The 144,179-nt window shown below is 36.9% G+C and overlaps 2 protein-coding genes across 5 annotated transcripts in view; both read right to left on the minus strand.

The window, feature by feature from the left end:
- Nucleotides 1–26,808, minus strand: part of CMYA5 (cardiomyopathy associated 5) — a 94,336-nt gene extending 67,528 nt beyond the window's left edge. The window contains exon 1 of the mRNA XM_057740393.1: nucleotides 26,654–26,808. Coding sequence (XP_057596376.1) covers nucleotides 26,654–26,808 — 155 coding nt within the window. The remainder of the gene's footprint in view (nucleotides 1–26,653) is intronic.
- A 4,382-nt stretch (nucleotides 26,809–31,190) lies between these two features.
- Nucleotides 31,191–101,015, minus strand: TENT2 (terminal nucleotidyltransferase 2). 4 transcript variants are annotated; one of them, XM_057740398.1, is made up of 16 exons: nucleotides 100,684–101,015; nucleotides 100,400–100,468; nucleotides 94,634–94,807; nucleotides 94,342–94,431; nucleotides 91,659–91,896; nucleotides 74,340–74,454; nucleotides 74,157–74,248; nucleotides 72,522–72,588; nucleotides 70,705–70,774; nucleotides 67,463–67,539; nucleotides 66,942–67,070; nucleotides 62,086–62,129; nucleotides 42,843–42,979; nucleotides 34,638–34,729; nucleotides 32,562–32,641; nucleotides 31,191–31,307 (listed from the first exon to the last, which is right to left on the minus strand). In XM_057740398.1, the coding sequence occupies exons 3-16, from the start codon at nucleotides 94,768–94,770 to the stop codon at nucleotides 31,233–31,235; spliced, it is 1,443 nt and encodes a 480-aa protein (XP_057596381.1). In that variant the 5' UTR covers nucleotides 94,771–94,807; nucleotides 100,400–100,468; nucleotides 100,684–101,015; the 3' UTR covers nucleotides 31,191–31,232. The 4 variants fall into 4 exon arrangements, with proteins under 4 accessions (XP_057596381.1, XP_057596377.1, XP_057596380.1 ...); XM_057740394.1 differs by having other exon boundaries at nucleotides 72,522–72,600; XM_057740397.1 differs by lacking the exon at nucleotides 100,400–100,468 and having other exon boundaries at nucleotides 72,522–72,600.
- Nucleotides 101,016–144,179: the final 43,164 nt, after the last annotated feature.

Consider the following 144,179-nt stretch of genomic DNA (forward strand, 5'->3'; position numbering starts at 1 on the left):
TTCCACAATCAGGGATTGAACCCTGGGCCCATGGCAGTTCTAGCCACTGAATCATCAAGGAACTCCCACAAAGATTTTTAAAATCAACTCTGACAATTTAAATGGAGCACTTAGTCCATTTAAACTTAATATAATTGCCAACACAATTACCATATATTTGGGTTTAAATTTTCCATCTTATTATGTGCTTTCTATTTGTACTACCTATCCTTTGTTCCTTTTTCTCTCCTTTCTTGCCTTGTTTTAGATTGAATATTTATTAGATTCTGTTTACCCCCTTTATTAGCTTGGCAGTTCTATTTTACTATTTTTTTAGTGATTATCCTAAAGATTTCAATATGCATCCTTGAATCATTAATGTCTAACATAAATTGGTATTTTTATCTCTTCCAAGACAACACAAGGACCATAAATCACTTTAATTTCAACTTACATGCTATTGTAACTATACATTTTAATTCTATAAATGTTTTTAAATCTCATAGCCATAATTTTACTATTATTTTAAATTGTCAAAATTCATTTAGATTTACCTAGATGCTGATTTTTTTTGTTGTGCTTCATTCCTTCCTCCATGTCCAATATTCCATTTGGAATCACTTTCTTCCTCCCTGAAAATTTTGCTTTAGTATTTCCTATAGCGTGACTTTTCTGGTGACGAATTCACCCTACTTTTTTCTTAAAAAGTCTTTTTACACATCCATTCTAAGAGTCTTTTTTCAGGGTATATTATTCTAGATTGGAAGGTATTTTCTCTCAATACTTTAAAATTGTCATTCCACTGTTTTCTATCTTCCATTGTTTCAGCTATATCAGCTGTTAGTGTGATGCTGCTTTTCTGAAGGTAATCTGGGTTATTTTTGTTTTTAGGACCTTATTGTTGTCTTTAGTTTTCAAAAGTTTTACTAACATGTGCTTAGGAATCTTATCCTGCTTGGAGTTTGTATGGCTTCTTCAATCTACACATTGATGTCTTTCATCATTTTTGAGAAATTCTCAGCCATACTCTGTTCAAATATTACTTCTGTCCTATTTTTCTCTTCTCTTGTTCTCAGATTCTAATTTTTCATAAATTAGAATGTCTTACTGTGTCTTATCTGTGCTCCATTTTCTTCCAATCTATCATCCAGTACACTAATTCTCTTTTCAACTGTGTCTAAACTGCTACTAAAATCATCAAATAATTTTTTGTTGTTGTTGTCATCGTATATTTTAGTTCTGGGATTTCCATTCTACTAATTGTTTCCAGTTCTTTGACAGAGTTCTCAATCTTGCCTTTTATATCCATGTCCCTACAAATAACTTAAGCATTACATAAGTAAAATCCCCCTCCAGGAGCCCTTTCCATAACAGTCCAGCTATGCCTTAATAAGTATGACTCTTGGTGAGATAAGAATTTCAAGGAATTGTGTGCGATGATGCTTCTTCATTTCTAAATTTTCCCTTAATAAACCCTATATTTGCATTATGTGACATTATAGTGTGTATATGTCCATGCCCCTTTGTATAGCAAAGATGGAATATGATAATTCCTTAATGGGGTTTTGGTATGCTTGCCAGTAATATTCTTATAACCCACTGTTAAACTGACATTATATTTTCTAAGTTTATTTTGAGTTGTATTAACATAAATAATTTCTCAAAGATGAATTTCATTAAATGTGCTGGAAAAATCTAACTTCTGAAGTTCCAAAATAAAGGATAAGGTCCTGGAATATGACCATTTCAAAAAGCCCCTGTTTCCTGTCTAAGCAGTTTCACTTTATTTGAAACTGAAAGTAGTAACTTATTAAATAATTGATCATGAATGGAAAGAGCCTTGTGATTTTATAATAGTTCTCATTTTGTAAGTGAGGGAACCAAATAAAGATAATATATATGTATCCAAACTGAAATTTTTAAAGAGGAAAACGGCTATCAAAGAGGAACTTCTAAAATAATAATTTCCTTTATTTTATCATCATCTTTGTTTTGAATTGGCACTTTCATTTTTTACTTAAAGAAAAAAAAACTACACTTGTGAAGAAGTGAAACGGGTCCTCAAACTATTTTTATCTGAAGGCTAAGATTTATAACTATTATATTTTATTTTTCTTAGGCTAAAGATTTGTATTTCAGGAGCTAGTAGTTCCTTGCTCTAACCAGCAGTTAAAGTGACATTAAAGTTCCTTGTAGGAATATAACTATGAACAATACCTTAGATTTTTATGATGACTTATTGTACTCTCAAGGAATCACGGTGCACTAACAGGAAATGTATCAAACAAAAGAAGGTAACAGGTAGAATTTTTTCCCACTAAATCTGCTAAAATGCATTTAGTATCAATTATTATAACACAGCAATGAAGTCATATATGATCTTGCTTATGCTGTAAATTTTGAAAACATATTTTTAAAGCATAAAATGCTAAGCAAGCTTGTGGTCTTATAATACAATTTGTTAGTATTTTTTATGTGGGCCCTAAAAGAAGAACCAAGGGGGTCTTAGAAGCATAATCACTAATTCTACAATTAATATTTCACCAGGAATTAATTGAATAACCATGTCCTTAGCAGAAAATTAATCATATGCATTGCTGAACAAAAGTAATATAGAATAGATTAGGTTAAAAGGAGCTTACAAGCTGTTAGAGAGTTAAGAAAAAAACCATGAAACCATGAATGAAGAAATTTTACAGATTATCATGCCCTAATATAAAGTGCTCATTTTGTGGGTATAATAAAGACCATTCAAGTTCATTATGGATGAGAAGAATAAGTATCTTATTGTCACCATGACCAGACATTTCATAAGCCTGGAAGTTAGGGCCCCATACTATTTGAAACCCAGTTATCTTTCTAGCTTTACCTTCTACTCTTCCCTTTCATGAATCCTGTGCCAAACACTCACCTTACCCCTCGTGCTTTGCTTACATCCTTCTTTTCACCAGGAATGAATCATCTCTGCACATTCTAACTTTACAGCCTTCAGAGACCAGCTCATATATCAACTTCTCCATGTAGCTGTCAATGATTCTTCAAGCCAAAAGTAATTTTCTTCCTCTGAAATTCTAGAATCTTCATGTAATCTTCTCCTATGGCATTTACCACCATACATTACAGTTATTTTGTCATATATCTTAGCTTCTCTACAAGGCTGTAAATTAGCTGTGAGCAGGGATCATATCTTTTAGTGGTTCTTTTAGGGGCTCTTCTCTTGTAAAGTCTTTCCAAAACATTCACCTTCATTTTCAGAGGAACAACTCTTTTACTTTTGCACTCATTTCATCTATTTGGTAATATTTAATTACATCATGTAATAACAAGTGCAACCAGGATAAAAAGGTTTAGAATAATCACAACTGATCCTTAGTAAAAATGCAACTCAAAATGATGGGTATTATTAGATAGGAGCCTGCTATGAGGAGTAGTTAACTTGCCTTAGGCATCAGTCTGTTTTAGAGAGAAAATGGGGCACTTTGGTTACACCATCCAATTAGTGGAAAGTAATTTTTAAAAAGCTTATATTCCTTTCTCTTTCATTTCTAGTTTCCATTCATTAGCATTTATACCCATGAAATTTGTTTCAGATAATTTCAAAACTATGAAACTTCAACCATCATTGACTTTGAACTGATTTCACTCTGAAGCCCAAGGTCAAGATTCGTTCATCCAACAAGTATTTATTGAGTTCCAATTATGTACTAAGTACTATGTTAGACATGACTTTTTACAGCAAGACAGCCATTTGGTGCAAATTTTCTAAAAGATCTTTACATTTACTTTAGATTAACCAATTTGTTCTAAGCTATAGATTTATGGTAGAACTATAAATTAATTTTTCCTTATTTTGTTCTTTTGAAATCTAAGATGATTTCAATGTTGCCACTAGAGGCATCTCAATAGCAAAGCAAATTAGGTGCTTGCCTCAGTCCTCACCTGTATAAGCGCATCACTAGACACAATCAACATTCTCCCAGCCTAGCTTGAGAACACTCAGTGCGTGAACATTCTCCTGCTTCATCTATACAAGGGTGTATGAATGAATTCTATTCACATCTTTTTAGCTTTTTTAAAGGGTTTTTTTAATCTGTAAAATATCTTAAAATACATGATAGCAATTTATTTAAAATTATTAGCTGGGACACTAATTTCTCATTTCAGGTGTTTCTTTCCATGTGGAAGGACATCTATTAGTGTAACTCTCCTTCTGGCTAGCTTCCCTTTATCTCTTCCCCATTCTACTCTGTTCCTTCTACTGTTAAGTATACAATGTAGGTTCTCATGTGGAGAGGCCTGTAGGTCTTCAGAGATCATGACTGGGTATTTAAATCTGTCTATTTCTGAGATTTGGTATTAGAAAGCACATTGTTGTCATATACCTAAGCCACATTCTTTGATATTAGCTTTATCAGTAATAAAGTTGATGTTTTGATCTCTATCTGCTATTCCTTTGATTATCTATCAATTGTTTCAGAACTTAGGCAGAGAAAAGAGGTAATTATACTTGTCAAAGCCTAATATAAACAAATGGACACACATACAGCAGTTGGTCAAGCCCAAAGGACATCACTTGACAGCAAGAACAGATATGACAGCTAATCTACATGCTTGTCAGTATCCACCATAAACTGATATGTGGACCAATCAGACCAAGAGAAATTTGACAGTCAGAACTCAGCAATGCCCTGATGGCATAGAGGTCTCCTTCACAAGCACACAGGCATGTGTCTCTCGATATGAACAAGCATTAAGAACTCTATAACTACAATGGTTCACATGATGCTTTATAAGCAATAGACCAATTTTAAAAGTATACTACCCATGGTCAATGACAACTAATAGCATATCCATGGCAAAAATGTCTATGAGATGGAAAGAATAAGGGTTGACAATTTGAGTCAGGTTATGCAGAAAAGATAAAAGTTGGTATTCTTAAATGCCTCACGTTACTGTGGCTTAGAGCTATGCTAGCTCTAAGGCTGATTCTGCTGCCATCAGCTAACAGGAAAAAGGAAACCTGGTGCTTGCTCTGACGCTTCCCCACTGTCTGGTTTTCAGCATGTAAACAAAACAAAGTCTCTGCTCTCATGCTGCTGAAACTTTATTAGAGTGGAAGACAGAGAATGAACAAATGTTAGGTGGTGATAAGTGCTGTGAAGAAAATGAAACAGGATAAATGGGAGAGAGGGCAATGGTTATGATTCGGGGTGCTATATTACATAAGGTAGTTAAGGAAGACCTCACAATTAAAGAGATATTTGAGCAGAGATTTGACGAGAAGGAGCATGCAGATATTAGGAGAAAGAGTGGAGCAAACAATAGTATTAAAGTCACTGAGATGAGACTGCTTGGCAAACACAAACAGCAAAGATGGGAGTGTATTGGAATATAGCAAGAGAGAGAGCTGAAGTCAGAAGGGTAGCCAGGAGCCAGTTCACTTGGGCTTATGGGAAGAATTTGGATTCCACTCCAAATGAGATGGTAAGCCACTGGACTGTCAGCCCTGCCATCTTCTAGTAGCTCAGAGATGGGCAAATACTCAGGCTAAGCTGGTTGGAGTTCATTTACCCCCCTGCCCTACCTCAATCAGGACCCTGAATCTTGAGCAGAGTGACTAGAAGGCTGAAAATCCATGGCACCCAAGCCAGATAATCAGTCTTTCTTGTTCCCTGCACCCAGTTCTCCAGTCTACTTGTGAGCTCTTTAAGGTTCTTCTAATGGATTCCATTTTCTGATTGGTATATAAAGAGTTGTTTCTTTGCTTACTGTTAGAGAAGGCTAACTAACCACTGCTTATTTTTCATCTTCGGGGGCTTACAGATAGCCTCCATTTCCCAGGCTCCCTTGAGTTAGGTGTGGCCAGATGGCAGCCAAGTGATGGAATTTCAGCCAATGGAAGGTGAGCGCTACTAATGTACGCTGTTTCCAGGCATGGATCCCTAAGATCTCCCAGACATGATCCTCTGTGCTTTTTCCCATGCACAGCTTGAAGCAGGGCAGCCTGAAATGCCACACACTGAAGATGGCAGAGCCACAACAGCTAAAGCGCCTCAGTCCCTGAGTCACTACTTGGAGGAGAGCTGCCTAACAAGGAATACCTGCACAGGACTTTTAATCAAGCTCAAGGGAAACTTTTATTTTATGAAGTCACTGAGACTTGGTTTGTTACAGCAGCCAGGGCTATCTTATCTAACACCCCTTATCTAAACCCTAACTACACCTCTCAGTCATCATTAAACATCTTTCACTCCAACATTAAACATCTGTACTGCTTGGCATAGAAAACATTTTTTTGAGATATATATAAATACAATGTTAATTTTGATTACACAAGTAAATGAAAATATTCTTGTTGTAAAAAATTAATCTAACATTGATAGGCAAAGTCTCACATAACTACCACAACCCCCATTTCAGTCCCATAGCCAGAGATAATGCAATTAATCAATAACATTTTGCAAATTAAAAAACAAAACAAAAACTGAGCCTTGTAAAATAAATAATGGAAATTCCTCTTTTAAAATCTAACAAGTGCTCATAATGTGAAAAGTAACGGGAATCTAAGAAGAATAAACACAGTGCGCGCCTTCCAGGAGCTTAGAGGCCAGCGTGTAGGAATATCTGCAAACAGGTCATTATAATAGTGTGACACATGCGCGAACAGAGAGAATGTGTAAAGCATCGGACGTGGATGTACAGAGAAGGAAATTTTTAAAATTTGGAGTGGATTCAAGCAGGCTGTGTGATTACACGTGTAAGAGGAGGGGTCTGGAATATAACCAGAGAGTTTAAAAGGCTGATGTAAGGTTTTGCAAGATGAAAATGAGTTTTCCAGGAGGACCAGGTTGGGGGCGGTTGGGGGTAACACAGGTAAAAGGAACAACATACGCAGAAGGAGGGAGGTGTGAAGCTATATGGTATGTCTGGAGGTACTTTGGGGCACCTTCGAAAATGTCTGTAATCTTCTTGACAATCAAAAGACCCTGTGACATATATATGTTAGTATCAGGCAGATGCTTCCAGTGCTACTCCAACCCCAAGCCGATTGGGAAATACCCATCACCCTGTCTTTCCCAGGGCTTTAGAACAGTCCTGATAATTAGTTAACGATGGGCTACACATACATCTGCTACTAACAGCTGAGATAACTTGAGTCGTTGAGTGCCTAAGACATGTGCCTGACCTTACAAGTCGGACTAGATAAAGAAGGGATCCATTTGAAAGTACATGGTTTCAAAATAGTGACTATCTTCCTTCTTTCCTACTCCTACCCCTCCCCAACCAAAATATTACATGTGGACCACATGCCTAAACTTTTCCACTTACTTCAAGCAGGAAATCTACTAGTGAGTAAAGGTGTTATATGAACCATCAGAACAATGAAATTATAGGAGCCACTTATCTGCCCAGAGTTAAAAAGAGTAACTTGAATTTTGGAGTGAGTGATCAATTTATAAATACTCAGGGAGTATCTATCCACTCAAGGCCTGGCCACAAGATAGGGGCTATGTCTCAGTCGAATAAATTGCAGGCAGATGTCTGAATCCACCAAAGAGAAGTATAAAAACTCATCCACGAATTATAGAAAACTAAGGGCAAAAGATGCCAGGTCTAGAGAATCAAAATAAATGACCTAAGGTGTGACAGGGCTAGTGCACAGCTTAGTGTCCACTTCAGAGCAAAATATGGGCAAGTCAATTATTTGTGATCTTGGCAGCTCCTCAATGGTGGGAGTTCCTCAGTGGCACTATTGACAATTTGGGCTACATTACTTACTTGTGGGGGGCTAGCCTGCATGTTTAGTGGTATCCCTGACCTCTACCTACTAGATGCCAATAGTACCCCACCCCTAGATTTGACAACCAAAATTGTCCTCAGAATTATACTAGTTGAGAACCACTGGTATAGATAGACCCAAGAGTGAAAGAGAAAATGAACAGATAAATAAATAAATAAATAAATAAATAAATAAATAATCAATCAATCAACCAACCACAGGCAACATTAACCTAGGCTGAGGATATAAAGGAAAAACCATGGAGGATAAGAACATTCCATGTTCTGGGATTCCCAGCTGAGGAGTTAAATTCAGGCTTAGCTCTTTAGCACTAGAATTCTTCAACAGCTACCAAGTATTAGCACAGAACAGAAACTGTACCCCACCAGCTACTACTGTCAAATTCCTGTGAAAGTTGAGTGGTGGTTACTAAGAGACAGAGCACTTCATCTGAATAGAATGTGTCAGGCTAGGATCTTTTTAAAATAAATCAGTGAGTCAGGACAGACTTCTCCCCTGCTGTTCCACAGACTTTTTTTTTTTTTTTTTTTTTTTACTACAATTATAACTCCATAAAAGCACAGAGAATGAGGGCTAATTGGTCCAAAAAGTAAGAGAAATCTGATCGAGTTTCTTCATTTCAGTGACCCTCCTGCAATTTTTCTTAAGTTTGCAACAGAGAAAGAGCCATTAAATTGTGACCTTGAAAATAAAAATAATACATTTAAAAATAAAACTCAGCTCCTCTATTAGACGAAATGAGGGTTTGTCCACATGCCTAGTAAATAATGGCAATATTTTTCTTTTCTCTGCTGTTTTTTTAAAGGAAATAATAGTAATAAAAACACACCAAAGCCACTCCAGCAGATGCTCCAGAGATGAGCAGGACTGGGCAAAAATCCTCCCAGCCCTGAAGCTTCCAGAGGAAGGACACTTCTGCCTGTGCCAGCAGAGAGGCTCTGGGGCCAGCAGGTTGGATGTCCTGGGGCTATCTGGATCAACCTCACATCGCTATACCCCTAGAGGCAGAAGGAGGGCGCCCTCCAACTATGGAGAGAACACCCTTGAGAATCTTGTGTGCTGCGTATAGAGGAGTACAAGATGGACGGGGGAGAGGGGTTAGACCAGAACATTCTGACTCAGCGACAACCACACACCTTCTCTTTAATTCCCAAGTGCTCCTCTATGGACTTTTGATCTAGTCCCCAAACTCATGCTGCCAATAATCCCTCAAGGAAAATTAATCATAACGTCACTGTTACCGACAAATCCTCAGACATTTTCTGCTAGATCAGCTCTGGACACCATTAACTGTATGGTTTCTGCAAGTGTGGTATTAGGAAGTGTTTTCTTTTGTGCACACACATAAAACGTTTAGAAAATTTTCCAATCTCCATTCTTTAATTTGTTCTCAAATCAGTGATCTATAAAGGCTGTGGGGGACACTTTATCTTTTTCAAAAATGCATTTTTTATTTCCCTCTCCAATGTGGCCTTAACACTGGAGAATTGCAACCTGAAAAATTCATGTCTCAAGAACACAGTTTACAAGGTCTGGTCATAAAATCTACATTGATAACTGAATTCTGTATCTCTCCTTTTCAACTTTCCAAGCAATTGTCTGGTTATCTTACATTCTTACAGCACTCGTTCTACCTTTAGTGGTTACTACACTTTAATCAAACTCTGTCATGTTAGGTCGGTGGCAGGGGTGCCTGGTTTCAATGAAGTTGAAAGCACATCAGCAGTAGCCTGGCTAGAGCCAGTAGGTGAGAAACTCCAGATGTATCTGATAGTCTCCTCATCAGGTTCAAATCCCACCCATAGGAAGCAACAAGGACCCTTTAACCTACAACAAATGCCAACTGTAAAACGAACACCATAAAAGGAAGCCTCTCAAACTGCAGAGGGAAAAAGAAACAAAGATATTGAATACAATTCCTGTTGATACATATTCTACACTCTCACAAGAGAATGAAAGTGGAAAATGCAAATGTCTTAGTATTACAATGAAAACAGTTTTGACCTTGAGGACACCCTGAAATGGAACCACACTTTGAGAACCACTGTCCTACAACCTCCTATGTAATGCTTAACCTAGCATTCTACCACGGATATAACACTTCACCCCAATACCATGTTGTCAAACACTTACTGTTTCCAAGTTGTTGCCATTAAATGGCAAATATGCTACAACAGACATCCTTACAGAAAGCTCTTTCTGCACATTTGTTTCCTTAGAATTAACATCTTAAGATGTAGAATTTGTAGAAAAAGTTATTTTTTCAGGCTTTTCATTGCCAGTTTTCCCTTCAGAAAGGTTTATTAATTTGCATTCCTATCAGTGGCCTATGCAAGTGCCTTCCACCCTCACCCACATGCCTATCAGCCCTGGGTACCATGTGAGCCCTGTCCTGAGAGCTGTTTTTAGAAAATCAAAATGTGACTGAGCTGGCTGCTAGTGAGCTCCCTCTCTTAGAAGAAATGCAATACTTGAGATTTACTGGAATTCTCTGCTCACAGATACTTCTCTGATAATTCTACCACAGTGTTTATTTTGCTACCTTGAATTATTACATTAATATTACCATGAGTCGTCCACTTGACAGTAAGTTTCTTGAGACAGAAACCATGCCTCATTATCACAGAATATACTACAGTGCTGAGCCCACGGGACAGAGACTGCACCAAGCAATCATGGAAAGAGCGTTTTTCACCTCAGAGACATAGACCTCGGTTTAAATTGTGGCTTGCCCGTTTACTAGCTGCGTGAGCTTCGGTAAATCACTTCCCCTGCCTTCCCTGAGCTTGAAGGTCATCACAGTAACAAGGAGACTAATACGTACTTCATAAGGCAGCTGTGTTGAAATGCTATGTGTAAAATGCATCATACCACACTAGACAAATCACAAATGTTCCATATGTTTGTTCTCTCCCTTTTCCTTTCCAATGTGGAACTAACCCTTGTGAAATCCAAACTCTGAGGATCTACAAATTCACTCTGATTTACGAATAAGGCTATAATTAATGAAGACACAAGGCATCTCTTTAACAATGACTATCCCTGGAAAGTGTAACTGAGCAAACTTGGCGAGCTTTCTGATTATTCTTCCTGCATCACTCAATCGACACTCAGTCTCTCAGTCAGTCAACATTTATGAGTGTGTACTATGTGTTCCAAAGACAGATTACACCCAGTCCCTAAACAAAACAGAAATGTAAAGTGAAATCCTTTATAGTGCCAGAATGCTACTTCTCAGATCACACTGAAACCTGAATGCGGAGAAAAGCCATTCATAAATTATACGGAGACAGCTGTTCCAACTGTACATCTCTGTGGCTGCAGGAACATCACCCCAGGCTCTATTCTGGTTCAAAGCTAACACACTGCAGTGGGGCTTTAGGACTAGAATATTTTAATGTGACCCTGGAATGTATTCAAATACAAAAAAGAAAGCTTTCGCATTTTCTGAAAACCTGACCAAGGAAATTAGAGAAAAGACACTAGTGAGATAGGTGCAGTCCAGGTTGAAGTTCACTCCTGGTTTTACCTCAAAATTTAAACAAAGCACAAACCAAGGAGAGCTATTTGTGCATCTGGGAGTACACCCCAACAAAGGTGTGAGGAATGTTCTCTGGGGAATAGCATTGCTAGAGATGGCAGTATGAACCCACGAAAATATTCAAGCCGGGGGTCCTGACAAATTATACTCAAGGGAGGGAAGGCGAACTGACACTCATTCACACTCTACTCTGTTCCAGGCACACGTGATTTCCGTGTGCATTCATATTCTTGTTTAGCCCCGCCCCCAACCACACACACCTACATCTTTCAGAGTCTGAGGCTCAGAGGTCACGTGGTTCTCAGAGGTATATTCTGGAGAGCTGTGTGTGCTCTGGCTTTAACAGCTCCAGGAGAGATGTAAAGGAACTCTGGACTCTGATGCTTGAGGTCAAACGGAAATTGATCAAGAATTTTTTGCTACCAGCACCTGAATAGTACATGCTAACACTGGTGTTAGTTCATCACAAATCTCTCTTCAGGTCTATAACTCTACGCTCAGCAGACCTTAAAATATTGGCAACGGGAAGACATGTGGGTGGGATGCATTAGCTCCTTCAGATCTGAGGCAGGTTTTAAAACATGCGCTGGTGGCACGTTGTGGTCATGATATACCAATGGAAGCTTTAGGGTTTGATAGTATGGCTATCGATGCTCGAAAGATTCCTGATGGTGGGGGAGAAAAAGTGTTTCTGGGACGGTGGGGGCATGACTGCATCTTTAGGGGGTTCTTTTGACGAGCCCTGAGGAAGGGCACGTGTGCAGCCAAGGTCTGTAGGGGAAAAGGGCTGTTAGAATTGTTAAGGAGAGGTGAGGGCACTCTTGGGGTTAAGAAGCAAATGACCTCAAGCTAGCTTAGAGAAGGGATTTATCTTAAGGAAACAGAAATGTCTCATGAAATCCAAGGGCAGGCAGGAGGGGTGTCCAGGCCTCACAGAAAAGAGGAAATAGGAAAATCATATGGAACCAGTGGAGCTCCTTGTCTCTCTCTCTCTCCCTCTCCCTCCCCCCCCCGTATGTGTGTGTGTGTGTGTGTGTGTGTGTGTGTGTGTGTCTCCTCTAGCACAGCTTCTGTTTCTGCTGCACATGGCTCAACACGGCTGCCACCAAATGGCGCCTTCCGTCCCAGAGTCTACAAAATTACCTTGGAGTTCTGTTTCTTTTGTAACAGACAATTCTTTCCCAGGGAGATTAAGAGATATGCCCAGAACAAAAGCAGAGGCTCCTGGCTTTCTGAAAAGGTGTCTTATTACTTCTCCCTCTTCCAATCTCTAGATTCCAGAGAACAAAGAGAAAGGGATGGGAAAAGCAACACAACCTCACCTCTGGCTGTTGCCCTAACCTGTCTTGATGAAGGATGGAGCCCTCATGGGGGACAGGGCAGGTTCAAACAGCGTTCGCTCTCTTACAGATTGGTGGACAGGAAGGTGTACTCACAGAATTCTGAGCCAGTCATCCCTTGTAGGTGCTCTGTTTTGGGTGGATTGTTTTAAGGTTTTAGAAACTCATTTGGGTGATCTTGCATTTAGAGTCCTAGCCTTCCCCTCTATATAGGATCTCCTTGAAACCCATCTTATATACAAAAGTCCTCCCTGGTCCACAGTTTCACTTTCTACGGTTTCAGTTAACCACAGTCAACGATGGTCCAAAAATATTAAATTGAAAATTCCAGAAATAAACAATTCATAAGTTTTCAATTGTGTGCCATTCAGAGCAGCATGATCAAATCTTGCACCATCCCACTCCATCCCACCCCACATGGACACTGTCTGCACCTGACATCCAACCATCAACATCATCCTGGCTCCATGGTCCAGGATCACCCAAAGTTAATCACCCTCCTTCTGACACACTGTCAGGTCAATAGTAGCCTAACCCTACGTCACAATGCCTATATCATTCATATCCCTTTATCTCATCTCATAGGCATTTTACCAACTCACAGGACCACAAGAAGAGTGAATGCAATACAACAAGACATTTTGAGAGAGAGAGAGACCACATTCACATTACAGTATATGGTTGTAACTGTTCTGTTCTGTTATTAGTTATTGTTAATCTCTTACTGTGCCTAACTTATAAATTAAACTTTATCATACATATGTACAAAAAACATAGTATATAATAGGGTTCAGTACTATCTGTGGTTTCAGGCATCCACTGGGGGTCTTGGAAAATATCACCTGTGCATAAGAGGGGACTACTGTACTCTGGGCTCTCTGCCCTGACAGATAGCTTTTATTTAGCATTAAATACCATTTTTTTTCTGGATACCATCCCAGACACCAAATTATGCTCAGCAATTTTAGCTAATGTTCTTCTTGGACAGCTTACAGATGTAAATTTAAAATCTTTTATTTTTTTTTGACTAACAGAAAAATAAACTAATAATTTTCAAAAACATAACAACCAATATCCTATGACAAAATATTATTTAAAAGATCAAAATAACATTGAATAGTTCTCCAAAAAGTTGAGATCTGCCCTCAAGCCCTTCTCTTCTAAAACTAGCTAAATAGAATCCGTGTCTCCATTTCTAAGTTACCAGAAAAGAGAATCTGACACTACTTGAATCTCATTTCTCCCCTTTACCAGGGTCAGAGCAGCCCACCTTGTGAGCGGAAGCACAATTCTCCAAGGAAGGACTGACCTAGGTATACAGACTAAAAGGATTAGAAGCCAATTAATTTTCTGCTAATAGCAAACAGTTAACAGATTTTCATAGGGCTTTGAAACCCCGAAGCAGAGATACCAAGGTATGTAAGACAGGCCGTGCTGAGGCCTAAATGAAAGACTTGCTTGTTTTTATCATAAAATGGAAAGTCAAAGCTAGAATAAACAGGGATAGCCAGATTCAGCTGATATGTAATGGGAAAAGGTACTCCAACCTTATACGGTTATATTTGGTCATTGCTCTGTGTTATATTTTCACTTGAACTCCTTACGGAAATATTAACTAGTTCATTTGCTCCATTGTTTAAATAAAATGGTGTACATCCATAGAAAAAGCAAAATGTACCCCATCACAAGTTAAAAATCCTGAGGATCAGGCAACAAAACCTGAAGAAAGCCTAGTCCAGTGTATAATTCATTGGCTTTCAGTATTTCACAGAGTTGTGCCACCATCACCACAAATAATCAAGTTTAAAACTTTTTCATCACCCCGAAATTAACCCCACACCCCTTAAGCATCATCCCCTAATTCCTCCCCCTACCTCCCTCCCTGTTATAGGTAACCACTAATCTACTTTCTGTCTCTAAAGATTTGCCTATTCTGGACATTTCATATAAATGGAAATATACAATACATGATCCTTTGTGTCTGCCTTCTTTCACACAGCATACTGTTTTCAAGGTTCATCCAAGCTGTAGCAAGAATCAGTATTTCATTCCTTCTTATGGCTGAATAATATTCCATTGTTAGGAATATACCACATTTTTTTTATTCCATTCAGTAGTTGATGGACACTTCTGTTGTTTCCACTTTTTGGCTATTATGAATAATGCTGCCAGGAACACTTGTGTACAAGTTTTTATGTGGACATGTGTGTTAATTTCTCTTCAGTATATACCTAGGAGTGGAATTGCTGGGTCATATGGTAACTGTGTTTAACTTTGAGGAACTGCCAGATTGTTTTTCAAAGCAGTTGCATCATTTTACATTCCCACCAGCAGTGTACAGGGATTCTGATTTGTCCATATCCTCACCAACACTTGTTATTATTTCTCTTCTTGATTATAGTCACCCTAGCAGGCATGAAGTGGTATCTTATGGTGGTTCTGATTTGCATTTCCCTGATAGCTAATGATGGTGAGCATCTTTTCATGTGCTCATTGGACATTCGTATATCTTCTTTGGAGAACTGTTGATTCAGATCCTTTGTCCATTTTAAACTGGGTTATTCATCTTTTTACAATTGAATACTATAGTTCACCAGAACAGTTTTGAGTCTTGGTTTTAAGGTTGTTTCTGACTACCTAAACCTACTTTTCCACAATTCTCATGATTCTGTGAGCTACCAATATTCTTTGAATAAAGTCATTTTCTGCTGAAATTGGTCACAGTTAGTTTCTATTGCAACTCAAAACCCTGACTGACACAGACTCTGGAACCCAAGGCTGCAGCCCTCACCTAGAGAAAATCACTTACATAAGGCTTTACTGGCAACTGGAAACCTGTTCAGCGGCAGTATTGTTACTAGGGCTTGGGTTTCTGAATTCATGATTCTAAACTCTTAACCTATGCAAACTCAGTCCATGGGAATTTATAGGATTGACAAGTGGAAACTTTGGCAGGCTAAGCAGCAAGTAGGAACTGGAACACAGAGAAACAGAAAACTCTTAAGAAGTGGTTGCCATTTCTTGCCATTTTCCTCCAAGGTAAAGTAGGTCATTGATTCTTGTAAGTTATTCAGATGATAAGGCCCTGACTGATGCCGGCAGTCCTCTCTCCGCCTTGGCCCTGCCAACCTAAGTTGCTAGCCAGGGACTCCACTAGGATTTTCTTCCAAAGGGTCAAGTATGTAAATAAAGTAAGAATCCTAATTCTATCAGCCTGAAACAGGAGGGAAGGGGGTAGGGCACAACCTTTAAAAGGATGACACAGCCCTTGAGGATGCAACATAAACTGGTTAGACCCAACTAGGTTCAAGATGGTGGAAGAGTCGACTCCCAGTAGACCGTGAACCTCATTATATGCTCATTGTACTATATGAGCATGCTAAATGACACACCCATCAGTGCCATGACAGTTCCAAGGCTGACCATAAAAGACCAAAAAGTGGGCGGTGGCCAAAACCCTAGAAATCTCCTCCCCTTCTCCAAGATAGTTGGACTAATCCTCCCAGTCATTAGCCTATGAAATTACCCAGCCCATTAAAAACTAACCACCCCATATTTCGGGCCGCTCTCACCTTTTGAGATGGACCACATTCTGTCTATGCAGTGTCTCTCTCTCAATAAATCTACTTCTTACCTACCACTTTGCCTCTCACTGAATTCCTTCTGCACTGAGATATAAAGAACTGAACTTCAGCAAGTCCTAAGACCAGGTGTGCGATCTCAACTAAAAGACAGTGAGTTCAAGTCCCAATCTGAGTTTTGGCTGGGTTTGAGTCCTGACCTGTGGGTTCAAGTCCCAACGTGAGCTGTGCAGTTTCAGGCCAAAGGAACTACACATTTGGTTATCATGCAATTTTAGGTCAGATATCAACACCGCTACTTTGTGTATGCTTTCTCCCCATCCCCATGCCTCTTTTGTATCCTGGATTCTCTAAGGAGTCAAGGAAATGAGAATATCACTCCCTCCCAGGCCTATTACTGATCTGACAATGAGGGTTTGGAGAAAGTTGTTTTCTGCAGTTTCCTAGGTAATACCCTTAGCTCCCTTCTCCGAGCAAAATAGACAGGCTGCAGCTATAGTGCCAGTCTGCCTTTAGTGCCCTCTCACTCCTCTTTTAAGCACTCACTTTCCCCTTCTTGGTCCCCTCTTCTCCCAGGAGAGTCTCTTAGATCCTATATTTGAAGAGATTTGTTCCAAAGGGAATTCAAACTAAAACAGATGCTGACAGGTTTAAGCTATTAACCATCTCAAAGGCCTTCTGTCATTAATCTCTATTGACTTGCATTTTCCAAATTCAAAGGCTATGCTCAGTTCTCATTCGCCATGTCCTTGTTTTGGCATCTAAGAACAAGGTGTTAAAGAGTGGTGTTGATCTGAGAGAAGGAAACTAGAGATTCTAGAATGAAACATTTTATGGTACAATCCAACCACTTACTCACTTAACCATTTCTTAAGCACCTACTGTAAGCCCAACACTGTGTTCTAGCTGCTGGAGATGCAGCAGAGAAGAGAAGCAAGGGCCCTGCCCTCATGGAGCTTCTACTCTAGTGGTGGCAATAAACTATAAATACACAAAAATATACCATTTCAGATAGTGATAGGTGCCATGAAGAGGAATGTGAGATGGTGAACAATGTGATAGTGAAAGATGTGAAGAGAGCCCATTAGGCAGGATGGTTCCTGAAAGCCTCTTTAAGAAAGTGGCATTTGCCCTCAAACCTGAGGGGTGGATTTGGGAAGAAGTGTTCCAGGGAGAGAAAACAGCAAGGGCGAAGACCTGGATGCAGGGACAGGCTTAGCAGAGCACACAGGAGGTTCAGAAAGAAGCCAGTGTGGTTGGAATGCAGTGAGATGAGCTGAGACGTGCACAGGTCAGGTAGGGCCTTGGAAGCCACAGTAAAGAAGCAGAGAGGTTATCTTGCCCCAAGTCACACAGTTAGTAAATGGCAAAGCCGGGATGATAATCCAGGTCTTTTCAATCCTATCAAGGGTTTTGCATTGTAATCTGGTTTATGCCCAAAATGGTGCTGGATGAAGAGAGAATTTACTGAAATCCTTCTTGGAGATTCTAAAACTAAGAAGGAGTTTAGTTTGCAGGAAGGCCTGGCTGCTGATGAGACAGACTGTTGTCTTACTCTCTTCTCCTCATTCTCTCTAAAAAAAAAAAGATACTAGATATGAAAACTTCAGAGTGTACCATGCTAAATCATACAAATTCTGTCTTTTAAACAGAGGATCTGAATTTTATAGATATGATAAGTAAATACCTATTGAACATTTATCATATGATCCCATAGAGCATGCAGAGAAGTTATTTTGGTGTTGCTATGTTTGACCTTATGAAAATCCAAGCACACAGGATTGCCAAACATCTATTTTTAAACATAAGACCGACTCTCCCTATTACACATTAGGAAACTTAATACAGCTGAGGTGCTGGTCAGGATTAGCTACTATATAGATTCTCTGGGGATTTTATGCTTTGCTTTTAGAATCAGAAATAAATTGAAATTACTTTTTAAAAGTAAATCTATACGCAAATTTAAAAAAAATTGGCTACTAAACACCAGATGTGTATAAAATCTGGTGGTGGGCACAGAGCTCACGAGTGCTCCAGCACTGACTCTATCATTAGACTCGGGTGAGGATCCCGGCATACTTCCTAGCCATCTCACATTAGGTCAGTTACTCAAGATTGCGAAGTCCCCATTTTCTCTTCCATAAAATGGGGATGAAAGCAATGCCTATATCACAGAGCTACTGTGAAAATAAACCAAACTAACAAGTGACCATGCTTGGGATAGACTAGCTGTTCCTGGAGTTGATGTTGGTTTCCCTTCCTCCTCTGGGTCTCTGTTCAGTCATCGGAAGCATAAACAGGTCAGGGAGATGATGCTAAAGTCCTGTCTAGGGTAAGTGTCAGCAGCAGCCAGGCTTTCCTGTGATATCTGGACCACAGGGCAGTGAAACCTTCTGCTGCAGGCAGGTAGAGAAGTTGCTAGCAAGATGACGTGGAGACTGACAGAAAACTCCCAGGGGAATGAGCAAGGAGGCTCCAGAGACTGGGACCTGAAGGACGGGGATCCAAGCAGAACCCTGCCTCTGCTCCCCAGGCCCAATTCATTGCACCAGTGCATCTGCCCCAACTAACTACCTGTGAGATTACAGTATTTGTTTAATGTCTGCCCACTCCAGAGACTAAACTCTAAAGATTAGGAACTCTGTTTTCTTCACTCATTCTAGATTTAAGTTACTCTGTTTTGCTCACAGTAGGCCCTCAAAAAATATTCATTGGATGCATGAGCCTCTTATAGTAGATACATTTCTAAAATTACAGGTGTCTCGAATTTAGCTAAGCTACACTGTGACATTGCTGCTCTGGCATCAATTTTGTTGGACCAAGTGGCCTGCAGGGGCCTTAAACTGACACCAGCCTCCTCATGCAAGAACATGCCCTGCAGACAGTCCTCAGAGTAAGTTCCCGATAGGACTTCCCCAACAGTTCTTGTGATCAATCGTCTTCCCCACCTTCCAGTGTCTTCCCCTCGTATGCCCCTTAGATAAGACCCCTGTGAAGTTTACCAAAATCCCATTCATTTTGATTTGAATTGACTGATCCAGTCTTAGCCCAAGAACCCCCAAGTATTCCACACTAGATCCTAATAAAGGCATGTGTGCCAGGCTCTGCCTCTCCCTCTGCCTGCACTCTGCCCCGACCTCCCCGTGTGGCCCCTTGAGGTATGCAGGGCACTTCCTCTAGGACATGAGAGTAGTAAACTTCTCTAGTTCAATTTCTCTTGCAGTCTTTTGTTGAACTGCTGCTCACCATCCGACCCTACGTTCCACATAATAAATGTTAATTTAACGAAGTCATAATAGGAGGAAATTCATTTTATTTACAGATCAACAATTTTAAGTGCCGTAGTGAACTCAGCCAACAAGAGGAAATTTGTGATCAATGAAAATTTCTGTTTATCTGTGGATTTTTTTTTAAAGAGAAGCATACCCAAACTAAGAAAACATAGTAATGGCTCCATGAGAGGGCGCAGAGCATTTAGAGTTTGGTAGCATCAATTAATCTTCCCACATATCTTAGACTTCATCAGACTAGGATGTGGAATTTTGGAACTGAATACACTCCAGTTGCCTTAATAGAGGACTTTTCTCTGGGCAAAAAGCAAAGCCTATTCTTATCCGTCCATCTATGATCTGGCTCAAGGGTCAGTCTAGGGGAGGCTTCCCGAGGAGTCACAGAAGGTGGGAATGATAACCGCAGACATTCTAATTGAACGATCCCTCAGTACTTATCACTGTCCCCCTCCAAGCTATTGTGTTTCCAGAGTCCCTGGCCATTGCCAATCCTTAGAAAATGAATGGTCAGCAACTAAAGAAATTCTACCTCATCTAAGAGGTTCAACATCCCAACTAAATTTGCTTCTCGAGGGGGTCTGGATGACTTGACATTCACCTGCTCATTCATTTACTCATTTATTCATGCCATTCATTTATTAATTCAACAAATATTCCCAGTCCTGGAAATCCTGAGTGACTCTGGATGAGAAAAACAAAGCTTAAACAGAGCAGTAATTAGCACAAGAGCTGAAACCAGGAACTAAAGAATATCTAATCACATATTGTGCTGGAATATCTTTCTGCCCAGCTGCAGTATCACCTCTGCAAAATCTTCCTAAATTTCATTTTAAGAATATATGTCTTTTCTCTATTCCCTTGTTAATATTCTTAGTGTAGTGCTTATTACATTGGAGTTAACTGCTTCCCCTCACCAGGCTGTGAGCTCCTTAAGAAAGAACTGTGCCCTCCAATCACCCTTATGTCCCTGGTGCCTAGCATAGGGCCAAGCATATAAAAGTCATTATCAACGGAACAGTTCTCTGGATTCCAGTGAAGTTAATGGATTTCTAGGTATTATCAGGCCTGTACTGCTCAATACAGCAGCCACTAGCCACATGTAGCTATTGAGCACTTGAGATGTAACCTGGTGGGAAGGGGGAGGCGGGGAGGAAGAATTGAGATGTACTGTAAATGTAAAATACACATCAAATTTCCAAGACTTTGCACACAAAAAAGTAAAATATCCCATTAATAGTTTTTACATTGGTTATATGTTGAAATGATAATACTCTGGATATTGAGTTAAATAAATATATTATTAAAATTAATTTCACCTGTTTCTTTACTTTTTTAATGTACTTAGAAAATTTTAAATTATATATGCAGTTCACATCGTAATTATTTTATTATCCAATAGAAATATTGGATAATATTGGATTAAACCAAACATTACCATTTCAGGTACAAATCACATCCAGTCTCTTGTACCTAATTCTCTAAGTTTTTTTGGTAGGAAGGAAAGGGAATTTGGTTACATTGTCCAAATTGAGTCAGGCTTTCACTGACCCTAGGTTCAGAACATCCAGGGAATATAAGACACTCTGGGGGGGGGGGGGGGAGGGCAAAACTCTATCAGTTAATATGTCCTACATTGTAGGTTTGCTGCTTTAAAAAAAAAAATCCAACTCTTGCTGTAGTCCCCTATCTTGAGTCAAAGTCTCACCAAGGACATGTAATACCCATGCAGCCAGCACTTAAATAGCTCTTCAATCCCTGGCTCCAAGAGCCTCTGTTTTATCTTCTCTCCTCCCTCAGTCTCTGGCATCCTAAGCAGTCACCCCTCCCATCTCAGCTCTTTCCACTGACCTCAAAAAAGGGCTTTCTCAAATAACACCCTTGTCAAAACACCTAGGTAAGCACAGCAGTGGGAGACATCATATAAATAGATACACGGCAACACAGTGCTTTATACCGATAACAAAAACCACTGACAAACTCCCCTCGCCTTCCAATAGGTTTGTTTCTTACAATGATCAGTTAAACATAAATGTCACTAATAATTTTAATTCTATCAGCTTAGGCAGACATTTTTCATACAGGCACTGGCAAAGCTGCAAATGAAGGTGATTTTTAAGTTTTGGGTACTGTTGTAGCAAAACTCCTCTATGCTTAAATAGAGAAATTAAAATCGACCAACAGAAAAGATCCAAAGCAAAAATTCTGAAAAATTTCCAAGCGATCTGTGGGAAAGACCAAAAGTGTCAGGCTTCGCTAGACTACAGTCAGAAAAATATAAAAATCATGAGTGTCTATTTACATAGCTCTCTCCATACAGGAGACCATAAGTTTGAAATATTTAGTACAGTGTTTGGCACATAGTAGGTGTTCAATGAGCATGTGAATGTATAGGCACCTACTATTTAATGGGATAATGCAATCACCATGTTTTTCTTTTCTTTCCCTTTTGAAACTTGAGTGGTATGGTAGGCAGAACTCAGCTTCCTATTTTACTCAGAATAAAATCTCAAGTCCTTGCCACGTCCCATAAAGCCCTACAGGAGTTGCAACCCAACCACCTCTTAGACTCATTTCCCATCACTCTCGCCTTATTTACTCTGATCCAGCAACCTGACCTTGTGTTCTTCAAACAAGCCACACACACTCCTGCCTCTGTGCTCTTGCCAGCTCTCCTCTTTGCCTAGAATACTCATTCCTTCAGTCTCTGCTCAGATGTCACCTCATCACAGAGGCTTTCTTCTCCACCTGATCCAAAACAGCATAAGCCTTATCTGCTGTATTTGTCCTCATATCACTTATGGCCACTTGACATAGTACATATTTGTTTGTTTGTCTCCCCATCCTGGAAAGCCACTCCCAGGAGGGCAGGGACTTGGTTCATTTTGTCCACTCCTGTATCCTTTGTGCCTAGAAAGTGCCTGACACATAGTAGGAGTTCGATAAATCGTTGTTGAATGAATAAACAAGTGAACATTAGATTGGAGTCCAGACACCTGGATCTAGTCCTAATTCTACCGCTAAAAAGTTGTGTGACTTTGAGCAAATGTCCCCTGACACTCAGTTGCTGAATCTGTAAAAGGATTGGTTGGGAAAAGATGTTTCTATAGCCCCTCCCAGCTCTCAAATCCGCTGGGGTTTTATAGAGATTCTTTTTACATACAACTTTTGTATGAAGTTTTAACGACATGAAAATCTTTTGCTGATATCCACAAACAATAAGCCCTCTAGGCACTTCGTTACAATTGAAGACCCTGCTCCAAAAGCCCTGGCTAAGTCTTCCCCAATCCCTCCAGGCAGGATAGACCCCAGGACCTCCTGCCTACTTTGAGGTGTTTCATACCGACATTCTCGTTCTTAAATCTCTTATAACAGTTAATGTCATAATTACGTTTTTCTGTTTCTCCATCTAGAATGTGACTATCTTGAGGACAGTAATGGAGTCTCGGCAATGTTTGTATCTCCAGCATGGTCCACGGTCCATGGCAATTAGTAGGCATTCCGTAAATGTTTAGTGAATGAACGAATACAGGAACGCCAAGGCGGAAAAGGACCTTCTCATTCTGAAAACGGAGATATCACTCTCCCCTCATTGATGAATGATGGGCAGAAGGTAGCTTGGCTGCCAGTAATGATTCCTCTGAAGGGATGTAAGAAATTACAACTTACTGGTAACCTACTAAAGGCCAAGCACTCTTACACATGTTCACGTAGTTTATTTAATCCTATGATAACTTTATGAATTAGGAATTATCACTAATTATCCCTTTTTATAAATCTGTAAAACTATCCCATTTTACAGATGAGAAACTCGGAGCTCAGAGAGGATGGGAATTTGCCCATGATGGAACGGCAAACAGGGTTCCCACTCAAGCCTCTCCAGGCCAATGACATTCATATCACTGAATGATACATCAGAAGGGTAGTTCTCTGATCCAGTATAAATACTGGCATGTGTAATGGTGAGCTTTCCTGCACTTCACTATTAAAGGTGATTTTTTTCCCCTTGATTCAGAAAAGTGGCTATAGATAATTCTATATATTATTCCTGGAAGGACAAAGAAAAGATGCACAAGCAGATGACACTTTGTACCTTTTGAATTTTTAAAAGTAAAATTTTTTCTGATAATAAAGTGCACTATCCGTTCATTGTAGAAAAACCAAAAAATATAAGGAAAAAAGTTTAGTCGACCATTATCCCACCACTCAGAGACAACCACTATTAACCCTTTTTTAACCTTAGGTTAATAAAAGTCACCAAACTTTTATTATGTTATTTATTATGTTAACCTTTACTAACCTTTTATGCCTTTTTCCAATACACATTTTATTGTATAGTGAGGTCATTCTAAATTATACAATGAACATATTTTTTCAAATTCAATATATGCACTTGCCATTATGTTAGCAATCTTCATAAACAAGATGTTAATAATGGCTTAATAATACCACATCAAAGAGATGCCACAATCAATCATTCGGTTATTATTATTCACGCTATTTCCATTCAGTTTCTTTTATGTACTTCCCAATTTAAAAAAGATCAGTTTGTAATTTAACTTTTGCAAATAGTTCTGATTTTTGAGGAAATGCAGAGACAACTTTTCCATTCAAGAAGGGGAACACTCCCATTGTTATTCAGAATAGTGAATAAAAAGGTCTTTCCTTTTCCTCTAATAACCTTTCCACATAGAAGTTAGTTGCAGCCATTCAAGTTTCCCCCACAGTAAGAAAGGGTCTCTCCTCCAAAAGAAGAGAGGTGTGGAAGTCTAGCAGTGGCTGGGAGTAAACAGACCCAGGCTCACATCTTGCTTCTTACGTTTACTTGCCTTATATCTTCAGTAAATTATGTAAAGACTCGGTTTCCTCACATCTATCTACACAGGACAGTTACCTCACAGTGTTCCTGGGAGGGTTTAAAATGAGAACTGAGACTGGACAGAATGAGCTGTCTTTGAAGTGCACAACTTTGATGGAGGAGTTGAGAGGAAGAATGTCTCATCATTCTTACTTTCCATAAATTAGAGAATATGCCAAGCTCTCACCGCTAGTCTCAGAAGAAAGAAGAATTTCAGGCCGTATTTGTAAACTCACACCCATCAACATGCTTTGGTTTCTGATCACACTTTGAAGTAGAAGAAATTCGGGAACTCCCAGTTCCCAGAGGAGTTCCTCCCAATGGAACCCTCTCTCCTCAGAGGACCTACAGCTACCACCTCCTTTCCCTTTGCCCCCACGATGCAGCAATCCCTCCACATCTCCATTCCTTCTGTCCGCTACGGCCTTTCTGATCTGAGCCCTCCCCAAACCCAACTTTCCAAACTGCCAGTCAGTCTCATTTCTCAATAACACCAATCTGTTCTCCTACATCCTGTCAGAAGTTTACTGATTTCTTGTTATCCACGCCATCAAATCCAAAATTTTAAAATGGGATGGTTTTCAAGGCTTCCACCACCATCTTTCTTCCCTCATGTTTCCCTCCACTCTACATTCTGACACCTGGCCTGGTGTCCACCTTATCATCTGTAGTCAGAGCAGGCTGAAGTTTACTGCAGATAAATCACAAGTATCTTTACCTGAAGATCTTGACCTTTGTCAAAGGGCAATGCAACCCCAAAGTGGTACTTTGAATCGCTGTCAGCTACCCATATTTTAGAATAAACGAGTTTTCAGATTCTCTGGGGGGCAAATTTTGGTTGGGCAAGGATATGAGGACCCTGGACACCCTTAAGGAAAAAAGGTTATAAAGGCTGGAATTGACAGACTTCCCCTTCTCAGTACTGCCCAGGAGTCACACATCCCCACTCCTGTTCCGTCTCCCACAGGTGCCTTCTCTTCTGCTTCTCCATTCTGAAACTCTTGCTCATTCTCCAGGGCCCAAGTCATGCCCACTGCTTCTGAAGGCAGCCACAGATCTACAGTCTTCTGACCTTCCAAAGCAGAACGCTCTGTCCTCACCCACCCCTCCCGTGCCCCTGCATTTAGCACATTGTCTCATGGTCCCCATATTGCTTCCTGACTTCTTCTTTGAGGGCAGGAACTGGGTCGCCTTCCCACTTGGTAAATATGTGACCGATATCCCAGACTTCTTATCTGAGTGACAATTCATCCTAATCAGTGCTGCTCTGAGGGCTATTTCAGCTTCAGCTCTGCTGGCTTTGGTTGGGCAGCACCTCTGACTTTGGGTAAGATGGGCACTCTGTCTGCAGTGCTGCATATCTATCTGCCACCTACAAACCCTTTCTACTGATATTAATAGCTTTAGGAAGGGACACAACTGACTAACAAACCAAAAAACAAATCAAACAAAAACAACAACAAACCACCACAACAACAAACCACCAAATACTCAAAGAGAACAACTAAAAGTAGAAACAAAACCAAATCGAGGGGAGATGGTTCCTACTATTCTCATTTTTAGGGCCTGCAGGAAAGGAGGGAGACAGGGAGATGGAAATGGAAGGAGACCCATATTTGCATATAGCATGACCTAATTATATTCACATGTATTGAAACGTCGATGTTTGAGAGACACACACACACACACACACACGCAGAATGTTAAGAACAGGGGTGACTGAAATGCATGCTTCTTTTCTCCAAAGAATGTATGGGCCTTTGTACCAAAATTAGGTCCTCTTCTAGCAACCTAGGCCAGTACTGGGCACCTAGGAGACTTCCAGTCACTTGAAGTTTCCAGAGCAGCCTTCTCCGCCTCCATCCCCATCCCATACCCTCTTCTGCTCTACCTCAGGCTTTCAAGACTGTTCCTAGGCTTTGGGACAAACGTAAGCGTTTCTGCACAAATCTGCAGTTCGGCAGGACCCGAAGTAAATCCCCAGGAATCAGCGAGGGCAGCAAGTCCCAAGGCGCCGGCTGGGGGGAGGGGGTGGTCACGAAGGAGGAAGGGGGTGGGGGTGGGGAGGGATGCCCTCGGCGGCTGCAGGCGGGCCTGTCACTCCAGCCGACGGCACGCACCTTCCCCTCCGCGCTCTTCCCCAGGCAGCGCCCCCGGGGAGATAAGTGCTCAGCTCGAGGGACAGGAAACTCCCGCGCTCAAAAAAGAGGCAAAGGAAGGATGCGGCGTCTTCCCACCCCCGCGGCCGCGCTCGGGGCCCCGCTACCTGGCGTCCGGCTCCGGCTCCGACTCCGACTCCGCGGCCGTCTCGTCCTCCTCGTCCCCCGACTCCTCCTCGGTGTCCGGCCCCCGGGTCACCTCCTCGTCCGCGTCGGAGCCGAGGGCGCTCTCCGCGGCGTGGCTGCTGTCGCTGCTCGCCATCGCGCCTCTCCCGGGCCGGAGCTGGAGCCGGAACCGCCCGCGCCGCGCCTGCTCTTCTCCCTCTGCCGGCGCCTCCGGCCCGGCCCGGCCCTGCCCTGTCCCGGCGGGGCGGCTCGGGTTCCCTCCACGGGGGCGGGCGGGCGGGCGAGCGGGCGAGCCCCGCGACTTTAAATAGAAGGCGTCAGAAAGTTCCGACAGCGCACTTCTGGGGCCCCGGGCTCGGCGTCTCCTCTTGCCCGCGCGTCTGCCAGCCTCCCGCAGCCCTCCCCGCCCCCGTTCCGGCGCACCGCTGGCGGGGCCTTTGGGCGGCTGCAGCGCGGCAGCCGGGCGTCGGGGCAAGGAAGGGCACCCGGCCCCTGCCTCTCTCCCCTCTGGAGTGGCTTTGGTAGAATTTAGGTTTGAGCCCGAGCCGAGCTCCTCGATGGGCCCTTATCCCAACCAAGTAACTACTTCCTGACGGAGCAGAGCACTTACTGCTAGTTCAGGCACTTATTGTCCCCTCACAACGCTGCTGTGCTGGGTTTGACGGCGATGCTGGTTTTATAAATGAGAAAACAGGCTCAGAAGAGCTTGGGTAGTGAGCTTGCTAGCAAAGGGACCCAGTGGGAAACAAAGTCTGCCCGTTCCAAAAGCCCAGTTTTGTTTTTATGGAATGGCTGCCGTGGGTCTTCGTTGCTGCGCGCTGGCTTTCTCTAGTTGCAGCGAGCGGGGGCTCCTCTTCCTTGAGGTGCACGGGCTTCTCAGTGCGGTGGCTTCTCTTGCTGCGGAGCACTGGCTCTAGGCACATGGGCTTCAGTAGTTGTGGCTCACAGGGCTCTAGAATGCAGGCTTAGTAGTTGTGGTGCTCGGGCTTTGTTGCTTTGGGGCATGTGGGATCTTCCGGGACCTGGGAGGGAACCCGTGTCCCCTGCATTGGCAGGCGGATTCTTAACCACTGTGCCACCAGGGAAGTACCTCAAAAGCCCAGTTTTGACCCATTGTTCAGTATTGGCTCCCTTTATATTTGCAAATCAATAAGTTGTGTATTCTTTCTCAGTGACCCCTGGATTCTTCAGTCAGGAAACTTTTATCTCCACAAATCTTAAACTGTGAAGAGGAACAATTTTCCCTACATTGGCCAAAGTCTGTTTTGTCTGAAATTCAACCCAAAGGCCCAGACCATGCCATGCCCACGTTTAAGAGCCCTCAATGGCTTTCCACTCTTCTAGGGCTAAAGCTTTGGGAAGATAAACACTGACAACCCACATCTTAGCTGTCTGGTCTCCTCTTTAGAAGCCAGGAGTTCTAACATTTATCACGTCACATCACTGTGCGTTTATGTACACAACTCCTTCCACCTGAAACGTTCTTCCCGTCTTTATTTACCTGGTTACTCATCACTCAAGATCACACCTTACTCTGAAATCCCCAGCTTAAGCTCAATACCACTGTTCCAGGTTCCCACGTTATCCTAAATTCAAATTATGTTTGTGCTCTTTCCCCCAGTAGGCTATAAGTTTATGTGTCGCACTATCCCGATCTCTTACAAGCACAGAAGCTTAGCAAAGTACTTAACACATAGTAGGTGCTTAATGAATGTTCCCTGCACTGAAGAGAACAGGACCAGACCTGCTATGTACATCAGGTAGATATCTTTACAATACATAAAGATCTCTTTTTTCTTAAGAATGATTTTATGGCTAGAAGAGCTAACACTGATTTTTAATTGCAGCAAATTCTATTCACAGAGTTGTTAAGTATGATCAGTGTAAATTAGGTAGCATTCTGCAGTTACACTAGCTTATATGTGTGCATTAGGTCTGTGGGCAAAAAACTGCAGGTAGTTGAGGTACAGTACTGTCTTCCCTCTCAGCTAGGGGGCATGAGAGGGAAGACAGCAGAGTCCAGCCTTCCAGGGTTCACTAAACCAGGTTTAACATCAGCAACATGCATTCTCTTACACGAGCTAGGCTTTTGCATTAGTAATCCCAAACCTCTGCTCACTAGGACAAAAAGGAATCAATTGCAGCTGTGGGACTCTATTAAACACTAATCAAAACTACAGGTAGCCATTGTATGTTCCATTTAACTCAAAATTTCTTAGGAATACTAACTACAGTCAAGACTTGTGAAGATCCTAGCTCAAACCAATCCAGAATGTAGAACTGCAGTACAGATTGCACATTTTAAACTTCCTAACGCTAGTTTCTTGAGTAACAACATAAATAGAAATGGCCAGATCAATACAAACAGAAAATAAGAGAATGTATTATTCACAATAATACACAATGTATTATTCACTTATTTACTTAAGCAATTCATACTGAAAATAATTTAAAAGCCTACAAAATTCTCTTATATATTGACAGACCACTTATCTGATATATTTAGAGGTCGCAAAGTGCATAATCTTAGGTTTCAGTCTACTGATTTACAAGTGGGTATAAATTTATTAATTTCTTCATCTGTTCATTATAGCAATATGGCTGAAAAGCAGCGGCAGTGAGATGGGGGCCCCAGTGGTCACTGAAAGCTGAGAAAACAGTGGCATGAAGGAGTCCACAGTAAATTCTGGGGCTTCATTAGGAAATGCCATAATACTGTACAGGCAGACTGCCCCAGACACTTACCCATGCCTGAGGCCTATACGCAGTATTAGTATGGAGGACTATGGTTATTATTTATTGTTTATACTTACTACCTGGAGTCATTACTAGAATATTAATTATACTCAACAAAGTCTGATAATGAAGAGCTGCACAGTGTAAAATACATTTTAGGGAACTTTCCAAGAAAAAGAATTAGCATATAAAGCTTAATTGCTTTAAAAGCATTAATCATTAGTAAACTGAAAAATTCACCTGTGTGGAAAGCTAATAATGCCAGAGAAATAGGGTGTTGATATGTCTAGTTGGCTTAACCAAGAATGAACTTGATTCCAAGATTCACTGCATAATCTAAATAATTACACACAATAACCAGATTCAGTTCAGTTCCAGATGATAACTACAGCCTCAATTTCATCTTAGAAGCAAAGACTTTCACAGAAAACAAAACAAAACAAAACCACATCAACAATTTCCATATATAAATTTTATTCCATTTGATCATACAAAAATTTAAACTTAAAGAAAAAAATGAAAATATGCACCTTTTACAAGTCAAAAAAGCAAAAGTCTTAGCATTTTAATTGGTCTGCAAAAAAAACAAATACATTAGAGGTACAAACTGTGCTACAGCAGGTCTAAGAGAAGTTGTACACAGTCCTTTTGAAAAAGTTAAAACTGTTTTTAAGATTATTTATATTTAAATTTACAGGCACTGACCAATTTACAAATATTTACATAAACCAAAAGCAACCTTAATAAACACTGTAGCTTTTTTAGCAGCCACCACTATTTCTTCCTGTGGAAAAGAAATGCTAAAAAAGATATCTTTACAAACATTAAGCTTTTATTTATAATAATTTTATGTCTTATCTAGCACATTTTATAGTGGCTTACTGCCTAAAAATTCCAGTTTAGATTACAATCCTATAATTATACACAGAAAAAACTCTGATACTATCAATAGGATATAATCTCAACTTTGATCTTTCAGTTTATGTTGCCTCATATCACAGGAAAAATAAAAGCAGGAAAATGGGAAGTAAAGCAAAAGTGCATATTGCACTAAGCTATCATAAAGCACAGAGGACTTAATCTTTTCAAAATGTCTACACTGAACTGATTCTTCAAAACAATTCCCTAACTGCTGTACAATACAGAGTTAGTGCTCATATTACTACAGTGCAAAATGTAGTTGTTTCAACACAAAGTTTAAAGCAATCTTGAGTACACCAAAAATATGTGAGGTACTAATGAAATGCGAGTATTGACACCACCAAAGCCTCAGTCTATCCTGATGAGTCGAGTGAGGATTTGAGGCAATTGTCCAGTATTTCATGCCTCTGCAGTGACTTCACTGAAATAAAAGATTTCATTTCGCTTCAAGTAACTGAATAACTGACTCGAATCGTCACTTCACTAGAACAGACTTAGGCAACAAACCATCTACTGAAGATCATACTTTAAGTATGTATGAATTAGACCCTTTCCCAAAAAGTCCACACATTTCTTCAGTATTAGCATGTGGTACAGTTAATTAAAATTATAGGAAAACCTTTTATTTGTTCAGATAATTCTCCCAAAAATATTTTATCTAATCTCCTGAAAATTCATGCCATAATATTACTAATCATCAATGTAAACATTTTCAAAAATACATCTTTAAATCAAAGGGTTTTACTAGGAAATGTCATAATAAAATATGCACTCTTTATATAAGTATGTCTTCTTAAGAATAAAACATGAAAACAAGAAAAACAATTAAAAAGAAACCATGATGAAGGTAAACAAAATACATTATGATGTTATTACTGTTCTTTATTAAGAAATAGAGGCCAGTTATCTTTTCAGGATAGCAGCTCTTAAAGGCAGTATACTGTTCAAATCTCGTTTGTTTTTCAATCTGTGCCATGACTAGAAAAGAAAGAAAAATCATTCTTAAATCTACAACATATGTGGAACAACAGGCTGAGAGTTACTAGAATGTTAACAGTGATTTCTAAAGGCAGTAAAATTAGGGGTGACTTTTGTGTGTGTGTTTTTATCTCCAAAGTTTTTAACACAGTAAAAGTACTGTTTCTGTCATCAGAAAGAAAATGTTATTTAAAAACTTTACACCTGTGTAGTTCCAATTCATTACTATAGAAATGGGCACACAGGTGGTACAAAAAGATGCAATTGACAATATTAATATTTATTCACAGGTTTAGATAATGTCATTTAAAACAAGGTAATTAATACAAAAACCCTTGGGTTTGAGAGGGTAAGGAAAGATTACTTCAATTATTTGATTGACTATTTTGTATCTAGAAAGCTCTTGCAACTAAAATTGTATTTATGAAGAAGAGAGTAAATCTATAACAAAGTACCTTATACAATGCATCTAGAAAAGAAGAGTGAATAGAATTTTTAAAAAGAATAAAAAGAAACTGAAATTCTTATTCCTAAGTTAAAAATTTGGCCCACTACCAAAAAATCTGGCTGCAGATCTTTGTAGTTTGTTCTCACTTCAGTTGTTCAATGCACTAGAAGTATTGGTTTTATAGCTAAACAATCATAAATGAAAGCTCACTCATCAATAAACAGCAATGTAGAAATGCTATTTTTCAGTTCTCAATTTAATCTGACAGACAAAAACATTCCCTCTTGGTACGTGTTTTGCTCTGCAGAATTCCATTTCAGTTTAATATATATGACTGAAGTGTTTGCATATATACAATGTGTGTGCACACAAACACACATACACTTTGTTTAACTTCCCAGAATATAAACACAGATAAAATGGAGCTCTAGTTCTTTGGTTCAGTGGGGTATACAGAAGAAAAATACAGAACAGACATGGCTTTCTTCCAAGGCCACAAGTTCCCCAACATTTTAAGGAGGAAAAGGAGTCCTTTAGGTTTTATTCATTCATTTTGAGAGCTTAATAAGCTCACTGTGAAAATGTTTGTTTCCACAAAGTGAAAGCCATGTGAGTAAAAGCAGAGTCAGATCTCTCTGAAGGAAAAATATTTCTAAATGCAAGTAATAAATTCCCTGTTGTACCACATTAACTGCTTCACAACACAGGAACCAGAGCTATTCTTTCCTATTACATGTATGTTTTTCTAATTTTCAAAGCACACTAGTGCACTAATATTTCTAGAGTTAATCTGATGCATTGTTTACCTTTAAAAATTGATCCTTGATCATGTCAAACTTCTGCTTTTCGTGCACAGCTCTGGCTGTATTTGTTCCATCAAAAGGTTCTACAAGATTAAATGCACATACAAATAAGAGATTATTAAAATGAGAACTTCAGTTTTTTATTTAGTTAAATTATATGAAATTGCCAATATTTGACAGTTTCTGACCTACATAATAGCAAATTGCATATGGTTCACCCTAAAATCTTATTAGATTTATACATATAGAAAATAGTTTTATAATAGCTATGAACTGTCTAACATGGTAGATAAAATTCAAGTGAGATGTCTAAAAATGAAGTAATCGGCATAGTTATATTAAGTATAAATCATAAAAAGATAAGATTTCTGAAGAATCATTGAGTCAAGAACCTACTGTGAGAAGAATAAAAACAAGTTAAAGAATAAAGAGTTATCAAAAAGAATAAAGCACGATACCAACAGAGATGGTCAATGTCAAATATCACAGAAAGGTAATTTTAAATTTAATTTAAAAGACCACTGATTTGTGTAGTAGGAGAAAGGTCAATGCCTTTGAAAGCAGAGGTTTAATACTGGGGAGAATGGAAGACAGTGCAGAGAATTATAGTGTAAGTAAATGGCTTAAAAAAGATGCAGTGAGAACAGTAACTTGTATTAGAAATTTGGCAGTGAAAGAGAGAAAAACAGGATGGCAAGTGGACAAGACTGGAAGAGAACAAAAGATTTTATGTGTCTCCAACATACAGTTCATGTCTTCACCCTCACCCCACTCACACTTCACCCATAAAATAAGAGAGAAGAGTTCATATATAGAGAAAAAGAAACTGATTCTATACAAGAGAATGAGGCAACTGAAGATGATAGTGAGAAAAGGAGAATAAAGGCATTAGGAGTGAGATGGGAGCTGAAATAATGCCAACAGTAGGTTAAAATTATTAGAGTTTAAGAATATGCACTAAAAAAGAAAAAAAAGTACTTAGAAGAGTCAGTAGGATCAAGTAAATTAAGAGTATTTTTCAAGGATGAGAAGACCTCTGTATGCTGTAAAGGTGAAAGAGAGGGACTAGAGAGAAAGAGAATGAAGTTGTTAGAATGAGGGGAAAGACCTCAAAAAAGTGTGAAAGAACCGGAAATCTGATGGGGAGGTTAACTTTAGATTTGTCACATAATCTAATCAGGCCCATAATTTTAAAAACTCCTTTTGTTTACTTTTTTATTGCTCAGAAAGGCTATTTCAAAAAAGTTTATTGTCACGGTACTTTTTAAAATAGAGTAATGCCATATGCCAAACTATTAGATCACGGAGTACATAGCACTTCACAACTGTATTTAATATTCAAAAGAACCAAGTACCTAAAATAACATACACACACCATGCAATTCAGCAAACCAAACACCAAAGCAGGAGATTCAATTTCACATTTACAAACTCTTAAGATGCTGCATTATAATTCAAGATTAAAATATTCTAAATTTGATATTTTCCTACAAATGCCAAATCTCAACCCTTTATTCTTTTTTACTGCAAGACTTACAAAAGTCATCAACTTGGCATCTATGAGAACAGTATGGGATCCTGAAGTCAGTTTCCACCGACTTAAAGAAACATTCAACTACATGTAAATTAATTTTAGAGAACAGAGCATCTCCAGAGCATTTAATTTTTAAAGGAAAACCAATTTATATTCATAAAAATCTAGCTTGTATTAATTATCAATATTTAAGTATAAAAGAACTAATTTTATTTCAAAGAATCATCACATGAAGATAGTATTTTCTTCCACCTATAAGTCATGAAACTAAGTTTCAACCAACTACAAGCATGAGGGGTGCATGAAGACTGCTCAAATCTTACTGACTGGAAAGATTCAACACCTAAATTTGTGTTTATTATCTTACAACTAAAGAATTTTTAATTATTTTTTTAAATTAAAAGCTTATTAGAAAATTTATAAACCACTTCAGAACATAAATGTACAATTTTTAGATGAAATATAAACTGAAAGTATTCAAGTAATTCTCTCAGTACCATGATGACAGTTGCATGGTAAATAGAGAGTAGTTGCGGGAAAGCTACCTTCTACACAGATGTATTTATTTCTCCATTCAATACCATCAGGCCTGGGAATGGCTTTGGCTTCACGAACTGAAATCATTTGACTGTTCCAGCTATAAAGGGAAAAACATTAGTCACGTTAACTATTTTCTTAACTTTCCTTTTATTATTTTTACTATATCAGTTGTTAGGCCAACTCTGATCTTCTCATAGAACTGAAAATTGCTTCAACCCTCTGCACCTCAATCCCCATTTCCCCGTCTCTACTTCTGTCTCCACAGCACTTACATTGTAACAATTTGCTTATTTATTATATGTCTCCCCTAAATAGAATGAAAGCGCCAAGATACTGAGATATTTATGTACTTTTCTTTTTTTTACTGTTCACCTAATTGCTTAGCACGAACTAGAATAAATGAAGTAATATGAAAAACAAAATATAAGTAAGCAAAAAACTATGTTGCTTGTTAACACCCCAGTAAGAATTTTTTATTTGTTAAGAGAGAGGGAATCTTCTTGTGTTGTTTTCTGGCATCATTAAATAATTTCTGTTCAGGCACACCTCTACTGATATGATCTATGATAGAAAATACTGAAAATTTCCAGAAAAAGCAAGATGATGCTGTTTTAGGGAAAAAAATGAACACTCTGTGAAAACACTGTTATTGCTATATATCAGATGTAGCTGCTAACAGTGAAGTTTTACTCAAAACAATTTTATCGCAGTATGCTTGAAGGTAAACTGTCCAGTCTTCAGCATGTCCTAATCTTACACTGTTTTTTTTTTAATTTATAATAACTTTATACAAGTACAATTTTCCTTTTTCAAAAAACATTTTAGAAACATATGACCACTCAGCTTGTATTCAAGAGAAAAATGAGTTTGAGGTATAGCTGATATCTTTTTTATCAGCTATATTTAGCTTTCTCCATCATTTCAGTAGGAGAAAGACCATGATTTGGGACCTTCTGAATGCAACACTTGGCCTACTCTTCCTCTATTTATTAGATAGAGAATCCATAATGACATAATTGTGGGTCCACTATGGCATTTGTTTCTGGAAAATTGACTAATTTCTGTTAAACATGAAAGAGAATACTGTATCTTGTGCAGTTTGATAACTGAAGAGGATCCTCGAGGTATGATTTACTATTTTTTCTTACCAAGAGTACAGTTTAGAAATAGTTTGCAAAGGCAGCTTTAAGTTCTTTAAAAATAAGTGGGTTGTCAAAAAGAAATACTTAGTACTGGTTACAGCAAGGTGTTTTAGATCCCTCACGTACAGCAGCTCCAGTAGTTTGGACTCCAAACAAAAAAGAAGTACACTGCTCTACTGATCCAAAATTTTCTTAAAAATAACAATGTAAAGGGGAGAGTTATATAACCACATTGCTGAACTAAAGATTACAGTAGAATTATACTTTGCGCTACTTCACTTTATACCACATAAGACAAATTTCACTAAAAAAATGAACTTTTTCCTAAGACTACTTGTTTCTAATTTCAACTTATAGGACAGCTGAATCTGTAGTAGAATTAAAATAGGAAACATTATGTTAAAAAGGGGTGAATGGATTTTTTTCTCTCAGACAAGTTTAAAATATTGAAATACTGTATCCTGCTGTTCAACTAAAACCTTTACTTCCTTAAATCAAAGGAACTCTCCTCACCACTATATTTCTATTAAATCCAATCCTGAATTTATATTACATGCCAGTACTTAATTCTAAACTGGATCACAGAAACATATGTGACACAACCATATTCACTTTTTCATCCCTAACCAGATATTGTTTAATCTTCAACCTATAATCAACCCAAACAATTCAGTTACTTAAATGATTGTATCATTTGAAGTACTTCACAGAGGGGAAAAAAAAAAAAGAATATTTAAATCACTACTATTTAGAGTGATTCAAGCTACTGCATTTTTGAAGAACTTTTAAATGTCTAAATTATTAAATATTTCAAATCATGAAACATGATACATAACATATGCTACTCTTAATCTTAAAGGTGAATTTAAATGCAGAATTCAAATGGTAATTTTGAAATATTTTCCCTACACATTTCCTTAAAACAGGCTCTAAACTAAGCCTTCTATCATGCCATATTTCTTTACTATGATTTGCTTGCCATGTGAAAATCTTTCATTGTCACTCAATAATTAAAGTATAAAATAAGATACAATCTATAAAAGAGGGATGTTTCAGAAAAGAACAGAACAACAGATATGGGACTTAATTTAATCTAAAATAGATTTGATAATATATGATAAGATAATCTTTTGAATATAAAACTGAGATGACTGACTATGATAATGGGCTCTCTGATAATGACAATGGTCTGGTACTCATTTATTAATTCTCTTCCTAGCCATTCTTTTTTGTGACAAACAGAAACTATTTTGAGACAACTGATTAAACTGCAAATGCAGACTTCAACAACATTACAAAGAAAAATTTAAGTCTAACAAAGACAAAATTATGGGTCTGATACCACATGGCTGCATATATACTAAGACTAGTCAAATTAAGTGAAAAAATAATATATTTTTGTTCAATTACTAAGGACTGGGAAGCAAACAAACAAACACTTTGCTAGGGATTTCAAATCTTGTAAACAGAGGAAAAAAACTTCACTCTAATCCTAGAGTTTTGTTTTGTTTTGACTGGCTCTTCTTCTGCCTGACCCTTTAAATGCTGGTGTCTATCAGGTCTTTTTCTTTTTCAATCTTCTTCAAATGCTAGAGCACCCATCCCAGGCTTCAGTACTATGATGTTTCTTTCCCAAATCTTTTTCTCCAGCTACTAAGCCCCAGGCCAAAATTTACAACTAACTATTGGAAACTGCCACCTAGATGTCCTGCAGGCAACCCTGCACCCACATTTTTTCAAGAGTGGATTTAATATATCCTGTCAACGGTCAATTATTAAAATAACTCCCTTGCATTCTCTCAACTGTCTTACCTACTCTTACTGCACTGAACTTCCTAGGCTGAAACAACTATAATTAAATCTTTGTTCACTCCAATCCTTTCCCAAGCAGATAAACAGGGCCGGAGAAAAAAATGCAACCATGCTGACCTTTCAATTTATGATCACTTTAAATTCATGATGACTTAGCTCAAAAGGATCCTAAATGCTACTACCCATAAATGATACTATATTTCCTTGGTTAATTCACTCCTTTACTCTTCTACATGACAACTCATACCTTCTCCTCACTTCTCAAATCTCCTTCCTTACAATCCTTCCCAGCTCATGTCCATGGTTCATTTCACTAAATAAAATGTATCTATATATTCATTTTTTTCCTCATTATTATTAATGAATTGTCAGTGCTTCTACTCCACTTGTGCTCTAGATTCCAATCCTTCTCTACTCAAACAAGTAGACTGTTCAACAGTTTACTATATTTTTTTCTGGTATCACCAATTTTGCCATCAAGATGGGTTATTTCTCTTTTCTAAAAACAAAAACTCAACCCTGTTTAATCCTCCAATTTCTACCCCACTTTTTCTGTTCCCTTTACAAGTATGTAAATTCCCATAGAGAATTAGCTACACTTGTATCTAAATCCTCCCCTCCTTTTCTCTCTTTAGCTCACACCAAAGATGCTTTTTATCCACACTATTCCACAGAAACTGCTCCTGTTAAGGGTCCAATAGCCTCTATGTGGACCAAGGCTTCAATGGTCAGCTTTTAGTTCCCATCTTGTATTTGATCTATCAAAAAATGTGACACATAATCACTCCCCCCTCCTCAAAACATTTTCCCCCCTTGGATTCTGAAACACCACATTCTATTGGCTTTCCTCTTTTCTCAATGATTCTTCCTTTTTAGACCACTGTATATTAGTTCCTTCTCATACCTGATATTTTTATTTCATCTTTGTATTATGACATTTTTCAAAGGGAAAAATGAAAAGCATAAAACTTAAAAGCAATTCAACAGTTGTTAATATTTTGCCACATTTGCTTGTGTGCACATATACATGTATGTTTTGAACTTAACCTTTTCTTGAGCTGTAGACATAGTGAAACTTCATTTCTTTATCCTTTGGCATATATCCAAGAATAAGGCCATTCTCCTTTGTAACACCAACAGCATCAAGAAATTAATGTAATTCAAATGTCTTTTATAATTTTTCTACTCTAATCAGATTGTAATAATCAAGGTTCAGCCACTGTATTTGATTGTTCCATCTCTGTAATATGGACATGTTCCCTCCACTTTTTTAACATGACATTGACTTTTTGAGAGACTAGGCCAGTTGTTTCACAGAATATCTACATTCTGAATTTGTCTTTCTCTCTTCAGTGTGTCATTTAAAACATTCCTGTATCTTCTGTATTTCCTAGACACCTCTTAACACTGGAGTATCTAAGGGTTTAGTCTTTGGATCGTTTCTCATTTCTCTCTATATTCCCTTGGTTTTCCCCAAAAGTTTTCTAGCATTAAATATCATCTATCTGCTGACAACTCCCAAATATAAAGCTCTACCGGTGACTTCTCTCCTGAACTCTAGACTTGTATATCCAACTCTCTACTCAGTATCTCTGTTTGAATATTTTGTGGGTATCTCAATCTTAAAATATTCAAAATCAATAATGTTCCTCCCTTGACTTCCACATTCCACCTAATGGCAATTCCATCCTTTCAGTTGCTCAGGCCAAAAACTTAGAAAGTCTTTCTTGGCTCCTCTCTTTTCCTTATATCACATCTAATCTGTTGCAAATCAAAATATAAGCGGAATCTGACCACTTCTCATCCACTTTCACTGCAACCACCTTTATCCAAGCTACATGACTTCTCTTAGATTGCTATAATACCTGCCTAAATAGTCTCCTTGCTCCTGCCATTAGCTTCCCATTCAGTCTGTTCTTATGCACCAATCAGCGTGAGCATGTTATAAACTAAATCAGATCACATAACTCCTCTACTGAAACCCGTCCAGTGGTTTCCCGTTTTACCTAGAGGAAAAGCCAAAGTCATCAAAATTAGCTATACAAGACCCTACATGACATGGACTTCCTTAACTCTCTGACATCATTAACTTCTACAGTCTCTTCCAGCCACACTGGCTTCTTTGCTGTGTTCTTGAACATGTTAGGCAAACCTTCACCTCCAGGTCTTTGCAGTTGTTTTTCCCTCCGTTTGGAAAGCTCTTCTCCCATATAGACACATAACTCACACCTTCCTTTCCACTGGGTCTTTATTTCAAAGGTCACCTTTTCAGTGAGACTTTCTCTCACCATGCTAGGTTTTAAATGGTAATACAGGTATTAAAACTACAACAACTACACATACCAGAATCTCTTTTTTTGCTTTTGCTTTATTTTTCTTCACTTACCACCACCTAACTTACATTTTATTTGTTTATTGTCTATCTCTCCACACTACAATATAAGCTCCATGAAGACAGTTTTGTTAACTGCTATATCCCCAGTGCGTAGAGAATAGCTTGGTATAGAATAGGCACTCAATGATTTATTGGCTAAAGAAAATAAGAAAAAATAAGACAGGAGATAGAAAAATTGTCCTTTGTATTTCCTTTTTTATAAATGTATGTACTTAAGTATATAAGTATGCATTTTTTATAAGTATGTATTTTTAATTCAACAGATAAACTAGCAGTAATAACATGTGATTAGGCATCCAGAAAATAAAGAGGATGGGTTCCTAGAATCTCTAGTTATCTATGAGTCTGTAAGATAGTTACAATTTAAAATTTTCTTTTCTTTCTTTTTTCTATTGCTAAAATGCAAATGATTAAATTTCGATTCTATTTTTTCTCCAGACTCCCTGAGCCACCTGATCCTTTTTTTCCTATTTTGTCAGTTCCCTGTTCTTAGGTACTCATACATTTCTAGAAAACTGGCTTCATTTTAAACATTTTCAAGCAGTGAGGTTTAAGGAGAAAGCTGTGAGTGAAGTAGGTAAGAAAATGTTAGTAGTTTTTAAATGGCCATATAAAATTTCTGCAACATTCATACCATGTACTCAAGCATCCTTTCACAGGCACTTAATTCTCTGTCTTCAAGTAAAGGGAATTTTTTAATAGTATCTCAAAATTCACAAGAAATCCTTACAAACACTCCTATTGGCCATCAGAATTCTTTTGCACAGCACCTAGCTCATTACCATGACTATACTCTTGGCTATGTTCCCTATAGTCAAAGTTTTGAAAGTATCTGGTATGAAACAACAATGCATTATATGATGAAAGAGCTGGTGAAGATGTCACCTGAACCTTGTATCACAATAACAAGTGCATCCAAAAGTTCAAAGCCTCTTTCTGATCATCAGCATTCTAGCCAGTATCATTTGGCACAGCAAGCTAGTTTCTGTTAATACTAAACTAACATAAAAACCTGCACAGCTACCACTTTGTTATAGTCCATCAAACCAGGTGATTTTCAAGGTATTTCTCTAGATGCTCTAATCCTAAACTCTACATAGCAGAAAAATATCTTTCTTCTATGAATCCTTTCCCTCTCTACAAGCTTCCCCTCGTATCTAATTTACACGACACAAACAGTTGATGCCGATACGTTCTAACAATTAAGAATGTGGTTTTGAAGTCACCTGAATTTGAATCCCAGTTCTCTAGATATCTAACTGTATTGTTAGGCTCAAGTTTCAAGTTCACAAATTCCCAAAGTTTGAAAGGGGGTTACTGTGAGGATTAAATGAGATAATACATGGGAATCACTCAGCATACTGCAGGGCACTAGGTAAACATTCACGAAACATTAGCTATTATTGCAACATCTTAAAAAATCTTAACTCTAGAATAACCTTATATTATCTTATGTCCCATGTCTCATATAGTCTTAAATCTTTCCTCATCTTTATATAAATGAAACCTCCTTCCTTTTTATCTTTGTTACCTAGACTTACATTCAGGTCCTGGTCATTTTTAATATGGATTATTATAACTTCATTCTTACTGAACTACTTTCCTTCAGCACTTTTCTTACTCCTTTTGTTAACCTAATTCAGTCATTTCTAAGTCACCTTAAGGATCTATGACTTATAACCATAATCTTACTTTCTGCTTCAAAATTATCTATAGCAAGTATTTTTCAAATACCCACTACCTGTCACTGGGTTAGGTAACGGAGGCACAATCACAAATAAAAGAGGCATAATCTGACAGACGCTTTATTGGAAGAATTTAAAGAACACTTCTTCCTTCAGGTCCTATGTTTCAAATCATTTTATATGAGTCAGGTTTCTTTAGTACTCCTGTACGATAGCAGATAATATCAACATTTCAGTGAAGTATCATAGCTCAAGAGTGAATTTTGCAGTCAAAACTATCTGAAGTATTCCCCTTACTACCTTTCGGGCCAGTTTCTTCACTTCTCTACAAGCCTCACTGGTAAAATGGGCACAAAATAATACCAATTCATTTGGCTGTTATGCAAACTGAATGAGATAATATGTATAATCTGCTTAGAATAGTTTTTCCCACCAAGTAATAGCAATTTGTTATTCCTACTATTATTGTTCTCCTCTTCAAACCTCTTCAAATGGTACCCTGTAGTCACTGTACCCTCTTCCTCTAGCTGTACAACTCCTAAGTTCTCTCATTCCCTCCTTCAAGCTTTTCCAAATTGATCAGAAGAGCTGTAAACAACCTCTACCTCTCACTCTATCTGGACCAAGAACTCCCATAAGAACTTTCAGTTATGAACAGTCTGACTATACACTTCACTCTTTCATGTTTACATGTCACCCTCACCAAAAAAAAAAAAAAAAAAAAGGAAAAGGAATACTCCTTGACTTGTATATCATACAAACACAACTACTTATTCAGATATCAAGGATTAAGTAGATCTTTTTCCAAGTTTGTTTTAGCTGTGTTTTTTATTACAAATTTTAAGTTGCTAGAAAACAGATGTTCCATACTATACAACACCTACACAGGACCAACACAAACATTTATTCAGGCCCTACAATGGAAAGAGCCAGCTAAACATAAAAAGGGATCACTATCGAAATCAACTAAAACTGGGCTTACTGAACTATAATATTTTTTATTAGCTAAAAACAGGAAAGCAATTTAGTTTCTAATAATCATTACATATTACATTTTATAAACTACACATTTCTGGAGTAGTTCACAACACTGAAATTGATAAATACAGTTTAAGACACAACTTGTAGCATTCACTTGTTTACAAACAAATAAACACAATTTGAAGTTTCACTTACTCAAATTCTGTAGCATAATATTTAAGAAAGCCCAGTAAGAGGTCCCCAAGATTTGATTCATTCTTTGAGAGGTAAGGAGGAACATTACATGGAGCTTGATGTACAAGGTGCAGCTGTATAGCAGGACTAAAAGATTCCTGTCAAAAAGAAAAAAGGGAAAACTGTGAGGCCATTTAAAAACACACCAAAAAATTTTATAAATCCTAATACAAGGCTATCTGAAGAAGAGAGAGTTTTCTTTATGTGGGCAATCCAGAAATCTGAAGATTTTCATCCAGTAAAGACTTCACTAATGTTTGGAGTAGGCCAGAAAGTACCTGATAAACTAAGATGTTCGAAACCTTGACTGAGGTACATCACTCAGTTAACCAAATGAATTCCTATGGTAGCAAAAGACTTTGCAATTTATAAAGAAACCTTACTGCACATACCAAGATTCCATCCAATAATACATAGACTTCTTTATAAATATATCTCCTTCTTAATTATTTCTATAAAGAGCAGTTGTACTTTCTAAAGTATATCAAGGACATGGTAAGAGCTTTTCTTTTTTTCCCAGCAAGAGCTTTTCCTAAACGCCACTTAAAATTTCACTCCAAGGTCATAAAAGTAAGTTTAATTTGTAAATAGTACACTCATTTTAAGATTTTTTTAAATTTGTGTGTCATTTTTGTATTTTGTATCTTAGAGGGAACAGAAATAGTGTTCAACATGAACTGAATTTGAAAAGACAAAGAAGGCAAGGAAAAGAAGAAAGGTAGGAAACACACCAGCAAGCAATATTCAGCAATTCACTTTTAGTACAACATTCATAAAGGAGGGTACATTTGCTTGCAACCCAGGCCCAAACAAGACACTTATTAGAAAGAATACTAATGAGCACTTATTTTTTTGCCTATGGTATGCCATTCATTTTCATATCTGATCTTTCCTCTATTAGTAGCGGCTCTAAAATAAACTATAGAAATTCTCAAGTAAAACATATCCATTATGCTAGAAAATGCTCTTTCTCAGGTAATTTTCATAGTGCCCTCAAGAAAGGTTTTCTGTATTCCCCTCTGCCATTAGAGTAGAACCAGATTCAAAAAACAAACAAACAAACAAGAAAACAACTGGTTAAGACAGCAGAATGCCAACTACACTTAAGGTTCTCAACTACCCGACAGATCAACCTTGAGTTTACAGATATTAATTCAATTAGTAATATGTGAATAACTCCAATATTAAAATATAGAGGGTCACCAAAAAACTAAGTGGTCATGTGGAGAAACAGGATAGTGAATCTATTTAATGGTAGTCCTCAGAAAACATCAGTTAAAACCAAGGAGCAAGAAAAGAAAAATATCTTCTCCCCCTGCCCCATTACCTGCAATTCTATCAATAATTTTTAACTACTGAGAAGTGATTACCTTTCTATCAGAAGGAAAATTCTACTCCAACCACAATTCACAAAGTTGGCATTCCTAAATGTGGAACTTCCCTTACACTTTTAACAGATTTAGTACTACATTATATGACTCAAGTATAAACCTTATTTGTCTCTAAGACTAGGGGTAGTAGGAGAAAAGCACTAATTTGTAATAAAGAATAAAGGCGAAAGGAAGAGCAGTCTCTTACTTGTCTTAGTTTGTCTCTTACTTGGACTTATGAGAACATTATTTAAAACTGTAAAATTTAAATAATATTCTCTAGCAAATTAAACAAAAAGGTATAATATAAGTTCAAATGACAGGGAAAAGAAAAGTGGGTTACTGTTTAACAGTTTCTGCTCTGAAAATTTCTTACTAATTTTGATTTCTAGCACCTAGCACAATAAGCATTCAATTTATGAAATGATGCTGAAACAGAGCAGCCATTTTCTTACCTGAAGTTTAAAACTTACACCCTTTAAAATTTTTCTTTTGTTCAATAATTTAAAGAAACACATCAGTAATTGTGAGATTAAAACTGCAGAGTTGTGAGACCTACTATATTAAAATGCTGAATGACTCTGAACCAATAGTTTGGTCAGCGTTCTCTTAGTGCTACTGTTCTTTTTCGAGGTCATATATAAAAAGGGCCATGTCAAATCTACTGAGGGAGAACTGAAGAAGAAATCCAAACAAACAAACAGGATCCAACTAAAAGAGCTACAAGTAAAGAGGAATTCTATTTAACCTTAAGTAATCCCCATTTTCAGTAATCATTCAAATTACAGAAAGATCTTCTGCTTTAAGAAAAGTTTCATCAAAGAGTTTTTTAAAGGAGCTCCCCAACTGCATTTATGTACTGAAGAACAATATATGCTACTTCAGATAGGTGAGGGTGGGCAGAGCTTATACTCACATGGTAGAAAGCACATAAAAAGCAATCCAAAAGCCAAAGAAGTAAAAGCAGCCTTTAAAATTACAATGTAAATTCACAGAAAAACAATTTAACTGATACAATATAACATCTATTTCTTAAGCATTTTTTCCTTTGGATCATCAATATTTACCGGTTTAATTTTTTTTCACATAGGGAAGATATCCCATTATTTTCTTAAGTTATGTCTTATTTTGGGCTTCTGATATCCAAATATGTAACAACTTAATTCCGGAAAATATTTGCCAAACAATATTTAAATGCTGCAGAGGCGTATCTTCAATTTCTCTTCTCAAAGCCAAGTTAAGAAAAATTTAAATAAGTAAACTCTTGAAAAACATTTAGGAAGTCTCACCGTTTCTGCTCATACAATTGCCAAGCAAAGACACCTTTTGCCAGACTCCATCATTTTTTGAGGCTGTGTCATAAAATCTTACCACACTTCAAAGTTTGAAAATTTGGACAATTAAGCACTTTCTGAACTAAATTGGAGTGGCTAAACTTTTACTTGGTAACTGTTCTTTAAAACGATGTATGGGGGTGCAGCTGCCTCAAGCCTCGGAATAAGCCAGAGTGAGAGCCGGGTCGCCCACCACCGCCTGCCAGCATTGCCGGGAGTTAGCGGCTGAGACTGCGGGAGATGCATTAGTAATACATCAAAAGATGCAATAATTCCCACAGAGAACCTGCTGAACACCAGCAGACGACCTCGGACACCAAAAAGGGCTGCAAAGATCCTGACATAACTGGTATTTGTTTGACTCAACACTCTGCCATGAGTCTAGGGCTTGGACAGTCTTCTTTAAACCCCTTTATGCTGGGACAAGCAACCTCTGAAGTCTGGACTACTCCATCAGAAGTCAAGTAGGAGGCTTTGCAGAGGGAGCACTGAATCCAGGATGCTAGACTACTAGGGAGTCCTCAGACACAGGGAAGATTCACTGCAGAGAACTCTCACAGAGAACTGTAGCAGAGTCTAAGACCTGGCTTCGTCTGACTGTCTGCAACTGCCACTGCTGGACACCTCACACCAAACTACAAACAAGACAGCAACACAAACCCACCCATCAGCACACAGACTACCTAAAGCCATATTAACCTCACAGATACCCTAAAACATACCACCTGACACGGCCCTGATCATAAGAGAAAAAAGACACAGAGCCACACACTGGAAGGCAAACACCAGACACCCCCCACCAGGAAGCGTACTCAAGACACTGGACAAACCCCACCACAGCGGAAAGAGGGCAGAAACAAGAGGAATGACTACTAGGCAGCATAGCGAAAGGAGACAGCAAATCCTATACATTAGACAAAATGAGAAAAAAAGAAACACCATGCAGGCAAAGGAGCAGGAAAAAAACCCACTAGACCAAATAAATGAAGAATAGGAAAATTGCCTGAAAATCAATTCAGAATAATGATAGTGAAGATGATCCAAAATCTTGAAAACAAAATAGAGAAAATACAGGAAACAGTTAATAAGGACTCAGAAGAACTAAAGAGCAAACAAACATTAATGGGCAACAAAATAACCGAACTTAAAAATACTCTAGATGGTATAAACAGCAGAATAACTGAGGCAGAACGAATAAGTGACTTGGAAGATAGAATGGGGGAAATCACTGCCACAAAGGAGGAAAGAGAAAAAAGAATAAAAAGAATGGAAGACAGTCTCAGAGACCTTGGGGACACCACTAAGCGCACCAACATTCAAATCAGAGGCATCCCAGAAGAAGAAGAAAAAAAGAAAGGGTCTGAGAAAATATTTGAAGAGGTTATAGTGGAAAACTTCCCCAACATGGAAAAGGAAATAATCAAGTCCAAGAAGCGCAGAGAGTCCCATACAGAATAAACCCAAGTAGAAATACACTGAGGCACATATTAATCAAGCTAACGAAAATTAAACACACACACAAAACATTAAAAGCAGCAAGAGAAAAGCAACAAGTAACATATAAGAGAAAACCCATAATGATAACAGCTGATCTTTCTGCAGACTCTCTGTAGGCCAGAAGGGAATGGCAGGATATACTGAAAGTCCTGAAAGAGAAAAACCTACAGCCAAGAATACTCTACCCAGCAAGAATCTCATTCAGATTCGACAGAGAAATTAAAAGCTTTACAGACAAGCAAAAGTTAAGAGAATTTTCAGCATCACCCAACAAGCCTTACAGCGCTTGCTAAAGGAACTTTTTGAAGCAGGAAACACAAGAGAAGAAAAGACCTACAAAAACAAACCCAAAACAATTAAAAAAAATGGTAATAGGAACACACATGTCAATAATCACCTTAAATGTAAATGGATTAAATGCTCCAACCAAAAGACATAGACTGGCTGAATGGATACAAAAACAAGACCCTTCTATATGCTGCCTACAAGAAACCCACTTCAGACCAAGGCACACATATAGACTGAAAGGAATGCGATGGCGAAAGATAATCCATGCAAATGGAAGTCAAAAGAAAGCTGGAGTAGCAATACTCATATCAGACAAATTAGACTTTAAAGTAAAGACTATTACAAGAGACAAGGAAGGACACTACATAACGATCAAAGGATCCATCCAAGAATACCATGTAACAACTGTAAATATCTATGCACCCCACATAGGAGCACCTCAATACAAAAGGCAAATGCTAACAGCCATAAAAGGGGACATCAACAGTAACACAATAATAGTAGCAGACTTTAAAAACACCCCACTTACATCAATGGACAGATCATCCAAACAGAAAATAAATAAGGACACACAAGCTTTAAATGACACATTACACCATCTTGACTTAATTGATATTGATAGGACATTCCATTCTAAAACTACAGAATACACTTTCTTCTCAAGTGCACACGGAACATTTTCTAGGACAGATCACATCTTGGGTCACAAATCAAGCCTCAGTAAATTCAAGAAAACTGAAATCATATCAAGCATCTTCTCTGATCCCAAGGCCATGACACTAGATATCAATTATAGGAAAAACACTGTAAAAAATACAAACACAGGGAGGCTAAACAATAAGCTATTAAGCAACCAAGAAATCACTAAAGAAATCAAAGAGGAAATCAAAAAATATCTAGAAACAAATGACAATGAAAACACAACAACCCAAAACCTATGGGACACAGCGAAAGCAGTTCTAAGAGGGAAGTTTACAGCAATACAGTCTTACCTCAAGAAACAAGAAAAATATCGAACAAACAACCTAATCTTACACCTAAAACAATGAGAGAAAGAAGAACCAAAAAACCCCAAAGTGAGCAGAAGGAAAGAAATCATAAAGATCAGAGCAGATATAAATGAAAAACAAAAGAAGGAAACAATAGCAAAGATCAATGAAACTAAAAGCTGGTTCTTTGAGAAGATATACAAAATTGATAAACCATTAGCCAGACTCATCCGGAAAAAAAAGGGAGAAGACACAAATCAACAGAATTAGAAATCAAAAAGGAGAAGTAACAACTGACACTGCAGAAACACAAAAGATCATGAGAGACTACTACAAGCAACTATATGCCAATAAATTGGATAACCTGGAAGAAATGGATACATTCTTAGAAAAGTACAATCTTCCAAGACTGAACCAGGAAGAAACAGAAAATATGAACAGACCAATCACAAGTACTCAAATTGAGACTGTGATTAAAAATCTCCCAACAAACAAAAGCCCAGGGCCAGATGGATTCACCAGCAAAGTCTATCAAACATTTAGAGAAGAGCTAACACCTATCCTTCTCAAACTCTTCCAAAATATAGCAGAAGGAGGAACATTCCCAAACTCATTCTACAAGGCCACCATCACCCTGATACCAGAACCGGGCAAAGATGTCACAAAAAAAGAACATTACAGGCCAATATTACTGATGAGTATACACGCAAAACTCCTCAACAAAATACTAGCTAACAGAATTCAACAGCACATTAAAAGGATCATACACCATGATTAAGTGGGGTTTATCCCTGGGATGCAAGGATTCTTCAATATACCCAAATCAATCAATGTAATACATCATATCAACAAATTGAAGGATAAAAACCATTTGATCATCACAATAGATGCAGAAAAAGCTTTTGACAAAATTCAACATCCATGTATGACAAAAGCTCTCCAGAAAATGGGCATAGAAGGAAATTACCTCAACATAATAAAAGCCATATATGAGAAACTAAAAGGCAACATCGTTCTAAATGGTGAAAACCTGAAGGAATTCCCTCTAAGAACAGGAAAAAGACAAGGGTGCCCACTCTCACCATTATTATTCAACATAGTTTTGGAAGTGTTAGCCACAGCAATCAGAGGAGAAAATGAAATAAAAGGAATTCAATTTGGAAAAGAAGTAAAATTGTCACTCTTTGCAGATACACAGAAAACCCTAAAGAGTCTACCAGAAAACTGCTAGCACTAATCAATGAACTTAGTAAAGTAGCAGGATACAAAATTAATGTGCAGAAATCTCTTGCATTCCTATACACTAACAACGAAAGAGCAGAAAGAGAAATTAAGGAAACTCTCCCATTTACCATTGCAACAAAAAGAATAAAATACCTAGGAATAAACCCACCTAAGGAGGCAAAAGACCTGTATGCAGAAAAATATAAGACACTCATGACATAAATCAAAGATGATACAAATAGATGGAGAGAGACATACCATGTTCTTGGACTGGAAGAATCAATGTTCTGAAAATGACTGTACTACCCAAAACAATTTACAGATTCAACGCAATCCCTATCAAATTACCAACGGCATTTTTCACAGAACTAGAACAAGAAATCTTACAATTTGTATGGAAACGCAAAAGACCCAAAATAGCCAAAGCAATCTTGAGAAAGAAAGACAGTGTTGGTGGAATTAGGCTTCCTGACTTCAAACTATACTACAAGGCCACTGTGATCAAGACAGTATGATACTGGCACAAAAATAGAAAGGAAGATCAATGGAACAGAATAGAGAATCCAGAGGTAAATCCAAGCACATATGGGCACCTTATCTTTGACCAAGGAGGCAAGAATATACAATGGAAAAAAGACAGCCTCTTCAATAAGTGGTGCTGGGAAAATTGGACAGCAACATGGAAAAGAAAGAAATTAGAACACTTCCTAACACCATATACAAAAATAAACTCAACATGGATTAAAGACCTAAATGTAAGGCCAGACACTATAAAACTCCTAGAGGAAAACATAGGCAGAACACTCTATGACATACATCAAAGCAAGATCCTTTTGGACCCACCTCCTAGAATCATGGAAATAAAATCAAGAATAAACAAATGGGACCTCATGAAACTTAAAGGCTTTTGCACAGCAAAAGAAACCATAAACAAGACAAGAAGGCAACCCTCAGAATGGGAGAAAATAGTTGCCAACAAAGCAACAGACAAAGGATTAATCTCCAAAATATACAAGCAGCTCATGCAGCTTAATACCAAAGAAGCAAATAACCCAATCCACAAATGGGCGGAAGACCTAAATAGACATTTCTCCAAAGAAGACATACAGATGGCCAACAAACATATGAAAAGATGCTCAGCATCACCAATCATCAGAGAAATGCAAGTCAAAGCCACAATGAGGTATCACCTCATACCAGTCAGAATGGCCATTGTCAAAAGATCTAGAAACAATAAATGCTGGAGAGAGTGGGGAGAAAAGGGAACTCTCCTGCACTGTTGGTGGGAATGTAAGTTGGTACAGCCACTATGGAAAACAGTTTGGAGGTTCCTTAAAAAACTAAAAATACAAGGAAGGGAGGGAATACAGGGACATGTGTATAAAAACAGATGATTGAACTTGGTGTACCCCCCAAAAAATAATAAATAAATAAATAAAATTTAAAAAAAAAAGTTTAAAAAAAAAAAAACTAAAAATAGAACTACCATATGATCCAGTAATCCCACTACTGGGCATATACCCAGAGAAAACCATAATCCAAAAAGAAACATGTACCATAATATTTATTGCAGCACTATTTACAATAGCCAGGACATGGAAGTAACCTAAATGCCCATCTACAGATGAATGGATAAAGAAGATGTGGCATATATATACAATGGAATATTACTCAGCCATAAAAAGGAATGAAATGGAGCTATAGGTAATGAGGTGGATAGACCTAGAGTCTGTCATACAAAGTGAAATAAGCCAGAAAGAGAAAAACAAATACTGTATGCTAACTCATATACACATAATCCAAAAAAAAAAAAAAGTGGTACTGATGAACCCAGCGACAGGGCAAGAATAAGGATGCAGATGCAGAGAATGGACTGGAGGACATGGGGTATGGGAGGCGGGGGGCAAAGGGGAAGCTGGGACGAAGTGAGAGAGTAGCATAGACATATATACACTACCAACTGTAAAACAGATAGCTAATGGGAAGTTGCTGTATAACAGAGAGATCAACTCGATGATCGGTGATGCCTTAGAGGGCGAAGACAGGAAGGGTGGGAGGGAGTCACGGGAGGCAGGGGATATGGGGATGTATATAAATACAGCTGATTCACTTTGGTGTACCTCAAAAGCTGGTACAAAAGTGTAAAGCAATTATATTCCAGTAAAGAGCTTAAAAAAAAGTGATGTATGAAAGAATATCATTAGCTCAAATGAAAGATGAGTATTTTCCATCTCTAGGCAAAGAAATTTAAGTTGCACAGCTTTCTAATAATATGAATTGTTAAAGCCTAGAAATAATTGTTGACGAAAATCTCAAAGAAACGAATAACTGATATGGAGCATTTAAGTGGAGTTCTACCTGAACAGAAAAAGAACTAAATGATACATTGAAATGCTACCAAGATTTCTTAATTATATGCAGATCACCACTAAACTAGTTATGTACCTTAAAGACTGATTATTAAATTGCCTTTCAACTATATCTGATAGGAGTGAGATCTTTAAAGGAACATAAGTGTTTTTAACACAAAGTAGGGCTTCCTAGGTGGCGCAGTGGTTAAGAATCTGCCTGCCAATGCAGAGGACACAAGTTCAATCCCTGCTCTAGCAAGATCCCACATGCCGCTGAGCAACTAAACCCGTGTGCCAAGAAAAAAAAAAAAACCCACAAAGTAGAAGTACTATTATGAAGTGGTTAAGATCATGAGCTCTGGAGTCAGACCTAGGTTTGAAACCTTGTTCTTCTACAGCTATAGGAACTTAACCAAGTTACCTAGCTATCCAAAGGTTAAGATCCTTCATCCATAATATAAGGAAAATAATAGTATTCATAAGGTTGTCATACAAATTAAATGATATTAACATACGGGAAGCACAGTAGCAATATTATTATCTATTTATTAATTATTCAGTATACACCAGGCATCATTGTTATTCTAATTGTGTATTTACAATAACACAGTATGGTTACCTCCTGCAACTTCCAATATTATTTTGGAATTATCTTTGGCTTCTGAAAATAGGAAGATATCACCAGGGAAGGAAACAAATATAAGTTGCCTTGATAAATCTACCTAACATAAATCTAGGTAAATCTCATAATATGCTTACATTAAAATAAAGATCCCTTCATATGCTTAACCTGAGTTTATATATTTAAACCTTCTCAACTTCATTTCTTTAACTCAATAGTCAATACTCTGTCCTCTATTCTTATGTTGCTTTTTTAGTCAATAGTTAAGTAGTAATAATCAATACTGCTATATATCATGACATAGTTTTTGAAAATAAAAATGTTTATAATCTTTCATTCTTTTCTTTCATAATTCAATATCACAACTGAATTGAAACACCATACCAATTTTTTAATAAGTATTTTATGAATTTTTAGAAAACATGAAAATGACATAAAGGAACATAATATGTTGAACAATATATTTTTAACTCTATTTTAGCTATATTAGAGAAGCACAAAATTTAAAACTTTGTTCCTTTGTAAAGTAACAAGAAAGTTTGTCACTGTGAAGTTCCAAATCATTCTCAAACTTATTTACAAGCTGAAATTCTGTCCTATCAGCTTTTCTTAAAGGAAGGTATATAAATATATCTGTATAGGAATAATCAGATATACACAAGTAAAATGTAGTAAGGAACACAAATTAGATGAAATGATATCTTAGTGACTATTACTACCATTTTGCCTTTCCACAGGAAGCATAGTATAATGGAAAAAAATACCAATTTCTGCATCCATAATTTGTGACTAAACAGCTTGAATCAATCATGTAATCTTTCTAAGAATCATCTGTGAAACAAGGAGAACACTTTATAAGTTTATTTGCTTAGGATTAAAGATATTGTATATAAAATTTATACATGCTATTATATATGTGCTGCTATAAAATAGGCACTAAATAAATGATATTATTACTAGTAATATGAAACAACCTAATTTGCTTGTTCTATCAGATGTACAACTGAAAAAAGCACTCCACTGATCAGCTTACAGGTTTCATACAAAGCAAAAAAACCTGCTAAGAGGGGTTTATCCTTATCCACTTAAGTATCAATCTTATAGTAAAAATAATGTGGTTTACATATTTATGACAATGTAAGTACACATGAAAGCAAATTCAGACATTATTAAGTCTAGCAGGGCTTGCTGTTAGTACTTTTTAAAGATTTGGGGATAGGCTAGTATTAAATCTAGTTCCTGGTTACAAGTGTAGAAATATAACTATCAGAAAAACAGGGTGGAGAATATAGGGTTAGAGGTAGTACATGTGAACAGAAATCAGGACCCTGTCATGGGAGAAAGCTAGGTGATTAGAAAAATGAAACGTAGAAGTAAAAATGAGGCTCTTCAAACTAGAATATACTGGTAAGAATCTGGGTATCGTATAACATTAATACCTCTGTCTCCTAGCATAGTGCTAATAAACTGAAATATCAGTATTTTACATTAGTAAGAAGAGTTCCAAGTGGTGCAGGGTTTTAAGTGAGACTTCTGTAGAAGCACCTTTTCTATACACAATAACAGATCCTTTAAAGGGTAAGTTTAACTATTAGATCCTTTATATCCTGAAAAATATATGCAGCTCTTTCCACACTGAAACCTAGGTCTTAAAGAATTTTAAAGTTGGGACAATGAAATGAAATAGTAAACACCCAGTCATTATCTTTGACCCTTCTGTATGAGCTAAAAAATTAATACTTTACAGAGGAAGGAAAACATTCAAGAATAAGTTGAAAAGTTTACGTTACTTTCATTTCTATATTTCCTGATGCTTTCATTTTTCATAATGCTTAAAAAAGCATAAATACTGATACCAAGCTACACTATAAACTCATTATAATAGTTCTTTGGGCAGAATTTTCTTTTTAAAAGGAGGAAGATAAGGAGATTGGTTCAAGATGACAGAGTAGAATGACATGTGCTCACTCCCTCTTGTGGGAGCACTGGAATCACAACTAACTGCTGAATAATCATCGACAGGAAGACACTGGAACTCACCAAAAAAGACTTCCCACATCCAAAGACAAAAAAGAAGCCACAATGAGACAGTAGGAGGGATGCAATGGTGATAAAATCAAATCCCATAACCACTGGGTGCGTGACTCACAAACTGGGTAACAGTTATACCACATAAGTCAACCCACTAGAATGAGGGTTCTGAGCTCCATGTCAGGCTTCCCAACCTGGGGAACTGGTAACAGGAGGAGGACTCCTCAGAGAATCAGACTTTGGAGGCCAGCAGGATTTGGTTGCAGGACTCCCACAGGACTGGGGGAAACAGAGACTCCACTCTTGGAGGGCATACACAAAGTAGTATGCACACCAGGACCCAGGGGGAAGAAGCAGTGACCCCACAGGAGACTGAACCAGACCTGCTAGTGTGGGAGGGTCTCCTGCAGAGGCAGGGGGCAGCTATGGCTTACCTTAGGGACAAGAACACTGGCAGCAGAAGTTCTGAGTAGTACTTATCCACCATTAGCTTGTAGGCTCCAGTGCTGGGTCGCCTCAGGCCAAACAACCAACAAGGAGGGAACTCAGCCCTACCCATCAGCAGCCAAGCAGATTAAAGTTTTACTGAGCTCTGCCCACCAGAGCAACACCCAGCTCTACCCACCACCAGTCCCCCCCATCAGAAAGTGTGCACAAGCCTATAAAGATAGTCTCATCTACCAGAGGGCAGACAGCACTAGCAAGAAGAACTATGATCCTGCAGCCTGTGGAACAAAAACCAAATTCACAGGAAGATAGACAAAATGAAAAGGCAGAGGACTTTGTACCAGATGTAGGAACAAGATAAAACCCCAGAAAAACAACTGAATTAAGTGGAGATAGGCAACCTTCCAGAAAAAGAATTCAGAATAATGATAGTGAAGATGATCCAGGACCTTGGAAAAAGACTGGATGCAAAGATCAAAAAGATGCAAGAAATGTCTAACAAGAAATATCTAGAAGAACTAAAGAACAAACAGAGATAAGCAATACAGTAACTGAAATGAAAAATACACTAGAAGGAATCAACAGTAGAATAACTAAGGTAGAAGAACATATAAGTGACCTGGAAGACAGAATGGTGGAAATTACTGCTATGGAACAGAGTAAAGAAAAAAGAATGAAAAGAACTGAAGACAGCCTAAGAGACCTCTGGGACAACATTAAATGCACCAACATTCCCATTATAGGGGTTCCAGAAGGAGAAGAGAGAGAGAAAGGACCTGAGAAAATATTTGAAAAGATTATAGTAGAAAACATGGGAAAGGAAATAGCCACCCAAGTCCAGGAAGTGCAGAAGAGTCCCAGGCAAGATAAACCCAAGGAGAAACAGGCCAAGACACATAGTAGCCAAATTGACAAAAATTAAAGACACTGAAAAATTATTAAAAGCATCAAGAGAAAAACCACAAATAACATACAAGGGAACTCCCAAAAGGTTAACAGCTGAGTTCTCAGCAGAAACTCTGCAAGCCAGAAGGGAGTGGCATGATATATTTCAAGTGATGAAAGGGAAGAACCTACAACCAAGAATACTCTACCCAGCAAGGATCTCATTCAGATTTGATGGAGAAATCCAAAGCTTTACAGATAAGCAACAGCTAAGAGAATTCAACACCACCAAACCAGCCCTACAACAAATGCTAAAGGAACTTCTGTAAGCGGGAAACATAAGAGAAGAAAAGGACCTACAAAAACAAACCCAAAACAATTAAGAAAATGATAACAGGAACATACACATCAATAATACCTTGAATGTAAATGGATTAAATGCTCCAACCAAAAGACACAGACTGGCTGAATGGATACAAAAACAAGACCCATATATATGCTGTCTACAAGAGACCCACTTCAGACCTAGGGACACATACAGACTGAAAGTGAGGGGATGGAAAAAGATATTCCATGCAAATGGAAATCAAAAGAAAGCTGGAGTAGCAATACTCCTATGAGATAAAATACTTTAAAATAAAGAATGTTGCAAGAGACAAGGAATGACACTACATAATGATCAAGGGATCAATTCAAGAAGAATAACAATTATAAATATATATGCACCCAATACAGGAGTACCTCAATACAGAAGGCAAATGCTAACAACTATAAAAGAGGAAATCGACAGTAACACAATAATAGCGGGGGACTTTAACATCTCACTTACACCAATGGACAGATCATCCAGACAAAAAATTAATAAGGAAACACAAGCCTTAAATGATGCAATGGACCAGATAGATTTAACTGATATTTATAGGACATTCCATCGAAAAGAGCAGATTACACTTTCCTCTCAAGAGCACATGGAACACTCATTTAAGAAAACTGAAGTTGTATCAAGCATCTTTTCTGATCGTAACACTATAAGATTAGAAATAAATTACAGGAAAAAAAACAAAAAAACAGAAACACGTGGAGGCTAAACAATATGCTACTAAATAACCAAGAGATCCCTGAACAAATCAAAGAGAAAATAAAAAAATACCTAGAGACAAATGACAACAAAAACACAATCCAAAGCCAGTGGGATGCAGCAAAAGCAGTTCTAAAGGGGAAGTTTATAGCAATATAATCCTACCTCAAGAAACAAGAAAAATCCCAAATAAGCAACCTAACCTTACACCTAAAGGAACTAAAGAAGAACAAACAAAACCCAAAGTTAGTAGAAGGAAAGAAATCATAAAGATCAGAGCAGAAATAAATGAAACAGAAATGAAGAAAATAGCAAAGACCAATAAAATTAAAAGCTGGTTCTTTGAGACGATAAACAAAGTTGATAAACCTTTAGCAAGACTCATCAAGAAAATGAGAGAGAGGACTCAACAAAATTAGAAATGAAACAGAAGTTACAATGGACATCACAGAAATAAAAAACATCATAGAGACTACTGCAAGCAACTATATGCCAGTAAAGTGGACAACCTGGGAGAAATGGAGAGATTCTTAGAAAGACATAAACTTCCACGACTGAACCAGGAAGAAATAGAAAATATAAACAGACCAATCACAAGTACAGAAATTGAAACTGTGATTAAAAATCTTTCAACAAACAAAAGTCCAGGACCAGATGGCTTCACAGCTGACTTCTATCAAACATTTAGATAAGAGCTAACACCCATATTTCTCAAACTCTTCCAAAATATTGCAGAGGAAGGAATACTCCCAAACTTATTCTTTGAGGCCACCATCACCCTCGCACCAGAACCAGACAAAGACACTACAAAAAAGAAAATTAGAGACCAATATCACTGATGAATATAGATGCAAAACTCCTCAACAAAATACTAGCTAACAGAATCCAACAATGCATTAAAAGGCTCGCACACCATGATCAAGTGGGATTTATCCCAGGGATGCAAGGATTCATTAATATATGCAAATCAATCAATGTGACACATCATATTAACAAACCAAAGAATAAAAACCATATGAGCATCTTAATAGATGCAGAAAAAACTTTTGACAAAATTCAACACCCATTTATGATAAAAACTATCTAAAAAGTGGGCATAGAGGGAACCTACCTTAACATAATAGATGCCATATATGACAAACCCATAGCAAACATCATTCTCAATGGTGAAAAACTGAAAGCATTCCGTTTAAGATCAGGAACAAGACAAGGATGTCCACTCTTGCCACTACTATTATAGTTTGGAAGTCCTTGACACAGCAATCAGAGAAGAAAAAGAAATAAAAGGAATCTAAATTGGAAAAGAAGTAAAACTGTCACTGTTTGCAGAAAACATGATACTACACATAGAAAATCTTAAAGATGCCACCAGAAAACTACTAGGGTGAATCAATGAATTTGGTAAAGTTGCAGGACACAAAATTAACACACAGAAATCTCTTGCATTCCTATACACTAACAATGAAAAAGCAGAAAGAGAAATTAAGGAAACAATCCCATTCACCATTGCAACAAGAAGAATAAAATACCTAGGATTAAACCTACTTAACGAGGTAAAAGACCTATACTCAGAAAACTGTAAGACACTGATGAAAGAAATCATATGGAGAGATATACCACGTTATTGGATTGGAAGAATCAATATTATGAAAATGTCTATATTACCCAAAGCAATCTACACATTCAATGCAATTCCTATCAAATTATCATTGGCATTTTTCAGAACTAGAACAAAAAATCCTAAAATTTGTATGGAGACACAAAAGACTCCAAATAGCCAAAGCAATCTTGAGAAAAATAAACAGAGCTTGAGGAATCAGACTCCTTGACTTCAGACTATACTACAAAGGTATAGTAATCAAGTCAATATGCACTGGCACAAAAAGAGAGATACAGATCAATGGAACAGGATAGAAAGCCCAGAGATAAAAACATGCACCTATGATCAACTACTCTATGACAAAATCAAGGATATACAATGGAGAAAAGGCAGCCTCTTCAATAAGTGGTGCTGGGAAAACTGGACAGCTACATGTAAAAGAATGAAGTTAGAACACTTCCTATCACCATACACAAAAATAAACTCGAAATGGATTAAAAACCTAAATATAAGGCCAGACACTATAAAACTCTTAGAGGAAAACATAGGAAGAACACTCTTTGACATAAATCACAGCAACATCTTTTTTGACCCACCTCCTAGAATAATGGAAATAAAAAGCAAAAATAAACAAATGGGACCTAATGAAACTTAAAAGCTTTTGCACAGCAAAGGAAACTATAAACAAAACAAAAAGACAACCCTCAGAATGGGAGAAAATATTTGCAAATGAATCAACAGTCAAAGGATTAATCTCCAAAATATATAAACAGTTTATCCAGCTCAATATCAAAAAAACAAACCCAATCAAAAAATGGGCAGAACCATCAACAAATGAATGGATAAAGAAGATGTGGCATATATATACAATGGAATATTACTCAGCTATAAAAAGGAATGAGATGGAGCTATATGTAATGAGGTGGATAGAACTACAGTCTGTCATTCAGAGTGAAGTAAGTCAGAAAGAGAAAGACAAATATTGTATATGCTAACTCACATATATGGAATCTAAAAATGGTACTGATGAACTCAGTGACAAGAACAAGGATGCAGATACAGAGAATGGACTGGAGAACTCGAGGTTTGGGAGGGGGCAGGGGGTGAAGGGGAAGCTGAGACGAAGCAAGAGAGTAGCACAGACATACATATACTACCAACTGTAAAATAGATAGTCAGTGGGAAGTTGTTGTATAACAAAGGGAGTTCAACTCGAGGATGGAAGATGCCTTAGAGGACTGGGGTGGGGAGGGTGGGGGGGACTCGAGGGGGGGGAGTCAAGGAAGGGAGGGAATATGGGGATATGTGTATAAAAACAGATGGTTGAACTTGGTGTACCCCCCAAAAAATAATTAATAAATAAATAAAATTAAAAAAAAAAAAAAAATGGGCAGAAGACCTAAATAGGCATTTCTGCAAAGAAGACATACAGATGGCCAAGAGGCACATGAAAAGCTGCTCAACATCACTAATTATTAGAGAAATGCAAATCAAAACTACAATGAGGTATTACCTCACACCAGTCAGAATGGGCATCATCAGAAAATCTACAAACAGTAAATGCTGGAGAGGGTGTGGAGAAAAGGGAACCCTCTTGCACTGTTGGTGGGAATGTAAACTGATACAGCCACTATGGAGAACAGTATGGAGGTTCCTTAAAAAACTAAAAATAGAATTACCATATGACCCTGCAATCCCACTACTGGGCAGATACCCAGAGAAAACCATAATTCAAAAAGACATATGCATCTCAATGTTCATTGCAGCACTATATACAATAGCCAGGTCATGGAAGCAACCTAAATATTCACTGCCAGACGAATGGATAAAGAAGATGTGGTATATATATATACACAATGGAATATTACTCGGCCATAAAAGGGAATGATATTGGGTCATTTGTAGAGACATGGATGGACCCAGAGACTGTCATACAGAGTGAAGTAAGTCAGAAAGAGAAATACAAATATGGTATAGTAACGCATATATGTGGAATCTAGAAAAATGGTACATATCAACTGGTTTGCAAGGCAGAAATACAGACACAGATGTAGGGAAGAAACATACAGACACCAAGGCAGGAAAGCGGGGAGGGGGGGTTGGAGTAGGATGAATTGGGAGACTGGGATTGCCATATATACATTAATATGTATAAAACAAATGACTAATAAAAATATCAAATTGTACACTTTAAATATATGCAGTTTATTGTATGTCAATTACAACTCAATAAAACTTTAAAAAAAAATAAAAGAAGATAAGATAGCCAGATTCCAAAAGGTTCTTGTGTTAAAGTCTCTTCTAGTAGATGACCCACCACAAACTGGGAGGCCCCCACTACAGCAAGACTCTATTTACAGTGAACCCTTTATTATCCAGTACCTCACATGTGTGCATTACAAGAATAACTGACATTCAAAAACAAGAACATCAGTTCTCAATCAACGATTAAATGACATTTAAATTGGGTTCCATGTCAATATATTTAATTATATTTTGCCTAATACATATAAAATAAATAAGTTCTTTGAAAACTGATCACTTGAGGTGGATGTTATGTTTTCCTTTGTAATATGACTATTTAGTAAGTTTAAAAAACATCTCTTCTTATAAGTTTATGAACTAACAGGTAAAAAAATTATGTGGTTTCAGAAGTTTGGTCAAACATTCTAAACAAGCAGCTTAAATATTATTTCCAAAAAAACCCGAAAAAAAGAATGACTATGGAGGAAAGCAGAAATGGTAGCTGTATAAAACAAAGAAACAGCAAATTCTGCAAAAAAGAACACAAAAACTAGAAAAGAAACAAAAATATTCATATAGATTACAAATATGTACATTACCTAGGTTTCTCTAAACTCAAACTGAGTACTCAAAACTAAACTTTTTCTAGTAGGCACACTTTATTTCTTGAGTGTTTCCAATTAACTTCACCAGGATTCTTAATAGTATATACACACAAGGATAGTGTACTAATGTTACCCCTTAGAATATTACTTGGTAAGATAAAATGAATGATAAAAAAATTATCCAATTGTTCAACTTAATTTTTTCCCTTGATTTCAAATTATACATATGTTAAGCTGTAAAACTTCTGAGTTACTAACTAAAGAAATGTTCTGTGCATGAAAAAAAAGTAACATGAAACAACTGGTAGCATGAAAAAAACTGGTATGAGTCCAAATGGGCCTTCACCAGAGAAGTATATTTATTCCCATTAGTGATAATCAAGAGCATCACACACAGAGTTCCAGCATTAACATAAATGACAAGATTGTCTGACAATAACCAAATAAAATCCCAGTCTTCTGAAAAATTATATGAAACATTTTTCATATTCTAGTGGCCAATACCTCAGCCAATGTAGAAAATGTTATCACATACTTAAAAGGTAACTAATACTTTTATATTCATGTTCATACTGCACATAATAGTTCCACATATACTTGTCATAACATGTATTATAATAATTTATAAGAAACACTTACTGGGTAAATTTTTTGGATGGATGGAAGGATGGGTTCAGGTAGGGCTATAAAAAGAAAAAGTTTAAAGCTTCCATGATTCATGTTATTCATTTTACAAAGCAATAATTTGTCAGCTACTCCCAGGTATGAGACTATATGGGTTTATGCTAAAATTCAACAGTTTTCATATATTTTGTGTAATTAACTCTGATTTCTAAAAATTTAAATTCAAAATATATCTAAGTTGACAATTTAAGGTCTGTTAATAAATTATGTATATTTCTATGTAAACCAATGTTCCTTACATGGTTTTAGAATAATAGGTCATCAATAAATGGACACACATCATTCGGCCCAACACCAGAGACATACACAAAACAAGCAAGATGAGGCTGTGCTACAGATATTAAAAAGACATTGTTAAGATGGATGTAGCTATCAACAAAAAATAATTTTAAAAGTACAGTCCAATGGCACTACATCACAAGAATAACAGCTCTATCATAACTGTCCCTTTATTATTTAATTTCTTCTAACAATAATATCAAAATTTGGGGAAACTGATCTATTGGGGTAAAGAAAACTAAAAAAAACTTCAACTTCATTAATATACTTTTAAAAATAAAAACTCAGCAAAGTTTAGAAATCTAAATCAGATCTGTAGCAATCTACTATAAAATAAATAAAATTTCATACAAAAGAATCATTATCTTCATAAGTCACTATAGTTTTTAACTGTCAATCTTCACCTTCTACAGCTTTACCCAAACCCGACCTCATTAAATGCACTAACTGTAATTTCACATCCTTATAATATAGATGGAATAACATGAAAGGCAAAGTGTTTAATATCCACAATATAAGACATAACTATAAAATACAGTGTCTTGAATATGGTAAGATACAAATAATACATTTTCAAGATTTCTTTAAGATTAAAGACCAAATACAGTACTGCATGGTAACCTATGTATTTAAGAATTAGAAATACATTATATATATAGCTGACCCTTGAACAATGCAGGTGGGTTAGGGGCACCAAACCCTGTGCAGTCAAAAACTTTATAAGCTGAGTTTAACTATACAGTTGGCCCTGAGTATAATTTTATAGTTGGCCCTCCATGTCTGAGGTTTCAAATCTATAGATTCAACCAACTGCAAACAGTGTAGTACATACTGCAATATGTATACACTGAAAAAAATTTGTGTATAAGTAGACCCCCCCAGTTTAAACCTGTGCTGTTCAAGGGTCCACTGCAATTAAATAAATTCAGTAACAAAGAATCATTAATTCACTTTTAATTTGCTATTTAGCAAGAAAAGTTTTAAATGACTTCTGGAATACATTAATGAACATATAATCAACCATTATTACCAATTTACATGGTCTCCAACTATGATTATAAATGTATAAATTTCTAGCACATAGTAGTAGGATGCCTCATTTAAATATCTCCTTTATCATGCTTCATTCCCAAGTTGAAGAGTGGAATAAAATAAAATTCCATGATAGTATGGCACATTCACAGTGTTGATTAAGATTATTAGGGGCAAAAATTCACTCATTACTTACCAGAATCACTCTCAGGAAGTAAGGATACATATTTTTTCCCCAAAGGCATTTAAATGCTCAAAATTCTAGAAGACCCTACAAATAAACTCAAGCCCCAGTCACTTAATTCTAAAAGTCTCTAATCTGTATAACATTTTTAATGGCTTTTTAATAATTTTCATTATAATTCAGAAGTCAAATTAGAAACACTTATTACAAATTAGTTTAATTTTTAAATCTAAAAAGCTGAATTCTATCCCCATGGAACACTCCCAGTAAATTAAAATTATAATTTAAAAAAGGATGAATACTTAGAAAATTAGAAAAAAAAAATATTATCTCATTCTAGTTATCTAATTATATGATAACCAGAATGCTAGGAGAGAAAAATAAACACAAACCCCTGGTATAGGGTCTTTCAGTAGATAAAGAGTCTTTAGAACTAAGCAATTTGGAAGCTTTTGAGGGCAAGGTTACCATTCAATAAATCCCTTGCCTTACAACCTTAAAGATTTAAAATCACTAGTCATTAAAGAAGCAATTAGTGTACCTGGCAATTATTTATCAACACTATTCTGATAGTAACCTCAAAACATTTAGTAGTTTTTCAAGTGTTCATTTTATTCCAAACCAACATATACTGGAAGAATCTCTTTGTAACAACTACTATTTTGACTTCAAAACTTTGGACTTCAATCTTTTAATTGTCTCTCTCAAAAGCAAAATAAGACAAAACAGAAGTTTATTATTGCAGGATATGATCAATAGATAATGCCTTGAATATATTTAATCTATAAGATTTTACTTTGCCTGTAGTTCAGATGAGAGCTTTCTAGTCAGGCCTCCACAAATTTATACATATAAATGTTCCACACTAATTCATCAAAAATTAAACTAAAAAAAAAAATGCATATCTTCAACAATGGTAAACCACCACTAACTTTAAAACAATTTTAAAATGCCTAAGAGATATTTCCATACCTGGTAATATGGTAAACATTCTATGAATATTCATTCATAGTGTTGTTTCTAACCAACTGACACTTTTGTCTTTATTAAAACTCATAATCTTAGATCACTATTAAACTCCCTTCTCAATGTGTTTTCTCCCTCATGCTTTCATCAGTCACCTTTTCAAGCATATGCAGTTTGTAGCTGACTGTTGAAATTCATTCCAGGAAATGCTTTAGTTTAATCTTTTCAACCTTTCTACTCAGAAAAGACCTGCTTCCTTTCTCCATTCATGGCACAAAAAGATATCAAAGCATTTAAAGTTAAACAAAACTTAAAGGTCATCTAATCCAACTATCAGTGTTACAAATGAATATTAAGGCCAGAGAGGTAGAATAACTTGGCCAAAATCACAAAAACTAGTTCACTGTGGCAGAGCTGGAACTGCTCAATATACTTGCAGACTCTTGTATGACAGGAAAAACAATTAATAATACTCATTTCAATCTCTCTAATTTCTTCTGTGGAGGAGTAGTTTAAATTTGTCAAAGTACAGAATTACACAGTAGGTCTGGGTAGCTCATGTCTTTTAACAAACACCTAGAAATGGTTGATGAGAGTTCAATTAATTACTAGCCACCTTAGTAAATAGGACCACTTTGTCAAGAATAAAATGTTTAACAAAATCTAAACCAAATTTTAACACGATTTCATTACACTGGTAAAATACTAACATTTGAATTTTTAACTTGCTTACAAAACCACCATGGGGCATCTGTGATTAAAGTACAATTTTCTAAAAAAGAAATCAAATTAAAATTGCTAATGTAACCCAAAAGAATGGAGGGATAGGGCACATATTATGAATGTCCATGCATGTTATATGCTTTAGTCAAATCTAATGTTTAAATCACAACTAAAACCAAAAAATGAATAGACACTAGGTGATAGTACAAGTGTTAGTCTTATTATTCTTAATATATTTTATAATAACTATTCAATTTTTATGAAAAGTGAACTGCAATTCACAGAGGACAGCTTACTAAAAAAGCATCAAAAGTAATATGTTTCAGATTGAACTGCAAAATTGGGCAAATATGATTATTGATATATAAAGAAGTATCTAAAACAGGCAACATCATGTTTCAAATCCTTCTGGAAGGGCAAATCAATCATCAAACTAGTACATAACCAAGACTGCTCAGCAACAAAAATACATGTATTATAATTAGCTTGAAATTTTTTAACAACAAAGAAGAAGATTATCTAATCTTTATGATGATTACTGATTCACAAAATTTTGGCCCATTTAAACTATTTTAAGTCTCTCTCACTATCTCAAAAAAACTCACTTGATTCCATTGTTCAAATAAAAATATACTCTCTTATTTAATATATATTATAAAACATCTACAAGTACAGTAATATAGAGAAAACAAATCCTGCTGTCCATAAATAATAACCCCTGATAAATTTTTGGCACATACCTTTTCAATATTTGTATACATATGAATATAGACACATTCAAGTATAGCTACTATTTCTTATATAAAACTGGTATTATGTTGTGTATGACATAAATATAAATATTTTCTTATATCAACAAATATCTTTAAAACATGATTTTTAGTGTCTGTGTAAATTTCATATTAGGATATATCACAATTAATTCTGACCATTTCTCCTACTCTTAAAAACTTAGATTATTTCTAATCTTTTATTATTTCATCAAACACCATGAAAAAGTGCCTTATATAAATTCATATATACACCTCTGATTATTTATCTTAGGATAAATTCCTAGAAATGGAATCATTGAGTCAAACGGTATAAACATAAATATTACAACAATTGCTTTCTAAACTGTGAAATATTAACCCACAACACATCACACCCTAGACATCCTGGTAAATGGCCGTACGTTAACAACAAGTCTTTCACTCAATCTCTATGCCAGCTCACAAGAAGTAAAAGCTTCTTTAAACCAATAAGAAAATCATTTAATTCCTGTCTCAAGTGAAAAATACAAAACATGATGAATGGTGCTTGAGTTTATTTTTATAGGCCTCTGAACATTCATTTGACCCAAGATAATGGGTCCACAATATAGTGGTGAAAGTTCTTTGAATACAAAAGTGAATACAGGAAACTGTCAAAAAATAAAAACACAGTGAAACTTCTTTATAATGTTTTCCAGGGGTAACATTACTAAAACATTTATTCAAAGCAACAACTAGGAAATGTGGTTTTATGTGCCTTAGAAAAAACTCTTTAAAACAATGATATTTGAATATAAGGTCAACAGGGAAGACACCATAATGAAGTTTAACTGAATTTTCATTTTAAAAATTGGGAAAAACTTCATAATACTTACTTTGTAAATAGTGCAAAACCATCAATACAAGACTATAGCTGCTTAAAGTACCACGACTGGCATCATTTATCTCATGGTGACTCGCCCACTTCTTAATCACCAGTACTAACGGACGAACTCGATTTTCAACTGAAAGTAAAATTAAAACTTAAAAATGGTAAGAAGATATTACAGTTTCTTTGAAAGTTCACATTATTTCCCAACTCCATGCCAAAAGAAAGAGCAATGCTTCCTGTTATTAAACACTGTGCTCACCATAAATGTATCTTACTTCTAAAACGTACTTTAGTTACCTTTCAAACATGACCAATTATTAAAATTCATTTTATTGACCTATAACTCTGATAGTATGTGTGATTTTAGTGTAGCAACATATTATGTATATAAGAAAATGAGACACATTTTACATAAACACAATTAAAGAGGTGTCAGTATTTACTACACACATCTTTATGAAGGAATAAACAATGAGGAATAAATCAAGAAGGTAAAAACTGTTTGGAAATGAAAACAAAACTTACGGTATGCATAAGTTCTGAGAAGGAATGTGTTTCTTATTCCAACAATATTGTTTACATTCAAGTCGAACTCCACACAACTATTTTAGAAAAAGAAAAAAACTTCAGCTCAAGTAGGAATTAAACCAACTCTCTAGTAACTAAATTTATATCTATCCATCCATCCAATAATACAAAATAGCACGGGCCCAAAGACCTTAAAATGAGGCACTACAGAAATAAGAATGAATACATACTTTTAGTAAGATCTGGGGTCTATTAAAGACACAAAACAAGATTACTGTTGAAAGATCTGTAATGTACCAGTAAGGCTCCAATTATGCTTAACAAAATAAAGTTTTAATTTTGTAATCCTTTCCAGATAAACAAGATTATATGATCCAACACATTTCTGGGCAATAAATCCCACTAAGTCTTACAGTCTCAATCAATTTTGAATGACAGCATCATTTGCTTTAAAATAGGAATGAAAAGCCACATAAAGTACAGGTGAAAAAATAAAAGCTCTGTCTATATATTCCCTCCAAAAGGGTTGCTAAATTATAATATCATGACAAATTTGGCTACTGACATCTAGGAAGAACTATAACAGCCAAACACATAACAGAAGGGTCACTTTTTTGAAATCAAAGATATCATGCGATCACTTTAGAAAATACAGTAATAATGATGGGATATATAAAGAATAGCTAAACTCAAAATAAAAGGACTACTTAATGTGTAAGTAATAGGCCCACATACTATTAGGTCCAACTTCGAAACAATGAGTCCTTCTGTGAAAAGGGCCTGAAATAAAAACTTAACAAAATTTCTTTCTATAGCTTTTAACTATAAAATGTGAAATTTACCATTTCAGATTTTCTTGTTATGGGAAAAGAAAACCTACATACACTCTTTCAATTATCCATGCAAGTTAATAAAAGCAGATAGTGATATTAACACTTCAGATATATCTGGCTTTGGTAAGCTTATGGTAACAAAAGAGTTACATTCTTTATGTCTGTACAAATCTAACACTGAAAGCAGTTTCCACTCCCTCTATATAACTCAATAAAGAGTAAAAAACACTTAGATGGGAACTAGTGTACAATTAAAAACTTTTCCAAAAATAAGAATTCAGAGCTTTAAAAATATCCACAGTGCTTGCTTCAAAGTCTACCTCTGGAAATACTGAAGTAATCCTTAACATGGAAAGAATTTTATGCACAAAATGTTTATTTAAACAGGGAATGGTTAAGCTAATGATAATAAATTCACTCAACGAAATACTGTAAAGTGACTGAAAGTGAAGCCAGAAGATAATCAATGATAAAAGCAAGTGCATTCATGATATACTGTTAAGTAATAAAGTATGATCTCAATTTTAATTTTAAAAGCTCTTACACATTCATATGCATAAAAAGGGGACTGAAAGCCTTACACCAAAACATTAAAATCAGTTATCTTTAAATGTTAGAAGTGCAGTTGTTTTTTCTCTTAATGGTGTGTATAGAGAAGTATAAAATGGTCCTTATAAATTATAATTAACAATGAAAAATCCTTGTATAATAATCTTAAATAGAAAAAGAACAAGATTGTTTATATAATTACAACTACAACCATTTTTAAAGCAATTATAATTAGCTAATAGTATTATTTACATTTACTTTGTTTTATCTCTTTATATCTTCATGCTTTAAAAAAAAATTTACCATTGAAAAAAGAAAACTCCACCATTACTTGAGAGAAATTCAATAAATATTTATAGATTGGATGGATGTTTGGATGAACGAAGGGGAAAGTTTGAGCCAGCACTTATCTAAAGATTTGTTTAAAATATATATATTCAGTCAATTCTGATTATTCACAGTAGTTATGCAGTTGCTGCAAACACTGAATTAGCGAATACTGAACCAGTGCTCCTAGGGAAAACAAAGGGTTAGTTTTCTAGGAGCCGCCAATCACATTTTCATCAGCTGATCAACATGTCTCCAGTCACGTTTATTCTATTCTATTCTATCCTAATTTTATTTTATTTTTTTGTGGCTGCACTGCATGGCATGCAGGATCTCACTTCCTGGATCAGGGATCAAACCTGCTCCCCCTGAGGTGGAAGCAGAGAGTCTTAACCACTGGACCACCAGGGAAGTCCCTCCAGTCACATTTTCCTCAACTGATCAATATGTAGCTTTGTTTTATGTATGTTTCTATTTAAAGACATCTCACTTAATATATTGTTCATTCAGTAACAGTGACGTCATTACAAAGAGCACTGTAGTCTACTCATGCTTGAATGAAGCACATCTAACACACGAATTTCCTCCATGAGGCACATCACAGCTTTGTGTGCAAGAACTCTAGACAGTACATCAGCACTATGGTTGGGGGTCATTTTAAACAGCAAAATCAAGCACAAAAGCACAAAAATGTGAAAAACAGCACTAACTACACTGTGAAAAGGACATTTGTTTATAGTATGAGAGCCGAAACAAGAAGACAGAGTGTCACACTATTAAACTCAGTTGGGAATATGTACATCAGGTGACTGAAAATTTTCCCCACTCTGTGCATGTCTATGAATAATCACAGAAGTGTTACAAATATTAATTTTGGGGTTTACAAAATAAATTTTATCAAGTAGGAAAATTCATAAATATGGAATTCATGAAAATGATCAACTATGTACATACTTATATTTATATAATTTCAGTATCACTTTTATAAACCTGGGCTAGAAAAACCTGATTTATCACAATCCTATCTATTTTTTTGAAAACAAATCTTTTTTTAACCAATAAAAGTCAACACCTAACTATTTACATTTTATAAAATACAAACTGATATAAGATTCTAGTTCCAATGCCTATAAGAAATTCAGAACCCAAACTAAAAGAATATGTAGATATAATTATATTAGCAACAACCCCCTTTGATATAAATATACATCAAATTTCATCAATTAAGATATGTTCTCAAGAGCACATTACATTTCCAAAAGGCAAGAGATCATTTAAAACTCTAAAATATAAATACGTATATATTCTTTCAATTGGATAGTCTCAAATACTCAAAATGTCAACCAGAATAAGTAAGTACAGTTAAGCATGAAATATTGCTCACAAAAAATCATTTCAAAGACTAAATCAACTCATTTCTAAATGAAGGTAAGCTATTACATGATAACACACTTCTTAATTAACTACCTAAGAAGAATATCTAAAAATTATCTAAAGCAACTGAAAAAAGAAAACCCAATAATTACTGACCTGACTTTATCCCTGAACTTCACAATTGGCACTTTTGCTCGAATCAGCTGAGGTCTCTCAATGTAACCAGCTAAAGGATAAAAGATAATATGGATATCTGTAAATGTTTCTCAAATTCATAGTGTTCCAACGCACATTTTTTAAAAGTAGTATTCTACTTAGCTGAAACAATTTAAGAAAATATAATCTGAGAGAGAAAGCAAAGACAAAAGGACATTATCAAATTCTTCTAAGTTTGGAATTTTCAATACCATGTAGAGGATTTTATATATTATTTTCAGAAATGTGGTCTAATATCTAATAACACCTACAAAGAATTCCATCAGAGCATTATAAGAGAAGTATGTAGGCCAGCATCCGGGGGATAGCTAAATTCTGGTAAAGCACATGGCAAGATATTATAGCAGTCATAGAAACCATATTTACAAAGAATCTTAAATGTGGAAATGCTGGCAACATGGTACGGGGGAAGTATGATCTATAAGAGGAAAAACACATATATATACATATCTTTTTATTCCACCAAACTTAAAAAAAAATTTTTTCCTGAGTTGAAATACATGTTCATCATAGAAAATTTTGGAAAATACTGAAATGTATAAAAAAGAAACTGCAAACTGTTCCCAAATGAGCAATTTCCTTATGTTTTAACTAAATAAAAACATAATACTACATTTTAGAACTAAAAAATTTTCTGTTATGCTTTAAACACCAAAATCATAAAATACATTAACCTTCAAGCACAATTATGAGCAGGAATTCAGTGAGGTTTAATGAAAAATAAGATTAAGAGTTAAAAGTTCTGAGTTCCAAGTATAGGTTCATAAACCAATAAACTATACTCCTCGGGCAAGTTACTAAACCCACTGATCACCAGTTTCCTTAATTATTAAAAACACCAATCAAAAAAAACCCCCACTTTCATTTGAATTACACAACCTCTGAGGTCCCTTTCACTTTTAATATTTTATGATTTTAGTAACAGTTATTAAAAATTAACTTAAGATACAAATTACTTCTTTTACAGATGTGAAATTCAAGTCCACTGAAATAAATCTCTTGATTTGTTTCTTTCCTACAACTAAGTTATTCAAGGGCAGTAACTTAAGTAACTTTTTTTATTTTCCTGCTCAAAGCCTGACACATAAGGAATATTTGTTAAATAAATAGACAAACTATCTTTCCAACATCACAGTGTGACTTCAAATGTCCAAAATATTCTGCAGAAGTTTAAATAAATTATTTGAGATGCCTTAACATGCGGACTAAAATCTGCTTAGTCAGTTTATTCAAAGAATAAAATCTTACAATAAAATGGCCTAACTCAACAATTTTGCTTTCTGTTGGAGTAATATATTTGGGGTTCATGTTCGGTGATCATGTTTTTAAAACAAGTAAAGATTTATGTTGTTGCAAAACAGATGAAATTCTCTCTTCCTCACATGAATACCTGTAAGACTTTATCTGTATATTTCTTTTGGCTTGTCAGATACTCTGCATTACAGCTATTTGCATTCATGCTTTAGCTTCCCTTAATGGTCTACAAACTTTTGAGAAAACTGAAGCTTACGTATCTTTGAATTCCCCACTATCTTTGGTGGAACAGCTTACAAGTAAACTCAATAAAGAATTGCTGAATAAATGGTTACTCTTTTTAATCAAAAGTTAAAAGGAATTCATATGAGACAAAGAATCTGCATTATACCTAACCTAAGCAGAAAATAAACAATTCTTCCCAGAAAATAAATACAGTGAGAGACATTTTACATAAATAGTTATGTCAAATGACATATGAACGTGAAGCATCTCAGACTTACAAAGTCTAGTACAGAAGTGTTTATGGACTAAGGTGAGGATATGTCGTGCCTCAGTCTTCTGATTTACCTGAAAAAAACACTGAAAAGTTAAAAATAAAGTGTTTTTTCATTATCTTTCTAAACTTAGTGTTTTATTTTCTTAATGTATCTCAACAAAAAGAAAACAAAGTATTCTTTTCATTGGAGTTATTGTTCAATATACAGTAAGTTACATTATTTAAAAGTCAACCTTTATGATATCTTTTACATCGATATTTCTAAATCAATTTCTGATTTTAAACTTAAAAGCATAATTTTAGAAGAAATACTGAAACAGCCATATGTCCTTTCTTCACTTTAGTATATAAAAATACAAAAATCAATCTTCTCCAAGAAAAAGAAACAGAATTTTAACTTTCTATAATGTTTTATTTCCCTATCTAGGCTTAAAAATAAGGTTCATATCTATGGTGTTTCAGTATAAGTTGTAACAACATGATTCAGACATGTGAATAAAACGAGGATTAGTAAGATGTACCTAAGTATAATCTAAATGCACAAGAGAAAGTTTTAATTAAAACTCCAGTATTCTCCACTATGTTTATTATTTCTGAGGTTTTTTTCCTTTTCTTTTTCAGTTTTCCTTTATATGATTTCAAAGCCTAGAAAAATATCAAGAGTTTCTTTCCTGGAAGAAACTTCTTTCTGATTTGCAGTAACCAGAAGTCAATTTTGTTAGTGGACTGATAGGACTAGTAAAAATATATATTACCATTCAATAGAGTTTTTTGTATTTTTTAAGAGGTGGAATATAAGGCATATTAAAATTACACTGAAATTAACTTAATATTTGGTAATTCAGAAGAGACTTCAGCATATTATAGAGGCTGCTCAGGTCGGCACCAATTATTGTGGAATTAAGGATACACAAGAGTATCAGTTAACAGGAAATTCAAATAAACATAATACTAAATAGCAAAATTTGGTTGCTAAATAAGAAGAAACAAAGTCAAAATATCAGAGACGACTACTTTAAATCACAGTCTTATTTTAAATTTCAGTGAAATCTCTCTTTTTGAATTCCCAAAATAAGTACTCCAAACCCCACAGTACTTTCAAGGGGAAAATAATAAAGATTAAAATAGAATCACTGAATTGCGAGATTGGGATTGCCATATACACATTACTAATAAGAAAAAAAATACCAAATTGTACACTCTGAATATATGCAGTTTATTGTATGTTAAGTGTATCTCAATAAAAGTTCTTAAAAAAAAATAGAATCACTGAGAATTCAAATGGAAGGAAATAAATATATCAAGAAGATAAATACATGCTCTCTCTATCTGCTGCATCCTGGTAACATACTCAACCTAACGACATTTCAAAATAGAGGCAGAGCTCCTTAAAAGCAGATAGCGAAACCACTTCACTTTAACAAATTAGAAATATTTTAATGTTAGAATACCTATTACGTTTATTGTGTACATGCCTTAAAAAAAAAGCATTTCCTAGCTTCCCTTGAATTACTATAAACAGAGAATTCAAAGAAGCAATTAAAAGAAAACAGGTTTTATTCATCAATGACTTTTATATGAAATTTCTTAAATGACTTAACATGAGAAACACACTTGGAATAAATGTTTCATTACTTACTGGTTCCTCTTTAACAACTAGACATAAATCACCATCACTGCTCCGAGTACCAAATCCATTTAAAGAGGACCCAACTAAAAAAAGTCTGCTTTCTAGAGAAACAGGAGAGAATTATAAGATATTATTTAAAATTTAAAATAGGGATGCACATATTTAAAGGGCATGCAAAATAGGGAAACATACGTGGAAATAACAGCTGAATTTCTCTCTGTAGCTCTGTTCGACAGAGTTCTTTCTTCTTTAAATCACTTACTTGCTGTTGACATGCTTCAAATAACTCCAGTATCTGCTGACTCAACTTGAACGCACCACAAAAAAAGTAAAAATTTTGTTCAGAAATATAAAAGTTATTACCATATTAAGAAGTATAAAATTATTTGAAGTATTTTTTAAATATATATTCTCTCCTTAACACTTTCCAATACAAAACTACGGTTATTCAAGTAACAATAATTACTTAGTAACTGAAATAGTTACCAACTTTTACAAAGTAAAGTATCACTGACAAGTCACAGAGAATTCATAATGGGTATAACCCATGGGTCATCAAACTACAACCTTCAGATACTGCCTGTTTTTGTTTGGGACATGAGCTAAGAATGGCTTCTACATTTTTAAAGGGTTATAAAAACAGACAAAACTACGCAACAGAAACCATATGTGAGTGGCAACGTCTAAAATATTTACTATCTGGCCTTTTAAAGGAGCAGCTTACCCAACCCCTAGTATTCATCATGAATACCAAATACAACAGACTTTAGAAGAAAAGTCCCTGGTTGTCTATGCTCCTGCAAACCACCCTCTTCCCCATTCTTACCTGAACCCTTCCTTCTTGTGGCCGTCTTGGACAGATCTCCCTGTTTATCTACCTATCTGGTTCACACTTTCCCCTCCAACTGACCTTTTGTCATCACCATAGGTGACTTCCTTACCTATAATGGGCTAAGTATCATAATATACTCCTACCATTTCTGAACTTCTTTTACTCCAATATTTTTTATCAGTGTTACACTCCCGTAGCCATAACATGGTCTTTATAATAAAACAACTTCTCTAGCTCTGAAATTTTAAATTCCAATATACTATCTTGCTTCAATCTCCTGTCCAATTCTCACTTTCTTATTCCCCTCTACCTTCTCTAGAACCACACAGACTTGGATTCTCTTGAGTCCTGTTCTCCCAACCCAACACCATCTGAAACAGCATGATTTCCTTCCCTACCCAGTCTATACCCCACAACGCATCCCTTGAACCACTCTTTTTTATCATGCCTTAACAACATTATACCCTTGTCATGCTCTAACAAAATCCTAATCTTAGGCTCACTACAAACAACCACCTTCTCTGCTCTTATATCTGAGTTGCTAACTTAAAAAAAAATCAAAAATCACAAAATTGGTATCTTTAAAATTTATACTTTTAGAACAAACCTAAGGTTGACCGTTAGCATCTCTCGACAATTACTTCCATGTCGCTGGTTAGACACTGCTTCCATTTTTCATCATCAGCCTTCTAAAATGTTTACACCTTTCCTCAAGTTCCCTATCTCACTTTCTTTAGCAGATAACTTCACATTAAAGTTTACTAAGAAAACTAAGGATACCAAATGTGACATTTCTCAGCTTCCTAACTACAAATTTGCACACTACTATCTGAATGAAATCTCACTCCTTACCTCTCCTGTTGGACAAACTGTCCTCTTCCTCAGTTCAAAGCTAATCCCTCTATCAATACTTCTGTATCTACCCCTTCTGGCAGCCCCTAGGGCACAAATATTAAATCAGTTTTTTTGATTTGTCTTTTGCATTTTCAATCTCTCCCTCTCTAGGCCATTCCCCAAGTCCATGACCAGGCACAAGTTTCACCCATTATTTAAAACATTTTCTTTTACCATGTTTAGAATACTCATTTTAAGAAAGCAGAGACAGTCTGGGCAACCTGGCGGTGAAAGAGACGTAAGTTTTTAATACCGCTGAGTGACCATCCCCCCGCCAAAAAAGTCAAAGCAACTAGGAAAATAAAACAAACAGATAAAACCAAACCAGAACAAAATAAAAATGGCCAACAAATACAGCACAATTGACTATGTATTACTCATGAACCTTAAAATACTGGCAGTTAGGACCCAACACCAATAGAAGCAAGACCCACATGGTATCAGAACATAACAGGAAGAAGAGGAAAGGGATCTGGGACAACCCTGAAGCCAGAACATCCACAAATCAAACTGACAGGGCCAACTTCGTATGGAACAGCAACCAAAACTGGGAGGGAGCTTCACAGCTACAACTCACAAGTAAATGCAAGAGGATCACACAAAGGTCAGAAATCTCAACACTAAGTGAAACTCCCTTCTAAGACAAAGCAACACACAAAGCAGAACTGCCAGGAAGAGAAATCAAAACTAAGCATTACAGAGCCATAAGGGGTAAAGGAAAGAAAGTCTAAAACTAGAATGATTCTAACCACTAGAAGACATCTGACAATGTCTGAAAGCAGTTTTGGTTATCACAGTTAGGGGAGTGGGACAACAGGCTGGTCACTGGCATCCAGGAGATACAGGCCAGGGTGCCACTAAACATCCTACAATGCATAGGACAATTTCCTACAGCAAAGATTATCTGACCAAAAACGCTAATATTGTAGAAAGTAAAAAACCCTGATCTAGATAAAAGGAAGGAAGGAGAAGAGAAAAGGTCCTAGAAAATATATTTTTGAATACTACACACCAACAGGAGAGGATTCCTACAGCCACAAACCTAGCAAAGCTAGCTTATCCAACCCTTCTCATCTAAAAGTAATATAGGAAAACCATCTTACTTAAACACAAATAACAGAAAAGAACTGGAAGCTCAAAAAGAGAGGTGAGAATGGGAGGAGAGAAGAAAAATATATGAAGAAATAATGACTAGAAAGGATTCTAGTCAATTCTCATACAAAATTTTTATAAGAAAAATGAGAAGAGTAACATTCCTACAGATAAGAATCACACCAGAAAGACGTGCACAAAATTAATGAATATTTTAATACAATATGTAGAACCAAGGCTTTTCCTCACACGTTTTAATTTACTAAAAAGATGACTATAAAGTATACATACGAGCAAAAAATAATTGGGAATTTACATTTTTTAAATTATCAAAAGCAGTAAAAAACATGAAATACTTAGAAATATATTAAACAAAAGATATACAAAACCTATACACTGAAGATTATAAATATTGATGAGAGAAATTAAACACCACCTAAATAAAATGGAGAGATAGTAGAAAAAAGTTGAAGGATTTACCATACCTGACTTCTAGGATTTACCATACCATACCACACAGCTACAGTAATCAAAACAGTATGACACTGGGAAAAGGACAGACAAAAAAGATAAAACAGAATACTGAAATACTCATGAATGAAATGATATGATATCTAGAATCTGCTTCAAACTAATAAGGAGGTATGTGTAGACAAAATAAGATTGGTCGAATGTCGGTAATTTTTAAAGCTTGGTGTTATGAGGGTTTATAGAACTATATTTTCTCTGTTTTTGTATACATTTGATACTTTCCATAATAAAAGACTTTTTAAAAAAGGCATCCATCTTTACAAAAAGATTTGAAAAAGGCTTCCAGTTAAAGTGGTTAGTATAAAATTTTAAATGGCGCTTGGATAAGTTTCATCCACTTAGAGCAGGGTTGGCAGACCATGGCCTGTAGGCCAAATACTGCCTGTGGCCTGTTCCGTAGGGCCAGCAAACTAAAAATGATTTTTACAGGGGACTTCCCTGGTGGTCCAGTGGTTAAGACTCCACCCTCCCAATGCAGGGGGCCTGGGTCCAATCCCTGGTTAGGGAACTAGATCCCACAGCATGCCACAACTAAGAGTTTGCATGCCACAACTAAGGAGCCTGCCTGCCACAGCTAAAGATCCCACATGCCACAACAAAGATCCCACTCGCAGCAACGAAGGTCCAGCACGCCGCAACAAAGACCTGGCGTAGCCAAATAAATAAAAAAATTTTTTAAAAATCTTATCTATCAAAAAAAATGATTTTTACATTTTTAAAGCATTGTTTAAAAAAGAAAAGAAAATGTGACAGAGGGTCCATGTAGCTCACATGTCTAAAATATTTACTAATTGGCCCTTTATAGAAAAAGTTTTGCCAATCCCATGATCTACGGAATCAGGCAATCAAAACTGCTACAAGTCAGAGTAGGTATTCAATATCTGTTGAATAACAAAAAGATAAATTTCCTGGGAATTCCCTGGCGGTCCAGTGATTAAAGCTCAGCGCTTTCAATGTAGTTGCCCAGGTTCAATCCCTGGTCCGGGAACTAAGATTCTGCAAGCCGCACAGTGCAGAAAAAAAGAAAGAAATTTCTTTAAAACAATGCCCACAGGAAATGTTATTATATTTAAAAAGTTCTTTCAGCTGAATGACCGCATTCATGTAGAAACATTCACATATGAAAAAATTTATGATTATGTAGAAAATATGAAATCCCATATATTTGCTCCTCTCCCTTTTCTACATTCTATATTCATAGAACATTTCTTCTCTCAAGTACTACTATGATGGAGATCTAGTAGATTTATTCAAATGAATTTTCCTCCCAATCTAGCCACATTATTGATTCACATTGTCAAATCACATTACTGTATCCTAAAACAGATATATAGTCCAGATGAGACAAAAACTCAAAAGAAATGCACATATATGCTGAAACAAGACTTCTCTTACTTAAAACCAGAGAAATATTTCAGAAGATGGTTCAATGGTCTTATAATGCTAGAAAAAAAGAGGAATGTATGATATGAAATCTCCTTGGCTGAATATCAAGCATCAAATATTCAGATCATATATGTCATAACAAGCTGACTATGCATAATGGCATTTCAAGAACTTTGTTTTTGTTTCATTTGAAAGTAAAGGTTTCCTTATCATTTGTTAAAAAAAAGAAACTACTGCAACAAAGTATCCGTAAAATAGATTATTCTTAAAGTTGTTTAAATCTCTGCAATACTACCAGTTTAGGCTGCCTGCCAAGACCTATTACTCTAATTTAAAATTAATTATAGAAGATATCTATTTCTGACTGTATGTAAAAATTACATCTTCTCGGGCTTCCCTGGTAGCACAGTGGTTAAGAATCCGCCTGCCCGGATAAAGAAGATGTGGCATATATATACAATGGAATATTACTCAGCTATAAAAAGGGATGAGATGGAGCTATATGTCATGAGGTGGATAGACCTACGGTCTGTCAAACAGAGTGAAGTAAGTCAGAAAGAGAAAGACAAATATTGTATATGCTAACTCACATATACGGAATCTAAAAATGGTACTGATGAACTCAGTGACAAGAACAAGGACGCAGGTGCAGAGAATGGACTGGAGAACTCGAGGTTTGGGAGGGGGCGGGGGGGTGAAGGGGAAGCTGAGACGAAGCGAGAGAGTAGCACAGACATATATATACTACCAACTGTAAAGTAGATAGCCAGTGGGAAGTTGTTGTATAACAAAGGGAGTTCAACTCGAGGATGGAAGATGCCTTAGAGGACTGGGACGGGGAGGGTGGGGGGGACTCGAGGGAGGGTGGAGGGGGAGTCAAGGGAGGGAGGGAATATGGGGATATGTGTATAAAAACAGTTGATTGAACTTGGTGTACCCCCCCCAAAAATAATAAATAAATAAAATTAATAAAAAAAAATAAAAAAAAAAGAATCCGCCTGCCCGTGCAAGGCACAGGGGTTTGAGCCCTGGTTTGGGAAGATCCCACATGCCACACAGCAACTAAGCCCAAGTGCCACAACTACTGAGCCCACACTCCAGAGCCCGTGAGCCACAACTAATGAGCCCATGCTCTGCAACTACTGAAGCCCGCGTGCCTAGGGCCCGTGCTCTGAAACAAGAGAAGGCACCGCAATGAGATGCCTGCGCATGGCAACAAAGAGTAGCCCTCGCTCTCCACAACTATAGAAATTGTGGGACGAAGAGCCAACGCAGCCAATAAATAAAAATAAATAAAATATATTTTTTAAAAATTGCATCTCAAAATTGTATAAAAATACAATTTACATGGTACAGTTTGAAACAGTAAAATTAGTATTTATTCCAAATACCAATGTTCATCTTTCCTAAAAAATAGTATAACCTGTCCTCAAACTCAGGCTCAAATCAAATTACAAATAAAATTATCATTGTCTAAGATCAACACAAGTCATTAAAAACAAGTTAAGTATCGGTTTAGATCCAGAAAAAAATTTTAATGTGTCAGTAAATAAAGCTTAAGGTGTAACTTTTGCATGGTATTCTCAGCAGATTCTCCATTTGTCCCTGTTAGCTGGGTCCCCGTGTAAAAGAAAGTGAAAAACCCTTTCAGGTGAGAGTACCAAGACCTGATCATTCAATACATGAAAACTGGTAACAGGGTTTTGGCTAAATATAAATGCTATCTACAAACAACAAACACAAATTAGCAATAAGTTTTCAAGACAGGAGAAATAAAATTAAATATGGTCAGAAAACAGTTCATTAGCTCACAAACACTTCAACAAAAACTGGCAATTCCTCAGGCTCTCTCATTGCCACAATCTTTGCTATACATGTAACTGTAGAAAAAGCTGGTACCAATTACTCAGTAAAATAAAGCTAGATATGAAATAAAAGTTTAAATTCATTCTTGATGCTGAATTCCCTTTCTCTTCAAATTAAACAGAATCAGGAAAATGTCATGCTGAAAACAACCCACTCTTTAATAGTGTGTTAAATTACTATGTTTTTGTATGTGGTCACAATGTAGTGCCTTCCTAATTTATCATTTGGTACACTGATTAGGCAGTCTGAATTACTGATTTTTTTCCTGAAGCCTGATTGCTTTTAGGCACATACTATTACCTGAACTTAGCCAAGAAAGAACTGCCTAATAAAAGGAGGATAGAAAACAACAAAACACGCTTTCATCTGAGGATCTCTTGGGCTGAGTCCTGGTCTAGAATTTCTACACGAATTTATCTCTCAGTGGCTTTAAGACTTTTTTGACAGACACATACATTATAAAGATAGAGCCCCCAAAATAAATTTAACCAAGGAGGTAAAAGATCTGTACACTGAAAACTATATAACACTAATGAAAGAAAGTAAAGACTACAAATAAACGGAAAGATATCTCATTCATGGACCCAAAGAATTAAAACTGTTAAAATGCCCATAGTACCCAAAGCTATCTACAGATTCAATGCAATCCCTATCAAAATTCCAATGGCATTTCACACAGAAATAGAAAAATCCTAAAATTCACATGGAACCACCCTGACCCAGAATAGCTACAGCAATTTAAGCAAGAAGAACAAAGCTGGAGTCATGACAGTTTTTTATTTCAAATTCTATTACAAAGCTATAGTAATCAAAACAGTATGGCACTGGCATAAAAATGGACACACAGATCAATGCTCAGGAAAAAACCCCACACACATATGGTTAACTAAAAGGTGTCAAGACTATACAACAGAAAAAGGACAATCTTCAATAGGGTTGGGAAAACTGGACATTCACATGCAAAAGAATGAAAAGGGACCCTTACCTTACACTATACATAAAAATCAATTCAAAATGGATTAAAGACTTAATTGTATGACCTGAAACTATAAAACTCATATAAGAAAACATAAGGGAAAAGCTCCATGACCTTGGTTTTGACAATGATTTTTTGGATTTGACACCAAAAGCACACGCAACAAAAGCAAAACTCAACAAGCAGAACTACGTCAAACAAAAAAGTTTCTGTACAGGAAGAAAAAAACAACAACAAAATGAAAAAAAGCAACATAGAGAACAGGAGAAAATATTTGCAAACCATGTATCTGAGAAGGGGTTAATACCCAAAATATATAAAAAAACTTATATAACTCAGCAGCAAAAATATAAATGACTCAACTTAAAAATGGACAAAGGACCTAAAGAGACATTTTTCCAAAGAAGACATATAAATAGCCAACAAGTACATGAAAAGATGTTCAGCATTACTAAGCATTCGGAAAATGCAAATCAAAACCACGATGAGGTATTACCTCACACTTTTTAAGATGGCTATTACCAAAAAGTCAAAAGAAAAGTGCTGATGAGGATGTGGAGAAAAGGGAACCCTTATACACCATTCATAGGAATGTAAATTGATACAACCATATTGGAAAACAGCATGGAGCCTCCTCAAAAAATTAAAAATAGAACTACCATATGTTCTAGCAATTCCACTTCTGGGTATATATCCAAAGGAAAAAAGTCTCTATCTCAACAAGGAATCCGCACTTCCATGTTCATTGCAGCATTATTCACAGTAGCCAAGATATAGAAACAACCGAAGTGTCCACTGATGGATGAATGGATAAAGAAAATGTGTGTGTGGGGGGGGTGTTCATCCACAATGGAACACCATTTGGCCTTAAAAAAGAAGGAAATCCTGCCATTTGCAACATGGATGAACCTGGAAGACACTATGCTAAATGAAATAAGCTAGACATAGAAAGACAAATACTACATGATCTGACATACATGTGGAATCTGAAAAAGTCAAATTCATAGTAGCAGAGAATGGAATGGCAGTTATTAGGGGCTGGGGAGTAGGATTAGAGGAAAATGGGGAAATACTGATCAAAGGGTACAAACTTTCAGTTATAAGATGAATAAGTTCTAGAGACATAATATATATACAGTGAATATATCTGGTTAATAACAATGTATTGTACACTTGAAATTTGCTAAGAGAACAGATTTCAAGTGTTCTCATCACAAAAAAATATAACTATGTGAGGTGATGAATATGTTAATTATCTTGATTATGGTAATCATTTCACAATGTATAAATACATTAAAACATCATGTATTTTACCTTAAATATATACAATTTTTATTTGTTACTCATATCTCAGCAAAGCTGAAAAAAAAACGGATAGGAGATATGGGCATACAGATATTTTAACTTCTTGAAATTCAGTGAGCCAATAACTAACAAATATTTTATCCCCTTTTTCAATTTGTTCTGTTTCTAAATAAGGTGGGATACTGAAAATTTTAAAGACAGAGCCTCTAAGAAATCTGCAAGATAACTGTCCCCAAACTATTCCTCCTAGGGTGCCAAGAGGCTGCCTAAAATTTACTCCTTTCCAAAATTAAATATTACACAAGAAATCTTGAACAATTCATTCATAATCATCTTTTTACTTTACAATCAGTACCAAGAAAACCTCAGCCTATCCTCATCTCAACTCAAAATTCAAAATCACTTCAATTCACATAATATCTTCAAACTACCCAAAATTTCCAAAAAACAGTTATAAAAGATGGAATTCAGGAGCTCAGGTAATTCTGATTCCTCTACAGTCTCTTTTTTGTCCAGGTAACCATATCTTCACATAAAAGCTACAGTGAAATAAAAGTTAAAATTCAGAAAAGTACCTTAGATGTTTTACTTAAGAGTTCTGTTTGCTAATATAGAAACTTGAAAAACAGAGAAAAGACTTTAAAATGGAGAAATAATTTAAACTCAGAAGGTACTCATTTTCAAAAATTTAATTTTTTAGGTTTCAAAACAGGACTAATTTTCAAACTAATTAAAACTTCTACTAACAAAATATTTCCCTAGAAATTACTAAAGCAGCTGACTGATTTATTATTATTAATAGTAAATTCATTATTACCAATGTTGAGTGAGCCCTCTACACTACCCAGCAAATACTGTTTCAAACCTTCTCCACTGTTACTCTGGTCAGCTTGATTTTCTGCACTCAGTAAACACTACTTCAAGCCTTCTCCACTATTCTTAAACCTTGAACATCCCATTTCACCCTCTCTACTCTTAATAGGTAACCTTGCCTAGTAATTCAGAGATAAAACATAAAGAAGCCACTCAACTATGGAAACTCCATTAATTTCTGCATACCATATCTACAAACTTCCTTGTACCTACACCTATCCTCCCCTCCTATACTACAGTTCCAAAAAGCTGTTCTCTTACCTAAACCGAATCACTTCATTTAAAGGCAGGACCCATTTCCTTTCTACCTTCTAAGGAATCTTTCCTCTCCCTACTGAATCTTTCCCATAAACATTTATATGTGCTTAAAGTTTCTTCCACTTCAAAAACAAAACAAAAAAACTCCTTTGTTCCAACTTCCCATCTTTGACTCCTTCCCTTCACAGCCAAACTTCCCAGAACAGTTGTAAACAAGCTTAGTTTCCATTTCTGTTTTCCTACTTTTCCCTCAACCTATTTCAATCAGTGTGGGATCCAAGCTTTCCTCTCTTCCTAGACAATCATATCCACACTCTTGGCTTCAATTATCATCTGTATGGCCAATGCACACTTCTGGTCAATACCTTTCCTCTAAATTCCAGATCTATATACATTAAACTATCAACACTAAATATCTAATTTGATATTTCAAATGCACGTTTAAGAAAGCATGTCCACAGAACTCATGAGATCCCTGCTCACCCTCCAATTACTATTAAACACACATACTCCTAAAACTTGCTCCTCTTGCATTTTGTTCTGTCTCAGCGAATGGTACCACCATACATCCAGTTATAGAAGCCAGAAACTTGGGAGTAATTCTCAACATTTTCTTCTCTATCTAAACCAGTGGTTCGCAACTAGAGGCAATTCTGCGCCCAGGGGATATCCGGCAATGTCTATAGACATTTTTGGTTGTCATAACCAGCAATAGGTGGCATCTGGTGAGTTGAAGCCAGGAATGCAGGTAAACATCCTAGGATGCAGAGAACAGCCCCTTCATACGAAAGAAAGTTGGTCCAAAATGTCAATGGTACAGAGGCTTAGATGACCTAATTTAACCCATCATCAAATCCTATCAATTTCACTTCCCCCAACACAGCTTAAATTCATCAATTTTTCTTCATCTTAACCGTCAGCACTTCCTAATCCAAGGCACCATCACCTTCCACCTAATAACCAACCATAACTTCCCTACATCCACACTTGTTCAGCTGCTTAAAATGAAGTCAGAATAATTTTATGTACATGGTAAAGGGACCATGTATATATTTAGTAAAATGCTGTAGCACAACATTGTAGTATATAGCCAGCACTCACAAATATCTGTGGATACTAAAAAAAAAATACAGAATCTAATCTACTTCAGGAGTTTCAACTGTCACTTTTATTGCAGGTGACTTCAGGGTTCATAGCTCTGGCCCCAGCCTTGCTTCTGAAATTTATATGACCAGTTCAGCTACAACATGTTTTTCTACAATACTAATTAGCTTACAGACAATTGGTAAATAAGGGAATAAGTATCAATTTAATATATTAATTGGGTTGATTTGTATGTGGAGCTGAAATTGTGGAATTATAACTTTTACAAGGGAGAAAAAAAGAAAAGCCCTCAGCTTGGCTGCTCACAGGCCGGAGTCCTTATAGATCTAAGACAACTAAAATTAAACATCCACATCCAGGGTTCCCACTTGATAAGCATACCCCCAGCCTCACATAGCTCTCTGATGATGTATTCCCTTCCGAGTCTACCTTAACAGCAGACTCACTGACTCAGAGCTCCACTTTTAACTGCCTTGTCTCAGTGCCCTCCATGAGCCAGCATATCTCAACTCTGTACTGTATATTTTTAATATCCCCTGCAGCAGCATCCAACCATGCTAAGCCACCTACCTGGTCTGTGCAAGTCATTTCCTAAGGTATCAATTATTATTCTTGATAGTGTTCTGGATACAGAATTGTTTAGGTTTTGAGTAGTCTGCTCCAGCGCTATTTTCCCATAGCCGTATATTCTTAGTGTGCAATCTGCAGAACATGAGGTCTTTTAAGAGCCCAAATGTTATAGCAGATTTCCCCATAGTTCCAAATAAGTCTTAACTACCTCCCTTAATCAGTTTACACACCCAAAACCTGGGTTCCTTATCTCTGTTAACAGTCCAAAATCAAATCATTAATGTCATTAATATCTCTCTCTCCCTCCTCCCATATTCAATCATAACACACATCTATCAATTTTCCTTCTACATGGTCTCTCATGTTTTTTCCACCACCATCCACCATTACAGAAAGCTCCAGCACCTCTCATCTGAAAGAATTTAATAATTAATAGCCTCCTGTCTCATCTGAAAGAATAATTAATAGCCTCCATCTTCCAGGCCCTCCTTATTCCAAACCAGACTCCACTATACTGTAAGAACTGTCTTCCCAAAAATGCAAATCTAATTGTGCTAGTACTCTACTCAAAAACCGTCAACAGCATTCTACTGTGCACTCAAGGCCTCAAACTACTGCTCCACTTTTGTTTCTCACTGAACCTCCCACTCATTTTACAACCCAGCAGAGATAAACAGAGGTAAACCATTTTATAATCCAGCAGAGATCAAAAGAAGTAAACCATACAAACTACTGAGCACACTGCTGGCAAAGAAAGACACTCAGCAAACACTCGCTATTACTACCATGGATTACCTGCTATTATAGTCAGTTCTAATGTCATCTCCCTACCCTTGATTTCAGGTATCTTAAGTTCCTGCTCTTTATATTATTAGAGATGAGGGTCAAATCTTGGTTGTGTCACTTACTAGCTGTGACCTTGAGCAAGTTATTTAGCTTTCTGAGCCTCAGTAAAATTAGGATAATATCCATGTCATGGGGTTGTTGAAAAGACTAAATGACATAGCATATGTAGAATGCCTAGAAGAAAAGAGACATCAATAAATGTTAGTTTTCTTTAAAAGTGTTCACTTAAAGAATGAACACAGAAGTAACTACTTGCCTTCTTTCTCCCACAACTAGGCAAGTACATAGCAGAACTCAAAGAAATTGGTTTAACAACATAATATTATCTTTACCCCTTGAGATAAGTGCTTATGCCAAAAACATAAGATTTAGGAGAATTTTCTCCTATGCTAGTAAGCAAAGAAGAAGTTACTGATATGGAACCATACTTTACTAGATGATTTATACTGATTAATGTGAATCGTGTGATTACATTTACTGAGACTCAATATATACCTAGTCCATACGCAGAACTAGTAGTTATTTAGTTAGTTCTAATAGTTTACTATTACAAACATATAAATACATGCAAAAATAGAGAAGTTCAATACTGATGCATAATATATTCCATAAAAAATGGGCCTACCTGCATACATATATCAAAAACCCACATACAATAAAAGGTTGTTACATCATCATTCAAAGAATCGGTCTGATTTGATTTATACTGCAAGCTTTCACAATACAGTATTACATGAGTTTCTTCAAAATGAGAAAGCAAAGAAAGGACAAAAAATTGGGGGGGTGGGGGCGAGATACCAAAACATTCCAAGTTAGTCACTTTGTTTTTTCCTCCCTCCCACTGGTATTGCCTAAATGCTTTTCCTATTTCACAGTAAGAAAAGAATTGACAGCCTTTTTCATAAATGTGCTGGGACAACTGGACCAAGAGGAAAAAATTAAATTAGACCCCTACTTCTTTGATCTCTATTGAGAATCAAAGACCTAAATCTAAGAACTAACACTATAAAACTCTTAGAATAACACAAAGGCATTAATTTCTGTGATCCTGGATTAGGCAAATGGTTTCTTAGATATGATACCAGAAGCTCAAGCAACTAAAGAAAAGCAAATAAACTGGACTTCATCAAAATGAAAAGCTTTTGTGCTTCAAAGGACACCATCGAGAAAGTAAAAAAGACAGAAGGGTGGGATAGGGAGGGTGGGAGGGATGCTCCAGAGGGAGGGGATACGGGGATATATGTATACACACAGCCGATTCACTTTATCGTACAGCAGAAACTAACACATTGTAAAGCAATTACACTCCAATAAAGATGTATTAAAAAATAAACTGATAGAAAAAGAAAAAAAACACTGAAAGAAAAAAAATATGAAGTTATTCATAAAAAATTTTTTTCTAAAACATATTTTGGTGGAAAATCAAATATTTCTTATATATTCTCAAACTCAATGTTAAAGCTTCCAACTTTTAGTAAAATGCTATCTCTGACTTATATCCCTGATTGTTTTACATGTGGTAGGGAGAGGGTCAGAAGAAGTTTTGCCTTGCTTCATTTTGTCATATAGGTTTTTATCACTAGTCTTGAGCACCTATGACTGAATTTTTCTCAATAAAATTATATATATCCATAAAAAAAAAGTAAAAAGACAAACACAGAATGGAAGAATATATTTGCAATTATATATCTGACTTTTATCAAGTCCAGTATTTAGAACATATAAACAACTCTTACAACAATTAAAAAAAAAACCAATTTAAAAATGGGCAGTAAAATAGATAGCTAGTGGGAAGCTGCTGCATAATACAGGGAGATCAACTCAATGATGGGTAATGACTTAGAGGGCTGAGATAGGGAGGGTGGGAAGGAGTAGCGGGAGGGGATATGGGAATATTTGTATAAATATAGCTGATTCTCTTTGTTGTACAGAGAAAACTGGCTCAACAGTGTAAAGCAATTATATTCCAATAGAGAGCTTGAAAAAATAAAATAAAAAATAAAATAATCATCAAAGGAAGCCTTGTACCTTATACAAAAGCAAACAAAGCATTGGTCATAGATCAAATGTAAAAAAGGAAAACCATAAAACTCTTAGAAGATAATGTAGGAGAAAACATTCATGCCCATACTTTAGGCAAAGACTTATTAGATATAAAACCAAAAGCATGATCTTTAAAAAATAACAATAAACTTACCAAAATTTACCCTTTTGTTCTGCAAAAAAAATGACATTAATGGAATAAAAAGACAAGCTCCAGACTGGAGAAAATATTTACAAATCACGTAAGTGATGAAAGATTTGTATCCAGGATATCCAAAGAACTCTCAGAAGTCAACATTAAAAACAATTCAATAAGGCTTCCCTGGTGGTAGAGTGGTTAGAATCCACCTGCCAATGCAGGGGCAAGGGTTCGATCCCTGGGCCAGGAAGATTCCACATACCATGGAGCAACTAAGCCTGTGTGCCACAACTACGGAGCCTTTGCTCTAAAGCCCACAAGCCACAACTACTGAGCCCATGTGCCACAACTACTGAAGCCCACGTGCCTAGAGCCTGTGCTCTGCAACAAGAGAAGCCACTGCAATGAGAGGCCCATGCACCACAACGAAGAGTAGCCCCTGCTCACTATAACTAGAGAAAGCCCGCACAGCAACGAAGACACAATGCAGCCAATAAATAATTTAAAAAAAAAAAACACTTAAATAAAATATGGGCAACAGATCTGAACAGACACTGCAAAAATAATGACAAATATGTGTGTATATATCATATATGATACAACATATGTGATATGTTCAGGATAAAATTCTCAATATCATTAACGATTAGAAAAATAAAAGTTCAAGTGCGATACAATTTCACACCTACTAGAATGACAATAAAATGATAATAACAAATATCAAAAAGTGCACGGGGGGGACGTAATGCACAGAATGGTGACGACAGTTAATTCTGTACTGCATACTTGAAAGTTGCTAAGAGAGCAGTTTTTTTTTTTAACTTTTTTAAGAGAATAGATCTTAAGAGTTCTCATCACATCTCAATTTGTAACTTTGTAAAGTGATGGATGTTAACTAAACTTACTGTAGTGATCATTTTGTCGTATACCTTAAATTAGTACAAAGTTATGTCAGTTATATCTCAATAAAACTTGAGGGAATAAAAGAGAGAAGTACATGAAAATAAATAAACAAACAAAAATGGGCAAAGGATCTGAATACACAATTCTCCAAAGAAGATACACAAATGGCCAACATACAAATGAAAAGATGCTCACCATCATTAGTCATTAGGGAAATGCAAACCAACATCACAAGATACCATTTCACACCCACTAGGTTATAACCCACTTGGTTATAATCAAGAAGACAAACAATAACAAGTGTTGGCAAAGATGTGGAGAAATCAGAAAACTCACACTGCTGGTAGAAATGTAAAATGGTGCAGCCACTTCAGAAAACACTTGGGCAATTCCTCAAAAAGTTACATACAGAGCTACCACATAACTCAACAATTTCATCCTTAGGTATAGACCCAAGAGAAATGAAAAAATATCCACACAAAAGCGTGTACACAGATATTCACAGCAGCATTATTCAGGATGGTCAAAAAGTGGAAACAGCCCAAAAGTCCATCAACTGAGGAATGCATAAATAAAATATGGCTTTATCTATACAATGGAATATTACTCAGCTATAAAAAGGAATCAAGAACTGAGAAATGCTATGACACGGATGAATCTTGAAAACATTCTAAGTGAAAGAAGCAAGACCACATATTGTATGACTGCATTTATATGAAATGTTCAAAATAGGCAAATCCATACTGATAAAAAGTCGATCAGTGGTTGCCAGAGGCTGGGGGAGAGGGGCAGAGATGAGAAAGGAACTGCTACTAGATATAAGGTATCTTTTCAGTGATGAAAATGTACTGGAATTAGACAGTGGTAATGGTTTCACAACCTTGTGAATATAATAAAAACCACTAAACCATACACTTTAAGAGTAAATTTTATGATACAATTACATCTCAATTAAAGAAAAAAGAATGATAGGAGACTAAAAAGTGGCACAACTAAGGAATGAAGTAAGTGTTCCTTTTTCACCCAACATTTTCTGTACACTTACTATGTTCCAGACCTATGCTGGCTGCTAGGAACCCAAAGGTGAGTAAAACAAAGTCACTACGCTCTCTTCAGCCTCATTCTCCTTAGCATACAAGTGTCATATTTCTCGAGAGTAGAGCAGCTTTGAAAATGCAAAAACAACAAATATAAGCCACAGAAAATTCAAGAGAATGCAGATATTTACATTATAAACTCTTCTAAATTACCCAGAATTTTTTTTTTTAGGTTTCACTAAACATGGGGAGGGAGAAGAGATATGCTTCTAATACTGGCACTAAATAACTAATTGTTCCCCAATGCTGATAATGTCATTTTCCAAGAATTATTATTTAAATAGCTTCATTTCATTTATTTGAAATTTGTTTTACACATAATGTTTTTGATAAATCTTTCTTAATCATATCATTTTGGAAGTATTACTTTCTCACTGACTCCTGGGTTCTCTATTTTTGACATTAAAAACCCCACAATAAAAATAAATACCCCAAAAGAAGATGCTTTTTAGTACTTTACTACAATATCCATATGAAAGCTTGTTTTTCCGTAATAAGAATAGGTGACAACAGAATTCTCTAAACTAAGAAATCAAACATTTTAGGCTCTAATCCCAGATTTTTTATGAATCAGAGAAAATCTGATATCCTGATATGAAAGCTACATTTCCATAGAAGAATAGCTCACAAAAGTCAAAGTCAAGTTTAGACAGAAAACTCTGTTGAATAGTACTTTAAATCGTGCAAAAAAGGGCTTGTTCTACTTAATCCAAGACATTAGATATTTTTGATACTTTTAATACACTATTTATATTAACTTCCCAAAAGATAAAACTAAAATCTACATTAAAATTACCTTATCTTTGGCCTCAGGCAGTGTGATTTCTCTAGGTTCTAAAAATGGTATTTCTCGAAAAGGTGGAACACCTCTGACTATATCTGGTACATAGTGTGTGTGAAACAATGGCGGCATTGAGTATCTTCTTTCACCTGATAAAGGCACTATGTGGTTAACTATAGTTGGCTCTTGGTGGGGTGAATGGAAACGTTGCCGTTTACCATCAAGAGGAAGATTCTTTTCATCGCTTAATCTCCTGAAAACAAACAATATACCTTAGTGATTAAAGATATAACTTTCTATTTTCTAACAAATAGAAAACAATTTAAAATATATAAATACTGGATGACAATACTGACTTCTTCAGCAAGGCCACATTACTAGCTCTAAATGAATCTTAAAATATTCATTTTCAGCATAAGAGATGCCTTAGAAAACATCTTTAAAAAAATGTGTAATAATAATGCATATTTAAGAAAAAACAAACCACATATATACATTAGGGTTAGTCTCCTGCATCTGAACTATCACAATATTTCATATCAGCAGCAAAAACTTGGCAGGAAAATTTCCATTTATAGAATCACTAACAATAAAAGATCCAAACTCTAACATAAGGAGGATAAGATTAAGTGAACTGAGTGCTATATATAAAACAGGGCTCTTTGAGTCCACCTATATTCTGGTTTATTAGTAGGAAAGACCAAATTAAGAGATACTTACTTTCTAAAAAAGCTGTAAAGACACTGGACAACTAAAGAAATCTGAAAATGAACTGCATTTCAGATAGTGATATTGTACTAATGTTAAATTTCTTGGGCATGATCAATTTATTTTTGGTTATACAAGAGAATACCCTTGTTCTTAGGAGCAATGCATTGATGTGCTGCGGGGTAAAGTGAAACGATGTCAACAACCTTCTTTCATATCATTCAGAAAAAAGTAAGGGGAGGAAAGGAAAGAGGCAGAATAAAACAAATCTAGCAAAACTGATGAATCTAGGAAAACCACATACAGGTAGGTGTTCATTCTACTACTCTTCAAATTTTTCTGGAGACTTAAAAATACTCAAAACAAAAAGGGGAAAATAATTTTTAAATAATTACTTGTTGGACAAGAAAGGTATTTACTTCACTGATATATTACGTTGTTTACGCCATAGGAAATTATCCAATTCCTTTTGAACTCTAAAATTTTATGGGTCATAGCCACCTGAAGGGTTTATTTTAATACTCCTTGGGGATTATGGCAATTATTCTCTCCTTGACAGACCCACAAAATAACTGGAACTCCTACTCACAGGTAAAGTTTCTAAAAACATAAGTGTATGTTTAATATTTTTAAACATATAATTTAGAGCTTTATATGCTGAAGATCTTCTATTGAGAGTGTCAATTTTAGTTTTAAAAATACATATGTATAATTATAAACTAATGGAGTTTATTTTCATTCATGACTCACAAATGGGCTATCGGGGCAATTTCTAAAAAATGAAAATTTGAATAAAGTCAATACTTAAGCATCATTATAGTTTTCCAAAATGACAACTTTGAAGAACAATTCACAGTGCTTCTAAGTATGGGATCTAGAGCCAGACCACCTGGTTTCAAATCCCAGCTATGCTACTTCTACCTGAATAACCAGTTCGTTACTTCTGTGTGCTTCAGCTTTCTCCTCAACAGAAGAGGGGTAACATTACTTACCTCATAAAGTGTTGTGAAGCTCAAAGTATTATTTGCAAAGTCCTTAGAACAATGCCTACTACACATAGTGAGTGATCAATAATTCTTCGCTAGTATTATTTCTAATTGGACATAAAAGTTATGGAATGTTTATACAGGCTTTAAATAGCAATATCCTACAAATACTGCCAAATCTTATTTTAATAATCACCTCTAAAGTTCTATCATAATTACCTTGTGATACATCAATTTCTTTTAATCAAATTGGTTAAAATGAATTGATTCCTGACTTCTCTATAGGAAGCTTTATGTCATATAGACATTTTCACTATAATAATATTTATCGCAGAATCTCACCTGTGTAAGATAAATCAGGTAGTAAACTTTACTAGAAAGAAGGTGTTATAGGCCAAATTATGTCCTCTCAAATTCATATGTTTAAGTCTCAACTCCCTGGGTACTTTAAAATGTGACTGTATTTGGACACAGAGCCTTTAAATAAGTAATTAAGTTAAAATGGGATCATTAGAGTTAGCCCTAATCCAATATACCTAGTGTCTTCAGAAGAATCGATGACATAGAAAACACAGGCAGAGGGATGGCCATATAAGGACATAGAGAGAAGGCAGCCATCTACAAGCTAAAGAGGGAGGCCTCAGAGGAAACCAAACCTGCCCACACCTTGATCTTGGACTTCTGGCCCTCAGAATTTCGAGAAAATTAATTTCTGTTGTTTAAGCCACCCAGTCTATTGTATTCTGTTATGGCAGCCCTAGCAAACAGACAGAGAAACCCATCTGATTTAGTTAAAATCTCAATTAAAAGTAGTTATCTGAAGTTAGTTATCCCTAAAGTTTTTTAAATACTTTGAAGTTTTAAAATTCAGTTATAGGACTGATTGCACAGGTCCAGAAAACAAAATTTAGGGCATAGTGTCCATTCAACTTAATACAAGATACATTGTTAAACAGTTCCCCCAAATGCAAATTTTTCTTTTAAAATAAGTAAGAAATACTTACTTCCTTCCTCGAAATAGTGGGGAAGTTGAGGTCTGTATTGGACTGACATTTCCATATGTCAACTGCTGTAATGATACAGCTCTAGACAAGCTACCAAAAACAAAGAAAGAACAGCAGTAAAGTACATTTTTTTCCTTAAAAATGAAAAACTAATTTCATAGAAACTAAACAATTCACTGATCAAAAGAAAACAAGACATTTTCTCTAACTCCAAATGTTTCATGTAAAAAGGATTTGTGTCAAGCAGAAAATGAAACTTACATATGATGGGCCAAAATAACACCATACTTACTCTGTATTTTGAAAGTTGAACTGTGCATCTATAAGCTGCTGGTGTGAATAAAGACTTGGTGACAGGGTGAAGAAGTTATTATGTTGTTGATGGTTTGGAGTGAAAGGCGGGCGACCCAAAATTGAGTTTGGGAACATGCTCTTGTTCACTAAAAGTGAACATGTATTCTTCTACCTAGAATAGTTTTAAAGATAGTTTATTATACCTTAAAAACACTGAACTCTTTGGTAACTAGTATCTGATAGTTAATAAACAACTAGTTACCAAGTTACAAATTTCATTTGCAAAGTTATTTTTTATAGTTCAAATAGATCTCTTAAGTCAACTATAAGTAATAAAAAACTTACTAATAATAAATTTTAAATCTAGATTAATCACATTATTCAAATGATAGTAAAAGCTATGCAAGTTTCTAATTTTATAATGAATTTACCCTAACAAATATATTCTAACATCAACAAATCTTTTAGAAATCAAGTTAACACCACTATACTCTGATAATAAAAAGAAATCACCCCAGAGAGACATTTAATGAAATCCTACAATTTTTTGCATTTATTCCCAATCTAATTTACTCAAAAGTATAAGCCATCATATGACAACCTGATTCCCAGGATTTAGATCTTACAGATCTGATCAAATGAGGGATGGGAATTTGTATTGCCTAATAACTATCTATAAAATTCTGAGATTCCCCTCGAAGTCTAAACAAGTTATAAAAAGAACTTGCAATGAAAGAGAGTTTGTTCCACAGGGATAGGGAAAACCTACGTACAGAGCAATCAGAATCGTTCACTGCCCCAGGCAGGAGACTAGGTATTTATTCTTTGCAATGACTGACTCCAAAAGGCTATAAACTTACAAAGACTAGGGTAAGAAAACAAACTGAAAACAAATATTAAGTAAAGTCTACAAAGTAAAAGTAGGATGCCCAGCCTATATTCCCAATTCAGGAAATTAGAAAACTCAGCTACAGAATAACGGAAAGAGAAACCATATAATACAGTAACCAAAGAACCTGTAACAGAGTAACAGTCATTCACCAAGAAAAAGCTAAGCCTGCCAGCAACCTACAATGAAGCCTACTACTGAACTGCCCACCCATGCACACAGAAGTTTCCAATTTAGATTTCTAGTTAGAGAACAGACATCCATGATCATCAAAAGTCAAAAAATAAATATTTTTTTTTAAAAACAGGCCTAGGAATAAACAGAAACAATACCTGGAACAAATGAAAAGTGAGGAAAAAAACAACAACACTCCATAATTAATGAAGAAACACTGCATATGTAAAATGTGTTTTTTAAAAAACAGAAAGGGCTCTTGGAAATTATAAAATTAAAAGGAGAAATATCCAGCAGAAAGCTAAAAGATAACATTGAGGAATAAACAAAAAGGAAAAATTGGTGAGGGTAAACAGGAGGCAGGACAGTAAGAGAAAACACATAAGAAAACCAAACTGTGTGGTCCAACATCCAATACAACAGAAGTTCCAGGAATAACAGAGAAAACACACAGAAGGAAATTACCAAGTATATAAAACAAGAAAATGTCCAGGACTGAAGAACACCAAACCTTAGATTGAAATGACCCAATTAGTATATAAAGCACAATTAAATACATACACACACACACACACACACACACACATAAAGGCATATTACAGTGAAATTTCAGAGTATCAGGTAAAAGAAGCTTATAAATATTACAGAGAAAGAAAATGTTATAAATAAAGGGAAGGTATGGATAAACAATAAGATCCTATCGTATGGCACAGGGAACTATATTCAATATCCTGAGATAAACCATAATGGAAAGAATATAAAAAAGAATGTATAACTGAATCACTTTGCTATACAGCAGAAATTAACACAACATTGTAAATCAACACCACCTCAATTAAAAAAAAAAAAAACCCCACAAAGGGATGGTAATCAAAATGGCTTTGGACCTCTCAATAGCAACAGCGGAAACAAGACAAGGACATGAATGCCTTCAATGGTTCTGAAGGAAATGTTTTCAAACTATAATTTTATACCCAGCTCTACTATCAGTGCAAAAGGAGAATAAAAACATTTTTAGACATGTAAGGTTTAAAGAAAAATAACAAAGGAAGGAAGGAAGGAAGGAAGGAAGGAAGGAAGGAAGGAAGGAAGGAAGGAAGGAAGTTAGGGGAAATCTGGGATCTAGCAAACAAGAGATGTGACACAGGGCAGAGACAAATTCCCCAAGATAATGGTGAAGGGAAGTTAAACAGCTTAAATCAGAACAAGTAGATAGCAAGCTTCAAGAAGATATCCAAAGAGGAAAAAGATTAACTGGTAGATTACTTGACATATCTGACCACAGAGAGGAGTTCGGCTAACAGAGCAGAAATAATTATAAGAACAGAAATATAGCAAGTTAAAAATAAACTACTCAACTACAGACAAAACACATTCAAAAGGTCATAGAAAAAAGGAAACATAATCAGTCACCTACTTGGTTCTTAGAATAACATAAGCATTGAACATATTGATTTAAACAGAAATTGTAATATATTTATTATATATTATTTACTACATTGCATTTATTTATATATTACATATATTATTGTAATGTTACACATATTTACATGTTTATATACACACATAAATCTCACAATTTATAATGAGAGGATACATAAGAGTGCTAAATCCTCATTTTCAGTAAATGTCAATCAAAAAAGCTATAAAAGTTTTTGCATTTTTTTCTTTTTCTTTTTTTTTTTTTAAGAACAACAGAGGAAAATAATATAAGCTGCTGAAAGAAATGGTAATTGCCTCTGAGGATTGAGACTGGATGGCTGGAAAAACTAGGAGACAAGAAGAGAGAAAAAAGGAGAAAGACCTGGGAAGAAACAAAAAATCACTCATAGAAACTTCATTGCTTTTTAATTCCATAAGATTAAAATTTCTTAGGCTGGCCACAGATAGTGAGATTCACCAGTCAAAGGTCCGTAACAGGTTGCGGACACGAGTCTTGGGCTACCATCAGATCCCATCCCAAGTGCCTGACTCTAATTTGGACCAGAGACAAGGTGTTACCTCCAGAAAACAAGAGTTTGTCAGCTTTCTTCAGCAAGTCTTTACCTCTTGTTACAGGAAACTGACTTAAAAAAAAATCAATCCTATTGTATCTGCTAAACTATACTCTCTGATGTTCACTGCTCAGAGGAAATATCCTGAACCAAGCAGGATTCCAGAGAATTCTTTACCAAAAGCACACTCGATAATTGCAGAATGCCACATTTAAGGCTGTCAACTAATGCCTTCTTCTCCCTTTGCCTGGGGTCACACTCCTTCTTGGCCTCCTTGACTCTGCTTCTCTGACTCAACTCCCCATAAAACAATTACTATTTCATAGGATTCATGAGAAAATGACATTAAATACAATTCATTATAATGAATTTTGCTTGATATTTAATTTTGTTGTAACAGATACTATAGATGTGATCAAATAAGATAAGGAATTTGTATTCAGAAAAAACTAGAATTAAAATACTCTATATTCAGATTTATTTAAATTAGTTCATAGTTAAAATTCTATACATTTTGTTTACACCTATAAACAATATGCTTGTGTTTTTCTTCAGGCTTGAGACCCAAAGTGACATAATAGCCGAGACCTCACTTTATTTCTATCCCATTACACGGTCAGATTCAAACTCAAGAATAAGTCAAAAAATGTTTTGTGGCCCAGAAGTACTCCTCAAAGTTAATGACCAAATTACCCATGGCTTAAAAGCTGAGAATGATTCCATACTCAAAAGTTTACTTTAGGGCACTTATCTAAATCAGCCTATCCCAAATTCCCGGATAAGCATCAAAGGCTTTAGAGTGCCTCCAAAATAAAGTGTCTGTTGGGTTCTCCTCAGGATGAATTTTTGGCCCTCAAGTCTGGCTCTTAACCAGGCCAGCCCTCAAAGTGGGGAGGATCAATTCCTAGGGAATGTAATCAATAACATTCATTGCTCTCCAACATAGGTATCCTGCGTGTCTATCTAGAGGTAAGAAAGTAAACCAAAAGCCCATGAACTTCAATTCCTCTAATATTTCTCCTTACACATTCCAACACTAATTTTGATGAAAATAAAAATGACACCAAAATAATAACCTATTATAAACAATATTAGGGATCATTTTTTAAATAGAATAGAGTTTCTAAGAATAAAATCCAGCAGATCTATTATCATACCAGATTTAAGGGGACCTCCACAAAATTTTAAATCTTTTTCTCTATATATTTTTTTTTAATTTTATTTATTTATTATTTTTTGGGGGGTACACCAAGTTCAATCATCTGTTTTTATACACATATCCCCATTCTCTATATTTTGAATGAAAGCCTTCTTCACCAAGTACAGAATGATCCATTGAGAAAAAAAAAAATTACTCCAAGTTAACCACAGTAGCAGGCGTAAGAAATTTTATGATAAATAAAATCCAGATATTGGTGGTATCCTATTTTTCTTTGAAAGTTATCGATTTCTTAACCTGTACTTGACTGTAAAATGGAATAGGTAAATTTTGAACTGCTTTAAAACTGTTGCATTGGGTCTTACCTTAAGGAGAGAATCTTAAGGATTACTTCTTGACTAAGGCTGCCCATTTGGAAATTATACAGTTTTATTTGTAAATAATCATAGATGAGACAAGGCTGTAACGGAGTAGTTTACAAAGTAATTCCTAGTGATATAGCATTTGGTCCTATAACTTACAACCTGGAATTTCTGTGCTAAACTTGACCTCCCCTCCAAGGAATCAGAGAACATTCAAGGTTACATAATTCCTTCATCAAGATTCCCTGGAAAGTGGAATATACCTGTATAAAAACCAGAACTTCAGTGGCTAAATTCAGTTCTCTGTCCACTTTGTCCATATGCCTCACTTCCTTTCTCCACAATGCGAAGTGTCCAACTCCTAAATCTTGCTCACCCCGTCAAACCACCCACATATTTTGAAAAGGATATTCTTTTTTATATTTTTTATTGGAGTATAGTTGCTTTACAATGTTGTTAGTTTCTACTGTACAGCAGTGAATCAGCTATACGTATATATACCCTCTGATCAAGAATTAGATCCCATGAAAGTGTTAAAAAATAACCTAGCCACATGATTGCAAACGGACATTTTTTTAAATGCCTATTCACACAGAGTCTGTTACAAGGTATTTCCTGATCAGACAGAATTTAGACTATTCACATCAACAAGGCAACGTTACTATTATTGGCTATTAATCAGTACGTATTAAGCGCCTTCTAGCTGTTAATGCCATGTTAAAAGCCTTGTGGTAATAAAGCATACACTTCGAGGGTATTTACAAAAGTAGTATGTTACCTGTAATACAAATGCAGACTTAGTGTTCAGTTACGATCTCTCCCCACAAAACCATACACCACGCGTTTGTTGTCAATTTAGCTTGAGTTTTAGTTTCTTTTTTTTTGTTCACCCTATTGGTATACCAATATAAACAAACAGCTGCTATTTTAAACAAAGAGCTGAGAATGTATTAAACAAGACAGGGAACTTGGATAAAGCAGAAGTTATGAGACACTTAAGCCCCTCGTGTTCTGACCTAGAGATGAAGAACCTATCTTCGAAGACTGAACGGGGCAAAAACAAAGGGATAAATAACAATCGGACAGTCCTAACCTGTGCACTTTGCGGCAAAGCGAAGAACTGAGGCAATTTCACAACCATTTAGTGAAAAATCTTAAATTTTAAATTATTAATCCAAATATTTACCTTAGTTCTTCACCACCCTCTGAAAACCCATGCAGGGTCCCAAGACAATCTTCCTCTTTTGGTCCTAGGCTGAGGACGGGGCGCGAGGAAAACAAACGAGTGAGAAACATAAGAGTTCCTAAGATTCTTCAGAAGCCTGGGGGCCGCCCATTTGTCTGGGGTGTCGAAGAGATTATGCCGGAACCTCCCAAGCAAAACACTACAGTTTCCGAAAAAGTTCTGGGCGCCCCGCCCCCCACCCGGGCCTACAAGGTTGATTACCTCTCCGAAACCCCCTAACTCACAAGTGTCCTCGGGGAAGGGCTAAACTGCAGGGTCTACCGGCACCGCCCGCCCAGGAGCTCCAGGGCCGGAGCAGCGACGACCCGGCGCGTTCGGTCCTAGCTTTCTCCCGAGCCAAAGGAGGTAGTGCTCGCGCGGAATGGTTAGGCCCGGCTCCGGCTCCGGATTGCGATCTAAGTCCCGGGCTCGGCGGCCGGGGAGGAGCGACACAAGAAAAGGCAGGGCCAGCAAGGGTGTGGGAGCTCGGGGGAGGTGGCAAGAGACGGAAGACCAAAAAGTAGCCGAAAAAAAGCGGCGTAGAAACACCCGTCTGAAACACCCGGAAGACCGGCGTGACCCCGGATGGAAACAGCGAGTTAGGAGAGGGAGGTCATACTTCCGGCAGCCGCCTGCGAGCTGTTTGCTCGAGTGCGCAAGCGCACGGCTGCTGGGGTCCCGGCTGGGAGGGAGTAGGACGCTCAGCAGCTGCGCGTCTGTAAGGGAAGGGCTGGAATTGCCCTGAGGAAGGCGGGGCGCTGCCCTGGATTCCCTCCCCAGTCTCACTTTCTGATAAACGTTTTTTTACTGTTCCTTCCTGTCTCAATCGGGTGACTCCTCCACAGAGAAGCTTTTCCTGGCCAAGTTTTCCCTTACCCTTCTGCACCGATCAGAATTACGGTTTCTTTGTTTTTCCCTGTTAATGAACAGAGAGCTGCTTGGGGACCCTTATTTATCTATAAAGCCGGGACTCAACTCCCTGCCCGTGGTAGCTAACCTTCACTAATTCAACAAATATTTAATATTTCTTCTTGAGTGAGCTTTAATAGTTGTGAAAATATAAGATGTTGAATTTATTCTTGTAAATCTGTTAACAATATTCCTTAAAGTCCTTTTGAAATATATAGGCTCTCATCCCCTCATTCCTGAAATTGGTTAACTTGTGTCTTTCCTTTTTCCTGAACGACCTGACAGGAGGCATGTTAACCTCACTGATTTCAAATCTCAAAGACGGCTTTTGGTTTCACGGATTTTCTCTTTTTAATTTCTCTTTCATTGATTTCTGCTGTTGTGTTTATTTCCTTTCTTTCTTTTTTTTTTTTTTTTTGAAGTTTTTAGAGTTAATTTTCCAGTTTCGTGGAAAATAAGGTCATTGATTTGAGATTTCTTCCTTTGTACTATAGGCGTTTAGTAGTATGTTTCCTTCAAAGTACTGTGTTAGCTGCATCCCACACATTTTAATATGTTATGTTTTCATTTTAGCTCATTTCAAAATACTTTCTAATTTCCCTATAGGTTTTTTCTTTGATCCCTGAATTATTTATGTGTTATTTAGTCTCCAAGTATCAGAGTTTCCAGATACCTTTCTGTTATTGATTTCTGATTTAATCCCATTATCATCAAAGAACATATTTCATATAATTTGAATCATTTTAAATTTTTTGAGACTTGTTCTGTGGTCCAGAATATGTTTGGTCAGTCTTGGTAAGTGTTCAGTGTACATTTAAAATAAATGTGTATTCTGTAGCTGTTGGGTGAAATGCTCTACAAATGTCAATCACATCAAGTTGCCTGATATTATTGTATAAATCTAAATCCTGGGGGGATTAGAACATACAGATTTTCTGTCTATTAATAATTTTATTAATTATTGAGAGGAGCACTGAAATCTCTGACTATAATTATGGATTTTTCTAGTTCTCCTTGCTATTCTATCAGTTTTTGCTTTATGTGTTGTGAAGCTCTGCTGTTAGTTGCATAAATATTTAGAATTGTTCTATTATTTAGGTGAATTTATCTTTAATGAAATTGAATATGTAAATTATTTTGTCATTATGAAAGGATTCATTTTATAAATGACATTCTTTTTTCCTGGTAATATTCTTTGCTCTTTGTCTGATGATAATACAGTCACTACAGCTTCCTTTTTTATAGCACTAACATGGTTTGTTTTTAAGGGAAAAGGTAATTCCAATTCTACAAAAGTCTTCCAGGAAATTGAAGAAGAGTAAATACTTCCCAGTCCATTCTATAACCACAGCATTGCTCTGATACTGAAACTCAAGATGTTCCAAGAAAAGAAAACCACAGGCCAGTAGCCTCATAAACATAGATGCAAAAATTCTTAACAAAATTTTACCTATTTTTGTTCACAATATATAAAAAAGATAATACATTATAACCAAATGAGGGCTTATCCCAGGAATGCTAGGCTGAATTAACATTGGCAAATCAAACAATATAATTCAGCATTAGGTAAGACTAAGAAGAAGAACTTATCATTTCAATAGATGCAACAAAAGCATTGGAAAAAGCCAATATCCATTTGTAGAAATACAAGGGAATACATACAACTCGATAGAAAGCATCTATAAAAAGCAGCACACTCAATGGGAAAGAACTGTTTTCTTCCTAAGATCAGGAATAAGGCAAGAATTTCTGCACTTACTACCACAGAGGTTCTACCCTGTACAATAAAGCAAAAAGAAGAAATAAAAGCCATCCAAGTTAGAAAAAAAGAAGTAAAACTGGCTTTATTTACAGATGACGTGATATATGGTCAAAATTCTATAGAATCCAAAAAGCTACTGGAATTCAAATGAGATCATCAAGACTACATTATATAAAAATCAATATACAAAAGTAAATGGATTTGTATTCTACTAGCAACAAACAATCTGAAGTTGAAATTAAAAACACCAAGTGCTTAGGGATGAGTTTGACAAATATACATTTATTTGTTTGTTTGTTTATACAAATTGTGTGCTGAAAACTACAAAATGCATTGAGAGAAATTTAAGAAGACACATAAACAGAAAAATACACCATGATCATACTGTAAAAATGTCAATTTCCCCTCAAATTGATCTATAGATTCAATATAACCCAAATCAGAATCCCAGCATGCTCTCTTAAGTAACTGACAAAATGAGTTAAAATTTATATGGAAATGCAAAGGACCTAGAATAACTGAAACAACTTTAAAAGAGAAGAACGAAGTTGAAAAATTTACATTATACTACCTGATTTCAACATTTATTATAAAGCTACATTAACCCAGATAGTATAGAATTGGTGTGAAGAGAAACAAACAGATCAATGAAACTGAATAGTGAATTTTTCAAAAGTCACATATATCTGTATGGCCAAATGCTTTTCAACAGAGACCAAGGGCAATTCAATGGAGAAAAGAAAGATTTTTCAGCTGATAGTGCTGGAACATTTGAATATCCATATGTAAAAATAAATCAATTTCATACTATATGTAAAAACACAAAATGGATCATAGATCTAGCTATAAAACTTTAAACTTCTGGAAGAAAACAAGAAAAAATTATTTGTGACCTTAGACTAGGCAAAGATTTCTTAAATATGATACCTAAAGCACTATTCTTAAAAGAATAAAAGTTATAAACTGGACTTCATCAAAATTAAGTACTTCTTTTCAAGACACTGTTAAGAAAATGAAAAGACTAGGCAAAAACAGAAGATGCGCTCAACCTCCAGCTTTGGGGCAGAGTCAGGGAAGAAGGACAGCAGAAAGGGACTTGGGGTGTTTTGGTGATGTGGTTTTTGTGATTGTTGATTTTATATTTGCCGTGTGATTGGCATCATGAGCTCTTCTGTGATGTGGAGTCATCTACAACTTATAGGTTTGGATGTGGTAATGTGGAATAGAATAGAGAGAATGGATACAAATAAGGACTACTATTGTATTTTGTACCTATTATATGCCATCTCATCTGGGGCATCTTGGGGATGGAGGAGTAAACAAAATTAACCCAGTTCGTACTTTCCTGTAGCTTACAGTTCAGAGAGAATAACCTTAACAAATTTAGAAAACAAAAATCTAATTTTAATGGTAATAACCAAGAAAATACAAGTTGCTGTAAGAGCAAATAACCACAACTGGGAGATCTAACCTATCGTAAAGGGCACCATGGCTCAGGGTGTGCAGTACTCAGCTCTCCTGTGTGGGGAGCATAGTTGACTGACAACCCCAGCTGCTGCCTTTCTGGATCAACCACCACATTTGGAATCTAGGTCATGCCCCTCTTGAACTGTGGGCAGCCAATGCCTGAGCACTGCTGAGATGCTAGAGCCAGCCTTCCTGCAGGACAAAGGACCCTTCTAATGGGCAATTCTGACTTGGGAACTCCCCATTTGCCTAGCCAAAACTTTTTTAGAAGAGTGCGGCAGCCTTTTTCTACCCAATTCTCCTTCCTTCTCCTCCTTTGATAGATATCAGACTTGCATTGGAACCTGAGGCTTTCCCTGCTTACTCTTATTTCCTCCCTTTCATCTTCCACAGGGATCTCCTCTGGTAAATTTCTTGCGTGTCTAATCCTGTCTTGGCATTAGTTTCTTGGAGGACTCTAACACAGAAGCTTTCCCTGAGAAAGTGCCATTTTAGCCAAGACCTAAAGGAGTAGAAGTTAGATGAAAATTTGAAGGAAGAAAGAGAACAGCACTGAGTTAGACAGGAGCTTGGCGCAGTGCCTGGCATATGATTAGTGGTCAATAAACGTCACTTGACTAAATGGAATACAAGTGATTTATGTAGAGCAAATAATTATTCCTCACAAACAATTTTACAAAGGGGGTTCTATTATTATCCCTGTTATTACAAATGATAAAACTGAGAATCAGAACTGTAAAGTACCTTGCCCAAGGTCAGGCAGCAGTTGAAAAGTACAGTTAAGATACAAACTTAGGTTGGTTTGTTTCTTGTTAGCCTGTTATTTTTAACTGCTTAACTATCAAGTTATACTGGCTCCCCTCAAAGGAGTTGAAAATGGGCTTTGAAAAGAAAATGTGTATAATATAATTTTTTTTAAATTCATAATCCATTTAAAGGCCACTGCCTCTTCTAAAAACCGGGCAAGAGTCATCCTGAATTACCCAGGTGATGTGTATGAAAGTCGTGAAGTAACTGCATAGGATTTCATTAATGGAGTCCGTGTTGTAGGCAGGGGTCAATAGTCAGAGAAACAGAAGGTTGAAAGAAATCCTAGGCAGTTCCTCTTCTTAAAGTAATGCTACATGGAGATACACAAATGTGTTTCTAATTAGGAAGGAGTGACTGAAGTCAGAGATACAGGATAGAGTTAGATGATTGTTACAGTGTTAAAACTCTTCAAACTTAACTTCTCACTATTCAGTGTGATCCTCTAAATGTCATGGGGATGCTTTCAAAGTGCGTTCTTTTGGGTGCAACTTGAGAACAGATACTAACTATTGAACTGAATAGTATTCTGGAAATTCAAAATATACTATTCCATCATTCTACCTCTAATGAATTTATTGTAGGACAATCCCAGCAAATGATTATAGAGTATTAGAATGAAAATGAAGTTTAGCAAATATCCTTGCTCCTCATTTTACGTTTAAGAAAACAACAGATATATTAAAGATAAAAAAGGAAATAATATATACTAAATCATTTAAAGTACGAGGGTGAGTCAAAAATTATCCGCACTCCAGTTATATTAAAACTTCTGTTGGTCGCACTGTCTAATGAGCACTTTCTGTTCAAGGCTACTGTCTCCCCAGTCACTGCTGTTCAGGTGTGAACGTGTTACATCAGTTCATTTGTAACTGCAGTGCAAGCAAAAATGGATGCCCCACTTGTGATTTGCACGAAAGAAGAGCAGTGTGCAGTGATTCATTTTTTGTGACTTGAGGGTGTACCTGGTGCCGTCATTTATCAAAGATTTTGTGCACAGTATGGAGAAAGTGTTTCATCACAAAGAAGTGTGTATGAATGGATAGAGAAGTTCAAGGAAGGTCCCACAAGTGTTAGCCATCAAGAAGGAGCTAGACGCCCATCCATGTCCATGGCTGATGACAATGTTGAGCGTACACGTGAAATGATTCAGTTGAATAGACTAATGACAGTAGATTATGTGGCAAATCATTTGCAAATCAGCCATGGCTCTGCCTATGAAATAATCCATGATAGACTTAAGTTTTGAAAAATTTATGCTGAAGCCTAAACTTCAGATTAAATGCAGAGGTCTGTTATCCAAGGGCGTTGTGATCTTGCATGACAATGCACGTCCACACACTGCTGACCACACTGTCAACACTCTGCAAAAACTTTGTTTTGAGATGTTAAAGCATCCTACCTATAGTCCTGATCTTGCTTTATCGGAATTGCACCTGTGTGGTCCCCTGAAAGCAGCCCTATGAGGACAAAGATTCACTTCTGATGAAGAAGTGAAGATAGCAGTGCATTTGTGGCTCGCAGCTCAGCCTAAAAGATTTTTTAATGAGGGAATACGAAAGCTTGTTGATAGATGGACAGAGTGTATTGAAAAGCAAGGAGATTATGTTGAAAAATGATGTATTTGTCTTTTCTGAAAGTTAATTAAAATAAATTTACAGCCAGAGTGCGCATAATTTTTGACTCACCCTTGTGTATCAGCATGTAATTTCAACTTAGATATTGCCTGATAATGGACAGAACAATCAAGGAAGGCAATTGAAAATTCTACATGAATACACTGTGAATGTAGTTCACTATTCATTCACCTGGATTGAGCCCTTGGAAATTTCAAGTTGAAATTATTGCCATGGGATCTCATGCCTTCAGAAATTACTATAGTAAAATATAAATTTGAGTAGCAATTTGCTCAGAGTGATAAAGGCTGATTTAGTTGGGAGGGGAGTTAATGAAATTTATTGCTTTCTGTGGTTATAAAAGTAATAAAGGCTTATTGGAAGATTGTTAGAATATACAGAAATGCATTAAGAAGGAAGTAAAAAAGTAAAATTGATGGGACACAATATAACTAAAATCAGTGACCTGAAATAAGCTGTCTTTTAAAGAGTTAATTTTATGAAGACAAAAATAAGAATCAAAATAAATGCCAATCAAAATCTCAGTTTTCATCATCATGAATATTTGTTTAACAGATATAATTCAATATGGCCCAGATTAATATCACAGTCTTTAACTTTTATTACTTTGAAAACTAAAGAACTGAACAACCTGAAAAATATTCTAAGAGAGTCAAAGTAAAAGAAATTCTGTGAATGGAAGAGTAATGTACTAGGCAATGAGGATCCAAAAAAAATCTTTCTTAGTGGTAGGTTCCAAATAACTTGTTACAATAACTGCAATTAAATGAGCCAATTAGAACCCCTATAACCCCTTTGTTTTTATTGAATCAATAGTCATTTTTAAAATAGCATCTAATTTTTCTAACCTGAGTCCTGAAATTACCTTTTCAAGGTTATGCAAAGGTTAACAAATTCTAGGGACATGTAAAAGAATAAAATCAATATCACAAACACTTTACATAGTTCATCACTAAGGATTTGCTTCCCATTTACTCTCTCGATCTTGTTTCTTTCCCTCCTGGGAAGGTTTGACTCACTAACTCATTTGTTCGTTCATTTAATCAGTCATTCAGTCAATCAGCAAATATTTATTGAGCCATTATCTTCTGGATAAACAGTTACAATAAGAGTGTCACTATCTGGGAGGTGGAAGGTGGTGGTAATGAAAACCTGAATAGAGGAAACAGCGAATTAGAAAAGAAGCCAGACTTCAAAACCGTACGAGAAGTATGTGAGCAAGATTAAACCCCAACAAGAGCTAGAAAACTGTTATTGAGAAACAGGGTTTCATTCAAAAGAATCTTTCCTCAAAAGGGAAAGTAAAGACAAGGACTGGAAGAAAAGTGAGCTTATTGTCCGAAAAGGTCATTCTCATATAAGTATCAGGATGTAAAGCTTCAGTTCCTAAATTTTCCTATTTGCATTCCACCTAGATTTGTATCACACTCTCTTCTCTTGCAGTTTCTTCTTAGGGAGCTCCAGTCAGAGAAGAGTTTTTCAGGGAAATGTTAACCAGATGGCTTTTTCTAATCTTCCTCAGAAAAATGAAAAATCAAAGTAGGGTTTGAAAGTAACACCGCCACCTACAAGTAAGTACTTTGAAAAGAAAAATGACTGAAATCCCAGTCATCTGGGTAGATGTCCAAGCTGCCAGAAATCTAAGAATAAAGCTTTGGAGTGGGGCTTCTGGTTTACAGAAAATAGAAATGTGATTAAAATAAAATAAGAAAAGACAAATAACTTAAAAGTCTTGGCATCCTTCAAAAACAAAAAGTCCATTTGCCTATGTTTTTTGTCTTCATACATCTTTCAAGTCACATGAGATCCTTGGCCAAGTAGTTTTAAACATCTCCACATCTCAGTTGCCTTATCTGCCTGGGGATATTATAAGAACATCTGCCTCTTGGTTGTGAGGATTAGACTCTCAGTAATTATTAAGAATAGTTAAATTTCAACTCAGATACTTGTCCTTTTCATCTTTTCCTCAGTATCATAATGTTTATCCTTTACTCCTACTAATAGCCAGGACTCCTTCCCTCCTATCACCACCTGCCCCGAAACAAAGTTACCAGACCCTTTGTTTTTAGGTAAAACTAAGATTATGCATAAGATAGCTGAGTAAGAAGTACTTTCTGATTCACCCTGCAACTTGAACACCTGGTTGCTACCATAAGGATAGAACCCTAAGTTAAACATCAGGATTAATAACACTAAAGTAGATCTATAAGAAATATCTAATGAATTTAAATTTTAGATTTTCGTTTTAGCAGTCACAGAAGTCAGCAGGTAGTTCCAAATTCCAAATACTTAACAGAGATATGTGTCTTGATATTAAAATTATACTCATGAACTTTAGAAGCCAGCTTCTTTTAGGTATTGCAGTATCGAAATCACAGGAGCTTGACCCCCCCAGACCACGACTTGATGTTTTTTGGGGGGGTGGATGGGTGGAAGTGAGGGAAAGGGATGCCGAATACACCAAATTGTACCAGTGCACTTCTCAGATGGTACCACTCTGATAAATAATCAATATTATTCATTAAATCAATCTGAATATCATCCAGCTCTTTATTTAGCATCTAGAAAGTAGATGTATTTAAAATGATAGCTAAAAAATATAAGTGATGAAAGGAAGGAAAAGATACCTTCCAATTGAGGCTAAATTTAACTCAAAAATGAAAAATATAAAGATAAAAAAATACAAAGATATGTTCAGCCATCTGTAGAATGACTTCCCTGGCAAAATTTTTGAAATATGCCAATACCAAGTGTTGATAAGGATGTGGAACAATGAGAAATCTTAAATACTTCCGGTATTTAAAACCACTTTAGAAAACACTGGCATTTCAAATAAATTTGAATGAGTATACATCTTGCAATCCATCATTTCCTCCCCTAAGTATATACTCTAAAGAAATTCTTACCCAGGAGACAAGTACAATTACGTTAATACCAGCATTGTTTCAAATAGGAAAAAAAAAAACCTGGTAACTGAAATATCTATTGACAAGAAACTGAGTGAATAAGTTGTAATTTATTCATAAAATGAATACAGTGGTGAAAATAAATTACAGCTATATATGTCAACATGGATGAACTTCACAAATATGTATGTTGAGGAAAAATAAAAAGAGCAAGCTGCAAGAGAAAAGAACTATATGATTCCATTTATACAAAGTTCAAAAACATGCAAAACTAAACAATTTGTTATTGAGTGATACATTCATATTTGGTAAAACTATAAAGAAAAACAAGGGAATGATAAATATAAAATTCAGGGTAGCAGATACTCATGGGGAAAGGGAGGAAAGAAGAGGGATGAAAGAGTGGAAGACAGAGAACAGGATATAGAGTGGTAATATCCTATTTCTTAAACTAGGTGGTGGGTGCCTGGGTGTTCATTTATTATTATTAATAATAATACTTTATATATATGTTATACTTAATGACAAAATAAAATTCTTAAGTCAGAAATTATACACTGTAAGAGATATTCAATTAATATGAGATTTAAAAGTTTTACAAACACCCAAAATCCAGCCAAAGTAATCGGAACATAACCTCAGGGAGGCCTTATTGGATTGAAATATTACAAATATAGTCAATTGTTCAGTAGACCCTTGGTTTTGCAATGATTTGTAATTTTTCTGTGGTAAGAACTTGAACTCTCTCTATATAAATTCTAGCTTCACAGAATTTCTGGCTACTGAATGAGTCACCCTATGACAGCTTGGAATACACCTAAAAAATTAACTTTATTCTTCTCTTCTTATCTTTATATACATGGGGACAGGTGTACTAATTTTTTAAAATTATTCTTTCTTTGTGAACATGATCTCCACAAAAAAGCCAGCTTTTAGTGCTGGTTTGGAACTGTAGAAAAAGAGGGGGCGGGGGGTGAAGGGGAAGCTGAGACAAAGCGAGAGAGTAGCACAGACATATATATACTACCAACTGTAGAATAGATAGCCAGCGGGAAGTTGTTGTATAACAAAGGGAGTTCAACTCGAGGATGGAAGATGCCTTAGAGGACTGGGATGGGGAGGGTGGGGGGGACTCGAGGGAAGGTGGGGGGGGAATCGAGGGAGAGAGGGAATATGGGGATATGTATATAAAAACAGATGATTGAACTTGGTGTACCCCCCAAAAAAATAATTTAAAAAAAAAAAAGTGGTTCCTGGGACTTCCCTGGTGGTTCAGTGGTTAGGACTTGGCACTTCCACTGCAGAGGGCATGGGTTCAAACTATGTTTGGAGAACTAAGATCCTGCATGCTGTGGCATGGGGGAAGAAAAAAAGGTGCTCCTAACTAGACGTTTTATCTAAAAAAAAAAAAAAAAGGATATGCAATTGAGATATTTGTGATTTGAAGATTTCTGAAGGTGCCAGGATTTATACCCCAAGAGTGAAGAAATTACAGAAAGGAAATTATTGCATGACCATACCTACGCATCAGTAATTCTCTTGACATACCTACTCAAACTCCCAGCAAGATCCCTAATCTCAAGGAATGTATTCATTAGGCCATCAGACTTAATGATATTAGCCAACTAATTTTCCTTGCTGTGATTTCATACTCCTTGAGCAACCTTGTGGTTATAATTCGACTTCCTGTGTTGCTTCCCTAAAAGGAGAGGAGGATGGACATATCTACCAGCACTGTGCTGGGTATTTCCCATTTGGCCTGCATATCTAGCCCACCCATCCTACCTAGCTTTTTTCCCTGGAAGGCTAACCTATATGGACTCTACCACCTGGCTTCCTTGCCCACAGGACTTCCCGCTGAGTTCCAACAACCCAGAGCCTCAGGGGATTAAAGGGAGGGAGAAAAAAGAAGCTGGGTTTTTATTCTACAGGCTTCTTTCTGTGGTGTCATTGTAGGCTGGCTATGTTCATAACTGAAGTCTCCAGTAGCTTTTTTCACACAGCCTTCTCTGTCTCCGGGTTCCAATAATTACTTCTTTCCCTCACTTCTTCAGGCTGTCCAAAAAATCTGACCCCGTGACCATGCTTTTGCTCTCAGAGTGCCTGGAAGAGAACGCGTATACAGTCTATCCCCAGAAAGAACTGTCCTCCAACTACCAGTCATGAGCACAGTGTCCAGAGGATGGTGCAAAATATATTTTTTTTATTTTTTTCCATGAAATTATCTCCATATAGAGACAGCATCAGGAGGGTGCCAGGGTCTCTTTTTGCTCTCATCTCATCTCATCTTCCCTTTTCTTCCCTCTGCCCTGTCCCCAGGATCCTCTCCATCCAGTTAGTGCCCTCTGTGGTCAAGTCCATGGAAATTCCTGTCCCTGGTACAATCCTAGGAGGGCAATTCTGAGACCTCTCAAAACTTCATTTTAATTGACTAAGGCCTTTTAGGGTCTTTCAAGTGAAGGAGCTACAAAATAAACACACAAACACATTTTAAAATCGAGACTTTTTTTCCTGCAAATATTGCTCTCCTCTTTTTTAAAAAAATAAATTTATTTATTTATTTATTTATTTATTTATTGGCTGCATTGGGTCTTCGTTGCTTCACGCAAGCTTTCTCTAGTTGCGGCATGCAGGGGCTACTCTTCATTGTGGTGCGCAGGCTTCTCATTGCAGTGGCTTCTCTTGTTGCAGAACGTGGGCTCTAGGCACGTGGGCTTCAGTAGTTGTGGCACACAGACTCCAGAGTTCAGGCTCAGTAGTTGTGGTGCATGACATGTGGGATCTTCCAGGACTGGGGATTGAACCCATGTCCCCTGCATTGGCAGGTGGATTCTTAACCACTGCGCCACCAGGAAAGTCCGCTCTCTTCTTATAGTACAATTTGGGTATGTTATGTTACTAAAGATCTTCTGCTCACCCTGTGTGAGCAAGTGAAATAATCAAGGGAGAGGGAAGGGAAGATGAAGAAAGAATGGAATGGTAGTGGAGATACAAGTCATGTCCAGAGAGGAAGAGAAAAAGATTCTTTTCCCTTATAGTTCACTGTGCTATACAGTAGGTTTTTGTTGTTTATCTATTTTACATATAGTAGTGTGTATATGTTAATCCCATACTCCTAATTTATCCTTCCCCCACTTTCACCTTTGGTAACCATAAGTTTGTTTTCTGTGTCTGTAGTCTATTTCTGTTTTGTCTTTAAGTTCATTTTTATCATTTTTTTTAAGATTCCACATATAAGCTATAATCATATGATATTTGTCTTTCTCTATCTGGTTTACTTCACTTAATATGATAATCTCTAGGTCCATCCATGTTGCTGCAAATGACATTATTTCATTCTTTGTTATGGCTGAGTAATATTCCATTGTGTATATGCACCACATCTTCTTTACCCATTCATCTGTCAATGGACATTTAGGTTGCTTCCATGTTTTGGCTATTATAAATAGACTTGCACTTAAATTCTTAAAAATTTAAATTATCCAAATAATACATGAATATGTTCTTAAAGTAAACATTTTCAACAACACAAACTGAAAAGTTCCCCTGATTTACCGTCCTTAATAATTCTTAAAACTTCCTCTCTGTTAACTGTTATGTACTAGGAATGTTTACATCTACAAATAACAAGAAAACCTGACTATCAATGACCTAAGCTAATTGGAGTTTGTTTGATAGGCAGCTGTTAGTATTGGTTCAGTGACGTCAAGATGGTTGCCATAGCTCCAAGCATGGTATCTATCATTCACAAATCAGTATGTGCCTATAGAGAATTAATTTTCACCATTGTGTGGAATTCCATTATACAAATATACTACAATGTATCCATGCTCCTGTTAATGGATACATGGGTTATTTCCAGTTTAGGGGGTTAGTTTCATTTGTATTTTCTGTTTTTTGCTATTAAAAACATGTGTTATTAATAGTCTTATACAAGCTTTCTGGTGTACAAATTGCACAAATCTCTCTAGGCTACTACACTTAGGAGTAGAACTTCTGAGCAGTGGAGTTTTCACATCTCAATTTTGTTTTATTATGCCCTTTATATAAATGGTATCATACAGTGCATATTTTTCTGTATCTTACTTTATTGCATAAGCTCAAAGATTTTGTCTGTTTTTCTCACTACTCTATCCCCAGCACCATATATGCATTTTACAAACATTTATGAAATACCTACTATGTATCAGGCTCAAGTTGGAAACATTTGCTTGAGTTTTCCTCTGAAGTCCCTTCCCTCCCTATCTTCCTCCATAATGGCTGTCAATTCTGGTCCTTCAATTTATAAGTTTACAAGCTGGTATTATCCCAAGAACAGGGCCACTGCTAGTCCACAAGGTGCTTTTATGCTAGTTAAAAAAGGCATATCCCTCCCATGGCAACCAATCACATGCCAAGGTTGTACACAGCCAGCACTGCACAATGTTTGGTGAGCAGAGCTCAGTCTGAATTTCAGCCCCTTCACTCCCTCAGCAGATACTCTTACGCAGGTACAACCTGATCGACTGTACAGAGCAGCCCTGCCCCAGAAAGCTAGCTAATAGATGCAAACTTCTCTTTAACTATCTCTGAACCTGGTTGTCCTCAAAGATGTTCTTCCTTTACCTCTGTTATACTCTCCTTTACCTACTGCACTAAACAGACTGTAGAAAGAGTCCATAATCTTTGCCATGAAGAAAATATTTTCCCTGAAGAAAAGTGGCACCAATCAGTTCTTTTAAATATAAGTTCTGTGGCTCAAAAAGCATTCTTTGTCAGTAAAACTAAACCAGATACCCAAGCCATAATGATTTGGCTTGGCTTGGATGGAGAACTGGTATCTTTTATTCCTAGCCCACACAAATGACCTCTGTGGTCTAGGAATAAAAGATAGCAGGTGCTTCTGTAGAGGCTTCACCCAATTGCTGTCTAGTGGGTCAATTTCTGTGGATACCAAGTGACAGCAAACAAGCCAGTCAAATTCTTTCTTTGAGAACTACACATGACAGATGAATAAAAAAAGGGCAGCTTACTCCAGTTTACTGAGCCCAAGTAATAATAAGAAATTTACGATTTTTAGTGATACTCAGAGTTCCACCGGGTCCCAATAGAGGGAAATTGGGAGCCTGAGGCAACTTCCCCTGCATAAAACTTCCAACAGAGAATGAAATCTGTATGACTCTTCCTTACACTAACTGGTCATTTCCCCCGCAGTTAAGTATAAACTGTCTTGTATCATTTTCCAAGTTCTGCTTTTCTCTCCAACCAGATGCTAACTTCCTCAACACAGCGTCCTTGTGAGTTCTTTAACCCCTGGCAGAGTGCTGAACACACACATAATAAGAATTCAATAAATATTTGAGAGGCTGAATTACTTTAAAAAAATTGTTAATAATTCAGCCTAAAATATTTAAGTATAAAATAACAGATAACCATTATAAAAATGTAAACAATGTAACTTGGAGTTCATGTACTTTTTTCCTGTATTCTCAACTATCTCTGCTGAAGGATTATGATTGATACCAGTTTTTTATGGGTATTCCCAGACCTTTTTACATGCACAGACATATTGATTTGTAAGGTTACAAAAAGGCTGAAGAAATACTCCTCATCTCATTAGACAACTTTTAGTAGTCAGCTAAAATGTTCCTCTTTTGAATACACTACAGGGAACCAAGTAGAAGAGTATTATTGAAATCAAATAGACAAATCATTTCATCCTGTGGAAATAGGTCCTGTTCTTTGAAAAGATGAATTCAGATCCTAGTTTTGATCATCCTTAGAAAAGCATGAAAGTGACCCATAATAAACTCCAAAAACAGAAATACAAAGAAAATGTCTGGGGACTTTTCTGGTGGTGCAATCGTTAAAAATCCACCTTCCAATGCAGGGGACACTGGTCTGATGCCTGGTAGGGGAACTAAGATCCCACCTGCTGCAGGGCAACTAAACCTACGCGACCCAACTACTGAGCCCATGTGCTGTGAAGCCCTTGAGCCAAAACTAGAGAAAAGCCCACGCACTGCAACGAGGAGCCCACACGCGGCATCGGAAGATCCCACATGCTGCAATGAAGATTCCGCATGCCGCGACTAAGACCTGATGCAGCCAAAAATTTAAAAAGGAAGGAAGGAAGGAAAGAAAGTAGGAAGGAAAGAAGGAAGGAAGGAAGGAAGGAAGGAAGGAAGGAAGGAAGGAAGGAAGGAAGGAAGTATCTGCTCTAGAATCCTATAAGGTCACAGGCAAAGAAGTTTTTGTAATCAAAAATTCCATTATAAAATACTTTTAGATGGTTTAAAAAGTACTTGCGCCACTTATTTTGTTATCGAAAGACCTGAGCTTCAATTCTTTATGACTAACAGTCTGTGAGTAAGAACCTACATTTTCCTCATTTGCAAAATGAAAGGGTTGAATTAGATAATCTTTAAGGTCCCTTTTAGTGAAAGGATAGTAAAAATTATAATACCTACATGTATAAAGTGTTTGCTGTATTAGAACAGGCATTGTTCTAATTGCTTTATATACATTGATTCATTTAATCTTCACAGCAAACCTATGAGGCAGCCACTACTATTATCATTTCCATTTTACAGATGAGGAAACTGAGGGACAGAGAGTTTAGATGACTTGCCTAAGGTCACAAAGCTAGCGAGGGACAGAGGCAGGGCTTTGGGCCTGGCTCCAGAGTTCATGCTCTGAATCTTCATCCTGTGATTTTTCTGATTTCCTCAAACACTTGAGTTCTTTGCTTTATGTTGATATTTGAAAGAAACTTCTTTTCTAGGAGTTTCTTTCAACTTTGTTTTGTTTCAAAGCTTTATTGACATAAATTTATTTGGAGGTACTTTTTCCTTTTTTGAGAAAAAATTGAAAATGGAGAACTTATATTAGTTAATTACTGCTGCATAACCAATTACCCCCAAACTTTGCAGCTTAAACAATAAACATTTACTATCTCATGTAATTGCTGCTTAGCTGCGTGGTTCTGGGTCAAGGTCTCTCATGAGCTCATAGTCATGTGGTTGGTGAGGGCTGCAGTCCCGTGAAGGGTCTGACAACCTGCTCCCAAGTTCACTCATGGCTGTTTCTAGGAGATTCCAGTTTCTCTCCACATGGGCCTCTACATCAGGCTGTTCATACAACTTGGTAGCTGGTTCCTTAGAGAAAGAAATCTGAGACAGATGGAGACAGAGAGACAGAGATAGAGACAGAGAACCTAAGACAGAAGCTGAAATTTTCTGTCCCAGCCACTATCCTAATCTTGAAGGTGACATTCCATCATTTCTATCATATCTATTTGTTGGAAGCAAGTCACCAAGTCCAACCCAAACTCAATGGGAGGGAAAGTAAGCTTCATCTCTTTAGGGGAAGAATATCAAAGAATGTATAGATATATCTCTAAAACAACGATGAGTATGACAAAAATATACAGACAGTGGTATACTCACTGCCCTAAATTGGCAATTATTACCTTATCGTATTTTCCTCAGAAACATTTTCAAACAAAAAAAATTAGAAATAAAATCATTTTTCTTCCCCTGCCCAGTCCCAATCCTTTTCCTATTCTCCAGATTCTAATCTCCAACAATACTAAGATTGCAAGGCATATCTTTCCAGTCTTTTTATTCTCTTATATACATATAGAACATTATTTGTGTGATTTTTAGTTTTTCATAAATGCTATCATACTTATGTACTCAGCAACTTGCTGTTTTTCACACAATGTTGTTTCAAAACATGTATATGCTGTTATGTTTAGACTTAGTTCAATATTCATTATATGAAGAGACCACTTTCAATTCATCCATTGATGGAAATTGTTCCCTAAACTATAAATCACCATTATGATCAAGGCTGCAAGGAATTGCTTTCTTCATGCTTCCTTGTGCATGCGTGCAAGAGTCTCTTTACAGCAGTGTTTCCACATATTCTGACCCTACCCCACAATGAGAAATTTCTTATTGTGACCAGCCTATGTCTCATTGTGACCAGTTACATATATGTAACTAAAACCAAAATTTTATGAGAAACAGTATGTATCCTTTCTATGAATAATGACCTCTTATATTACCTATTTTTAATCTATGTTATTTTAAATTGTTTGCTGAGAACAAGTGAGTCAATTTTGGGACCCACTATTGGGTCTCCATCTGCAGCTTGAAAAACAATATTTTAGGACTACATCAAGCAGTTAGGACATACACAGTTGATGGCCGTTTAAACTTTACAAGACATTGCAAACTTACCCTTCACAGTAGTTCTACCAACTTACACTCCTCCTAGCAGCGTACGAGAGTTCCTTTTTGCCTGCATTGACACCCACACTCAATTTTGTCAGGTTTTTTATTTTTGCCAATCTCATTGTTGGGTTTCATTTAAGGGTTGGAAGAAAGCAGGCCTGCACAAGTGTGTTATTTCTTCTGTTTGGGAGACACAGGTGGGACAATTCTCCTATGCCTGTCCTCATGGCTGCTATGTGTCCTTCCTGAGTCCCTTGGAAAGTGTATGAGCATGACCCATCTGCCATGGCCTCCTCTGGTTTTCCAAGGAAGCTACTCCAGTTTGTTTACCTCGTTCCCCAAGCCCTCTGCTCCACCAGCTTTCCCTGATATTCAGCAACCATGTCGCCTACTACACAGAGAACATGAGACCATCACAGGAAAACTCTGCTACATCCGGTCCTTCATCTGTGAACTTACCAATACGTGCTCCCATGGCCTCTCCTTCCATCCTACCCCAGAGCAACTGGTAACCTTCATCCTGCCCAGGCTAATTCTTCTACCCCAGCCCTGAGTTCTATCCTCTTCCATCCTCTGAGGGCTCTTGCTTCATAAATGATCTCCTCTTTTGTGTCCCCTCTTAACTGCTCCCCTTCCCCACCTCATCCTTCCTTTCAGCACACAGCATGTGGAAGTCTCCCCTTCCTGAATAAAGTCCTCCCTTGAGTCCTTGCTCCTCTGTCAGACTTACTCCTCTTCATCCTCAGGCCCAAACATCACTTCCTCAGAGAGGCATTTCCTTTCATCCATAGTGCCTATCCTTTTCCTTCACAATATTTACCAAAGAACACATTTATATACTTATTTGTGGGTCTGCCTACCCTACTATTGTGATCAGCTCCAAGAGGTCAAGGAACCTTGTCCTATTAGCACCTGACACGGAATAGGAACTCAGGGCATGTTTGTTGATTAAATCAATGGTTTCTAGCCTACAGCCTCACTTTTCTACTCTCCACTCCTGTACCTGATGGATATTTTGAAATGAAAAGCCTGTCACACTCCTCCCCAGCTTGAAAAATGCCATTGGCTCCTTCGCCTGTGGAATAAAGTCCACTCTTCTTAGCACAGCATTACAAGGTTCTGTGAAAACAACTCTCCCCTCCCCCCAAAGCAAAACAAACACCACTTCTTCTAACAGAAGAAGCAGAAGAAAAATGCAAGTCAGCTAATACTATTATTAGCTAACAGCCCTGGTAAAAGAAATCATGGAAGAAGACCTTAGAATCCATAGATAAAGGAGGTTATGTAATTGTTATAGATTTCACCTTTGTTGTTTTTGGTTTTTTTTCTTCACGCTCTTTCTCTTGCATGAGAAAACTTTTACCTATTGTTTAAAGGGAAGGGAATCTAACTTTTCATTGAGCACTTAATGATATGCCAGGCATTTGGCTAAATGCTATATTTACTTTATCCCATTTAATATAATTTTCTTCAAAACCTGTAGCAGGTATCACCTCCTCTTTCAAAAATAAAATGGCTGAGGTCAAAAACACCAAATACACCAAGGAAAATAAAATGTTCTGGTGATTTCTACATTACAAAAAAGTACCAAAGGCTTGTATAATACATACACTTCTTATTAGTTAATATTAGGTTGTGGGTCATCTCTGGTCATACATCTCATGTGTGATACTCTTGATGTGCTGGTCTTCCTCATAAACTCCTCTCCCATCTCTCTCTTCCTTCCCTCTCTTACTCTTCTCTTCCTCTTGGTTTGCCTCTTTTCCCCTTGTTCTCTCTTAATCCCATTACTTTCTGTTTTTTCATTTTTCTCTCTGCCTACAGCTTCATTGTTGCCTTCTAGGCTAAAAGGTTACTGATGGCCTGTCTAAGCTGAAGTGAAAGTAAACAGAAAGAAAGGCTTCCTTTAATTCCTGAGCTAGAATTGCAACAAAGTATAATGATGTTTCAGTACAATCTGTAACACAAAGGGATAAAGTTATATACTCTAGCCAGGCTTTCAGCTTCCAATATGCAAGGGACACTTGCCCACTGAGCTCTTGATGAGGTTCTCAATCATAACTGGTGATACTAAGGTTCTCATGTTTCCATTTCGAACAAAAAAGAAACTGTAACCAGGAGATGTTAGCAATTTATCAATATGCAGAAGTTGTAGAGGGAAGTTTCCCTGAGACTTGAAAAGTAAGAATGGAAGCAGAAGGAAGATTTTCTTTAAAGGACAGAGACAGGATGTGGAAATCTGAAAATAGCATCATGTGGAAAATTCAAGATGAGTCTGGTGGTCCTCAAGTTCCACCCATTCATTAGGTCTTGAGAGTGCAGAGGCTGCTTTGGAAAACAAAAACTAGATTATTAATAATGCAGGAGGTTTTAAACTCTGAGTTTAAATCAAGGTTTCCCTTCATTTTGATGCTTTCTGATTCTCCACTTTGAGGCAAACGAGAAGAAACCAAGAGGATAAATCATTTCTTTGGCTCAATTTCAAGAAAAAGGTGTTCATTTATTTGCAAAAATTTTCAAGTGCTTTCTGAATACCAGACTCCATATTTAAACAAACCAAATCTTAGAGATCAAGCAGATGCTATAAATCATCAAAACAGCTCCCTATTCCCCCACCTCCTGGGCAAACAAACAGGCATTAAAAGAAAATTAATGTTGAAGAACAGAGCTAGTGGGTAGATGGTTTATAGCTTGTGGGTTGATGATCAGACAACATTTTAGCAGAGAACTTTGCTGACTGGCAAAAAGCAGTGAGTTGCTAAACACTGAGAGATTGTTAAAAAGACTTAGGTTGAAGATATTGTTTCCTGGAAAAGGGGAAGAGTTTGAAGGCTATAGCCCTACCACTTTCATGATCTGCATCTCAAGAGGAGGTGTATTTCCTTGATAAAAGCAATTATATTCCAGCCAGGAACCAGCCCCTTTTCTTCAACAGACCCTTACCACCCTGAATTAATCACATACCTTGTTGACTCATTAAGTCTTGGTGTCATTTTGTTGCTTGTATTATTACAACAATACATACAATACTACAATATTCAATCTGCTTAAAGGATGTTAAGGTTATATGTTGGAGATGAGAAAACTTGAATCATCCAATTGATTCAGGAAATGAGTTTACTGGCCTATTGCACATTTGTTGGAAGAGAGAGAGAGAAAGTGAATCCCCTGGGGCTTAAATCTTAAGGGAACTTAGTTTTTCACTGTACTTTTAGGAGTAAAATCATAATGGTAGTCATAAGGGAGTTTTATAAATTGGCACGCCCAAAATTTTCTTTTTGGCTAAGTGCATGTAACTGGGTAAGTGAATGAGCTGGACTCAGTTAGGGACAAAAGAAAGCCACTTTGCTCTTTTTCTCCACTGCTCTTTCAAACCTCCTCTGTCAAATTATTCTTCAAAGTTGGATGAAATCTGAGGCAGAGATTCTAGTTTTTCTGGTCATGTTTCTGTATTAAAAAACTCATATCATCTAATATTAAAATGTTATGGTCTCATTTGATTCAGCTTCTCTTTATGCCCCCATCCCCCACTCCCTCTATCCTCAGGCCTGAATCAAGCTTACAAGCCCCAATGGGAAAGGCCAGGGTAGGTTTGTGTGGGGCAGGGTGAGGGGAGTGTTCTTTCTTCCTAGATCCAATAACTTCTACACTTTCTAGCTGCTCTTTGTGGCTTTTCTATGCTCTGATCAATGAAGGAAGTGGATTCAAGGACAAAGGCAGTGTTCTCTGCCTGGTGCTGCCGACTTTCTAAGTTCCCACCGCTGAGGACCTCCAACCTCCAGTTTCCTTTCATAGGAAATGATTTCAGACTGACAACTACTTTCTCCACCACTTCCCACTCCGACCACTGCATCTCAGCTTGAAGCTTTAGATGGCTCACAACCACCCTTTAGAAAAACTGTTTTGGTGGAGTCTCTTTCAAGATGCTCCAAATCCAGTTCTTTTTAATGTAATCCACATGCACCGCATAGGAAACCTGTATATTAGCCTCCTCAGACCCTTATTTCTAATTGCATTAATCAGGGTTCTCCAGAGAAACAGAACCAGTATGTGATAAAGATAGAGACAGATGTAGATATGTAAAGAAATTTTTTTTTTTACATTTTATAAAAACTTTATTGTGGACATTTTAAAAATATGTGAAAGAAGAGGGAATAATGAAAACGAACTGATGTATACATCTTCCAGTTTCCACAATCATCAACAAACTGTCAGTTCTGTCTTCTCTGTGCCCAGAGCCACCAGAAGCCCTGTCCTTCTACCCAAGGACTATTTTGAAGCAAATCCCAGATATCATATCATTTATCTGTAAAATTTCACTATGTATGACAATTATTACACCAAAAGTTAACAACAAAAAAGTTCTTCTTAGTATCATCAAATGCCCAGTGAGTATTCTCAATTTTCATATATTTTTAAACTATCTTGTTTATTTATGTATATATTTATTTATTTAGCTATGTCGGGTCTTAGTTGCAGCACATGGGGTCTTCATTGTGGCATGTGGTATCTTTTCGTTGCAGCACCTAGAATCTCTTCATTGCCTCATGTGGGTTCTGCATCGTGGCACATGGCTTCTCTCTAGTTATGGCCTATGGGCTCCAGAGCATTCAGGCTCAGTAGTTGCAGCACACAGGCTCTCTAATTGTGGCACATGGGCTCCAGAGCATGTGGGCTCAGTAGCTGCAGCACATGGGCTTAGTTGCCCCTTGGCATGTGGAATCTTAGTTACCCGACCAGGGATCAAGCCTGTGTACTCTGCACTGGAAGGTGGATTCTTAACCACTGGACCACCAGGGAAGTCCCTTAATATATTTTTAAGGTCTATTTAAATGTGGATGCACGTAAGGTCATACACTGTGACTATTTAATCATATTTCATAAGGCTTTTAGTCTTTAAGGTTCCCTCCACTTTTCTTCTTTTGAATTCCCATGGGACTATTTTACACAAGAAATTTATTACTGTGTAAGGAACTGGCTCATGTGATTATGAAGGCTGATGGATCCCAGACTTACATGCAACAAGCTGGAGACCCAGGAGAGCTGATGATGCAGTTCTAGTCTGAAGACCAGGAGGTTGAGACCCAGGAAGAATCGATGTTTCAATCCAGAGTCCAAAGACAGAAAAAAATAATGTCCCAGCTCCAACGCAGTCAGCCAGGAGAACTCCCCTCCTTACATGTGGGAGGATCAGACTTTTTGATCTTTTCAGGTTTTCATCTTCAACTGACTGGATAGGACATGCCCATATTAAGGAGGGCAATCTGGTTTACTCAGTCTTCAACTCAAATGTTAATCTTACCCAGAAACACCCTCCCAGACACAACCAGGATAATGTTTGGCCAAAGGTCTGAACCTCCCATGGTCCAGTCAAGCTAACACATAAGATTCACCATCACACCAACTCTATTCACCCTCCCACCACAGTCCCCCTCACCAAGCCTCTTCCCTCTTCAATGTTTTCAGCTGTGGAACAGGTACTAATTCCTGATTCCTTCCAATCACACGCTAGACTCTCCTAGTTGTCCCCTGGAGCCTCCCTCATCTTCCTGAGATGTGGGTATGAAGTGCTCCCTCCTCTGGAGGGAGGGATGCACAAAACACTCTCCCCTGCCCATCTTATAAGGAGGAGAGGAGGTATACGATGACTCCACGGAGACCTTTGGCCCTAGGCTGATGAAACCCCCAATCCATGGGAGGGTAACCAAATTGCCTGCCCAAAGGCCTATAGGCAACCCAGTCTCTTCAGTGTCCTTAGGTCCACGCGTGACCCAGGGTTCTTCCAGAGCATCTCCTACTCCTCTCCCCACTTCCAGTTCCGCCACTAAGAATAGACCCCCTTCAGTTCAAATCTGAACCCATTGATTCGGCTAGAGTGAAAACATCTCCAGAATCCTACTGCTCTCCATAAAATCTAACTCCATACGCAGAATTTTAGCCATCAGTGCTATGGGAAGTACTGTTCTTTGTTCTTTATGAATCTCATGCTCATTCATTCATTCAACAAATATTTCTTAAGAGTTTCATACGTCAATTCTGGGGAAATACAGGTTAAAAAATTTGACTCCTTTGAGGAGTCATATTCTTGTGGGTTACACAGATGATCATACTACAAGAGTTCTGTGGGGTATGAACATAAGTTCCAAATGGCCAGGATTACTCTGCAAAAACTGTTGAGAAAGTAAGAACTGGGTCAATTAGGATACTCCTAACACACTGTTTATTCCCATGAGTCTGGGGCAGCCAGGGATTGATCAAGTGTTGTGAGGCTGTGAAGTAGGCTCCCAAATTGTGTGCACAATTTGGGAGTATACTTTAAGAAAGAGAACATTAAAAATTAGGCCTTTATATTTTACAAAATCATGAGATTGTATGCGCACATTGCCAGGGCCCTTTCTGGGAATGAGGGGCTTCACATAAATCTGACTCAAGACTCAGTCTATTTACGAAAATATTAAATCTTTAAGGACTATTCTAGATTGTACAATGGTAAATGGGGTTCCACAATCAGATCAGCCGACCTGTATCAGATCACTTCAGCTATCTATCAGACACTTCCTGTATATTTTGGGAAAAGTCTCAGTTTCCTATATTAGTAAACCCACTTCACACAATAGTTGCACAGATGAAAATATATAAGCAGGTAAAACATTTCGGCATAGCTCATAAGTAGTGCTTAATAAGTGTTAGCTATTATTAGCTACTAGTATTAAAATCTGAAGTATCTGAACTCTGCCCTGTATTTGCTTTTTCAAAACTCACAGATCTTTGGTTCCTCACAACAAAATTCCAAGGAGCATCTGTAAGGAAATAAAACCCAGAATCTCCAAGTCTGGAGTTTTCTGGTGAGAAACAGCAGCTGGACCCCTACTCCCCCCTGTGAAGTTCCCTTCCCAGTGGGTCATCTTGCCACCATCCTGGCTGGAAGATAAGGGGCTGCTCCTCTTTGAATACACTGAGACCAAACTGGACTGTGAAAAAAGAATCGACTAAAATCTAGGGGATAGTTTAAAAAAAGAATAAATCAAACTAAGGTATATCCAAGGTAGAGTCTGCTTTCTCACAGCTATCTCCTCACTCCACATGAGGCCTTAAAAAAAGAAATTTTGCTTGGATTCCTTCTAGCTTCCAATCTTCCTCGTATGGTAAATACCATACACGAGTACCTACCACATAGGTGTACAATTCCAGACACAGAACTAATATACAGCTATGCAGGTTGAACAATGAACAATGGTGCCTAGAAGGCACCATTCACATTGTAGATATGGTAGATTTCTATGTTTACCAAAGTAATTTTCTGGTAAATGGCAGCTAAATATCTTGTTATATAGTTGGTGCATTGTGATACTTTTTATAATCATTGGAAGTAGAAAATCTTGAGGAAGACTTGGCGAGGGGGTGCCCTTTCAACTCTGCACACATGTGTGCTGTGGGTGTGGAGGCCCTGACTGGGCATCTAGAACATTTGAATTCTAGAAAGAAGAAGACACATCCAGCTCCCTGGCCTATTACCCCAAACCTAGAGCCTGCTCTCTCAGTTCCCATTTTCTGCCTAAGGTCCTACCTCTTCCTCTAGCAATTGTCATAAAGAATTGCTCCATCCTTCAGCCTTTACTTTTGCAGAGCTTAATGATATAACTAGATATTCGTATAATATGGTAATCTACAATAAATATGTACATGGTAATAGTAAACAATTTCCTTATAACGTTTCTAAGATAAACACATATATAGTTGTTGTTTATTTTAAAGCCATGTTAGTTTCAGGAAGAACAAATTTCAGTTACCCAAATGGTTGAGGATGTATTTAATTGGATAATAGATTATATCTGCTGTTCACGCTGACAACTTTAGCTTTTATAATATCACATCTAAAACAAGAGGAAAATATTACTAAGTTGATTTGGTTTTCAATGTAACACTCACTAGATATGATGTCATATTTCCTGAGACATCAATGAAAAGAGAACGTTTGGTTTTTTAAATGTGTTGGCCCAATATAAATACAGCTATTTCCAACAACATCAGACCTAGCCATTTTTAGCCTTCCCACCCTTAGTATAAGTGTATTTCTTAAAACATGGTCCTTATTGCAATATTTTGTACTATGTTTAATTCTCAATATGTTCTGAGATTTAAGTTAAAACCAAGCTTTAATTCTAAATAAAAAGAAAACAGTTTCTAGGATGTATCTTTGTAACTGCAATATAGAATTTCCAAGTTAATTAAAAAATATTAGCTTGTTATTGTTTAAACTTTCTTAGCATAAAATATATCATACTTCCACAACAGTGTATCTATGTATGTGTGCTGCTTAAAGAAGAATAATAAAAGAAGAGCTATGTACCTACTATCCATCTTAAGAAATAGAACATAACCAGTACCTTAGAAGTTTCCTTTCTACCTCTCCATGGTGATGCTCCTCTCCCTGTCTACCATAAGTAACCATAAGTTGAAACTTTGTTAATCATTACATGTTTCTATTAATTGCTTTATCATATATGTGTATCCTTAAGCAATATATCAACTAATTTTGTCTTCTTTTACAATTGATGTAAATGAAATCACACATATATAGGTCTTCATGATTTGCTTTTCTGTTCAACATGTTTTTTGTTTTTTTTTTTTTAGTTTTTTTTTTGAGTGGTGAGTCCACAACTGTTCATTTTATTATTCTGCTTCTTCACTTACATGTATGCTACATATAGTCTCACATTGAAGAATAAAGAAAAATAAGCCAATAAGAAGTAATAGCTTCATCCAAGGACAGGAGAAGAGACTAGTGCACAAATTTCACAAGGAACACTGTAGATGTCTGGGATATACTCTGAGTTTCCACTGACTAATAACTCAATAACCTCTCTTCATCTGACCTTTCTCCTTTTCTGGGAGGGAGAGGGGAGGGAATCTAACTCTTTGTATGTCTTTCATGGACCACTTCCCATTGAACAGTCTGCAGCGTTTTAACCACTTACTAGCCCTATAAACTGAGATATGTGGAGTGAGAAGGTAACCGATCTCTTATGATTTTTGAGATTTATCATCCATTGATACACAAAGCTGTAATTCATTGTTTCATTACTCTGGTATTTCTTTGTATGAGTAGACCACAATACTGGTGGGTATTTGGGCTGTTTCTTGTTTTTTTGTTGTTGTTGTTTGGTTTGCTTTGCTTTGGTTTTTAGTTTCTGTTATTTTGGTCTCTTTATCAATAGTGCTGCTGTGAGCTTTTTAAATTCACATCTCCTGTGTACATGTGCACAATATTCTCTAGAATATAAACCCAGAAGTGGAAAGTTTTAGTATTCATCAAAATAGATTAAGAAGTCAATGCAATGTCAAACTACAGCATTCACAGAACATATGTTTGATGATGATGAAGGTGATGATGGTGATTTTCTTGCTGAATAATGACAAAATATTAGAGCTCATAATTTGCTTACTAGTTCTGGCTTCAAAACATTGTTTAATATCACAAATCTCACAGGAAGGAATTCCAAGAAACTTAACACATGTCCCCAGGTTTTTCCAGATAGAAGACAAGAGCTGAGAGGATGGAAGACTTAATGAAGGGGCTTATCAGTTGATGGTAACATTTTGCCAAGTGATACACAAGGAAGAACTGCTATGGAGGATATTACAGGCTGGATAGGAACAAGAAAGCTTGACTTCTAAGCTGCTTCTGTCTACAGATGGCTGTGTGGTTTTAAGCAAATCAGATAATATCACTGATTCTCCATTTTCATGTCCATAAAGTATGAAGTTTGTATTCAATGACCTTTGGGTCACTTCCTGCTCTAATTCTGATTCAGTGATTTTTAAGTTCTTTTGGAAACGACAGCTTTGCTCGCCCCCTAGTGGCTTCCTCTTGCCTTGCAACTGGAGAAACTGGTTTAAAATGGTGGTTACTGCCTCTCAAAAATATCCCGGTACAATGTATTTTAGGCATTATAATTAAAAGGCATGAAAATGAAAGGAAGCTTTTTGTGACATTATTAAATTTTTTGAAAACATTTAAAAGGTTTTTTTTCATTGACAAGAATTAATATTTGGTGTTAACAATAAGGTCCTAGAGCTGTACACTTATAATTTTTGCATTTAATAACTTTAAATACAAAATGAGAAAAAAAAGATTCTGTCTTCTTCCCCCAGGTGTAAAAAGAAATCAATTAATGCATCTCCCTTCTACTAAATTAATGCTATTAATCATTATTTAAGTACCGCAGATGAAAGACTGGAAGAGTTTCTGAGGATTAAAGAAAATAGCTTACATGGTACCCTGCCCATAGCAGGCATTCAATACAGGTTAAATGAGTGTGAATCTTCATCTGAAAAAACAACAACAACACTTTTTTTTTCAGCTGGAGCCTGAGTCATCTAGTGGATTGAAAGTAAAATGGGATGGCATTGATCTACTTTGTAAAGCTCTTGGGAACAGACTTAACCACGTTAAGACTAAGTTTCTCTATTTGCAAGCAGGGAATAAAATTCCTGATGCTTGTTGAAATGACAGGGACATCATAAAGATTAGTGAGTCGAATGTTGGTAAAGAATATCATGTTCCTTATAGAGCAGTGTTATGTAAAGATTCAGGTCAGTATCATTAGAAACTGGCTACAAGGGCACTATGAAATGTATTACCTGTCATTTTTGAAATAGAGTATAAAATCCCAACAAGAAAAATAGCCCTGCTTGCAAAACTATAAAATGTCATTTTTCTTCAAAGAGAGGAAAATTAGAAAAACGAAGACTCTTACCTTTGAATTTAAACATCAAATCAATACATAAAAGAATCAGATTCTGTCCTGAATGTTCTTGTTCTTTCAGCATTTTAATGAATACATGAAAAATAAGTTTAATTACACAAAAATATTTTGACAGAAGTTTAACTTTTTTTCCTTTCTGCTGTTGTGTTTTCAACGGTGGAGTTACCTTGACAAATCTTTTCCTATGCTCTCTTATCTGTTCACCTGACTCTCATACAGACAGCCCAGTTGAGGGCGAAAGAATGAGCTTCAAATCAGAGAAAGGAAATTGTAGTTCTGGCTCTGCCTCTTAAAGTATAAGTGACCTTGGGTATAAGAGCTCTCTGAGATGTACTCTTTTCTATAAAATGAAGGGTCTGATAATAGCGGTAGCTTCCCCACAGTGCTGTTCCCATGATTAATTAAGAGTGTGTAGATTCTCTTTAGTAACTGCAAAGTTATTTCCAAATGTTAATGATTGTTTTTCTTATTTATTTATTTATTTATTTATTTATTTATTTATTTATTGGCTGTGTTGGCTGTTTGTTCCTGTGCCCGGCTTTCACCAGTTGCACAGAGAGGTAGCTATTCTCTGTTGTGGTGCACGGGCTTCTCAGTGTGATGGCTTCCCTTGTTGCACGGCACCGGCTCTAGAGCGCAGGCTCAGTAGTTGTGGCGCACGGGCTTAGTTGCTCTGCGGCATGTGGGATCTTCCCGGCCCAGGACTTGAATCCATGTCACCTGCCTTGGGAGGTTGATTCTTAGAGAAGTCCTCATATTTTTATCGTTATTATTATTTTTGTCTATACAAACTTACCCATCTTGTCTTTATCAGGTCTTAATGATTTTACCCTCAAACTCCAGTTCTTCCTCTACATTCCCACCTCTTCTGCCTGGATTCCACTACGGCCATTCTATTCATTGGCCCACCACTCCCTAAACCCCACCCCTGACTCTTCCCCCAGCTCCAATCAAACTACTCCACCACCAGGGTGAAATTTCTCAGGTGAAAATGTAGTCACACCCTTCTAGTGCTCAGTATTCTTTCTGGCTTCTAATCCCCTGCAGACTAAATCTCAATTCCTTCACCATCTAGCGCTGCCTACCTGTTCCACTGCATCTTCTGCTGGTCCTTTCTTGCACTTAACAGATTCATAATTCCATAATTGTCTCTTTTTCCTGCCTCCATGCATCTGCACATTTATTTCTCCTGCCTCCTCCCACTCAGCAACTTCAGTACAATTTTTCTGTGGAATCTCCTCACTGATTACTGGCAAAATTCTACGCACTCTTCACATCTTAGTTCAAACTCTCTCCCTTTCACAAGCTCTCTTCATGCTATGTTGAGATCTTCAGAGTTTTTACTGTATTGCTGTTCCTCTTTCAGAATGTGGATTCCTAAAGAGTGTTGATGGTGGCTTTTCATGTTGCACAGTGCCTGCACTAGCAAACATTTAACATGTTTTGTTGCACGAATGACTATTTTCTAGTATGCTTAGCCCTGGACTGATTTCACTTTATATATTTTATTTTTCTGTTTTTAATAGTTTTAATCATTTCTGTATATCAGTTTGTCCTCCTTCTTTTACTCTCATGTAAGTAGTGACAACAAACTTATCTTGGGACAGCATTACTGTATCAAATACAACCCTCTTGCTTAAGTTAGGGTTTTTATAATTCGAAGGAACAGAGAATTACTCAAGTTAACTCAAGGGAATGGGTGGGAGTGGGGTTGTTTTTAAGACTCTGCAGGCATATTGTGGGGATCCCGGAGGAAGCCTCAAGGGAAATGTGACGGGTACCGAGCAGTTTCTCCATCTCTTGTCACGTCTTCAGCTCATTCCATGTAAGTTCGCTAATCCTTCTTTCCCAGCTCCATCTGTCTTCAATTTCCTGATCCTTGCCATGGAATTTTGGCTGTAATTCAAGTCCCCGAGATCCTTTCACCCTTTGCCCCCACTACTTCCTCTTTTTTTCTCAAATTTCAGATCCACAAGAGAGGACTCTGACACAGCTCATCTCCTTAGGCCAAGCCACATTCATTCATTCATTAAATATTTATGGAACCAATATACGCTAGGCACGCTTCTAGGTGCTGGGGTAAGAGACAGATAAGGATGTCTCTGCCACAGAGCTTACATTCTACCAGCCACAGACAAGTCCCTGAACTGACTATCCCTAGACCAGATGCCACTTTTAATCACCTTCACCTGTGGTTAGCAGTGGAGAGGCAGGGTCATGTGGTACAAAATGTGGCCACCTGGTCACCAAAAATTGAGCAGGGCCGAGTTCCTAAAAGGAGGTGTGCACAGGCACAGAGACTGTGGTGCAATTTTAGTTTGAATCTTCTCTTTATCACTCACATTCCCTTACTTTATTTTCCTGCACATCTTAAATATCTCATATGTGGGTTTCTTTTTTTAGAGATCTTTATTGGAATATAATTGCTTTACACTCTTGTATCAGCTCTTGAGGTAAACCAAAGTGAATCAGCTGTATTTATGCATATATCCCCATATCCCCTCCTCCCACAACTCCCTCCCACTCTCCCTGTCCTGGCCCTCTAAGGCATCACCCATCATGGAGTTGATCTCTCTTTCTTATACAGCAACTTCCCACTAGCTATCTATTTTACAGTGGTAGTGTATATATGTCTATGCTACTCTCTCACTTCGTCCCAGCTTCCCCTTTGCCCCCCGTCCTCCAAACCCCGTGTCCTCCAGTCCATTCTCTGCATCTGCATCCTTATTCTTGCCTGGTCGCTGGGTTCATCAGTACCTTTTTTTTTTTAGATTCTGTATATATGAGTTAGCATACAGTATTTGTTTTTCTCTTTCTGGCTTACTTCACTCTGTATGACACACTCTAGGTCTATCCACCTCATTACATATAGTTCCATTTCATTCCTTTTTATGGCTGAGTGACATTCCATTGTATATATGTGCCACATCTTCTTTATCCGTTCATCTGTTGATGGGCATTTAGGTTGCTTCCACGTCCTGGCTATTGTAAATAGTGCTGCAATAAACATTATGGTATATGTTTCTTTTTGGATTATGGTTTTCTCTGGGTATATGCCCAGGAGTGGGATTGCTGGGTCCTATGGTAGTTCCATTTTTAGTTTTTTAAGGAACCTCCAAACTGTTTTCCAGTGGTGGCTGTACCAACTTACATTCCCACCAACAGTGCAGGAGGGTTCCCTTTTCTCCACACCCTCCAACATTTGTTGTTTCCAGATTTTGTGATGATGGCCATTCTGACTGGTGTGAGGTGATACCTCATTGTGGCTTTGACTTGCATTTCTCTGATGATTGGTGATGCTGAGCATCTTTTCATGTGTTTGTTGGCCATCTGCATGTCTTCTTTGGAGAAATGTCTATTTAGGTCTTCTGCCCATTTGTGGATTGGGTTATTTGCTTTTTTGGTATGAAGCTGAATGAGCTGCTTGTTTTTATTTTGGAGATTAATCCTTTGTCCATAGCTTCATTGGCAACTATTTTCTCCCATTCTGAGGACTGCCTTCTTGTCTTGTTTTTTTTTTTTTTTTATTTTTTGGGGGAGGTACATCAGGTTCAATCATCTGCTTTTATACACATATCCCCGTATTCCCTCCCTTCCTTGACTCCCCCCCCTCGAGTCCCCATCACCCTCCCTGCCCCAGTCCTTTAAGGAATCTTCCATCCTTGAGTTGGACTCCCTTTGTTATACAACAACTTCCCACTGACTATTTTACAGTTGGTAGTATATATATGTCTGTGCTACTCTCTCGCTTCGTCTCAACTTCCCCTTCACCCCCCGCCCCCTCCCATACCTCCAGTTCTCCCGTCCATTCTCTGTATCTGCATCCTTGTTCTGTCACTGAGTTCATCAGTACCATTTTTAGATTCCGTATACGTGAGTTAGCATACAATATTTGTCCTTCTCTTTCTGACTTACTTCACTATGTATGACAGATTGTAGTTCTATCCACCTCATTACATATAGCTCCATCTCGTCCCTTTTTAGAGCTGAGTAATATTCCATTGTATATATATGCCACATCTTCTGTATCCATTCATTTGTTGATGGGCATTTAGGTTGCTTCCATGTCCTGGCTATTGTAAATAGTGCTGCAATAAACATTATGGTACATGTTTCTTTTGGGATTATGGTTTTCTTTGGGTATATGCCCAGGAGTGGGATTACTGGATCATATGGTAGTTCTATTTGTAGTTTTTTAAGGAACCTCCAAATTGTTTTCCATAGTGGCTGTACCAACTTACATTCCCACCAACAGTGCAGGAGAGTTCCCTTTTCTCCACACCCTCTCCAACATTTGTGGTTTCCAGACTTTGTGATGATGGCCATTCTGATTGGTGTGAGGTGATACCTCATTGTGGCTTTGACTTGCATTTCTCTGATGATGAGTGATGTTGAGCATCTTTTCATGTGTTTGTTGGCCATCTGTATGTCTTCTTTGGAGAAATGTCTATTTAGGTCTTCTGCCCATTTGTGGATTGGGTTATTTGCTTTTTTGGTGTTAAGCTTCATGAGCTGCTTGTATATTTTGGAGGTTAATCCTTTGTCTGTTGTTTCATAGGCAATTATTTTTTCCCATTCTGAGGGTTGCCTTTTAGTCTTGTTTATGGTTTCTTTCTCTGTGCAAAAGCTTTTCAGTTTTATGAGGTCCCATTTGTTTATTCTTGATTTTATTTCCATGATTCTAGGAGGTGGGTCAAAAAGGATCTTGCTTTGAAGTATGTCATAGGGTGTTCTGCCTATGTTTTCCTCTAGGAGTTTGATAGTGTCTGGCCTTACATGTAGGTCTTTAATCCATTTGGAGTTTATTTTTGTGTATGGTGTTAGGAAGTGTTCTAATTTCTTTCTTTTCCATGTTGCTGTCCAATTTTCCCAGCACCACTTATTGAAGAGACTGTCTTTTTTCCATTGTATATTCTTGCCTCCTTTGTCAAATATAAGGTACCCATATGTGCTTGGGTTTCCCTCTGGGTTCTCTATTCTGTTCCATTGATCTTCCTTTCTATTTTTGTGCCAGTATCATACTGTCTTATTGCTGTGGCCTTGTAGTATAGTTTGAAGTCAGGAAGCCCAATTCCACCAACTCCATCTTTCCTTCTCAAGATTGCTTTGGCTATTCAGGTTCTTTGTGTTTCCATACAAATCGCAAGATTTCTTGTTCTAGTTCTGTGAAAAATGCCATTGGTAATTTGATAGGGATTGCATTGAATCTGTAAATTGCTTTGGGTAGTACAGTCATTTTCACAGTGTTGATTCTTCCATTCCAAGAACATGGAATGTCTCTCCATCTGTTTGAGTCATCTTTGATTTCTTTCATCAGTGTCTTCTAGTTTTCTGCATACAGGTCTTTTGCCTCCTTAGTTAGGTTTATTCCTAGGTATTTTATTCTTTTTGTTGCAATGGTAAATGGGAGAGTTTCCTTAATTTCTCTTTCTACTTTTTCCTTATTAGTGTATAGGAATGTAAGAGATTTCTGCCCATTAATTTTGTATCCTGCTACTTTACTAAATTCATCGATTAGTGCTAGCAGTTTTCTGGTAGACTCTTTAGGGTTTTCTGTGTATAATATCATGTCATCTGCAAAGAGTGACAATTTTACTTCTTTTCCAATTTGGATTCCTTTTATTTCATTTTCTCCTCTGATTGCTGTGGCTAACACTTCCAAAACTATGTTGAATAATAATGGTGAGAGTGGGCACCCTTGTCTTGTTCCTGTTCTTAGAGGGAATGCTTTCAAGTTTTCACCATTTAGAATGATGTTGCCTTTTAGTTTCTCATATATGGCTTTTATTATGTTGAGGTAATTTCCTTCTGTGTCCATTTTCTGGAGAGTTTTTGTCATAAATGGATGTTGAACTTTGTCAAAGCATTTTCTACATCTGTTGAGATTATCATATGGTTTTTATCCTTCAATTTGTTGATGTAATGTATCACATTGATTAATTTGTGTATATTGAAGAATCCTTGCATCCCAGGGATAAACCCCACTTAATCATGGTGTATGATTTTTTTAATGTGCTGTTGGATTCTGTTATCTAGTATTTTGTTGAGGATTTTTGCATCTGTATTCATCAGTGATATTGGCCTATAATGTTCTTTTTTTGTGACATCTTTGCCTGGTTCTGGTATCAGGGTGAGGGTGGCCTTATAGAATGAGTTTGGGAATGTTCCTCCTTCTGCTATATTTTGGAAGAGTTTGAGAAGGATAGGTGTTAGCTCATCTCTATGTTTGATAGACCTCACCTGTGAATACATCTGGCCCCGGGCTTTTGTGTGTTGGGAGATTTTTAATCACAGTCTCAATTTCCGTACTTGTGATTGGTCTGTTCATATGTTCTATTTCTTCCTGGTTCAGTCTTGGAAGATTGTACTTTTCTAAGAATGTATCCATTTCTTCCAGGTTATCCAATTTATTAGCATATAGTTGCTTGTAGTAGTTAGTCTCTCGTGATCTTTTGTATTTCTGTGGTGTCAGTTGTTGCTTCTCCTTTTTCTTTCTAATTCTGTTGATTTGCATCTTCTCCCTTTTTTCCCTGATGAGTCTGGCTAATGGTTTATCAATTTTGTTTATCTGCTCAAAGAACCAGCTTTTAGTTTCATTGATCTTTGCTATTGTTTCCTTCCTTTCTTTTTCATTTATTTCTGATCTGATCTTTATGATTTCTTTCCTTCTGCTCACTTTGGGGTTTCTTTGTTCTTCTTTCTCTCATTGTTTTAGGTGTAAGGTTAGGTTGTTTATTCGAACTTTTTCTTGTTTCTTGAGGTAGGACTGTATTGCTATAAACTTCCCTCTTAGAACTGCTTTTGCTGAGTCCCACAGATCTTGGGTTGTTGTGTTTTCATTGTCATTTGTTTCTAGATATTTTTTGATTTCCTCTTTGATTTCTTTAGTGATTTCTTGGTTGCTTAATAGCATATTGTTTAGCCTCCATGTGTTTGTATTTTTTGCAGTTTTTTTCCTGTAATTGATATCTAGTCTCATGGCATTGTGGTCAGAGAAGATGCTTGATATGATTTCAGTTTTCTTGAATTTACTGAGGCTTGATTTGTGACCCAAGTTGTGATCTGTCCTGGAAAGTGTTCCATGTGCACTTGAGAAGAAAGTGTATTCTGTAGTTTTAGAATGGAATGTCCTATCAATATCAATTAAGTTGAGATGGTGTAATGTGTCATTTAAAGCTTGTGTGTCCTTATTTATTTTCTATTTGGATGATCTGTCCATTGATATAAGTGGGGTGTTCAAGTCTCCTACTGTTATTTTGTTACTGTCGATGTCCCCTTTTATGGCTGTTAGCATATGCCTTATATATTGAGGTGCTCCTATGTTGGGTGCATAGATATTTACAATTGTGATATGTTCTCGGATGGATCCCTTGATCATTATGTAGTGTCCTTCCTTGTCTCTTGTAAGAGTCTTTACTTTAAAGTCTAATTTGTCTGATATGAGTATTGCTACTCCAGCTTTCTTTTGACTTCCATTTGCATGGAATATCTTTTTCCATCCCTTTACTTTCAGTCTATATGTGTGCCTTGGTCTGAAGTGGGTTTCTTGTAGGCAGCATATAGAAGGGTCTTGTTTTTGTATCCATTCAGTCCATCTGTGTCTTTTGGTTGGAGCATTTAATCCATTTACATTTAAGGTGATTATTGACATGTGTGTTCCTATTACCATTTTCTTAATTGTTTTGGGTTTGTATTTGTAGGTGTTTTCCTTCTCTTGTGTTTCCTACTTAGAAAAGTTCCTTAAGCAATTGTTGTAAGGCTGGTTTGGTGATGCTGAATTCTCTTAATTTTTGCTTGTCTGTAAAGCTTTTGATTTCTCTGTCAAATCTGAATGAGATTCTTGCTGGGGAGAGTATTCTTGGCTGTAGGTTTTTCTCTTTCAGGACTTTCAGTATATCCTGCCATTCCCTTCTGGCCTGCAGAGATTCTGCAGAAAGATCAGCTGTTATCCTTATGGGTTTCCCTTATATGTTACTTGTTGCTTTTCTCTTGCGGCTTTTAATATTTTTTGTGTGTGTTTAATTTTCATTAGTTTGATTAATATGTGCCTTGGTGTATTTCTACTTGGGTTTCTTCTTTATGGGACTCTCTGCGCTTCTTGGACTTGATTATTTCCTTTCCCATTTTGGGGAAGTTTTCCACTATAACCTCTTCAAATATTTTCTTAGACCCTTTCTTTTTTTCTTCTTCTTCTGGGATGCCTCTGATTTGAATGTTGGTGCATTTAATGGTGTCACCAAGGTCTCTGAGACTGTCTTCCATTCTTTTTATTCTTTTTTCTCTTTCCTGCTCTGTGGCAGTGATTTCCCCTATTCTATCTTCCAAGTCACTTATTCGTTCTGCCTCAGTTATTCTGCTGTTTATACCATCTAGAGTATTTTTAAGTTCGGTTATTTTGTTGTCCATTACTGTTTGTTTGCTCTTTAGTTCTTCTGAATCCTTATTAACTATTTCCTGTATTTTCTCTATTTTGTTTTCAAGATTTTGGATCATCTTCACTATCATTATTCTGAATTCTTTTTCAGGCAATTTTCCTATTTCTTCTTCATTTATTTGGTCTAGTGGGTTTTTTCCTGCTCCTTTTGCATGTTGTTTATTTGTTTTCTCATTTTGTCTAATGTATAGGATTTGCTGTCTCCTTTCCCTATGCTGCCTAGTAGTCATTCCTCTTGTTTCTGCCCTCTTCCCCCTGTGGTGGGGTTTGTCCAGTGTCTTGAGCAGGTTTCCCGGTGGGGGGTGACTGGTGTTTGCCTTCCAGTATGTGGCTCTGTGTCTTTTTTCTCTAATGAGCAGGGCTGTGTCAGGTGGTGTGTTTTAGGGCATCTGTGAGGTTAATATGGCTTTAGGTAGTCTGTGTGCTGATGGGTGGGTTTGTGTTGCTGTCTTGTTTGTAGTTTGGTGTGAGGTGTCCAGCAGTGGCAGTTGCAGACAGTCAGACGAAGCCAGGTCTTAGACTCTGCTACAGTTCTCTGTGAGAGTTCTCTGCAGTGAATCTTCCCTGTGTCTGAGGACTCCCTAGTAGTCTAGCATCCTGGATTCAGTGCTCCCTCTGCAAAGCCTCCTACTTGACTTCTGATGGAGTAGTCCAGACTTCAGAGGTTGCTTGACCCGGCAATAAAGGGGTTTACAGAAGACTGTCCAAGCCTAATGGCAGAGTGTTGAGTCAGACAAATACTAAGTCAAGGAAACATACATGTATAAGATGCACAAATACTGCATCCAGTAGAACATAAGGCACTAGAAAGACCTGACAGAAGAATCCCAGTATGCCATCAGACAATCAAAGAGAAAACCAACAGAAATTCAAAACCAAAAGAAAAAAGAAAAAAAACCTCACACACACAGAAACACAAATCCAGGGAGATTTTGAAAGCTAGGATCAAACATAATAAAGAGTGAGAGTACCACCAGACAGACTGAAGATTCTCAGAAAGAAATCAGACAATTATACTTAGAACTAAGATAAAGACCAAACCTAATAATAAAAACCAAAGCAGCGTGTCATCTGGCGAATAAAGCAAGGAAACAGAGCCAAGCAATAATATTGGTTATAAGTATATTAAGATAAAAGAAACTAAAAAAGGATAGAAGACAAGGCAACAGAAGAGTGTAGTGTGACCAGAAATACGAAAAGCAAAAGAAAGAAATAGAAATGTATAAAAGATAGAGATGAAAAGAAGGTAGGAGAGATACAGTCAGCACTACAAAAAACTTAGCTAGAAATAGAAATATATAAAAAGGCTAAAAATAAAAATAGAATAAAAAAATAGGTTATAAAATGTGTAGATCCCTTAGGACTAAGATCGTAATTAAAACAAAACAAAACAAAACAACTAGAACTGACTCCAGAATGGACCAGATCAATAGAATTAATAACAATATTTCTGTTTCCTTGGGGTCTCAGCTGTAAGTGTCCTTCTACCCACCTTGGGCTTTTTGTGTTACTCTGCAACCAGCAGAACTTCCTTTGTTGTTCATCTGTAAGCGCTGGTGTGTGGGGAGAGAGAGGGTACAATAGTGGCTCCTTCCCCTGGGAGTGAGTGAGCAGTGGCACCCTGCCTGGATCAGGGCAGCTCAGTCAGTCATGGCAGTGCCTTTTGCAGAGGGAAGCCGGTGGCTCAGGTGTGAATAGAAGTCTCCAGAGCTGGGCCACTCTGTGGACTTTTGGCTCTTGGCTGCAGGCACTCTAGACCAGCCCTGCCTAATGGCCTTTGATATCCCTGAGTGCATTAGCCAGGCCCAGAGGGGTCCTTCTTTTGTCTGTCACAGGTGTTGAGAGAGAGGCTACACCTGCAGCTCCTCCCCGCTGCTTGTGAGTCAGCAGTATTGAGCCACCACTATGGCCACCCAGCTTTCCAAGGTAGGCACTCTCCACTGCGGATTTCTTTCCTCCTGTCCTCTCAGTCCATCTCCCCACTGCCAACAATGTTTCTCACCCTGAACCAGTTCTCCGGTTCCCATGTTCCAGCTCCCAGACCCCCATTCAGCTGTGAACTGACGTCTCAGTCTGGACATGCTGAGCCATGGTGCAGACCCTCCGTGTGTTTCCCACTCTTTCCCATCTGCCACAGATCAGCTGCTTCACCCTTTTTGAACAGTCCCAAATGCCTCCCTTCTGACCCAGGGAAATTCCCCATTGGAGAAGGGGTTTCCCCATCAGATAAGGGACATTTCCCCAAATTTGGCAATCTCCCCTCTGTTTCAGATCCCCCAGCCCCAGGGTATGGGACCTGTCCCTTTCCTTTCTTCTCCTCCTCTTTCTCTCTCTCTCTCTTTTTTTCCCCTCTGTCCTACCCAGTTATGTCAGGATGTTTGCAGTCCTTTCTGGTGTCCAAGGTCATTTGCTGGTGTTCAGCTGGTTCTCTGTGGGAATTATCGCATCTTTTGGTGTATTTCTGATGCATCTGTGGAGAGGGATACATTCCACATTCTTCTACTTTGCCATCATCTTTCTTCTCCCTCATATATGGTTTTAAAAGCACTCTTTTGATCTTATCTTCTTTGATCCATTCAAGGCCACCATGGTATCTGAACGCATGCTTACATCTCCTAAGTATGTGAATCTTGAAAAGGTTTGTTACATTTTTTAATGCCTGAATAGTGCAACCCAAGGGAGGATGGATAACTTTTTATTCTTGATTTAACCCAATCAAGTCACTTTGCAATAACTAGATGTTGTTATTCCCATTTATATCTATAGTAGGGAAAAAAAGAAATGTCTTTAGAAGCCTTTAGTACCAAACCATAGAATCCAGTAAAATCCATCTTTCTTTGTGAGTGTACCTGTATCTCTGGGATCACTATGTGCATTGGCACAGGCATGTGTGTGTGTGCACAAATGTCTGTGTAGCATAGTATTCTTGCTGCCCCTTGATAACACCATCTCTTTCTCTTTGCTGTTCATTGCTCACTCACGCACACTCTCTCTCTCTCCCCCTCCCTCTCTCTCTCTCCTGCCTCTTTATCTTGTTCTCCCCCCTCTTCTCACAGCCTCTGAGTCTGTTGTCTCTCTCACTTAAGTAACACATAGAACTAAACTCAGTGTTTTATACTGGTGCTGCCACTTTATTGGGCTGGAATTGGAGATGAGTTCCTCAGGACTGAATTCCCATTTGGTAGCAGACCTAAAACTCAGTTAGCCATCAACAGGTGATGTGGGCCTAGGGCCCAAATTGGAAGACTTCTTACAGGAGTAAATAACTGCCACCAAGAGATGTCTTTCCCCTTAAAGCTAAGTTACTGAAATGCATAATGCGTTATGCAAAATTCATAATGATGATGGACAAGCATTTCTTATTAGAAAGAGATGTCAATGTGTAACAATGTCAAGGAAATCTAACATCCTTCTACAGGTGAGAAGCTTTCTCATTAACCTTTACCGTAATTATAGCTAAGTACCCTGCTCTACAATCCACTGCTTAAACTAACCCAGGTTCCTTTAGGCCCATGCAGGTTAAAGTCACCATAAATCTTCTTTTAGAATCAGAAGTCTGCAGGGATGTCCTTGTTCCAGAACTATAGACTTCAGAGCATGTTTTCATAAAGAAATTCTTATAGGCAGTTTCCACCCTGCTTTTAAACCCAAAGTGGATCTATAACTATTTGCTTACAACTTACGTAAAGAAAACATTCAGTTAATTTCTGTTAGTCTCCCTGTGTCTCTTTGTGATCTCATCTTTTGGGCCTGAGATTGAGAGAGAGAGAGAGAGAGAGAGAGAGAGAGAGAGAGAAGGGGAGGTGAGGGGGCAGGAGGAGAGGAGAAGCAGGGGAGGGAAAGGGAGGAGAGAGAAATACAATGTTTAGCATAATCTAGACCTGAATGAAAATCCTAGCATGATTCTCTTTCAGTCAACGGACAATACTACAATGAATGACTAACCATCCAATTTCTCCCAGCCTCATAATTGATTTTATATCTTCTCTTGCCATCTACGTATTAATAACTTGTTTCAAACAGCTTTAGTAGAATTCCAAAATCTCTTTTTAAACTTGCTTCTTAAACTCACTCTTAAAATAATATCAGACATTCCTTCTCTTGTTCTAAAACATTTTCCAATATGTTAATGTAACTCAAGTTTTTAAACAATTCCTTTGATTTTTTAACAGACATTTATTGAGCCCCTGCTAGGGCTGGTTACTGGGAGTAGAGCTGAATACAACAGATGACAATCCTTGCCCTCATGGAGTTTAAGTCCTAGTGAGGATTGAGGAGACAATAAACAAAGTAACTAATACATATGTACTATGTTAAAAGGTGAAGTGCTGTGGAAAGAATAAAGAAAGGCCGGCAGATACGGGGTGGGAATATTACAGTGGCCAGATAGGCTGAGTCTTTTGAAAGAGTTTCATGTTTTCCATTCTTAACTTTAAAAGCAAAGAAATGCCCATTTATAATTTTCCCACTATAAAAAGGTGAAATACTAATTGCTTTTGAACGTACACACTCTAGATTAAGTATTTTTGTGAGGCTCTGTCTTCTGCCAGAAAAAAAAAAAAAAAAATCCGAAACCAGCGGTCATGGTTTGCTGATTGTCTGCAGCTGCCTTAATTGATGGCTTTATAGCAACACTCCACTTTCTGAAGTGAATGGCAATCTTGGGCATCAGAAGACCTGTCTCTCAGAGTTGATGATCCTGCAAAAAGGGAGTACAGTACTCTGGAATATCTGGGACGAAAAGCCTCTGGCGAAGCCACCTGATTTTAGTCATTTCAGACAAATGCAGAAGAAGCTTACATGCATACACTTCAAATAAAAGTACTAACCAACTATAAATATTTGGGGATTTGCATGGCATGTAATCGTCATTGTTTTCCCACAAATGAAAACGGGTTTAGATTCTCTGTCTTGCTTTGCCTGGATTCTCTTGAGCATCATTCTTACTGGCCAAATACTCATGAGACATCAGTTCAAGCTTCCAGTCAGCCAAACCAATGGTTTTTTCACCCTGGCTGTGATTGGAATCATCTTTTAAAATTACTAATGCATGGGCCCTTGATTTCAATTAAATCAGAATCTCTGGGGGATGGGGGCCCAGGAATGCATAGACAGATGATAGATAGATAGATAGATGATTAGATAGATAGATAGATAGATAGATAGATAGATAGATAAATAGATAGATAGATATTTCTAATTGCACAAGACATTCTAATGCCTAGTCTGGGCCGAGAACCTCTGCACCTAGCCTATTAGCCCCTAGCCCCCTCCTACTCAGCACCTCTGAGTGTCTCCTAAGGTCATTAGCAATTAATTACCTCCACAGAGACTTCAGCTCTCACCTCACTTGCTTTTTCTTTCAACTACTTTCCTCCCTTTACTTCTTGTCCCTTCATTTCTGCTTCTGTCTCAGGCCTGCCAACAGTACCTGGTAAGGTTGTTTGGCCCTATTGATAGCCAGGGCTGAGCTAGGTTTTCAGCTCTATGATGCAAAACACACTGATCTAATTACCTGCAGACTGTCCACTCATCACTTCTGCAGCTGCTTCTGTGGTTCTCCAGGGCCTCTCCACTCCCTGCCAGCCTGGCTGCCCTCCACGGCTGGTGCTCCACTCACGGCTGGCCCCCAAGATGGAAAGATTTGGGCCCGAGAATTTCTGTTGAATCTGTACTATCACAGCTTCCATATGCTCTCAGTGTGGCATAGAAAGCATTTCATCATCTGGCCCCTGGCCTCTTTGCAACCTCACTCCCCTCCATCACCACCACACCTCTCTCCCACCCCCAAACACAGACACACACACACAGACACGCACGCAGACACACACACACACACTTCTCCTTACGTTATCACTTTTCCCTAGATATGCCTGTTTGCTTGTTTGTGTAATCTAGAAACGTCCTTCCTCATTCTTCAGGCCCCTACTCAGTTGTTGCTCCCCTAAGAAATCTCTAACCCCCTTGATTACAGTGTTGTTCACACCGTATCATGACGGCTTATGTGTTTATGCTGCTGGCTCCCCCTCTAGACTCGAGGCAGAGGCTGGGTCTTTATCTTACATGATTTAAAATAGAGAATAGCTTCTCAGGAAATGTTGAGTGGAAGAAAGACTGAACAGACTCATAGACTGTGGATGGCAAACTGCAGCTCGCCTGTGGAACACATCTGACCCAGCACCTGTTTTTGTAACTGCAATTGTATTGAAATGCAGCCACATATTTTGGTGTTATGTATTGTATAAATACACCCATTTGTATGTATGTGTAAAGTTTTATTGAAACATAGCCAAGCTTATACATATTGTCTGTGGTTGCTTTAGTGCTGCAAGGGTGGACTTGAGCAGTTGCAAGAGACCATATGGTCCCCAGAGCCTATAATATTTACTATCTGGCCTTTGGCCAAAAAAAAAAAAAAAGTTTGTTGACTCCTGATCTAAAAAAACATCTGAGAGATATCCTATGATATATGCTCAGTAGAAAGATAATGCAAACCAGATAGGTAATTTTAAGTTTCCTTGTAGCTACATTTAAAAAAGGAAAAGAAACAGATAAAAATAATTTTAGTAATATGTTTTATCTAACCCCAAATATCAAAAATGTTATTTCAACATGTAATTAATATAAAAATCATGTAATGAGATATTTTACATTTTTATAGTACTAAGTCTTTGAATCATACAGATATTTTACACTTGCAGACCATCTTCATTTGAACTTGTGCTCAACAGCCACATTGGTAGTTAATGACTATCTTATTAGACAATTCTAGGCCAAATCCATCAGTTTATAGTTGAAGAAACTGGTCCAGAGAGGTTAAGAGTTTAAAGT

Source organism: Hippopotamus amphibius, chromosome 1, assembly GCF_030028045.1.
Source record: "Hippopotamus amphibius kiboko isolate mHipAmp2 chromosome 1, mHipAmp2.hap2, whole genome shotgun sequence".
Taxonomy (NCBI): domain Eukaryota; kingdom Metazoa; phylum Chordata; class Mammalia; order Artiodactyla; family Hippopotamidae; genus Hippopotamus; species Hippopotamus amphibius.

What these genes read in the sequence shown, in the direction of transcription:
- TENT2 (XM_057740397.1), bottom strand. Translation starts at nt 94,770, where the DNA reads ATGTTCCCAAACTCAATTTTGGGTCGCCCGCCTTTCACTCCAAACCAT. An exon ending in TGCCTGAGGCCAAAGATAAG is followed by an intron (nt 74,455 to 91,658) that starts GTAATTTTAATG and finishes GGTGCGTTCAAG; the next exon opens with TTGAGTCAGCAGATACTGGA. An exon ending in AAGTTCAGGGATAAAGTCAG is followed by an intron (nt 67,540 to 70,704) that starts GTCAGTAATTAT and finishes TTTCTAAAATAG; the next exon opens with TTGTGTGGAGTTCGACTTGA.